Source organism: Lytechinus pictus, chromosome 10 (genome assembly GCF_037042905.1).
Source record: "Lytechinus pictus isolate F3 Inbred chromosome 10, Lp3.0, whole genome shotgun sequence".
NCBI lineage: Eukaryota > Metazoa > Echinodermata > Echinoidea > Temnopleuroida > Toxopneustidae > Lytechinus > Lytechinus pictus.
Genome location: NC_087254.1, coordinates 26,112,404 through 26,256,582, shown reverse-complemented (window position 1 = coordinate 26,256,582; position 144,179 = coordinate 26,112,404). Strand labels below are relative to the sequence as shown.

General features: G+C 36.4%; 3 protein-coding genes across 4 annotated transcripts; 1 reads left to right on the top strand and 2 right to left on the bottom strand.

The window, feature by feature from the left end:
• Positions 1 to 29,458: 29,458 nt before the first annotated feature.
• On the bottom strand, positions 29,459 to 35,459 carry LOC129270039 (serine/threonine-protein kinase SBK1-like). Its single transcript, XM_064105678.1, has one exon. It carries the CDS (start codon positions 33,935 to 33,937, stop codon positions 32,741 to 32,743), a length of 1,197 nt encoding a protein of 398 aa, XP_063961748.1. The 5' UTR covers positions 33,938 to 35,459; the 3' UTR covers positions 29,459 to 32,740.
• A 24,380-nt stretch (positions 35,460 to 59,839) lies between these two features.
• Positions 59,840 to 67,332, bottom strand: LOC129270402 (synaptotagmin-17-like). Its single transcript, XM_054907790.2, has 5 exons — positions 67,324 to 67,332; positions 64,836 to 65,753; positions 62,764 to 62,884; positions 62,020 to 62,244; positions 59,840 to 61,295 (listed from the first exon to the last, which is right to left on the bottom strand). The coding sequence occupies exons 1-5, from the start codon at positions 67,330 to 67,332 to the stop codon at positions 61,168 to 61,170; spliced, it is 1,401 nt and encodes a 466-aa protein (XP_054763765.1). The 3' UTR covers positions 59,840 to 61,167.
• Positions 67,333 to 120,450: 53,118 nt separating this feature from the next.
• Positions 120,451 to 136,728, top strand: LOC129270403 (cholesterol 24-hydroxylase-like). 2 transcript variants are annotated; one of them, XM_064105676.1, is made up of 14 exons: positions 120,451 to 120,501; positions 120,644 to 120,808; positions 122,151 to 122,225; positions 122,940 to 123,021; positions 123,712 to 123,872; positions 124,854 to 124,992; positions 127,995 to 128,108; positions 129,198 to 129,432; positions 129,985 to 130,057; positions 130,788 to 130,872; positions 132,096 to 132,206; positions 133,618 to 133,706; positions 134,871 to 134,937; positions 136,141 to 136,728. In XM_064105676.1, the coding sequence occupies exons 1-14, from the start codon at positions 120,452 to 120,454 to the stop codon at positions 136,282 to 136,284; spliced, it is 1,590 nt and encodes a 529-aa protein (XP_063961746.1). In that variant the 5' UTR covers position 120,451; the 3' UTR covers positions 136,285 to 136,728. The 2 variants fall into 2 exon arrangements, with proteins under 2 accessions (XP_063961746.1, XP_063961747.1); XM_064105677.1 differs by lacking the exons at positions 120,451 to 120,501; positions 127,995 to 128,108 and having other exon boundaries at positions 120,580 to 120,808.
• The last annotated feature ends 7,451 nt before the right edge of the window (positions 136,729 to 144,179 follow it).

Here is a 144,179-nt window from a genome sequence, read left to right as displayed (position 1 = left end):
GCACACTTTCTTGATTAAGGGGGGAAGTAACATAAAAATCAATCAACGGTTCAATAACAGAAAACTCCCTGATATAATGGATACTTTTTAACAATCTCGGAGTTAAAGTACCGTGCTCCCTTCTTAAATTGAGAATGTGTTGAGCAAGTGCTTCCCCGATTCCTGGGAGTGTCTGTAATTCTTTCACTCCACAATGCTGAATTCGGACCTTGTCCATGAATGGAGCCCCGAAATATTTACGAACACATAGTAATTCAGAACCTAAAAATGTTAAATTGGTTCAATAACAGAAAATTGGAAGGATCATAAAAGAATTATTGGGAAAATGCAAAGACTGGAAATTACTATGAATTATCTCTTCTGAGCTGAAGGACTCCTTTAAATTAAGAAATCGCAGCCGTGAATAGGAATCTTGTTGTACAGGAGACAACATTATGTCCCTAGCTAAGAAATCAATAATAGTCACCAATAAATCCAGTGACAAAGCAACCCAAAATTTATTTATTCTTAATCCTAACAAGACAACCAAAAGGAAAATTCAAAGTATGTTATTACTATTTCCCAAGAAATACCTGTGAAAAAAGAAGTTAATCACTGCTAAGGCCTCTCTTCAATATCCTCACAACAGCTCATAACCTTTTGATTTCTCCCTGTGTTTATTGTTTTCTTTATCCTTCAACCACTCTCTTTTTTTTTCTTTAGGGAAGAAACCACAACATGCAACAAGAAAAAAAAACTCATTGCACTCAACACATTAACAGCATAACAATGTATAAGAAGAAGAAAAGAGATAAGTAAGCAAGCTTTGCATTGAATTTCTGATGATCTCAATGAAATAATTCTGATATCAATGTTTTTCTTATCTTTTTCCAAATAATCCCTTCTCGGCTTTCACAGAACCGTCGTCAAAAATCAGGGTGGAGAAAAAAAGTCGATAATGAATTGCGGCATTAATCAGCAAAAAATAATTGACAGCTTATTCGATCTGTCAATTGGCAGAAACGCACAAAAAATGTAATAGAAACCAAATGAAAAATGCTGATACTCACCCAAATTCTAGCTGACAAATTGACCAAAATCAAATATAAGCAAATTGCAAGCAACTAACCCTTCAAGTCAAGAATATCTCGAAGTGTGAAATGCAATAACAAATACCTTTTCTTCCTTCTGCGGTGCCTTTTCTGTCTGTTTCCTTTCAACATATTTGCTGGTGTTAGATGGCAGTGGAACGGATGATGAGAATGAAGAGTGAGAAGGATGGTTTACAGGCACATGAATATTTACATGTGGGATGAGGGCTCCTGTCCTATCCTCTTGGTAGTAGCAGTTTGGTGGAAGTGGAGGTACAGGTCTGATATTTACAGATTTTGTGGAAGTTTGATAACCGTCTTCAGAGAAACTAGGCCCCAGCTTCCAATGTTGGCTGACTCGGATACTGTCGGTAAAATTCCTATTTCGAGTATCGATGCATGTGTTCCTCAAACTCACACCTGATTTATTTTTAGGAGAAGGTTTTGGAGTGTAGAGTTTTTTCAGTTCATGAGGAATCCAAATGGATTTGTTGAGAGCACATGTAGGTTTGTAATGTTCTTGAATGAAAAATTCGAAGCAACACAAAAGTTCGGAACTGCCAGCGAAATTCAGATGAAGTCCATCGGCTTTAAATAATGAATCGTCCTCCAGGAAAACAGAAGTAAATTCGCTAAAAGTACAATCAGGTAATTTTAGAGAAAGCTGCTCTAGATTATGATTGTATATTAAACTATGTTCATATAAAAAGTCATCATCCCATCTGGAAAAAATGATATGAGCAGAGCGGAATAGTTCTCAACTGTATAGTATAATTGTAGAAAGTCTTTCCTGTCCTTTTGCCAGACACTGTTCTTTAAATTGTTTGTTCCAACATGAATGAAAATATATTGCACTGATGAGTCAAAACCAGAATCAAAACAATTATGAAGTAAATGTGTCCGTAGACTAGCAATGGTAGCACCAGGAAAACTAAGGGTCTCAGAAGATAAATGGTTGATGTTCAGTGTACAGTTCTGAATGATCAAATCGCCTATGAGCAGGATATTGCACCCTATAGGCAGCTGACATACAGACCTGTGTGCAGGAGAGGAAAAAAAATAATAAATTCAATCTTGTTTAAATATATTAAGATATTTGGCCAGGTGCCTACTTCAAAATGTGGGGTTGCCAAAAGATTAAAATTTAAAGAATTGGAAGTTGTAAGATTATGGGAAATAAACAAAGGGTGAAAATCCCCTTTTTCAATGGCACTTGGCATCATCGGATATAGAGATAAGTTTCACAGCTGTCCCCAAAATACAGAAAAGTGAAAAAAAGAAAGAAAAGGGGTATGAAATTGAAGCTCAGCACCTCAAGAATAACTTACCGTCACATGCTCTCATGTTGACTGAAGTTACTGACTAGATCCCAAGCCATCCTTGATAATCTGATCTTTGAAGCTATAAAAGTTGGAATGGTGGACAGCATCACAAAAATCCATAAGCTTCTATGTTTTTTTTCATAGCATTCTTAGAAGATTTTCCCAAATCAAGTCACTATATTATGCACAATTCACAATTCTATGAAATCTATTTTGAGGTACAGAGCCAGTCCTAGCACTATCCCTCTTTTCTCATTATCCCTCTCCACCTGAAATTAAAACAATGACAGAATTTATTATATTATAGATCTTTTAAATAGTTCAATATCTATCTTTGAGGACTGTAGCCTTCCTCACCTTTACCATGCTTTATAGGTGATTTGCACCCTCAGGCCTGGTCACTTCACTCCCTTGCAATGTTATTATTTTCATCATTATTACACCTGTGCATGGGAGGTGAAAAGCCTGCATGTCTCTCCTCCCAATATAACTAATTTGGGGTTGGGGGTGCAGGTGGACCACTACACCAGGATTTCCTCCTACTCTCTTACGAAAAGTGCTCTTGGTTCTGAACGTGCAAAGGTGGTGACTCTCCTCTCCAATCTCTCGCAAAGGGTTGGCAGTCCTAATGTTAACACTATGTTTCTGTCAGTTCTTATGTAACCTCTCGGATATCTTATCATGATGTGTTTCACATCAATGTGAGATTTGGCACAGTGATTTTTTTTATCCACTCTGAATTAATTTACTGTACACTGTACATACAGGGTATTGATGTTTGCCAGGAATAACAGAATGTTGTCAGATGCAAACACTTCGTACTATTTCCTCTTTGCATTTAGTACATCCCTTCCTCCCATTCCACTGGTCATACATTCTACTTAATGGCGTTCTCGCTGTTGGTCCCTTAGAATTGGATGTCTGTGACGCCACTGGTAATACATGTAGTGAGAGCTGCAGCCTGCATAATTATTTCTGGAAAATGTTCTTGCTTATTTGAAACTAGACCTTCCTCCTTACCAAAATTAACAATTGATAATTTTCTACGACTCCCCTCCCCCTCCCCTTCCAACACCTTTTTCAGCTTGCATTAACAACACTCTTTTTAATAGGTGTGATATCTAACTCTTGTTTTTTTTTTTGGGGGGGGGGGGTTGTAGAAAGTAATACATTTGACCACATTTATTGATGTAACTATTAGGTTGATTGTTATTTCTAAAGTAATTATTTGTTTGTTCAATATTAAGTGTATTAAGTGAAGTAGTAACTTTGAATGTAAATTTCTATCATTCTTTGTTTTATTTTATACAAGATGAAAATGATGAACTCGGTCATTAATTTCTTAGATTTTAAATATCTCTTTTTTTTTTATAGAAAACATGTTTCTTATAATGCTTTCACAGTGATAAATGAAGTAAAACAGCATGTTTTATGTGTGAAATTTTCACACATGTTAAAATTTCACAACGTGTCATATCATTTCACGTAACAAACATGCATTTTTCCTCTTCATCCACAATGAAAATTGTTTACTGTTCATCAACTACATTATAAAATCAGTTATTCCTTTAACATTTGCTGAAATTACAAATGATCAGTGGACAAGTTAGTTTTATTTTACTCTTTTGTATCTCTTCCTTCATCTTTCTACTGCCCTGAATCTGATAACACGTATTTGTCTGTTATGATTATACTTGGTTTGTTAATGTCTGCTAAAGCTTCATATGGATGAAGAAGAATATGATTTACCAGAAAAGAACTGTAATTATTATGTACCCAGTGAATTTCATCCTAAGATAACCCATAAATCAAATCAAACCCAATATTTAAGTTTTTTTGCATTGTAACGCTCGCAGTATTTTAAAGAATCATGAAAATTTTGATATACTTTTATCCTCACTGAATTTTAAATGCTCAATAATTGGCATATCAGAAACCTGGTTAAATGCCAAATCACCTCCACTTTTTGCATTGAATGGTTACAATCAAGCTCGTAAAGACCGCTCAAATGGTAGGGGTGGTGGAGTGATGTTTTACGTTCAGGACTCTCTATCCTTCATAACTAGGAACGACCTCTCATTAACGAGAGGAGCTGGTGAAAGTTTATGCATAGAGGTTGATCTTCCTGATGGAAAGAAATGTGTAGTTTGTCTAATATATAGACCACCAACCACAGATGTGACTAACTTTCTTGCTGATCTTGAATGCCTCATGTCAACTGTTAACTCATCTGGTAAATCTGTCTGTGTGATGGGTGATTTCAATATTGATCTATTATCCAAATCCAATCACTCCCTTAGCTTCCAAAGTATCGTTGATTCAAATGCATTCAATATCATGATTGATAAGCCAACCAGGATTAGCAATCATTCATCCTCATTAATAGATAATATCCTTGTAAAGGCGTCTCAATGTCATTATGAGTCTGGATTGTTTTATTCTGAAATATCTGATCATCTTCCTGTGTTCTGTATAATGTATGGTATTAAAATTGGCAATTTACCGAAAATACGAGATGTACATACATGTAAAGGGAGGAGAAGGATCACTAATGAAGGGATCAATGATCTTAACACAGATTTACTGTCAATAGATTGGGAGGACGTTCTCACCACTAGTGATGCTAATAGAGCTTATGACAATTTCTGGACCAGGTTCCACTTCTTTTTCAATAAACACTTTCCATATGAAAAATCAATCAATAAGAAAAGAGGATATCACCCATGGATAACCAGGGGCATTATGCAGTCAATAAAGAGGAGAAATGTTCTTTATAAGCGTAGTATTAAGGATAAAACGGATGAAAATATAAATAAATACAAGAAATATAGGAACAAATTGACAACAGTCATACGTTGCTCTCGTAAGTCACATTATTCCTCACAGTTTGAACGAGCAAGGGGTAGTATTTCCTCTACTTGGAAAACTGTGAAAGACATATTAGGTAAGCGAAATAATACAAATACCCCAAACAAGTTTATTCATGATGGAAAGGAATTTACCTCAGCAGATGCAATTGCGAATACCTTTAACAACTATTTTGCAAATGTTGGTCCAAATCAAGCTAAGACAATAGATACACATGATACCAATTTTAGGAAATACCTGCATAACTCGTCACAATCTTCCATCTTCTTTAAGCCAACTGATTATCTTGAAATTCTGAATATAGTACGTACTTTTAAGAATAGTTACTCTTGTGGTTATGATGAATTAAGCACATCCTTGCTAAAGCAGATTATTGGTTCAATTATAACCCCAGTGGTACACATCTGTAACCTATCTTTGTCAACAGGAGTATTTCCCTCTAGTTTCAAACTTGCCAAAGTGGTTCCAATTCACAAAAAAGACAATACAGCGACTGTATCTAATTATAGACCAATCTCAATACTACCCAGTTTATCCAAAGTTTTAGAGAGAATTGTCTATAACAGGCTTTATAAATTTATGGATGATCATAAGTATTTCAATTCTGAACAATATGGATTTAGACGATCCAATTCCACTGACCTTGCACTATTGAAGTTTTATGATCGTGTTTCAACTGCAGCTCGCGAGCATGTTGTTGGTGTATTCATGGATCTCAGCAAAGCTTTTGATACACTTGATCATTCGATTCTACTTTGTAAATTGGACCACTATGGAATACGAGGTGTCGCACAACAATGGTTTTCAAGTTATTTATCTCTTAGAAGACAATATACTCATTACAAGGGTACTGACTCAGATGTTTCTTCTCTAACATGTGGTGTCCCACAGGGGTCTATTCTAGGCCCACTACTATTTCTCATATACATTAATGATATTTGTGATGTTTCAGCTGCTTTGCATTACACTTTATTTGCAGATGATACTAATGTTTTCATTTCACATCGTGATGTAAATGTTCTAGAGCGCAAACTGAATTCTGAACTTCCGAAGCTGACATTATGGTTCAGGAGTAACCTATCATCCCTGAATTTAGGGAAAACAAATTTTGTTCATTTTCAGGGGAGGAAATCTACTGGTAACAAACAAATAAGCATTAAAGTAGATGGAGTTGAAATAGAACAAAGGCAGTGTACACAGTTTCTAGGTGTGTATGTTAATCAGAATCTAGACTGGAGTGATCATGTCACTCATATTGTTACCAAAATTTCTAGAAATATTGGTGTATTATATAGGGTAAAAACATTTGTTAATGATAGGATATTATTTATGATATACAATACTCTTGTACTGCCACATATTTCATATTGCAATGTTCTTTGGGCTACATCAAAAGTGTCAACTACCAATATATTTCTCCTGCAAAAGAAAGCAGTTCGCATATGTACTGGGTCTGGTTACAGAGACCATACAAATCCCTTATTTGTAAAGCTGAAGTGTTTGAAGGTAGAAGATATAAATTTTTTGCAAACTGCCTTATTTATGTTCCGTTTTAATGCCAATATGCTGCCTGACTCATTTTCTTCAATGTTTCAGCCTAACAGCACTGTCCATTCATATAGCACAAGACAGTCATCGAACATACATTTGGTTAATCCCCGCACCGCATTAGCTCATAAATCAATCAGACACCGTGGTTCAGATGTTTGGAATTCTCTTCCACATAATATTCGAAATTTGAAAACCTCACATTCTTTTAAATTGGCTGTAAAGCACAATCTCCTTTCAAAATTACAGAATGTGTAAACTGCTAGTAACGTATACATGTAAGTAATTAAATCTTCTTTCTTTCTCTTATTCGTAACTGAAGATTAAGAATTTAACTTTGTTGAATTACTCTACCATATATTCATAACAATTTGAAACTTAATTGTTATATCTCGGCAGTCTATCACTTTTACATTCTTCTCTTTCTTTCCTCTCTTCCTTATTCTTACATTTTTATTTTGTTTTCTTGGATGCAAAACCAGTTTAAAGGTGCTTAAACCAATCAAGCTTTTAGCTTATGTTGCAACACCTTTGTATGTTCATTATTTACTTGTGTTTTCATATATTTATACATTATCTGTGTATTCTTTTACATTGTATATTGTGAACATGCATGAATAAATAAATAAATAAATAAATAAATAAACAATTTGAATTTTCTTGATTTCTGCTAGCCTTCTTCTTTTCTTTATTTGATGTTCATTTCACATTGGGCTTGGCTTTAACGCAGCGGCAAAGTAAAATGATAATTTGTTCACTGGCACATATGTTGATTTAGAAGATCCTTATGAATGCATGTGATGTAATGTATATTGCTATGTCAGGTAATTTATCACTAAAATGGTGTTGGCGAGCACTAGCAGTTCAAGTGCAGTAATGATAATATTAAATGAAATGGTCATATGATCTTTTTTTAATCTGACAATTGATGGTAAATGTATGAGTATTAACATTATCAAGTAAAATTGTTGGGGTGTCTTCTTAAAAGGGGGGAAGATTGCTTGAATTAATGGATTAATTAAGACCCACTTAGTAAATTAAACTCTAGAAAATCATATATGATAATCACTTGTGCATCATACTTACATGTACATGTACGACGAACCAGTGCTCCTTTTAGTGTACAAACTGACAGAGAGGGCAGCATTGTGCATTTCTAGTGTTAGAGGTAGAGTTATGACAATGCCGGTTTTTCATAGATTTGAGATTGACAAATTGGATCAATTGTAGTTTCTCAAGGCATGACCCAGAAGAATGCATGCCAATATCAATGATTTTGTTAATGTTGATACCATGTGCTATGATATATTAGCAACCTGTTAAAATGTCAATTTATGTTTTCATGAAAAAACATGTCTCATTCATGTATATTGAACTTTGTATGTAATAAACAGTTGTATTTAAAACGAATTGGATCATTTCTTCTAGTTTGTTTGTTTGAATATCCATTAATGTTTGTAGTAGTTGCATATTAACATACATAACACACCAGTATACTTTTGTGCGCATGTCACTGAAAGAAAATACTATATATATGTAGATGCAAGAGAGCAGGAAAGAAATAAATAAACTACATCTGAGTTCATGAAGTGTGATTGTCCTTGTTGATGTGTAAGAACATGTGAGTGTGCTTATAATTTCAAATATTTTAAGGTTTAGTAAGATGTATAAGAAGCTCAGGCTCGTATTCACGGAAGCATTGCCCCCCCCCCCTTTCAACCCTACCCTCACAGACCCTCACCCAACCAATGTCCCCTCCCCCTCTAAAATCCTGGATTTGGGTATTTTTTTTAGTTGGCCACAGCAGTATGGATTGTCTTCTCTTTGTCATGTAAAACACTCTGGGAGAACAGTGTACTCACTGATGATGCTACTCTGGATAAACAAGACTTTATTATAATATTAATAATTATTCTCCTCAATGTTATGTTGCTTAATTGTTTGTTGTTGGTGTGAGCTATGGTTTACATTTATGTGTGTTTGTGTCTTCACAAAAAAGTAACATTAATTGATACAAAGTTTTGCAACATTCACTCCAATGACTGATTGGTTTCATCCTTCAGTATCATAGATATGGGCAATTTACATTTCTGCACGTCTGCATGACCTCCATTTTCTAATGCACTGCTCAAGTCGTGATTATTTAAGGGCATTAAACTTAAGAGCATTCTATTGTACTAGAAAACGGATGCAAATCACTTCAAGGTCTCACATTCACTTTACAGGTACAGCAGTGAATCGAAAATGAAAAGTGCGCCCTCTACGTTCAACAATGCGTTAATTTGGCTTATGGTATCACAGGCCTAAATCATTCCCCATAGACTCGTGTGTTAAATTGGCACTTTAAAAAATTCATAAAAAATAAGGGTGAAATTCGGGGGTCAAATGTTTACTACCAGTGGATAGGATATATATCTGGCAATCCATATCTGACCAGAAAAGGGTCCCTCGACCGGCTCATTTTAAAAATAAATTGGCGTGTTTGAAGACACCGTCGGGGGGAGCAGATTCATCACCTCAAACAGCAAAATAGCCCTAATCCTTCCGCCAGTCAAAATATAGTCCAAAATTGGTGATATTTCTTCCCAATTTGGGAAAAGGAAGTTCAATAATTACCAAAAATAGAATCGGTGTTAGATGGATAATCATATGCATACACTTTGTTAATCAGCCATATCAAAATTAAAAAAATAGCAATGGGTTGGGTCGAATGAATATCTATGACCTGCCTCTAGTGATTAGGCCCGTGTAACCTTATAAATAGGACAAGTCCAATTAACATAATGCTGAAAATTTCATCAAAATCAGATGTAAAGTAAGAAAGTTATGACATTTTAAAGTTCCGCTTAATTTCACAAAACAGTTATTATGCATGTCCTGGTCGGTATGGAAATGAGGGGACTGATGACATCACTCACTATTTCTTTTGTAATTCATTATGAAATATGATTTTTTTTCTCTCCTCTTTCTCATGTAAAATAAAGTTTTATTCCTCCCTGAACATGTGGAACTACCATTGTTTAACATTTTTTTTGTTCAAACAAGTTGGTCATTATTGTCAAATCGGTAAAAATTGAAATATTGTATAATTCAAACAATAAAAAACAAAAGAAATAGTGAGTGAGGGACATCGTTGACCCTCTCCTTCGCATATAACTGAGTTGTGCATATAACTGTTTTGTGAAAAATAAGCGAAATTTTCTTTCTTATTTTTATCCGATTTCGATGAAATTTGCAGCGAGATGCTTGTTAAAATTTTCTCTATTGATTCAAATCAACATTTTTTCGGGGTGGACTTGACCTTTAATTGATACGTTGGGACTATCTGGCACCCATTAATTAAAAATTAATAGTAAGGCTGACGTACCCGATTTAAAAGACCATGAATATTATTGATACAAGCCTACTACTGGAAATAAGGGGGAATTGTGTAGACAAACTGGTTGTATACAGAACTAGGATTAAAACATGTGGATTGGAGCCAAACGGAGACTAGACCGCGTGGGTGAAAACCAAATGGGAATTTACCGATCATGCAAAACCAATACTTATGCATTTGTCCAGTCACCACGTTAGGTTTAGAAACGGCATGCAGCAATACTATGCAATGACTGTTAGGTTCGATTTCTTTCCAAATATCTTGGATGCCCATTTATTGTGCGTAACGTCCAGATTTATTATTGCCCCAATCTGTAATCTGACATCCAATACTCTATCGCTTCTGCGGTTCCAATGTCAGCAAAATATATATTAATCTTGAGAGCTCGATATGAATAACTCTTTTGTCTTATGCATGAATTTTAAAGTATTAGTTTGGTTGTCCGATCTTATTTAAGTGTGCTGACATTAAGAAGAGATGACACCCGGAGGATATAGTTTGACTTTCGGCTTTCAGTTGACTGACGTATTGGGATTATAATTTCTTGTAATATATTAAAGAATGCTCTGGCTAGTACTGCCCATGTTGGCTGAAGTTCTGAAAAAGATTACAAACTGAACTCTTTTTTTGGGGGGGGGGGGGGTACGAGGCTCGCAAGCAGAAAGTACAGTATAGTTTTTGTCATATAATAATTAATGAATCCGGTCAATAAAAATTGCTCGTAAAAGTCAAATCGGACAGATGTTTAAGGAAATTTATTAAAATACAATATTAATTCGATGATTAATCAAGTTAATTTCTTTTGGGTGCTGCCCAGGGCACTGGAAACGATTTGTACAGGGGGTGCTGATGTAACTTTGACAAGCAAGCAAGCCCCAAAAAAAAGTTTCACTACAAAAGGAAGGTCGTTTTAGTCCCGAGAAATTGGACAAGCACAAAGCTCCCCCGCCCAGGGCCATGGGGCTGCCCCTCTAAAAACAAATCCCACCAGTACTGATATAAAGGGGCAGTTGATTATTTTGTTCGGGGGGGGGGGGCGCCTAAATGCAATGAGCAAGAAAGCATTTATTGCATTCTTAACATAGGCCTACATCCTCACAATGTCAATTTCTGTTATTTTTGCTTGCTAGAAGCGCTCACCTTACTTCATGACTTATGTTGTTCTTTATCATTTCTCAAGCGAAGAGAATCAGCGAGCGAAATAATGGCTTGCTTTTTCTTCTTTTCGTTTTTGTATTTTTTCCACTAATTCGTTTTCATATCATTCCTTTCTCCTCCCCATGCTCCTTCATCTTCTGTCCAAATCTATTACTTCAATGCAGAAAATGGTAGATATTAAATTTTGAGAAAAAAAAAACCAAATGGGTGTCGTTTTACTCACCTCTCAAAACACTCTTGTGTCGGCGCGCTGAGCCATTAAATAAAGATGGGCCAAGAATACGTTTCAGACCAAAAACTGTCAGAATGAACGGGAATTGTTGTTGATTTCCACCACTACTAGTATTTGATTGTATACAGTCATTATCATCAACACATTAGTACTTTTTACCAATCACTTTAAAAGTGTAGAAATGGCAATATGAAGTGAAATTCATGTGTAATGTTGCATACATGCACTTCGCCTTATAACTGATATCATCTTGTATCGTCTTGATCTTGTGTAGATTATTTCCCCCCAATTCATACGCCATTGAGCAGTCCAAGAGTAATTAGACCCTGAGTAATAATTCATTTTAAAAATCGCTCCATATTTGATCCACCTATCAAAATACTGGGGCGCCGCCGAACCATGAAATAGGTGGACCAATTTTACCAATAATTATGTTGAACATTGGATACGTTTCAGACCAAAAATTATCAGTCAGAATGAATGGGAACTGTGGTTGATTGTCAACATTATTTGGTTGAACACAAGTCATGATCATCATATAGAAGTGCAGGCCTGCCTATTATAGGCCCTGCAGTATTGTCTATTATTGAAGAATGGTTGAATCGCAGAGTAGGAAGTGGAGGTCATGACTTGTTTGCTTGCATTTATTTCTGCGTTCAAAAACACAATACAAAAATATTTACAATTACAATATACAAAATAATTCACAATATAAACAATGTAATCATATTACATGATAAATACAAATAAGAGTGTGAGTATAAATTAATATTTTATAAATGTAAACATATATATATAATGTAATAAATGAACGCAGGAGACCACCATCGTGAGCGGTTAGGCTTGAATTGATGGCGGCCTCATAAAAAGATTCGTGACTTAGATTGATATTTACTGGTCAAGTGGGTGCATTGCAGGTGCAGGTGCTGTATAGCAGTTGAGTAAAATCAGAATGTTAAATAGCGAATGTGGATATTTGAGTGAATGTTTTAATTTGGAGCGAGGGGTTGATAAGATTGAATGATAGTTTTCTTTAGAGTGGCTTTTAATGAGTATATGGTTGAACAAGTTTTAATATTGTTTGGAAGATCATTCCAAATGTCTGGACCATGATGTCGAATTGATTTAGAGGCAATTAACAGTCTGGGGTTAGAAAGATGAAAGTTTCCGGATATGCGCGTTGGGTAAGTATGGACAGAACTATTAAATTTAAACATGTTATCAAAAGACGAAGGGAGCAGATTGTTAATATATTTAAACATAATTATAGCTATTTGGATAGTATATAAGTCGGCAATTTTTAATGTCTTTTGTTTAAAAAATAAAGGATCGGTGTGAGCCAAATAATGCGATCCTGTACAAATGCGAATTGCTCTTTTTTGTAATTTAGAAATAGAAGTAAGTTTTGTGGAACCACAATTAGCCCAAACAACGTTACAATATGTTATATACGGGAGTATTAACGAATTATACAATAGAAGTAAAGTTTTATGAGGTAAAATAAATTTCAACTTGGAAATTATTCCAATATTTCTCGAGATACATATAATGATATGGTGCAGATGTTCATTCCAAGACAAAGCTTGATCTATGATGACGCCTAAAAATCTAGAGTGAGTCTTCCGCTCTAATGGTGTACCGTCAATCTGTAAGTTAATTGGAGTATCGGTAATATGAGAATGTTTAAAATGGATGAAGTGTGTATTGCTTGCATGCATGGACTACGCCCTGTTCCTGGTATCATCTTGCATATATTCATTTTAGGGCATTCTGGCAATCACTGCGCAGACGCTTTCTATAACGCAGAGAATCCTATGTCAAAAGCCCTTCGTAACAAAGCAGCCTTTGTCGAACATCTCTGAATCAAAACATCAGTGTCGTACTGGAATCTGGGGGGGGGGGGGAACAATTATGTATTTTTTTTGTCCAGTCCGAATCTTAAGAGGATGTGCTCTCCCGGTCAAGCAACTTTCGACAATGACCTCTAATCTGTCCATTGTAATTTGACGGGCATTTTCAATAGATTCTGAAAGTTGCAAAAAGCGTCTGCGAAGTGGATGCTAAACTATGCTGTTATCTAATGCATAAGTCACTGAACCATGCCATATCAAGGAGTAGTATTACATCCCACTTAAACCTGTATTCTTATTTAAAGGACAAGTCCACCTCAACAAAAATTTGATTCGAATAAAAAGAAAAAAATCCAACAAGCATAACATTGAAAATTTCGTCAAAATCGGATGAAAAATAAGAAAGTTATGACATTTTAAAGTTTCGCTTGATTTCAGAATATATAGTTACATGCACATCCCAGTCAGTATGCAAATGAGGGAACTGATGACATCACTCACTCACTATTTCTTTTGTATTTTATAATATGAAATATAAAATATTCCATCTTTCCCCTCATTGTCCTGTGAAACAATGTTTTATTTCTCCCTGAACATGTTGAATTACCCTTGTTCAACATTTTATGCTTCAGTCAAGTTGGTCCTTCTTGTCAAATTTGTAAAAAATGAAATATTGTATAATTCAAACAATAAAAAACAAAAGAAATAGTGAGTGAGGGACGTCTTCAATTCTCTAATTTGCAAGTACCTAAATTGTGCATATAACTATTTTGTGAAAAATAAGCGAAACTTTAAAATGTCATAACTTTCTTATTTTAAATTTTGATGAAATTTTCAGCGTTATGCTTGTTGGATTTTTCTCTTTTTATTCAAATCAAGTTTTTGTTTGGGTGGACTTGTCCTTTAAGACGATGTGCTGTTCCAGTCCACCAACTGTCGACAATGACCTCTATTTTGTCCATTGGTTTGACGGGCATTTTCAATAGATTCTGAACGTTGCAAAAAGCGTCTGTGAAGTGGATGCTTAACTATGCTGTTATCTAATACCTAAGTCACTGAAGCATGCCATATAATCCAGGAGTAATATTACATCCCACTTAATCCTGTATTCTTATTTAAGACCTTCCCAGTCTCATTGACATTCGCCACATCTTGTTATGCAGATCTATATTTGTTTCATCCTTGGCCTTCTATTGCACGCCGTCTTGGTTTTCTAATTGAGCTAAATTTAGCCAACTATTTGAGGGTATACCGGAGACGCATTTGTATGCTTGAAATCATCTTCACACTTTGGACACTGAGCACATGCATTATACTAACTGTTGGCCTTACATCTTCTTTTTTTACATGTATATCAAACAAGTTAAACATTCAAAAGGCTTACTCGGAAAGAATTTGTCTTTATATGGAGTAACGCGAAGTGACCGCATTGTCATGATGAATAAATTCATGATACATGAATACACTTTTATCTTGATATGTAATGAGAGCTTTGCGGTCAATCCAATATAAATTCCCTTTTAATATTTTCATTAGCTACTATATATGAGTCTCTTATAATATAAATCCATTAGGCTAGATCTGATGTGAATTCATAGTGCATTACATTTATGACCACACTATATGCATTCACTTTAACCACACGAGCTATGTATACATTTCTATTTTTATGAATAGAATTCAATAGCCTAAAAGGCGAAGTCTTTCGGTTGAAGGGGTTATTCATATATCCAGGGGCGACCCCCCCCCCCATTATTTACAATAGTGAATAAAGGGAAAGGAGACCAGATTGATTGATTGATTGGATGGATGGATTGATGGATTGATTGATTGATTGATTGATTGATTGATGGATGGATGGATGGATGGATGGATGGATGGATGGATGGATGGATGGATGGATGGATGGATGGATGGATGGATGGATGGATGGATGGATGGATGGATGGATGGATGGATGGATGGATGGATGATTGATTGATTGATTGATTGATTGATTGATTGATTGATTGATTGATTGATTGATTGATTGATTGATTGATTGATTGATTGATTGATTGATTGATTGATTGATTGATTGATTGATTGATTGATTGATTGATTGATTGGATGGATTGAAGTAAACTTGGCTAGAATAGATCAGAATTGTCAGGCAAGCTATTCCCAGCTTTATGAAACACCAACATGGAGGGGGTTAATCTACTTGTTTAGCAGCTGCTGTTGGAAAATCAAATTGAATTCGTTAGCGATTGTCATCTTGCCTTAACATCATTTTCCACTAATTGAAATTGAAACAACTTCTTAACTTTTCACATCTTATTCTTAATCGTATTGGTATTTTATATTCTACCTCATCGTATATTCTACCTCATCATTATTATTATTTGTAGGACGTGAGTTCGATTCCAAGCCATAGCATGTTTTCCTTCAGCAAAAAATTTACCCGCATTGTGCTGTACTCAACCCAGGTGAGGTAAATGGGTACCCGCAGCAGGGGCGGATCCAGCTTTCGCCAATAGGGGGGGCCGAAAAATATTTTCATCAACATTTTTCTCGATTGGCCGCTATAATCTGATTTTTTTTTTTTTTTGGGGGGGGGGGGGGTTCAGGGGGTAGTCCTAACTAGAGACTGAAGTGTCAAGTATATGTTAGTTTTTATTGTTATAAACAAGATAAGGTATCTCATGTGGTCTTAATATATAATGCGAGCGCGAAGCGCGAGCTCAAATTCTTTGATATCTTATGTCCTTAGACCTGAAGATTCTGAGGAGATTTTATAATCATGAAAAAGATAAGTATCCAACTAAACAATGCGAGCGCGAAGCGCGAGCTGAAATTTTATCATAGTAACGTGAAAAGGGACTCAATTAGCATTAGGACTGTTTTTAGTGATTAATGAAGAGGATACAAGTATCACCAATTAAATAATGAGAGTGCGAAGCGCGAGCTCAACATTTTTGATATTCCGACCTGAAAACTGGACAGTCTAAGCGCGTTTTTATTTAAATACAGAAAAAGCTGTGTGTCTCAAACAATTAAATGTGAGCGCGAAGCACAAGCTCAATTTTGTTAAATACTGACATGATAAAGGAGCATTTTGACAAATTTTGGTAAGAATTTCCAAAGAGGATAGGTAACTCACAAATCAAACAATGCGAGCGCGCAGCGCGAGCTGAAAATATTGATATAAACAATTTGTGTAAAACAAAAAAAATAATTAAAGCTTGATGTGCGAGCTAAAATATTGTGTGCAAATTGATTTCAGATCTGGATATATAAGTGTCATTTAATCCTCTTGAATGGGAGTCATTGGCACAGGCAATGCGAGCGCGAAGCGCGAGCGAATTTTTTTATATAAAGTTCTTTTTACAATTCTTCCCCTCACCCTTTTCTTGTTTCCTTTCGGGGTCGGGCCGGCCGTTACGAGGTTGTAAATTACACATCCTGGGTATGATACCTCTTTCCTACTTTTCTTAAGTGTTTTTCCTATAGTTCACTTTTTCTGCAGGTTGTCAAAAAATAGGGGGGGCCGGGGCCGGCTCGGCCCCCTCCTGGATCCGCCCCTGCGCAGGAAGTAATTCCTGAAAAGTTGTGCGCACCGGAATCGGTAGCCGGGATCGGTAGACTAGCTTAGCCGGGGTAATATAGCTGCGCCTTGAGCACCTAGCCAGGTGGATACGTGTGCAATACAAATCCTATATTATTTATTACAATGTTTATATTATTATTGGTGTTATCGTTATCATTCTCTTTATTAACATTGTTGTTGTTGTTATTATATTCAACCGATGCATATGGCCTTAATGTTTGAAGAATTAGAACACCATCACTCTTCCATCCAACCCCTTTAATCTTGCGGAAGACCCCATCTTCTAGCCTTGGCATAGGTGAGACAGTGACGAAGCATTCGGGGCATATGGGTGTCATATTTACTTATTACCTCTGTAGGGGATGGAATTCCATCCCAAGCAAGACACTCCTTGCTCAGCGTTAGCCAGGATGTTCCTTGCCGCAAACAATATTCGGCACTATCGGAGTTTCTAAGAAGTCAACAAAATGTATTTTTATATAGCTGTTCATCATTACATTGACAGTTTATTGTTGTCATGTTTATTTGTCCCAATATTTTACCTTCTTGGAAAGATCTTTGAATGAAGGGCTGCAAAAAGTGTAAACTGATACAAACTTTAATCAATATTCCCTCTTCATATTCAATGAATTTCGCCAAAATGTGTATGATTTATGATTTAGTTTGGTCTATACCTACGATTATATCACTGGTGGATCCAGGGGGGTACATTGAAATTGTAATGTAAAAATACCGTTAAAATAGAAGTGTGCCCCCCCCCCTTTGAAAGAGAAGACATTTTTGCGTGTTAATTTTTTTTCGCGGACGTAATTTTTTTTAATTTTGGGTTAGTAAAAACCTTTTTCTTTTTTTTTTCTTTTTTTGCTTGTTAAATTTTTTCGGGGACGAAATATCCCTCTCCCCCCCCCCCCCCCCGATTTGGAAAGTCCTGGATCCGCCCCTGGCCTATATTATGTGGCTTTAACATGTTTAAGGGATTGCCTATCATGCTTTAGAATAGCTGTGACCGACCCGTAAAGGTGTATGAGAATTATATTCAAAGTATCATCATTGTGATTGTTATTGTTATTCTTCATCGCTATCACTTTCATACTTGAAAGAATTTGATATAGGAGCGTACTGGCTGTAAACATTCTCCAAATAAGAAGGCTAATGAGAACTAACGAGTGATATAATAAGAAAGTCGGGGAATAAAGAGAAAGGGGCAAATTGATGCTATCTTAGGCAACGAAACAGCTATAGAAAGGCTGGTATAAAGAACATTACTATCAACATAAGCAGAAATGAAGACAAAGGAAACAATACAGCAAAGGCATGAAGAAATGTACCCCCTCTCTCTCCCCTCTCTATCTACTTCAATCACTCCTCTCTCCCCCTCTCCCTCCCCTCTTTCTCTATCCGTTTTTTATCTGTCTTCATGTTACCTTTCTTTTTTTTCCATTGCATTCCCAAAGCTTTTAGAATCACCCATTAAAAGGTTTTTATTAGATTATATTCCTTTACGCGCTTTTGGGGCGGCTTTGGATATCAAGGTGTAAGTCACGGAATACATCTATTAATCACTATAAGCTCACCCTAAAAAACATCGACTACTCGATGAAGATGCATTCCCTCTCCAATATCATGAATATAGTGATAGAACTATGTAATGCATTGGGGGGGGGGGTTAAGAATGTATGTTTCACTTTATTTTCGTGGTAAGAACAAATAAATTGGATGCCTTCCCATCATCCCACACACATTCATGCGAGGACGTCCTTTCCCTCGTATCATGATCCCCCTCCCCAAATATTCGCGACACTATACTGAACATGGCTTATGCGGGGTTCCTCAAGTGTATACCGCGCCACTGTGACATTTCAACTTCCTTACACACTTATGACATTGTACAGGAAGTTATCAATCTATTTGTCTTTTTGAAGAGAAGTTAATTCACTCTTGCCATGATTTCAGAGCTAAAACTTTGCAAAATGCAATTTGTACCCGATGTCTAGGGGTGTCTGTATGGAAGGCAATTGTGTGTGTGGTTTTTTTTGTGTGTGTGCCAATTACTTTCACATTTCAATGGTGTTTTGACACAAAAATCTTTCTCGGATAAATTTGGACATAATATTTAGAAAAGTATATGACATTTCACTCTTTCCTTTCCTTTTCTCTTGCTTTCTCTTGATCAGGAAACTTTTTTAAATGGGGGGGGGGGGGGCATGGCCCCAAGCCATCTCCCCCCCTACCCTGTACGCCTATGCTACGATTGAAATTCTACTTGAAACTCAACTCATACTTATTTTGAATAATAGATTTTTATAGCATATTGTCGTCATGGTCGTGGTTATACTGTTTTATTTGTATTATGTTGATCTATCGATGATGTTCTTCGAAAAAAAAAATGTACTCTATCTTGATACAAATCCATCAAAACGGTTATTACCATCACGGCATGAGATACCGCAAACACATGCAAATACAAGAGAAAGTGAGTGATAAAGAAAGAATAAGGAGGGGATGAATTATGAAGAGAAAAGGGAAATGATCTATGCCGTCGGCGAACATGCATGGTTATGGAGGACTCTTTTTACTTATTGTGATTAATTATCATTTATTAATCTTGTACATAACAGGAAACGTGGGTGTGTAAAATAATTCTATTCCCATTGACACGTGCTGAGCATGCATTCCTCTTTTCATTAAATCGAGCAAAATCATTTATTTCAACTCTGACTTAAAAAAAATGTCACTTAATTATTTCCTGGTTTTGTTCATTTTTTTTCCATACTCGAGGGAGTCATGATTCATGCACGTATAGCGCTGGAAGTATATAGCAGCAGCAGCACAAGCAATATATAGTACTTGTTTAGGTAAGGGTTGGTGCATGAGGCGCACCCCTTTCTCCTCAACAGCTCAAAAAAGACAGAGGAATTACAGGAAAGCAATTATTTACCATAAAAAAGAAAACAATTGAAAACCCATCACGCACAAGTGAATGAGTTAAATCAAAAATTAACGAACGATAGTTTTATTAGCGTAATATTGTTTAAAAAAAAACAAATATGATATACTTAAACAAAGATTACGAATCAAGAAAACAGGTTCTATAATTTGCTTTGTTTTGTATTCATTTTTCATAAAGTCAGTGGAATTACAGATGGGATTATATACTCAATAACTTGCGTTGTACAGGCTTGATGTTAATTACGTTAAAAAAATATAAGATGAAAGAAGAGTTTGTTTCAACGCAAAATTCAGCACTGTGTTGAGAATACATTCCAAGGACATGGATAGCACGGACAAAGTGGAATGCGTACATGTCTCAAGATCTTGAAATGTACTGAGCGTGCGTCATATCCTCTGAGTTTTATTTCTACACCATACTAAAAGAGAAATTTTTATTTTCCTTTTTTATTTAATTATCTTCGGGTAGATGAATTCAAAGACTCCTTTTCTTGAAAGATGGAACCTTATTCCATTAAGATGAGAGATGCTACCAAGCAACAAAAACTGATGACGTACGTATAGCTATTATAATATGATTTTGTAACAAAGACGTACTCTATATTTGGATTTTTTACGAAATTGCAGGATCGATAAAATCAAAAAATGGGGAAAAAAGAGGAAACATATGAGCAAAAGTGGAACATACAGTACATGCAATTTATACATACAAACTATTTACTGAATATGTTTGTGCTGATATATACAGTGAATGAGACTGTATGGGAAAATTTGTACATTATTATTGCACGACGTAATTATTTCAATTCCGGCGTATTACTGCTCATCCAACTTATACAATTCTACTACGACTATTACATCTATACTACTTCTACTACTGGCAATTCCATAAAATATGTACGTCCGACCCCATGTATGTGAGACCTTCCTGAAATTTTCTGTCTCTGATTTCTGGTTGTTTTGACAGTCTGTAATGCTCTCAAATGATCATGACCATCATGACTTGGTCAGTTTATGAAGTGAAGCCGTAAAACTTGAGAAAACTGGCGGTCGGATGTACAGTTTTAAAGGGTTGATTATTTTACGAAATTGCCCGACTACTATACTACTACTACTACTACTACTACTACTACTACTACTACTACTACTACTACTACTACTACTACTACTACTACTACTACTACTACTACTACTACTACTACTACTACTACTACTACTTCTACTACTACTACTACTACTACGACTATTACTACTGTACTACTACTACTACTTCTACTACTACTATACTACTACTATACTGCTATTACTAATACTACTACTACTACTACTACTACTACTACAAAAACAAATACTACTACTGCTGCTGCTGCTGCTACTACTACTACTATTACTGCTAACTACTTATACTACTTTTAACTACTAGGCATACTTCTTTTACTATTACTAACAGTTGCAGCTTGCAGTAAGTGACCAGTAGGCCTAATACTTATTTTGTTATTCCCACGAGCACTTCTACTTAGAAAATTCTAAGTTGTATTCAAATTGCCCTTTTCAGTCGCATCGCTGTGACTAATGTACTTGTAGATATGGAAGAACTGGGGTCATAAAGACTTCATTACTACCCACTTGGGTCAACATAATCTCAAGATATACCCTCTTTATGGGATTGCAATAATGTCTTCGAAATGGCATTTTAGAAAGTCGGCAATGTCCTCTTACTGATCGGGCATGATTGCTTAGGGAATGAAAATGGTACAGCATAATTTCCTGGCTATATAGGATAGCCTAGTCAGCGAAACCGAGAGTTGAATTTAGCAGATAAAGAGGAATGAGAAAATTAAAATTTGAAGATTTAATTCAGCTCAAGCCCATCAGCTATTATCTCCCAATCTATCAATTTGATTTGTTTATTAAGTTTGTTATTGTTAGTTTTGATTTTTTTTTCATGTGTTTATGTTGAGTTGTTTATTCCAATTATGCGTGTTTTTTTTATAATTTTCTTTATTCATGCCTTCATTCAATCATCATGGAAACTTTGTTTTCCTTTTAAGTTCGGGGAATATCAGAAAGCATTGCGGGTTTAGAAAAATACGAGTGCTCTTTACCTGGCTTTACCTCCGTACCTATAGTGATGCAATTCTCTTCCAAATGACGATACGATGCATTGTGATATCTTTATACTCTCACACAGAATAATATCTGTTATTAATTCAATTTGTCTATATGCTCTATAATAATAATATACTCTGAGGTTAGATCGATGGGTGATGTGATAGCTACACCGCCCGGAAGGACCTTTAATCTACTCCTATTCATCATCTGCACTATTTTGACACATCCGTCACACAGCATTTTTCGCGCCTACGCAAATTTAGCTGAAAATATCTTCTTCTGTAGACAAGATGCAGCATCTGACACCGAATGGCCTCACATCATCAGACACAGATGAGTCATGGGACTCCATGGTTATCAAATGCAACTGTATTTTGATTTTGTCTCGGAAGAATGCCTCCAATTCGTGTTCAATTATGAATGCTTAAAATCAGTTGATGAATTAATAAACAAATTAACTAATAAATTAATTATTTCAAAAGTGACTCCAGTACACTCCTTTATGAAGTTTGTCGGCGCTGAATATTTATTAATCCCCTGCTTCTCAGCCACAATGACTGTAAGGAAATCATCAGAGCCAACAACAATACAGTCTGCACTGATTGCTTCCATTATCTCATTGGTTCATAAAAAGGGAACCAGAGAGTAGCCAAAATGTAATACCAGAAAAAAATTCAACGATGTAGCAGTGGCGTAATGTCCAAAAAATTTGGAGGGGGTTAGATATGGCTGACACGTAACATTAATGAAAAGCTGCGACCGAGCAAAAAATTCGACATTTCTATTTTAAAAATCCAAATTTTTGATAGATTTTGACGTAATATTCAGAAAATCTCTCCTTCTTTTTCTTTCCTTTTCTATTCTTCTTTTTTTTTGTCGTGAATTTTTTTAGGGGGAGAGCCCCCCCCCCCGCCCCCCCCCCCCCCCCCCCGTCTGTAATGTAGCAATCCAGGGAAAAGCGTTGGTGTAATGGGGAGAAAAAAAGATGGAGGGGGCGGGGGTTGCCCCACTTATGTGACCTGCAATTAGATACGTAATTAGATCTGTCCTATTAATCTTGACTATGTCGTGATGAGGTCATCCTTCTGGGATGCTGTCCCCTCAAAGACACATTCATGAAGTTGCTTTGGACATCATCAAATGAGGTTATAGGACTTGTGTCTTCTCGAGTCCGTTGCATAAAGAATCGTGTTCAAAAATTCAAACGCAACTGGATTTGCTCAACCAACCAAAAGCTTGCGTTGGGAGTTTGTGTTTGATTGTATTCTTTAGGTTGCGTTCAACACAACTCTCTCTCTCTCTGCGACATCCCCTGAAGTATTTGAGAACTTTATCTTTATGACCCTAAAACAGGCCCCCTTCCTCCTATCTCTCTCTCTCTCTCTCTCTCTTTCTCTCTATCATTGACAGTTATATACAGGAACTGTTACACGTGGCCATTTTATCCAGCGTTTGCCAACGAACTTATGTTAAGTAGTTTATATATTTTTATAAAAAAAATCTTTTTTATATCATTTTTTTTTTATTCTTGATATCAAGAAGGATGACTGATAAAATTGCTTGTCTGAATTATGTAACTCGGCATACGCTGACTTTATGCGACTGGAACATGTTTTTAGGTCTCAAGTCAGATCGGGATTATCATTTAGCACAAGCAATCACGACAATGATCACCAGTCGTGTTTAAAATCATGCGTAACAGCTTTATGAAACGTTCCTGGGATTGAAAAATGACGGTCGTTTAACTCCTTGCACGCTGAATTAATTTTGGAGGGATAATAATGACAATTGTTTCCATGTTATTTTCTTTAATTCAAGATATCCATATTGCACCATTGACACTTATTATTATTATATGGATGTTATCCAACAACTATTGCCTTTTATTAGCTTATGTAATTTCAAGGTAGGGGAGAAAACTAATTATTACGATTGTTAAATTTAATTGTATGAATGTGCAAAATTGCAACATCAGCATTCCATTTCACGAATAATAATTGGTGTAGTACTATTTTGGGGGCAATCATGCTTGCATATTATGAATAACAATTATGGCATATCCATGACAGTTCTTTTATTTGACGAATTACTAGAAGAGGAGAATGCAATATTGTGAAATTTTAATGAATCCATCGTTTGGATATAATGGTATTATAGGCTCATAAGTCCACTTCTCACTAATGGCATTCAGTTAATTGTCGCTTTTGCATTATTACCAACAATAACAGTCAAAATATTGTTATGAATATAAAATATTGCCCTACAGTCTGTAATGTATTGAATTAAATTCATTTAGTTTCAGTAATGTAAATACAAACGTACATTGAATATCAATCTATTTTGGTATGATAGTAAATAGCATTTCAAAGATTTTTTCTGTAATGAGTGGTCTGGATTTGCCCTAAGTAGGCCAATGGACTTTGGAAGTTCTACATGTTGCTATTTGTATTCTTTTTCTTCTATATTCTATTTTTTTTGGTCTGTTTTATTCAAATGTGAAATAAGTGGTTTCAGTTGCAAAAGTTTCAAAACACCAATGTATTTGGACGGAATGACACATGCTTCCTGTAGCTTTTCCTTTTAAGAAGAAATATAATGATATTAAATCACAGACATACGAGAAACATCCGCTATGACCAATCCAATTAGTCTGTTCTACAAAGTACACTAGTCGATCTGTACAGAATATTATTGCACCGATTATGCTTATAATGTGTGCGGCTTTCCCCGTTATTAGCCAAAATGCTTTTGAAATCATAAAATAAGTTTTAAGAATAGGAAGTTATATTGGTCGATGGTGCGAATGCTTTAGACTGTGGTAAAGAACATAATATCGAACATCCAATGAAAGTTAAGTGAATGTGGTTGGGTGGCTTTGATATTGTGATATTAACTTAATTGAATGCTTCAATGAAGTGAAGAAGCGATGGGTTATCTAATGTGACTCCGGCTCGTCTGCGGAAGGCATTAACGCTCGCGCCATAAGCATTACAGGTCGTACAATCCTCGTCGGTACTCTATGAAAAGGGAACATTTGAGATCATTAGCCCTGGGGACTTTTCTAGATGATCAAGATTGCTTAAGTCCCATCGCATGTGAGGTCGCATGATGTATACTTTAAAGGGGGAAACTGACTTCGAATGTAGATCAGTCACATAGTAGGGTTCTTTTTAACATATTTGTTAATATCTTTTCAAACATTGACATTAACACTGCATCAGCATAATACTGGTTTGGATTCAGCTGAAAAAAAATCATGTCGATATTGAGGGAAAGTATGCAATTGTGTCACCCCTTGTGTTTTAAAAAGACGAGCTTTCATTGTAGTTTGTGGAATTATGTTCATATTTCACCATGAATGGCATGTGCTGGGTTTGACAGTTATTATTTGGTGTTCAAGCTTGTCTTAGATTGTCGAAATCTCCCCCCCCCCCAAAAAAAAAAAAAAAAAAAAAAAAAAAAAAAAAAGTTTTTGTCACTTTTCTAGTTCTTTGCCACCATTATAATGCGTATGTCCTTAAAAAAATGTACATGGTGCATGTATACATGAGTATTTGGGAATTCAACCAAAACAAAAATAGTTGCGTCATTCTTCTGTGCAACACTAGTTCTTAATCATGGAATAGGCTGAAAATATCAAGAAGTAATCTTTGTATCTTTACGATATTTCGATAACCGGAGTCCGGAGTTGTAATATTATCGAATGGCCCTTTTAAAGAAAGGGCGTTCAGTATCCTCGAAGATAATATTTAGAAATCCATAAAGACGGATGATGGCACTTTTGTAAGAAATGCAATGTAATTCACAATTATTTAACTTTCAATCAAGCTTTAGACATGCATTAAATGCCCCCTAATGATAATATATATTTAAAAAAACGAAATCATTTAATACACATAAAGGTTTTTATTCGCGTACGATCTGAGGATGGTAGCTATGAATTGAGGTGCGAAAAGATTATTTAAGGGTAAGTGGCCGAGCAAAGTTCCGACCAAGGATTGTGTTATTTTTGTCTACTGGTGATTATAGGGGAATGTCAAAATACTTTTGGAGATTGCTGGGGATTGTCGATATGATTCAAACAATTAAAAAAAATCAAAAAGTATTTTTATCAAATGCAACACAGCTGGAATTTATAGACCCACTCTAATTTCATCCCCTTTAAAATAGGAACTTCCCTAAATCTGATATTTAAAAAAAATTGAAAGTGTCTTCGCCTCTCCATCTATTTTCGAACGCCATCTTCACCCAAGAGGCCCTGGCTCTGTTTAAATCCAATACCCCAACACAAATTGGCACTGCCGATGACGTCACTGTGCGGGTGAAACGAATTACAGACTAGTCATCTATTCAAGTGAGAGGGGACAAGAGAGGGAATATAAACAGAGTTTGTTGAGAATAGAGGCATCGCAGCCTTAAATTAGTGATTCGATTAACAGTGTAATGAATTGGGGTTTAAAGGAAGAGAGGGAGGCGTCATTATCAGGTGTACCCGGCCGGAAATCGGGGATAGAAAGGGGGTAAGATGGCAAGGTGTGGATGCTGAATTGGTAATAATATTTATGATTATGTAGGCCTATATAACTAGAACGCTATTGAAAATAAGAAACAACAGCATAATGCAAAACGATGATTTGGTGGTCATCTCTGTGGCAATTGTGTTTCGTATTTGCTATCGACTATCTCTGTTATGTTTTGTTGAAATGTATGAGAGCCATTTTGGTTCGAGAGTCGGCAAGAAAGTCATTTTTCGCAATAGACCCATCGTATAAAAAAATACACAGAGAAAAAAGCTGCTTAAAAATATTATACAACACTGCTTACTATCATGAACTCCACAGTAGTTAAAATTAGTGTTTAAAATCTTAAACAACAAATTAAGATTGAATTTTAATATTTGTTTCTCACTGTTAAACAGTTATGGTAAGGTTCATGAAGTAAACAGCGTTGTATGTATTTTTTTAAAGCGTTTTCTGTGTGTGTGATCATGCTTGGAATAATGTTATCCGTAGGGGAGCGAATATATTATACTCTGAATGCTGGGATTTGGCCTTATTTCGGCGACTAGAAGAATTTTCAGACCTTTCATTTTTATTCATGCTTTGAAAATTTGATGAAGCTTTGATATTGACGATTGCTTTGGATTTCAAATGTAATGATTGAAAATGATAGTGATAATGAGCAAGTATTAAGGGAAAGGGATTCCCCCCCCCCCCAATTTAGGAACTTACATTCCTCCACAAGAGATCACGATTGAAGAATTCGTTGTCAGTAGGATTGGATGTCAGAGCTCGTTAAGGACATTTGTTTGTTGTCTCAAACTCGGTAATGAAGGTCTTGGAGAATCTTATTAAGATAGAGAGTTAGTAGAAAGAGGGTCATTAAATCAAACGAATTCAGGTTGCGGGACAACTCGAGGGCTATTAGAAGTGCCCTAGTTCATTCCGATGCGAAGATTGCGGGTAACTGAGGGAAAAGGTCTCCCATTAGCAGGTTTGACTTACTAGAAACCACTTAGAAGAAATGCAGATGAATGGGACTACGACAGCAGTCCGTAAGAAATTTTCGCGCCTTGAAATCTAAATCAACAACAACATCATCATTGTGTGTATGTCCTAGATGAACTTCAGATTCAGATAAGGAGCAGGGGAAACATTTTGATGAAGAGAAATCTGCAAAAGGGAATGAGAATAACTAATGAATGAGTGTGAAGAAAACAAAGTTTCATGTGTGTTTCGAAACAATTAGAGTGAAGGAGTACAAGAAGAATATATTGAAAATAATATACTTGTTACAGGCGTGTTCTGGAAACACAATATCTTCGCTACGGGGAGTTCAAGAACACAGTAAATACATTTTAAAATGTCCGTCAAATGACAAAGAACAGCTTTTAGGTCTTTGGTGAACCGGAAAAACAGTTTCGTCCTACGTTTCGGATCTGACCAAAATAGCAAATATGTCGTTTGTCAAGAGTCAAGGACAAAACTGCTGTTTTGATTTACAGATATTCGACAAAGACTTCTTGGGGTTTTTTTGTCATGAAGGACATTACATTTTTACAGTACATTTTTCTCTGTCCTCGAGCCCTCCGTAATAATGATTCGATATACACAACGTAGATATCGAAACAAGGCATCTATATTAGTGTGTCCCTCACCCATAAGTCACAGTGATTAGTATTTGCTCCGTTGCCATATATCTTGTAAACCGGATTTTAAAAAAAAAAAGAAATTAAGAAAAAGAAAAATATTTAATGTATTTCCTTCCTTTTTTCAAGTTCTAAGTCCTATCATAAGATCAAGAGAAGAGGATTGATGAGTATTTGGATGTCTCACATTGATGTATAGGTCGCATCCATCATTTCTTCCTTACCAGATATGACGGTGCTATAGAGCAATGGATTCCATAATGTCAAATGTCGTGTCTTCCTAAAATCTAGAGTGGTGACCTTTGTGTTGAGATGGTCTAAGATTACTAGTATGAAATGAATTGCTCCTCAGTTGAGACAGATCAGTGGGTCCTCACTTGCGTGTGCACGACATCTTCCCCTTACCAATATTTGGTATGGCTCTCAATACGGGGGGGGGGGCGGATGTACCCCAACCAGGCTCGGCCACTGAGGCAGATGTCCCTTTATCTGGACCTCTCAGCACGATGATGAATGATTGATCACACGACTCTTTGCGTTGATAACTACGTCAAATCGATCATAAAAATCGATATGTGTTAATATAGGAAAATATATATTATGTCATATTAATGTATATGTATAATGTAATACGTATTATATTGTTAGTTGTGTTATAACGGATTTCTGTTTGGGGGGCTATTTTATATTATTTCATATGATTGTCATTACTGTGATTTTATGATTTTTGTATGCAACGTGATTATAATTTATTTAACAAGCGAAAAGAATAAAATATATATATAAAAAAATACCACAGTCAAATAGCTAACCCTACTGGAACGAACACAGTGTCACATAGTGTGTGCCACAGTGTGAAACACAATGTGAAATCATCTTTACACTGTTGAATTTGAGCATTTCAACAGTGTGAATCACAATTCACATATGAACACGCTGTGAACAGTCACACTGTCGAGGTGTCCACAGTACGAAAATATTTTCACACTGTTGAATTTGAGCATTTCAACAGTGTGAATGATATTTTCACTTAGTCCACTATGTGAGCACTCTGTCATCACACTTTTTGACACTGTTCTTTTCAGCAGGGAAGCTCTAGTAAATTTTGGAATTGATACAATTTTACTCGCGTAGATCTTCGAATGTTTTCCGCTATAAATGATCGTACTGCATTCATATCATAGAATTGAAATATGTAGTACAAGAATGGCAAAGTAGACGAGGGTTATGGTATTTTTGCATCAAATATATATACATCTATCTTTTCATTCAGAATTAATAACATCAACCAAAGCATTGAACATTGAAATATTATTTTCTCTTCAAACATTATTCAACATTTACAATTCAATACTATGCAAGAATATGAAACGCAATCATATCTACCATTTCAAGTTTTGTTTTTATTCCACTTCGGAAGACAATGACAATATTGCACAACTTGTAGGTTACTTTAATAGACTAAGATGTATGGATTCACATAAATATATTTGCTTGTTAAGTAGGTATATCAAGCTTTGTTTAAATATAGTGCAATGACGCTGGGTTTCATCATTTAATAATGGTATGTGTCATTACAGATGGGCAGAGAACAGTTTGATGTGAAGTAATAAATACAAGCTAGATTTCCTAAACAAAGGGAAATCAAATAAGATAAATGTCATACCCTGTACATGCACCTTACACTATAAAAAAGAATTACCCAATATTGGGTAAAATGGGAACATGTATAATTGTTGGGTAAAGAGATACCAAATATTTTGTAAATTTTACGCAATGATGCGTGGAAATTACATGCATTTTACTCGATATTGGGAGGAAAATACCCAGCAAACATGCATGTTCCCTTTCTACCCAATATCGGGTAAATATTTACTCGATGTTTTTGAAGTGTATACAGTGCTTTGTTGAATAACAGCTGTGCAGGATTACCAAGTCATGTTTTAGTCAATGCGTTACTTTGAGTCATAAATGTTTCTAATATATAGTCGCTCATGTCTTTATATTTTTATTATACCTCCACTTTCCTTTTTCTGTTTGATTGCTCATGTTGTTTACGGCAATTGTTTCCAATTCTATGTACATATTACGATTATTGTTGATTCAATATAACACACAATAAAAGATATGAATGTCACATCCAATCTAACGATAACGATGTCATTTTGAAATAACGAAATACTATTTTGATCGGTGTGTCATTTAACACAAGATACAATCAAAGAACATGTAAGTCTATGGCATGACATGTACAATAAGACTTACAGTCAGTTATAATGATCGACATTACATGAGAATTCACGAATCGTGTTAAGGTTATGTTGAAAAAAATAACCAAGAATCAAAGTTTCATTCATAGGACGCACTGCATGGACGCATTGTAAGCAGTCATGCTCTCACAATACTCACATACATATCACATTTCCCTGAAAGGCTTTCAAAAAAAATCACATTACATAACGTTCGTAATCGTGGTAGTCGTCCGAAACCGTAATCGTGGTAATTTCGAAATATGTATACCTATAGTGTATTCTTGAATATATCCATCCATCGCCGATAATGACTACTGTCATGATGTATAAACAATACCAACATGAGATGAGTCAACACTATCCTACCTCGGTAATCAATGCAATATTGTTCTACCTCGGTACTCAAAGACATTATAAGGTGATTGACAGCTATACAAACATAACTTTAAGTATTACTCTATGGAAATATCAAACAAGTATCGTTCATTGGTTGTACTGTATGAAGGTTTTGAAAAACATCTCTGTCTCTTTCTCTTTTTCTAACCGAAAAAATATTGCTAATCTAACCGAAAAAAAGTATTGCCAAATTTATTCTTCAAGTAAAAGCAAATGGCACCCTGAAGTATAATCCATACACAAATAGTACAATTCCTGTATAATGTAACCTCGGTCACACAGTCACACTAACTGCACTTCGTTCCTTTTTATAGGATCGGACAAACTTTCAGGAATTCCCGTTTGTGTCATTTTTTTTATTGGCTATCACTGATCAGGCATCGGACTGTAAGTGTGAAAGAGATCCTATAACTGCGCTCGAAAGTCACATTGTCATGACTAACATCAAACTAACAAAGCCTACATATATACTGCATTGCCTCCAAAGGAAAATGGCAAGTCGGATGGATTAGCGGAGAAGGAAGACATATCTTTTGAGTTGTTTATATAGCTGTAGGCCGACGAGCAGCTTGGACGTTAATCAAAAAACGAAAAGAGCACGGAAAAACATGAAATATGGTCGCTAATTTTCGACTACGTGTTCATCTCTAATTTCCGCAAGGATTTTGAGGGAGGAAAATATGATGGCGATCACTTGGCGCCCTGTTTATATGAATTTGAGATCAACTCATCTTTTTCATGGCTTTTCTTTTCGATTTCATTCATACATCGTAGCTCATCTGTACTTGCACCTTGCGATACAAAATTTAGTTGTGGCTTAATCTCAAGTTGAATGATGGTTTAATAGTTAACACTACAATATACGCAGCAATGAAATCACATTGATCGTAGGGGTGTATTTTTATATGTTATCTAATATAATATATTTATGGAATCTCTCACAGTTCTTGAATAGTTTGTAATCATGTAGATGTAAATGATAATGATAACGACAAAGACGACGATGATGACAGTGATGTTGGTGGTGATGATGATTCACATTGTATATTAAGAGGGCGCCAGGGACATAACTTCCCCCAATAATTAGCAATTAATTCTCTGCCAGTAAACCTTTTACCATATATTGCATCATTACGACCCTCCCCATTAATTCCTGCTCAATAAAACTGAGAGGATGTGAAATGACAATTCACCATGGTATATCATTCATGCCGATTACACTTGTGAGTTCATCAAAATACCACGTATGACTTACACCAATGGAACTAAAATTAATTTACAAATCAAATATAGTTGTTTACTACATGTCATTGGGGCCCTATGTAAAGGAATGAGAAAGTTGGAAGTGACCAACAACAGAGCTACCTAATTATTAACGAAAACAAAATCTCCGTAAAACGTTTGGTATATTTCCTGACAGGCGATATCATCTACATGCTATTCAGTCTAGGTGGCTAAGTTTTTGTTAGTCTTGAAACATACACGAAACAGTGGAATAGCTGTTGTATGGTCAAAAAATATTTAGCATAAAGACATATAGGACTACACACACATGATTTTGACTGATCTGAAACTGAAACTTATTTCAACTTTAATAACTTTAATTTGTTCACACGTGGATCACCTTTTCGTGAGGGATTAAAATGGCGGCGAAACCATTATTATTAGGCCTCAACGAATTTTTGAAATTCAATCTAGCCCAACTTTAACTGCCTAACACCGTTTGAAATGCTTCGTAACTATGCGAACCTAAACATAGTTAAATAAAGTTTTAAAATACCCGAACTGGATTGCACTGTAAGAGTTCTACGAAAGTGATTTTGTCTTATTTTGATCGCTTTGGTGTAAATGTTTCAATTATTTGGCTTCATGAAGGATCACGTATAGGATTCACACATGTATCCCGTACCCAGTCTGCTGTCCTCTGCCTTCTTAGATCTTTGTTTGTCCTGGTAACTACGCCATGGGCCTCAAGTTTGTCTCGTAGTTCATCCATACACGTCTTGTTGTTATTGCTGTCGTTGCTACCGTTGCCCTCTTTGTCTTCTTTTGCATTGGACGTGATGTTCTGACCTAGAGGTGTTCTCTTCGATGCTGCTGCACCCGTCTCTGCTCGATTAGGGGGCGATGAAGACGTAGGCTGTTTTAGCCAGGAATCACCGATATATTTATGAATTTGCGAAACTGAACCTCTTCTCTCAGCTTTAGGTTCCAATAGCTTTCGGCAGAGCTTTAGAAGCTTAGGTGTAAAATTACGCCACGCTGGAGGTGCCACGGTGACCTTACGTTTTTGCCATCGAGTGAACTCTTCAAAGCAGGAGCTACGAGACGGATCTGAAATCTCCCACGGAAACATACCCGTAAGGACACAGAACAACATTACGCCAAAGTGCCAAGAATCCTGGCTGGGTTCTAACGCGAAACTCTCGTTCTCCAGGGCCTGAGCGACTTCGGGTGGTGAATACGGGATCGAACGAGCATTTTTTCGAACCAACGATCCCCTCCGCCGGGTACGACTGAAATCTGAAAGCTTAGCTACTGTAAGGTCTTTGTCGAATAGGAGAACATTCTCAGGTTTGACATCGCCATGAACAAGACGTTTGGAATGCAAGAAAGATAGGGCAGCTGCTACTTGGGCAAGACAAGATTTTACACGTATTTCGTCCAATCCTCTTTGCGGAGGAATCGCTTCCAGGAGGTCCCCATATGGAGCATACTCTTGGAGCATCATATAGGCATCGTTAGACTCAAATGTATCAGGAAGTGTAGCGACAACAGCCGCGTGTACCGACAATTCACAGCTAAGTACTATTTCTCGATGAAATTCCTTAAATTTAACAGTGTCCTTCTTGATTTGCTTCAAAGCGTACCTCACTCCTGATCGTTTATCTACTATCAACTCAATTTTTCCGTAATTCCCTTCCTTCAAGACACCAATAGGTGTATACCTTTGTGATCCTGGAAAGGGTGACACTGGTGTCCCCGAGTCCGCTCCACCTGATCCTCCAGTGCTTTCGCTAAGTTTGCGTTGCGCCATAGCACCGCTCCTCTCAACTGAAGGCATTTGTGCGATTTATTCCCACACATTTACAGCGCTCCATTTACATAATTCTATCTATATTCATCAGAAAAGGTGAACGCTGAAACCTCGTCGAAAATAATTTCCTGGTGGACTCATCAATTTTTAACAATAACATGTATTGCTCACGCTAATGTGTTGTCCCTCGAGACATGCATTAGTCATGATATTCTTGTGACGACTGCTTCAATTGTCAAATTCCTCCCTTAACAACCTCCGCAAAAACATTCCAAAAGCTTCAGGGCATGTCTCTTCTAAGGGTCTATCTCGACGTGGATCCTTCCGTGCATCGCATATATATAGGGGTATTCTCCCACCACAAGCAATAATAAAAGACAGCTTGGCAGATATTGAAGTCTACACTCCCCTTGGTTGCATCATCTCTTGAAAGGCAGTCGAGTTATTTGCAAATATGGTTATTGGTTGCTAATTGTTTAATCGGTCTTCAAGTATCGGAAATATGATACTTCCCTTTGAAAATGGCATTGGTAGATAGTACGTCACCTTGAAACAACGTAGTGAAATTAGTTTAATCAAAGGATGAAGGCGATCAGATGCCAACAACTATAATTGCCCTGCAATAATCTTCTTCCCTTCCAACACACGGACACAGTCATGTAGTTCATTCGATTGTATTTGGTTTCGCTTGCTTAAGATGATTCGCAGTGATAAATCTCTTGTTGTGATGTCGGAAATGCACACAATAAATAATTTGAGTAGAAATATTTCCTATTGATAAGATACATTTCCAGACTCGGGGTATAAACCACACACACTAGTCCGAGAGACTCATACTTCATACTAGTCCGAGAGACGCATACAGTCAATGGGTTTACTTCATTGATTGTAGAGAGTGGAAAAAGAAAACTGTATTACTGTTCATAGAACATAATCATAGATTGATGTTTGAAATATTTATTCTCTCTTCTCTCACCCAACAAAGATTCGTTGCTTGATCATACAGTTTACCGTACTCTGGATCAGTTAAGATATATTCGCTATTCTCCATAATGCCATTTTTTTCTGGCGCTGCTTGTGTTTTCATGCCTTTCTCCTCTCATTGGAACGTTGAATAATGGAACTTGCACCATGTAATTTAAGTTTTCTGTTAAACCGTACCGTATTTCATGATAAAGCTACCGTCCTTCTGCCGCAAGATGATATTGGAAAGTACTTGGAAGCGATGAGTCGCCCGAGGCTGAGGTACAGGCAGAAGAAAGCAAGTTCTCTCGTATCGATTGTCTACCCGGATATTGTGGGAGAAAAAATAATAAATCAACCTCCTTTCTCCTTGGTTAAAAGCTTTCGTCAAGTTTAATAAGAAAGTATAAGAATAATGTTTCCATCGAGGGTTATGGTCCTCCACTGGTACTTTCCGCTTACATACGTCCTATTGACAGGCCATTTGCTGGATGTAAATAAAAACAGGCAAATCCTTTTCACGCTGTTTGTAAATAGTCGCATAGAGAATTACACACGCACGATGATATCGACATACGACCAGCATCGGAATGCAGGGCTCGGTGCCTGAGCACGTTAGTGACACTGCCCTCAATATGAGGGCAGATGTTTCAGAGCTCGAGGACATGCCCCTCCCACGTCTTACACCCCATTTAATCCGAGTGTTACTTCATTCCTTCACCCCCTCTTGTCGCGTGTCTTTTTACCTTCTCCCTATCTCTCTTTTTCTCTTTATATTGGTTTGCATACTTGTATTTTATCTGTCTATCTTCTGTCTGCTGTCCGTCTTTCGCTGGAATCCCCTCCCCCTTCTCTCTCCCTCTTTCTCCGCTCTCTCTCTCTCTCAGTATCAACGTTCATAACAACACAAAATATCCCTCATTCTGAGTCAGCTCCTTCTCTCTCCCCCTCACACCCCCCTCCCCCTCTCTCTCTCCCCCTCCCTCTCTCTCTCTTTCTCTCTCTCTCACTTTCTCGCTCTCTCTCTGTCTCACCCGCACACCCACACACACACATACTCGTTTCCCCCCTCTTATTCTATTATTTCTTTTTCTTCTTCCCTTATTATTTTCGTGTGTGTCCCCGTTGCCCAACCTCTTACTTTTCTCCTTGTTCACCTCCTAAATCTTAGAAATCTTCATATTTGAACGTCGTACCCACTTTATGCTTTGTGACGTAGTTCTTTTCCTTGTCTTTGTGTTCATGTATGTGCGTGTGTGCGTATGTTTTGTAATATGTGTTTTATTATAATAATATGTTTTTCTCTTCCCCTTTACATTGCGGTGGTGATGCAAGCAGAGATGCAGATGTGCATCGCATACTGATGAGGGCTACACTGGGGAATAAGACGATGTACGCCAAAATAGAACAGAGAGACATACTGAACGTGGTGAAGCAGGGGCGGGGCAAGCTCATGGAGGGGGGGGGGGGCAAAGGATTGATAAGAGAGAGAGAGGTGGGCGAAATTGGCAGGACCCTGGGAAAGATTTATTTTTACAGAGGGTGCTGATGTAAGTTTGAAAAGCAAACAAAAAGGGGGGGTCTTTACTACAAAATGGAGGTCAAGTTGGTCCCGATAAATTTAAAAAGCCCCCCAATGAATAATAAAATAAAGAAATAAATATTTTTTTATGGTTTCACTATAAAATGAAGGTCATTTTGGTTACATTTTTCCATTTTACACATCTTCCAGATGCCTGGGGGTGCTTCCTATGAATAATAATACACGCATCATCCCCAAGAAATTGTGGGGGTGGTGCTTTAGCACCCCTGCTTCCCAGGGTCATTTGGGATGGGAGGTGGAAAGCAACCTCATTCCACATCAGCTATTTGCACAAGATACCATTAGCGTTGAAACTGTGCGTCAGATTTAGGGTGAGGTTGATGAAAACCCACGGCCAAAGGAAACCAGCGCCCCCTCCCCTCCTATACTTAGTTTGAAAATTTGGAAATGAAAATAAAGGCAGAAAATTCAGAACAGTCAAAACGGGAAATCTAAGCTTAAACAGTTGTATATTGTAAAATGATAAATACGAAAGAGAAAAGACAGGTTACGAAGTATAATTATAAACAAATTTCAGAATAAGATTACGTTTCTGATGCTTTGTAAGATCACTTACAAAGATAGTAAAGACGGCCAAAAAGGGGGAGTAGGTTATTACCACAGTCTTATAGAACGACTGTTATCATTGAATTTTGAATAATACGAAGAAAAGTCAAATATGTCATTGCCTAATCTGATATAAAGAGTGGGGAAGAGAATGGAATGGAGGGAGGGGAGAGAAGGGGGTAATAAGGATGAACCTGTCCGTCATTTCATACTGAGTCAGTATACCTCTTTCTATCTCTCAATATGACGTCAATACAGAGATGTGATACTGTACTCCTGATGCATCGGAGGCCAAATCTTCTATAGTACATCATTGCATTGCGTTGAATCGCTGAGATGAAAGTGCAGTATGTGGGTTTATCAGGGTGGGGGGGGGGTAGCATGTAAAATATCAAAATATTGCACTCGTGGTTTTATTTTATTGTAAGAACTTTTGTCCGGCCTAAGAACAATAGATAATAGTGCTGCCAAGACTTCTGTTGAATGGACAAAATTTATTATAATCTACAAAGTATGAAAATAGGAAGTATTTCAAAAGCAAAATTAAAGAATGATGTTTAGATAAATAAGACACAAGGCATACTAAGTGATTTTTTTTCTAGTTTTCCGAGTTTTATATTTTAAAAAATGAAAATTTGATAGTGTCAACATTTAGTTTCTTGCGATGTGTGTCTTGTGAACTGAAATAATGCTAGGCAATTATAGAAATCCTATTGAAATAAATGTGAGATATGTTTGAACAGACGTGAACACTTTAAGATCATTATGTTATTAATTTTTTTATTCGTTACGTATAAATGATTGGTATACAAATTACACAGGCTTTCCGAAACCCCACAAAATAATGGTATAATTTTCAATATGGTATTTTAAGCATGTTTGAAAGTTAAATGACTGTAAATTCTGACTTTTATCTGCTGAATAAACGTCTGATCCGACCTCGAAATATAATGTGAAATATATGTAAATAAACCAATTTGTAGATTAAAGTTTAAATTTTCAATAAAATAAAGGAATGACAAATCAGCGTAAAAATGAAACCCAAGTTAGAATCCCAAGAAAGACACAACTTCCCCAAGCATTTCGATATTTAGTCGCTAGTGATAGATGGTCGGGTTTCGGTCCCTTCTTAAATTATCTCGCTTGGGCGACACACCGTGACGTATCCCACTAAACATGTCATGTTACCTCTGTCTAAATCATAAGAGACAGAATTGCAAGCTTCGTTGGGATTGACTCGGTGTTTTAATTATAACAATTAAAGTCCACGTCTGCTTGTAAAAGGTGATTGACGGAGATCTTAAATGGTCGAAATATGCATTACTTTTGATGTTTAAAGGGATTAATCATACCAGCACACTGATTCTGTATGTGGTAGATATATAGTACGAGGATTTATCAGGGATAATTGTACACATTGTGCCTTAAAGGTAGGCCCTATACTCTCATAAAAATGATTTGAATATGAAGGGGAAAATTAAACAAGCAAGTGCAGCACTAACGTTTTTTTTTGTATTATACGCACTCACTATTTGTTATTATCTTTATTTGAATGATATAGAAATTTGGTTTGATTTGCCAGGAAACGTGTACATTCAAGAATTACGCTGATTTCTAGTATTGAAACTATAAAGCTAAATATTAGATTGATACCTGATTTTCACACTTTTAGTGTGTAGAAATTCGTTTATCTCTTATTGATTACGATCAACGGATTTCATTTTACGCAATTTTTTATTTGGTGCAATACTTAATCGCATGCTCGGCAGCCTTTTTAAGTGTCTTAATAATTTATTTAACGGCTGTATATCGTTTGGATATTCTTCTATATTTACAAAAAAATGTTTGCTACTTTCATATCTCATGAAGATATCCAGGTCTTTCTCAGACCTCAACCTCCATTAATCTACATAAAGTCTGGTATGCTTGTCCTTTTAGTATTTTTTGTTCTTGTTCTGTTTGATGACCTCCATGGCCATACACACACATTTTCCAGGAGGAGGGGGGGGGGGCATGGCGCGTACAAATTTTTCGAAGAAACTCGAAAGCAGGGAAGCTTGTCCTGGGGCGATTTTGGATTTTCTGAATAAGAATTTAGTTTTAAAACTTGCCCCCCTGCCCCCCCCCCCCTGATGAGCACGGTATGATGGGCTTTTCTTTTTCAATACCAACTATAGAAGACCCCCCCCCCCCAAACAATAATAATAATAATCATAATGATAAAGTAATAATAATAATGATAAATAAATGAAATGAATAAATATATAAATAAAATAGATAACTAAATGAATAATTAAATAATAATACTAATTGATAAGATAAAAATGAAATAGAAATTAAATCCAGAGAAGGAGTTAGGTTGCTTAAAAAATAAAAATAAAAGAAACCAATGAATTGAAGTTGGAGAAAAAAATGATAAATTGGCAATGTGACCAACAGGACTGCGTCCAGAATGTCTTGTACAATTCCCAAATTACTTTTTTAAACAACATTACTTTTGTCAAGTCTCTTCATAACCCAGGTATTTCTTTTTCATGGAAGACACAAAATCTAGATTTCGTGAAATATATAATGGAAAATGAATTTGCTCTATCATTAGCATGAGCAAATATAGATGTTAGGAGGTATATCATCACAGTATAATGGGAGAGTTGTACCTGTGTGACATCATATAATCTGGTCGCATTGCCAGTGGGATGATCTCGATAGCATCAGTGATCTAGATCTTCAAATGCTTATAACTTTCTTATTCTTGGTCCAATTTTACTCCTATCTTCACTGATCTTATTCTTTGCTTTTTTTTCCTTCTTCACAGGAGCCGTGGAACGGTTTTGAAAGTGTGATGAGAGATTTAGCCAAAAGAAGGGAGGCTGAACATCATCAGATCAGATGGTAATTTTTACGTTTTTGTACACCGTTTTAGAAAAAATGGGAGGGGGCTGAAACCTACCCAGCCACCCCCCCCCCCCCCCCGTTTCTGCGGCCAACCTGTTCTATTAAGGATTTAATTCTCCTTTAAGAATGAATTTTGAACAAACACCACATATGTTACGAAAACACCAATGGGTTTCAGTTATAACGCCATGAATTAAAAAAAAACGGAGCTTTGCAAAGGCTTAGTTTGGCTCGGTGGAAACACCGATGAGTGGTTTTAACTCCAGTATTTTTGGAATCCACCATGCCATGATGTACACTTATTGGTGTGCTTAAATGTACGTTGGCTCATATATATGATCGACCGGTATGTCCCGAGGGGTTCGTGTGGGAGTATGCATGCACACAGCTGATAAAACACAAGAGAGGGAGAGAGAGAGGATAAAAGGGTATGTAGAGTCACCATCAATTTGTGAGCTTTTATGTGGTTTCTAACCTCCCACTTTCCTGGTTTAATGCCCCCCCCCCTTTATTACGACCTATACTCAGAGCCTTGTATTTTGCATGTTTATGTAAATGATTCTTTCATCGTTATCGCCATCTTCTTCTGCTCCTTCTCATGTATCATCTACTACATCTTAAGTCTTCGCGACCATCCTTTTTCTTCTCGTTGTTGTTGTTGCTATTCGTCTTCTACACTGTAAAAAAAATGAAGTGCTAATTTAGCACTTACAGTGCTTGTATAGTGACTGCCCTACAAGTGCTGATTTTCTAGTTTAAATTTGAACTAGAAAATCAGCACTCGTAGTGCAGTCACTATACAAGCACTGTAAGTGCTAAATTAGCACTTCATTTTTTACAGTGTACTACTACTTCTACTACTACTACTACTACTACTACTACTACTACTACTACTACTACTACTACTACTACTACTAATTCTACTTCTACTACTACTACTACTACTACTACTGAATATTTTATATAGTTGCATGAGAAAAAAATATTTAAATAAAGGGAGACTCATACTAATAGATGACCTAGTTTCATATCTATTCAGAGCAATTGAGGGGTTATTGGAAATAATTATTTCTTGCATACGTCCGTATTGATATGAATTCTGCTTTTAAACTTTACGTGTGAGAAACACGAAGCCTGAAGGAGACGCCACGGTGGAATGTTCGAACTTTTTTAATTTAATCTTCTATCGGTTAATGTTGGAGATCGTTGTAAAAAGACTTGTTACTGAACAATTTGGAAATTCTTGATTTATCCAAGAATTCCTTAACTTCAACTCCAAAATACTATTTGCCAAGGAACAACAAGGCTTGTGATCTGTATCTTCGTCGGAATCAAATCAGAAGAGTCTCCAAGGATTCATTCGACAAGGATCAGCAATTTCGGTTGCTGGATATGAATTATAAAGATTTTTTATTTTGAATTAGGTTCCTAACATCATCCAACATACTTGATCGAACATGATCTTGTGGGCAACCAACCCACAACAATTGATTAGGGGTATCTGTCCTGTCCTTTGAAGCCGATCAGAATGAATTTACAGAGAAAACCATGGTCATGCGATTGTGATCTCATCAAAATATTGGGTAAAAGTGCTCCAGGGTAATTAGGTGTCCAACCAACATTGGGCATTTCTTTTGGACAGTTTCCTTTATCTAGTGTGGTAAACCTAAAACATATTACAACTTTTTTGTTTGGGAATTGGCTGCCTCTGACAATCTTACCTGTCGACCCCAGTTGCGTTCTCCACCAGATCAAACATTTCTTTGACTCATTGGCGATAGAATGTAGGAGTTACCGTGTCCAACCATAAGGTCAAACATCATTTCCTGGTCAGTCATTCTAAATGACCCTCACTTCTCGAATAGAGATATCATAGCAGATTAGGTCTCTATTCTTCCTCATAATGCTCTTCTTATCCCTTATGTTTCTGAAAACACGACTGGCCTTTATAATTGTTGGAGTGAGAATGAAGCTCGCCAAGCGAGATGCACATTTAAGTTGCCTGTAGAGGAAATGGTTTCAAAAGAAGGAGAAAATGTTGAAGACCGGTCCAATCTTTTGGCGATGTTAGTCAAAGATTGGGGAGACACACTTTCATATGGCACATTTCCCTTTTTAGATATTAGGAGTAGTGATACCTTTTTTCAATAATGGTAGTAACAGAATCACTGCACTTTATCACAATATAAAGTCATGTATTTTGAGAATATATTGAAAGGTATCTAGCTATACAATGTGATGCGATATACATGTAATTATGGAGGCCTATAGTATATACTGTATGCAAAGATTGCTCAGCAGATATGCGGAATGTTAAAGGACATGACAAACATACAAACACTCCTTTGATAGGTTTGCTTGTTTTGTATTTATTTCCATATAAAAAGATAAAATATATACATGCTCAATTTAACATAACTTACAGATCATATGGAGGATGGCCCAATTCAGCGGTATTAATAAAATACCACTGTTCTTCCATGGGTGTTTATCTTGATATTTCAGTCTTGCCCCTCCCCTCTTTTCTCTATAGTTCTTTTTTTTTTCATTCTTCGTCTCCCTTTTCTAATTTTTCCCCGTACTCGTTCTATTTAATTATTTCTTTCCTATCTAGGTAGTTCCATCCCCTGTAAGATACTAACCGATTGTTTTGCTGTTTCAGAACATATGCTCGACTTTGTTTTATATCCTCGAGAAGCTCTATGGGCAAAATATCGATATTACATTTTTTTTAAGTATTTCTACTTTAACATTTTCATTTCTTTTGATATTATAGGTAGTATGGGCCTGGTTGAGTGTGTTTTGGGGGTGCGTATTATTGCGATCGTAATTTAGCGGTTATTTCTTCGGTTTGGTTGTGATTGTGTCAGTCAAAAAGTATTGTTGAACAATGAGGTACTAGTATTAGGTTATTCAGAGAAGTTGAGGGCGTCATACTATCTTACAATGTGAACATCATTGAGGCATCTACTGTCAACTTAGGAATCGGTAGAAATACAAATAATCTCAGGGTGATACCGATATGGAACCTTTCACCCGAGGCGAATTACACTTCACCTTTTAAAGTGTGTGTATATATATATGTATATATATATACATATATATATATATATATATAGTGTGAAAGAAATGGATGAAGAGAACAATGGTAGGCGTAGCTTAAATCAAGGTTCCCAAGAGCTATTTACCCTTTGGAAAAAATGGTGATGCCGAAAAAATGTCTCTGCCGGGAATCGAACCCGGGCCCCCAGCTTTGAACGCCGGTGCCTAACCACTAAACCATAGAGACGGATTGGTGGCTAGGGCGACCCCGATCCGATTGACCGTCAGATAGACAGATTTTCGAAACTACCAATTATAATTTCCTTTGTCGGGTGGAGGTGGGTTTTGAACAATGACAAGCCGCCATGCCTCAGCTGGATCAAAGGTATCGCTTTGATACAGTACACGTATGGGAGAAAGTATACAAATGTGTATACAAAAGCTGTTGTACATGTATAACTTCACACATTTATATATATATATATATATTTATATATATATATATATATATATATATATATATATATATATATATATATATATATATATATATATGTATATGTATGTATATATATATATATCCTCACTGCATTCGCGGCACCAGACACTACATATTATACGTCTTGCAGCCTCTCTCTTTTTTCAAAGTCACGCTTATATCATATTATGATGCTGTACCTCGATCATATACGAGACCAAGGCAAAATGTCGATATATATATATATATACAGTGTATATATATATATATATATATAAATACACTGTAGAATTGAAGGATAGCACATCGCTGCAAATAGCTCCCTATAGTTTTCTTGTAGCTCCGTATATTTTTCGATATACTTTCATGGGCAGAACTGCGCATGCTCATGCTCGATGTTTTCTCTCAACGTTGAACTGAGCATGCTCCAGATTATCCGCAATCGATCGTAAATAAAGTAAAATACAAGCTCTCGCTCAAATTACTTACCGACAATTTGAAGAAAAAAAACACTGTGGAATTGGGTCTAGATCACAATGCAGAAAACATATATACGGCCCTTCCTACAGGATACTTAAATTTGGAATAAACATACCTAACAAGGTGAATCAAGATTCGATATTAATTTTGAGCAGATATTTAGCCTGCGCGTGTTTATTTGCATTTTGAGTTCAACTGCAGCAACAGCCAACGCAGCGCAGCGGACCTCTCATTAAGTGCAGTCGGGTAGAAGCGGCGCGCAGCCTAACCAGGAACTGCAGTTCAGCATTAGCTCGACAGGCCTGGAGTAGGACTAGGTCCGGCAACGTTAGATTTGTCTAGATGGGTTAAACATCAGCAAGGACTAGGTCCACAAGTTAAAGAGGGATATAAAACAAATATATCAGGCGTTTCTTTCGAAAGCATAGTGGGAATTATTAATCCTCGATTGGACTTGTAATGTAACTATTTTTCCCTTCGGGGCTTTGCCCCTCGGGAAAAATAGTAATTGCCAGTCCAACCTCGGATAAATAATTCCCACCATACTTCCTCAAAGCCTGATATATTATAAACCCCTCAAAAAGTTCTGCAACTTACTTTTGAGGGATGATACATTTTTTATTACTGAAGTATAAAAAATGAAACTGGTATCATTGGAAAGCTTAATTATTCTTCTTTACAATGGTGTGCCATCTGCTGTGATAATGTCATCGTGAAACATGCAGTTATCCTGAACGTAGAGAAAAGTCAGAAGTGAAATGTTGCAAAATGCATTTTTTTTTTAACAAGAGTCTCCATTTGTTACCATGCAGGTGACAGTAAATGCACTTAGCCCATCCTCGAAACAATTGGAAATTCGCTATTGGAAACAACAAATTTTGCAACATTTCATTTTTTACATTGCTGCATACTTATCACGTCTGTTCATTTCATGATAACATTAGCATTACAAATGACACATGATTGTAAAGAGGAATAGTTATGCTTTCCAATGATACCACTTTTACACATGGTGATGGCACACTAAGAATTTATTAGCACTCAAACTTGAGTTGCATAACTTTTTTGAGGGGTTTATATATATATATACTTCACAGTCAACCTTGTGAACTTGTGTTTAGTATATATATATGTATATACACACATATATATATATATATATATATATATATATATATTTAAGCTACGCCTACCATTGTTCTCTTCATCCATTTCTTTCACACAATATTTAAATATAAAAAGAGTTGCCAAAGCTGTAGTACATGTATAACTTCACACATTTGTATACTTTCTCCCATACGTGTACTGTATCAAAGCAATAGCTTTGATCCAGCTGAGGCATGGCGGCTTGTCATTGTTCAAAACCCACCTTCACCCGACAAAAGGAAATTATAATTGGTATGGTGTCGAAAATATGTCTATCTGACGGTCAATTGGATCGGGGTCGCCATAGCCACTAACCCGTCTCTGTGGTCTAGTGGTTAAGGCACCGGCGCACAGTGGGCCAGAATGAGTTGAAAGTGCGCCAAAATTATATTCCGTGCTAGATTTTTACTTTAACATGTCGGTTATGGGCAATTTTGGGCGTAGAATCGACTGAACATAATTTAAAGCCGATATGACGTCACCTTGATACCAAATTTTGATTGGCTATTTAAAACCTCGCTGTGAAAAGACAAATTACGCTAAACAATGTGTAGTATATAAACCTTTGTGTTATGTGCTACTTTAAGATTGACCAGAGTGAATGTTGGTTTATGCTTCTCACATACCTAAAAAGTGTGTATGAGATGTCGAAAATAATTTTATGGCATCAAAATGATCATTAATTAGATTTATAAAAAAACCTTTTAAATCTAGAAATATCAACCGTGCTTTATCAAGCTGTGTTGACTTGTGTAAAACGCAGAGTATAGGCCTATAACACCACGAATGTATCACTATGAGGAGTGTTTTGGCTGAAATTATTCTACAAGTAAGTTTTATCTCTCGAAGAGTTGTGGGTATAGCCCTTATTTGCGTTAGCAACCTTTATTTTGTTTACATTATGCCCGGAATTCATGTCATTTTTATGGAATGGAAGGGGAATCGTCCTCGCCGTGCAAAAGCGAACGGCAATGTACACCCATACGGTGCGCTACGATGACTGCGCGGTATAAAAAATGACCGCTTTTGAACAGGTTTTTGGGGGTGTTGTGTCAAGTAAAATCGGCTCTAACATGAAAACGGGCAAAAACGGGCAGCTAAATTTGGTATCGACTTAAAGCTTAGACATCGGGAAAAATGATGAATATAGAATTTAGACGGAAATCCACGGAAATCTAAACTTTTCTAATGTAAATGCAAAAAACATGGATTTTCGGCCTATTTCGAGGAATAGTCATCCTATAAACCTCATGAAAGGTGTCTTTTATCTACTTTGAACCCTTTCGCACGAAAAAAGAATATATCAGGATTATGTGGGAGCCATTTCAGATTCCTACATGAAAAACCTCCTGTGAAATGGCCTGTTTTTCAACTAGGTTGTCATATACGCGACATTTCGCAAAATGTCACATTTTACGATTTGAGGTAGGAAATTAACAGCCTTTATGCAAATTCCGGAATTAAATATTTTGCTGAAGCATTCTTCAAAGTGTTGTCTTTCAGCTGGGCATGACAAAAATAAAAAATCTGAAATTGCCCAAAATGACTTTTGGCGCACTTTTGTTTCACCCCGGCCCACTGTGCGGCGTTCAAAGCTGGGGGCCCGGGTTCGATTCCCGGCAGAGACATTTTTTCGGCATCACCAATTTTTCCAAAAAGGGTAGATAGCTCTGGGGAACCTTGATTTAAGCTACGCCTACCATTGTTCTCTTCATCCATTTCTTTCACACACTATTTAAATATAAAAAGAGTTGCCAAAGCTGTAGTACATGTATAACTTCACACATTTATATATATATATATATATATATATATATATATATATATATAATATAATATAATATAATATAATATAAAACTTTGCGCACCGGAATCGGTTGACTATAGCCGGGGTAATATAGGAGCGCCTTGAGCACCTAGCAAGGTGGAATCGTGCACTATACAAATCTTATATTATAATTATTTATCATTATTATTGTTAGCATTATTATTATTATTATTATTATTATCATCATCATTATTGTTATTATTATTATTATTATTATGATGATGAATATCGTATCGTAGGCCCTCACATCGCGCAATACACCTTGCGCCTTGCTTTGTCCCATCGGATCGTTCAGGTGGAGACTGCAATACAAAAGAAATTCCAAGGAAAACGAAATTGCTTGATGTTGCCATGCCTACGTGTACGTCACTGCGGTAAACCCCTCTCCCATGAGGGGGTTTGTGATGGGGTGACATTGGAGTTAATACCATTTGATATCCATAGCCAACAATACTGCCCATTTAAAATGAGGAATTTTAAGAAAACGAAGTTTTGAGTCCTTTGTGAAGCAATTGAGGTCGAGTGAAAAATTAAGAAAATAAAATATTTTGAAATGTGAAAGTGTATAATATGAGAGTAGTGAGTAAATTCTATAGAATCAGATCTACTCCCAACTTGATTTGATTGTAAGAAAAATAGATATGGAATTGAAGGTGAAAATTGATTGTGGCTTGAGACACCGGAATAAACAAAACAAATTTATGTTATATCTAAATCTATTCTTAACTGCCACCATAATATTGGACATTGCCAAAACCAGATACCGACCCGAAATTATTTCATTCAAAGTGCTAATACTGATCAAGTGAAAAGTAGATGATATTAATACCATTATTAAATTCACCCCCTCCCATAATGTAAACTTTCATACTCTATATAATAGTTCTTGAAAGGTTGAAAGGGTGAAGTTTGGTTGCTCTCAAGTAAAGTTTAACCACTACCAAATATGCATATCTAAGTATGGTGTCTAAGTGGTAGAGCTCCTGTCTCATTTACAGGAAGTCTTTGGTTCGATACCCGCCCATGTCCTATACCAAATATTTTGAAATGGGATCTACCGTCACCTTGCCAGGCGCTTAATGTATGATGATAGAGAGGTGTAATGTTGTTATGTTATTTCAGCGAAGGCGAGACCATCTTGTCAAGAAATGACTGTAAATTGTATGTATCATGTCATATTAAGTTTATAACTGTGTATTAATTATTGTGTCTTTGTTACGTAACAATAAGATGAAATGACAGATTGCATGCTACATGAAATGTTATTTTCGGCAAAGTATGTAATTGCATTTAAAGATTATTTAATGTTTTAATGCTTATTATGCATATGTATTTGGTTATTTCTATATGTATCCTCCATGTATGTTCTATGCAATATAATGTAGAAGTAAAACAATGAAATCCAAAGTAAGGAAGGAAAAAAACTTCCGGTGAAAGTTTTCCAAGTAATTATGCCGATGGTCATAGGTCACACTACTGGTCTGTCAGATTTCGTAGGATTATCCCTAAAAAGGAAGCCCTGTATATGACATATTAATGCAAAGAATCGTCATGAATAGGGTAGAATTGTAAACATTGACCCAGCCAGAACTTCAGACGTTTCCCAAAAAGAATATAGTCGTCTTTCCCACTCTTTTCTGTAGAAGTGGTAGTAAAATCTCTTGACCAATCAAATTCAAGGGACAAAATGACTGACCAGGCATTAGCCAATAATATATAGAGGGGCGTATACTTCAGAATACTTTCCAGGAATATTAGAGTTCCAACACTTTTGACCATTGGATCTATGGGATACAATTATTACAAATTAAGCTAAAATTTGATTCTAAATCATAAGCTGCTGTTATTCTACAGAGATATTACTTGTTAGAGATACTGCACAAATGTATTACAAGTTTTTTCAATCAGAATATTTTATTAAGCTCTCGGTGAATACAAGGGGCCTGTTGCATAAAACTTTTTTACCTGAGAAAACTCTGGTAAAAACTGAAAACTAAGGTTAGTCTGATATCTGTCATTGACTTTAACACAGGGCAAAAACTCCGATAAAAACAACCTGAGTTTTCTCAGGTAAAAAGTTTTATGCAACGGGCCCAAGGTGTTGTTAAGGACAACCTGATGGTCCGGGTTTTGGGATTCCACATTGGCACAATTGGAATCTTTATAAATCAGTATAACACCAACGAGACGTTGTGAGTACACATTATTTTCATAATACATGTATTTAATATGAACTTTGTCTATTGTGATTATAAAGTATTAGGAATGTAATATCATTCTGACTTTTATACCTTGGTCACATTTGCTCTACGGCGACCGTACGGCGAGTCGAAAACAGCCATTTTATTAATTTTAATGCAAACCATCTATGTAGTTGTTTAAAAAAAATTAAAACGGCTGTTTTCGACTCGCCGTACGGCCGCCGTAGAGCAAATGTGACCAAGGTATTACTGCGCTGATTATTGGTGTGATTGCATTCATTTTAACTATGTTGTACATTCATGTATGATTATGATGTTATAAGAATAATATGTTAGTATCATATGCAAGGTTGATTGATAATACCACCATCCATTATAAAATAGTGATGGGCGTGAGGAAACGTACTTGTTGGAAAGAATAAAATTTGATATATTCTTAATAAGATGTTTAACCTGTCACGATAATAAGCCAGTTCACGGTTACCTCATGATCAACTTTTCTCCAATGACATTTGTGATTTTTCATAAGGAAAAGCACTATCATTTTCAAATGTAGATGTTGCGTAAGCTTTACCGGTAGAGTATTCAAATTCTAAGAACAAAAGGCATTGTATAGACCAGGTGACTTGAATAGTACATCAGGGATAAAGTTTGGAAATCTGTTTTATTGTCTGCCTCTGGCACATTTGACTATTGTTTAGGCTACTGTCAAATACCAGTGATTATGAAGGCTCTATTTATTACTCTTCAGCTTGGATGTGATAAATATTTTGAAAGGAATACATGAATAATCATCAAATCACAAATGCCTATGTCAGTGAATTTGAAAGCCACCTTCATGGTTGTCTCCAATGACCTTTTTCTGCTCGTGCGCAGTTTACAACCGTGAACAGGCTAATTTAACTTGATATATCTATGAATGTTTGGGGTTTGAGCAAGTCACTAGAAATGTGTTTACGATGTATGATCTGTAACTGGCGTTAAGGTGACGGGACGGATCGTTGGTCTAAGTCGTTCCAGAGACAGGAGCTGAGGTCAGACACATAGTCATCGTCAGAACAATCAAAAAAACCAAGAATCAGAGAAGAAGAAAAAATAGCAAAGTATCATTATTAATCCTTGAATGGAATGAATTTGTTAATATCTTCCAATGTTTATGCTTTTTTATGACTTGTAATCCTTGTGAGAATAATTTACTATAATTAAGGTTTGATAAAACCTAATTATATGTGTGATTGATTAGCTTACAAGCGTCTATGGATACGTGGACCACACACTGCCCAGCCACAAGGTAGCCACAAATCTACCCCGTGGCACAGTGGCGGACCGTGGGTCACGGCATTGGGGGGGCACCAGAAAAAAAATTTGAGTCGCTCAGTGAGCGCGCAAAGCGCGCTCAATTACCAGGTATATAGGCCTATTGACCTTATATAGAGACATTTTAAGGACTGTGCCATTAAACGGATATGTAATGTATCTCACTGATCAAATGATGCGAGCGCGAAGCGCGAGCTGAAAATTTTTGAAATTCATACCTAAAAAGGGTCAAAATAAGCTATTAAATAAAAATAAAAAATACGGATCTGTCTCGCTAAACAAACAATGCGAGCGCGAAGCGCGAGCTGAAATTTTTGTATTTATTGACCCCAAACAGAGACAGTTTAAGGATTATTTTTTAGAAATCAAATAAGAGAATACATATCTCACCATACTCATCTAATTTGAGTGCCAAGCGCTTGCTGATTTTGTTAGAAAACATGAAACACCTTTTGTAGTCATTGTAATCATGATTAAAATACGCATCTCACTAATCAAATATTGCGAGCGCGAAGCGCGAGCTAAAAATTTAGGAAATTCAGACCTGAAAAGAAGCATTCTAAGGCTTGTTTGTAGAAATTTAGGAAATTCAGACCTGAAAAGAAGCATTCTAAGGCTTGTTTGTAGGAATTTACGAAGACCATACGTACTTCACATACAAAATGATGCGAGCGCGAAGCGCGAGCTGAAAATTTTGTATATATTGACCCCAAACAGGGACATTTTAAGGACTATTTCTTTTTTTAATCCATTAAGAGTATACATATCTCACCATAGTAATCCAATGCGAGTGCCAAGCGATTGCTGATTTTGTTAGAATCACATTCAAACACATGAAGAGCTTTTTGTAGTCATAGTAATCATGATTATCATACGCATCTCAGTAGCGCAAAGTGCGAGCTGAAAATATAGGAAATTCAGATCTGAAGAGGGGCATTCTAAGGCTTGTTTGTAGGAATCTACTATGACCATACGTATTTCACTAAACAAATGATGCGAGCGCGAAGCGCGAGCTGAAATTTTTTTATATTTACATTAGAAAAAGAGACATTTTAAGGACCGATTTCAGGAATTCATGAAGAGCAGACAAATCTCATCAATCCACTAATTCGAACGTAAGCGCGAACACGAACAAGGATTTTTTATATATACAGACCGTAAAATGGGGCTATCACTTTAAGTAGTCATGAAAAGAAGCATATGTCACTACATAAAACAATAATAACTCGAAGTGCGATGATATATATTTGGTGCATATTGACTTGAAAACAGGACGTTTTGGTACAACATGATTGCACATGTATATCTCGTTAAACAGACAATGCTAGTACCATGAATAATGAACAAATAGGCCCTGAGCACATTATGTTTCATAAAGTTATGAAAAAAAAATTCTTATGTAATATAACACAACATATAATATAATATAACATTATAATGTACAATAAATTCTTCTTTCCCACTACGTTTCTTTCTTCTCCCTCTTTTTTTCCCTTTTCTCCCGTTTTTTTTTTTTTTTTGCCAGCCTATTGGGGGGGCACGTGCCCCCCATGCCCCCCCCCCCGTAGTTACGCCACTGCGGCGTGGCACATCCACTCTTGTGTGTATTTAACTTGGTCAAGACAAGTTCCTAGTGTGTCAATCTTTGACTTAGACTCAAATCATATTTGTTTGAAAAGTACTGTATGTGAATGACATATGGATTTTTCATGTTGAAAAATATTACGTTCAAATTACCCCCTTCCCCTTGAAAAACTAACTTATTTTTCTTTTTAGACAAGACCTTATCCTCCTCAATGGCCAGCTTCCTTTTCTCTCAGCCTTCTGATTAATATGTTTTTTCTTCTTTTTCCCCTTTTCTTTTTCTTCCTCTTCTTCTTCTTCTTTTTCATTTTCTTTTTCTTCACAATACATTATTCATGTTCTTATTATTTCTTTTCTCTCTTTCGCCATCTCTCTGTTCTACTAGATCTTTTCAATCCTCTGTTCCTACATCCATATCCAAGTTCTTAATCCGTTTCATAATTATGTACGTATTCTATATCTTTGTGTTTTGGTATACATATTTATTATTGCATTTTATTACACTTACGCAGTTTTCTCTCTATCAAATATATATGTATACACGAAGGGCGCCTTAAATCCACAAGCTCTGCTTTAACAGGGCTTTCGGTCTTTCATTTATAAAATATTTTTACTTCTACTGTGTATGCAGAATGTACCACTCTTTGTTGTTTATATATCATATTTGTTTATTCTACTATCCCTCTTTGTTCTCTGTAATGTTTGAAAGACAAATAAATAAATTTGAAAATAGTTTCTTATATTTTTTATGCAGATCCTGCTAGGGAACATTTCTTAAGACTTGAAGAGGCTACCCTGAGTAAATAAGAATTATTAGAAGTATCGATAAGTTTCTTTTACTATTACTATTTTAACGAATATTCCCAGCGATAACCTTGGATTACCATGATTACATGCTATTTTGGATTCATGGTTGAAGGATTGATCATGATAGAATTCTACTCTTGGTCAATGAACAATGTTCATTTTTTTCCTAATATAATTTGTATATTGCTCTTCAAGTCTCTTATCATAATGAAAGAAATGTTTGGCTATTCACATCAATCTTCAATGTGTTCGGTCGATAAAAAGGGAAACAACACACTTTTTTCACAATTTCATTAAATTTATCAATGGCGAAACCAAATCCATGCCACTTCTTCCCAAATAACTAAGAACACGGATCTAGTTATACATGAGGTACCCCTTCTTCTACTTCATTTTTTTTAGTCTATAATACGCCACATTGTAGTAGGAATCGTGTCTCCAATTACAATAAGGAGTAACTTTGGAGGTTGTTTCCATGGCAACGGATCCAAACAGAATGGTGGCCCATGACGTATACGACTGAAATCATTTTTAAGCTTCATTCGTTATGTGAGAGCCCATCTCATTTAGACATCATTACCATGATTACTTGTATAAAAATGGAACCCGTGTCGCATAAGTGGAAATTCTTCTGTTATGTTGTTTCCTATTGTTTCACGTAGCGTAATTTAATCGTTAATCTGATAACCATGATATTGCTTCCTGAAAGGGGTGTTTGACCACTGACTGAAAATTGAAGAAACGAAAGAAAAAAATAAGAAAACCTCAAACGCAATAGAAACCGATTCTTTTTATTTTTTATTGTTGTTCCTATTGATATTATCATTATTACTGTTATTATCATTATTATCGTTATTGTTATTATCATCATTATTATTGTTATTATCAACATCATCATTATCATCATTATTATTATCATTACCATGATCATTATGCCATAAGCATTTTGTTACCATTGACATTATCATTATTTGTATACTCTTTCATCATTTTTATCCGATTGTAATATCGCCATCATTATAATCATCATCTTGTGGATAACGGTAATAGCGATGATATCACTGATAATATCAACAAACAAATAAAAGTCACACATTTAAATAATATGATCGATACAAGAGTATTGGTATTGAAACATCGAGAGTTTATTGCAATCTGATAACTCATCAACAGTACTTTTCGATAAAGGTTTAATATGTCCCTTCTTCAATGAAACAATAAAATCATTTATTCATATATGTGTACGTGTGTAAAACAAACATTCTATACTCATTAAAGATTTATTGTACAGTATTGTACAACAATGACCTTTAGTAACTACTAAATCTTACTTTAAACATTTGCAACATGACGAAAGGTGCACCTTTTTTCGCAAAAGAACATAGGCAAGACAAGTGTGCTATTAATTACAGGACGACTTTTCTGGAGTGAGTGGGATAGTCCGAATCATTCAGAACATTAGACTACAACTGTCCCACGTATATCATGTACACTCCGAATTGGAAATTAAATTATATAAATTTGATTTCTAATGAAACCAACTCTAAGGCGCGTACTCTGAACTCGGGTTTAACTTAGACTACGGTCTATCTCTGTGCTACAATTATGGGAAGCCAAAGATATCACAATTTTGTTAATATATACTTTACATGCTTCTTATATTCATGGCTCTCTTTTCAAATTTTTTTAGTTGTTAAGACACCTACCTATCTTATATATCTTTCCCAGACAGTTAAGAATAATTTGAGAATCAAATAAGCTGATACATTGAACCTCTACTGTTAGGGATTTATGTAACCATTATATCCATAGTTGAACCACAAATTCAGACTGGGGTTTAGATGAAACCCGAGTTCAGAATACGGACCAGTACCTTATTTCTTATTCTTAGACTGCCCCTTTCTCTCTTGAGATTTATAAACATCCGATCTATGAAATTCCTAATCAGCCTTCTTTCCAGGAATTACCGATCACAATGAAAAATACTAAATACAATGGTTCTCCTTGAAATTAGGTTTCCCCCTTTGTGCATAGTTTATAAATGTGCATAAAAAATAAGCGATATAGATTAATACAACAAAATATTAAACGCCACAGATTCGCCAAGCTATTTTACATCTCAACACACAAAATGGAAATACACCTAAATTTAAATTCCCTATACGTTTACTATTTTCATTTCACCATGTAGACTATATTCTATTATTTCAAGAGGCGATTGGATTGGGCATTAATAAAAGGGGCCATTGTATTTGCAAAATTATGGGCACACATTCTTTGTTCAATTTGATCAATATTATGTAGATGTTAAAGCTGTGTAGAACAATGAGCATCTGAATAATTCACCTCATGAGAGAGGGAATAGGACCCCTCAGTCAATAAATTCTAAACCACACAAACCCATGCCATAAGGTGACGACGTCGAGTGTTTTCAGATACTGGCGTGACTATATACTGTGGCTTGTCATCATGAAAGCAATGGAAGTGTAAACTTTTGAATGCAAGACCACGCATCGACATCACCCTTCTGAAGACAACGCTAATCATGCATTGATCAAGAGCACACTTACAAACACCCCTATGTGACAATGGTAACGTGGAGAACAGTAACGCAAGCTTCCTCATGGCATCTCACACATCCACAGACATCACACATACAACTCATACACAGACAGCCTGCATGAAGAACCTGCTTTACTAATACACATCCACCTGACACAAATCACTGAAACGCATCCTTAAACAACACACACCACACTCTTCTACATGACACATATTTTACACTCATTCACGTATAACAAAACGTGGTAACACACACGCACATTAAAAAATCAGGTATTAAAACGCATCAACAGACAATTATTATCGTTGTGCATTAACATACAAACCATATCACCAATGCGCATCAACAGACGAACATTATTATCGAAATACATCCACAGACAAAACACTGAATCGAACAGATCCACAGAGAAAACATTTCCTGGACACTAATCCACAAACAGAACATGCCATAGATGACACACACCAACATAACTAAACATACCATCCGCAGACATCAACAATCAAATGAAACTATCGACGCACGTCCATGCATAAAAAAAAACACCAATACACACCCATAAACAAACAGTGAAAAGGTCAACAATGATCAACAGAAACAAATCAATAATAGACTTAACCTAAGCATGTATCTAAATATGAAACACGTTACCTTTATCGTATATCAAGTCACCACGCGGCTAGAGACGAACATTACAACAGCCCATGTCAACATACAAAAGATGTAGAGCATGGTCAGATCCATTGAAAAAAAAGCGGAATATTAACATGCATTTTTAGCACAAAACACATTACTAACAGCCGGAAAAGACATTGATGGCCCAATCATCATAATCATCCACATGTAAACGATCACAGCCAAGAGCGGAAACCTCTTGATAATGGTCTTACTAGTTTCGTAAACTGGTATTTCGAATTCAACTGGCATTTCCTACTGGACTGACTACACCAACTGAATACACGCATAGTTCAGTACGGGCATCATACATCTTCGTGCTTACCCTCACATTACCCTCCATGATACACATTCACGCCTGTCATCACACACAAAATACACAGTACCAACCACACCCTTACATATGCCATGCACACCCTCACATACAAAATACACAGTATCAACCACGCCTTTAGACCAATTATCTTCAAGCAACTGACGCCTATCCTCACTCACAAAATACACAGTATCAACCACACCCTTACACACGCCATGCACACCCTCACATACAAAATGCAACGTATCAACCACGCCTTTACACCAATTACCTTCAAGCAACTAACGCCTATCCTCACAAAATACACATTATCAACCACGCCCTTACACCTAATACCATCACCTGACGCCTACCATTACACACAGAATACACATTATTAACTACTCCCTTACACACACCATACACCTTTACGCCTACTACCACACACAAATAAGTAGTATCAAACACATCACATGATGCACATCCATACCTACCCTGACACATGAAATACAAGGTACCATCCCAGCCAAATGGACACACCATACTTTAGTTCCTACCCTCACACACAAATTGTACAGTACCAACCACATCCTTACACGATACACATTGATGACTGCGCTCACACATAAAATACACAGTATCAATCACGCCAATACACACACCAATCCACCCACACACATCACACACAAAATAAATAGTATCAACCACATTACGTATACACATCTATACCTACCTGACACACAAAATACAAGATTTCATCCCAGCCAATAGACATACCATACTTTCATGTCTTATTCCACACACAAATTACACAGTCCCAACCACATCCTTACACGATACACATTGATGCCTACCCTCTCAAATAAAATACACAGTATCAACCTCGCCCTTACACACACCATGCACATTAATACTTACCCTCACACACAAAATACATATAACATTAGTCACATCTCTACAAGATACACATCCATGCCTACCCTCACACACAAAATATACAGTTTCAACCAAAACTTGCCATATGCCTTTACACCATAACCCTTCACGAGGTTGATGCCTATCATTACGCACAAAAGACACATTATTAACCATGTCCTAACACACACACCATACACATTCATACATACCCTCACACACAAAGTGCACAGTATCAAGTGACCAATACACACGCCATACTACCCGACATACAGAATTCACCTATCAACCACGCCCTAACACCATACACAATAATATCTATCCCAACTTACAAAATACACAAGATCAACCAGTGCACGCCTTTACACACACACACACCCTCACTCACCCACCCTCACACACTCACTCACCATGCAATCTAATGTCTATTCTCCACACCACATTATGCAAGGTCTCAAGAGACTACCTACATACATCACGCACTATCGCTTCCACATGAAACTCCATAGGAATCACAGTATAAGCCCACGCCATGATACAGTTTTTAAGAATCACAATATACCAAAGCGTACGCCTTGATACAGTCTTTTAATCTATAAAAGCACCTAATATTGATAGCATCCACTCAACAGGGAAGCCTCCATAGCCTGCAAACTAACTTGACGTAAGGAAAATTTCGTGTCACGAGGCATCCGTGCAGCTCACTTGTTACATCCGAACATAAGAACTACAGCAAAACATAGCGTCATCATAGTGCCACTGTCACATAGGCCCCATGCCGACCAAATATACTACACATTCATATGTTATCGGTCTGGAGTCGGTCTCATCGAAGTGTCTGTGGGATAACTGAGCAAGCAGAGTTTCAACAACGTTATCAGTCGTAACATCAGTCCACCAGCAACGAACAGTGCAACCTACAAAACTCACTCATGTAACTTCCTTCGGCCATAATAACTTGTAACCAATTTGGAAAGTCATAACCATGGCTTAAACGCTATGATTCCGTCTGCATTAGTTCTTTTCTCTCAGATTTACCTTATCCATGCTATCAATAAAACCCGAGCGTGACGACTGACGTTTTACCTTCATGATAACAGTTCATAGATGGATTGCTTTTGAAGAATTCAGCACAATATGTAATTAACGAGATTTTCAGTGTTTTGTTTGTCTAATTTCACTTTATCTGTTCAAATCTAATCATTTTCAGCCTCGAGTAGTATACGATTATCACAAAAACTCTTTTGAATACGACTATGTTCTTTTGTCATTTCATAATATAATGAAATAATGAAATTTGTCCAGCCCAATGCGTTTAACTTTTCTATATAAAAAAAAGTCTGTGGATATGAACTAATAAATTCACAAATTTGAATCTGCTGAATACAGTAATAGTCTTGGTGTTATCACGATATGAGAATATCAGATTAAAGTATCAAATATTTAGATAAATTACTGTTGATAAAGATAATTCCAATGCAGTAGTTCGAATTTAGGTGTGTGAATGTTGTGTGTGAACGATTATGCGCAACCGCAGATGTTGTTTCAAAGTCCTTAACCATGCATTGTGTACATGTATGCAACACATGGTCCAATTTTTGCAGGATGGCGCCCGAATATTAATTTTGATTAGATTAAAAATAACTCAATACACAGAGGCAAGTATAAATATTCTTTATTAAGTTACCGCAATTATTAACTCAGGAGTGGACAAAAAGGATCACTGGATAAAACATCGCCAAATACTGTGTAAACTTTACATATTTTATGATGACTTAAAAAAAAAATGATGAATCCATTCGTCTACCTTCCAATTTCCCAACTGTTTTCCTCTGTTTTTCCCCCAGTCGAAAAAAATACACCACGGTTTCCCCTATTAGTATCATCCCACAGAGCTTACTCCAAACAATTGCGTCCGTGTCCAGAAATCGCATAACCCGATCTTTTGTGATAATTGGCACCCCTCCACTCTAATTACAGAAAGGACCGTTCCGCCAGTTTGGATGTAATCTTCGACTTTTTGGGTCCGAATTTAAATACCCAACGCGTTATCAAAATTCTAAGCACAAGTTGTTCTACTAGTTGTGTTCCTATACTCACGTTAAACGCGGCTGGTCGGGGGGGGGGGGGATTGGACAACCCTAGCTTTCGTTAAAAAAAAGTCCTCTCCCCTTCATAGTATTCGAAAGGGAGGTTCTGTTACTTTGGAAATATTATCCCTTTGATATAAAGTATCAGTTCGCTCTTCGTATTATACTACACAATAACTTACTTTAAGCATTTCTAACATTTCATTGTGAGCTTCCACAAACTATCACAGATTCAATTTCGGTAAAACAGCTAACCTCTTTTACCATTTTTACGAGCACTGTTGTCATTTTTTCATACCTAATTATCATAAAACCTTCATGGAGAGAGATAGAGTACAATAACATTATAATCAGATCGTTTTAATGAGTGCGAGCAAAAATAGCAAGACATGTACGGGCGACAAAACTATTCTGGCAATCGTCTTTCAGAAAAGTACAGATCATAATCTAGCCTGAGAACTCGCGATGGATTTTAACATGTAGACAGTTGCATCTTTTTTTACAATCCCCACAAACTACTGCCATAAGACATTTAAGAAGAAAAGTGGAGACAAAAGAATTGATAGTGAGAAAAAAATGTTTTTCTAAAAATAATTTGGCAAGATTGTTTTCGATTCTATTGCTTCCAATGAAAAGGCAGTTCTGTAAATTAATGTCAATGGCCAAACCGGCGAATCCACTCCAAACCAACATATTTCTTTTCTTTTTATAAAGTTATTACAAATTATAAGATCGGTCGGTTTGGTCTTGGCTTAGTTTGTGTGACTGTTGCCTGATGTTTGTCGAATATTTAGCAGGACCATGTTTTTTCCCCCGAAAATATAATAATGGTCACGAATATTTGTGAATCCAATTTAGAAAAAAAACACCATTTTATAAGAAACATAGGATAACCAGCTAATGTTGACTGTAGTAAATGTAAAGTACAAAAAGAATGTATAATTTTACCCTTTTCATAAAAAAATACCGTTTAAACATTAAACGTTTTTAAAAACAAAATTATTTTATAATGTACCTGAAGAAATTCTTTTGACATGAACATGTGTATTAAATACAATTCATCATGCATAGTGTCACATTGCACTATTCATATGACACTAGCGTTATAATTATGTGTACAGTCGTATCTTGTTGCTGTTTTTGATATACGTTTAATAAACAATCTTCGAATCGCCAGGTTGCAAAAAGATGACCCTTGGGGGGAAATGTCACATTGTACCGGACCAGTGGATTTATTATAAATTGTCGTTAATGCATCGTTCAGTAACAAAATTTATGGTTATACACCATTTTGCACACTTTCCCATTGCCTTAGAAGTTTCTTGTCGCCACGATTTTTTTTTAATCTCATCATGTGGTTATAAGTGTTTTATTATCTGCCATGAAACGTAATACCAGAGTACTAAATGACGTCCAATTTTCGATAAAGACATTTTTATCGTCAGTGCCATGTAATTTTGGCCTCTACTCTGTGTTCTCTTTACTCATTCCATTCAACATCGAACCTTCTTTCCATTTGTCTTCATCATTGACAAAATATTACCTCTGCGTGGTACCTGGGCTATCGATCCATTGCACTTTCCCAACTCTGGAGCAGTATCATCCAGGATCCCTGTTTCACATAGAATAAGATGCGACTCTAAATCACACTTAAATTTTCCAGTTGCGCGTGATATGTAACGCATCCCTGCATTGGTAAGATCATGTGCAGGAGACGCGCACTACAGCGAGTTCACCACTGACATTACACGTTTATTAACTGCGCGTTGTTACTACAGCATGACTTAAAATCACATTGTAAAAGAGTCCCCGGATTATCATGCTTCCTATCACGATACCATCATGGCGTGTGGTAAAACCTTTTCACAGTCTTCACGCGTCCTCAGAGTGTGCCACTGAGCCACCGGAGTTCGTTGTGAACTGTGCATGCGTTGCCAATGTGTGACCTCACTATGACCTGCATACAGAGAGTATAGAGAGGTGAACATTATGTATACATGTATTTAATTCGGGGTTCTAAACTGGACATTTCAGGCATGTTTACAGAGTAGTCGCTTAATGAAAAAAAAAATATGGGGTCAAATTTTCTACCACACAACTTTTAAGACGAGACCCCCTGTCTTATTTTCAATGGCTCATATTAATACATACCGGGTTGTGCCAAAAGTGAACTTTTGAATTCTCTCACCGTAGTGAGAACGGAAATTAATATTGCGTGAGTTTATTAATTGATTTCATTTGAATCGAGTTGAATTAATGTACCAGACTTTCTTCTATCAATAGAAGTCCATACAACATCCATCACCCAATTTTCCGTAGCCCGGTAAACACAATTTCAAAGTATTTTTCCTATTATACACGTTAATGCATATATCCATATTTTTTTTATTACTTCCGTACTTTATTTAGGTCAAGATTCCCATTACTATAAAAAAATAGACAGCGTGCCAAATGTACTATGCATGATTATTCTAAACATCCTCTAAAGGGTTTGAATGAGGTTTTTATCTCCGAAGTCGAGCCCATTCGTCACTCGCGGCATAATTAGATACTTGATTTGATTTTATCGTCCAAATAAATAAAATCATACACGAAGGGGTGTTTGACTACGAATTGTCTGAACTTTTCCCTATAGAGGTATTCTGAAGAATAAGAGTATGCAGTGCCCTCTCCCAAGTTACCTGAGGCAAACTTGCCCATGATGATCTGTCCAGTGAAGTAGTCCCTACTCTTTGTGTTGTAGTCCCATATAGATACCAGTAAGCTGACGTCATTCAGTGATGACGGAGTCACGTGAAAACTGAAGGTCTCATTGAAGACAGGATCTAAGGTGTTCTTTTTGGTGGAAGTCTTTTTGGTCTTTACCACTTTCTGACCGCTAATCATTTGAAGCTTTACGAACGGATCTAGAGGAGAAAACAGGGGGAATGGCGTTATAAAGGGAAATTCTCTTCCAGGGAACCCAAATACACGGTGAATCTCTTGTCATACGCTAATGCGCTTTAAGGGTATTCTTGATATATTTAACTTTTTCATAAAACAATTGAAAACATTATGTGAATTTTAGGTAGAAAATATTAGATGGTCATCGTGTCTCTATCAGAACAGCAACGGAAAAGCTTTTCGCGCCTTTAAAAGTGCAAGTAGGTATATTTGCACCATCATAGGAAGCAGAGTAGTACCGTTGAAAAGTGCAAAGATCACACCTTTTTATCGCGACAATTAATGCACCAAAATAGGTTAAAAGTTGAATATAAAAAACTATGCCTTTCAGGATACAAACTGGTATTTCTGTTTACAAATTGGAATTGAAGGTGTCTTTTCGTCAGTGTCGTCTGCTGGGTGCAAACTTGACCTTTTGGTGTGCACTTGGACAAAACAGTCATTTTAAGAGACCTTCTAAAAAAATTCTTCTCTCTCCTTACCTGAACCTCCAACTATATCGGTCTGTAGCAGCTGTTTTGCTTTGATGACGTCAACGTTGAGTCTACCTGCGCTGGGTAGATAGTTGAGAGATAAAAGTATCTCCCCACGACCGGGGTTATTCTGGAAAGATGAGGAGTGGTGAAAATTAATTCAATTTTCTTAAAATACATTTCACTTGTGATTACCAAAACTGGAGTATCAAGACAAATTAAATCCCGCATGACTCTATTGTTATTATCTATGAGCGTAGATGTTTTTTAAAGAGACGGTCAGGTAAAACGCTTCCTTTGTTGAAACGTAAAGTGTTTAAAGTCTGTTTAAGTTTAAGTAAAATTATATTTCTTATTAAATGAAAACTAGTGTTCCAAATGGGTAAATAACCTATACAATTTTACAAATGAAAGAATGTCATTTAAATAATGTCATTTAAATCATTCACTTTTCGAGCATAGAATGGACCGACTGTCACTTAATGTGTAAGAATATGTGTTTTGGCATTTATTTAGAAAACAATAATTACAATGCGAGATAGAGTTCTTTATTTTTCTTTATGGTAATTTTAGATTTTTTGCAACGATCTGATGATCATTACATTATCAAAAAATAAAAATGATCGAATGATTGTTCAAGATAATCCAGGTTACTGAACCTTTGTAAAATATTAACCTAATGAGCATGTTAGGTGTGGCCTTGGATTTAAAACAAGATCTTTTTTGTTTAGATGGCAAAGCAACAAGATGACAATAAACAGCCACTTGATTGGCGCTGACTTTCCCTTAGCTCTTGCTGTCGAAAAATCTACACAGTGACCTTCGTAGCAGTGCCAAGTATGCATATGGAATATCGCGCTTACTCACACATACTGTACGAAAAACATAGTACATGGTATAAGGTGGCGCGTGCAAAATGAGAGTTTAAAAAAAGAGGATTAAGATTGGCTTCACTTGTATTTTTTGGGGGGGTTATATTATTGTATCAACCCTTTAAAAATCATGCACTCGGGTGTATAGAAAATGGGTCAAATACTAGAATTATTTAAAAATTATATTGTTGATTTATTATTGATGGAAAAGAAAGAGATCGTGCATGCTAGTCTGCTCATTTTGATATTTATCAAGGGATATGTCATCAAGCTCTCCGGAATAACACACGGTCGTACTCACCGTTAAAGTTCGCTCTGTGGAGTTCTAATAACTTGTGGCAAAATTTCCTATTACCCTAATCAAAATGATAGATTTCAACATTTGCAATCAAAATGATTGAGATTTGAGAAAGTGATTTAGTACTAAATGAACATGATCAAAATATGCCTAAAAGCCTAATTTACGGCCTCAAATGAAGTCAAAGGAACAATTAAGTAATTCCAATGATTGCACGATCACCGGTATAAATCTCATATTATTACAAAACAAAACAAAATTGACAAATACTTACGGTGGTATGTAGAAAAATAGCAGTTGACAGAATATTAATTAGTGTTATTTTTGAAACATTTTTATGTGCTACAATCATTTATTTGCAAAGGAGATCATGTATATTAGCCTACTAAATTAAGTTGTGGTCATTTGTTATTGCTCCTAGATCTGATAATATGTAAGGGGTAATAAGATGAATTCTTTTACAAATGGCGAAATCGCACCGATGGGGTGTCGAAACCGGGTCACCCGATGGTGAGACCACCGTGCTATCGTTCATCGTTATAGCTTTTCTTTGATTGATGAAGGTTATATCATGAACTACAACACATTCTTACTGATTATTAACATTAGTACACTGTTAAGAAAAATTTATCCTTACAATAAAAGAAGTTCCTGCAGCAGAGTCTCGAGAACACCTGTAATCTTACCAGATTGCGTAATCTTACAGGAAATTGGTATTTAGTGTATGGAATCTTATAGATTTCCTTGAATGAAAATTCGTTTCCCCTTTTTAAACAGACCTGTTCTGTTAAATTGCAGAAAATTGAGGTTTTATGAATTTACAGAATGATTCTGTTATTGCTTTCTGCAAAATCTTCTTTATTTCTGTAAAATCACGGGTTTTTTAACAGTGTATTGCAAAAACCCCTTACCTGATTTGGTGGTTGAAGAGGTTTCCAGTAATGTCCACCTTTCACCAAGTTGAGACCCGCTAGAGGAACAGTGTGCTGTCCTATAACACAATGTCTGGAAAACTTATCAAAGTCTTGCACACTCAAAAGCAACATCCTCCGTTGTGCCTCTTGGTGAGGGATATTAAAGCAGAAACTCTCCTCAAAGTTTGGATTCTGTGTTTTCCGTTTAACTGAGGTCTGCCTGGCATCCTTCTGATCTGGCAAGAGGCATATTTTGACATAGGGGTTGGAATGTGATAAGTCTTGCTTAGAGGAATCGTAAAACATAGGTGGTGGAAGGTCCCTTGCCTTGATAATGCGGACGTTCAACCTTCCTTCGTTCACCTCGTACTTGAGGGCAAAATGGATCTTGCCAAGTTTGAATCTAGCAACCTTTTCTTCGTCCGTCAAGTCTTCTTCGTTTTCATTCACTTCGTATAGTTTTGGTTCTATCTTATCTGCTTCGCCGAATGATGATAAATCACTCGTATACCTTCTGGTCAGTGGCCTTGGTTGAACAGGTTCTTGGCTCGTATTAGGGGGCCAGAACTCAATGGGTTTCATGTCTATAACAGGCACTGGGGTACTACTACCCCGTCGGTAGCCTGAACTAGAATACTCCGACACTGGTGTCGAACCACGACGCGATTCTCCGCACGACGACCGTCTCGAGCTGGTAGAGGGCAATCGCGAGTGCGATGTCGATGATGGGATGTCGCTTGAATAACCCGGTGATATAGGCACGTCTGCGTTGTCGTCGTCGTCAAAATCGTCGGCGAGGTCTTGGAAGGATGAGTGATGTGGACGGCAACAATCACCACAGCAACTACGGCAGCAACGAGCACCGCAACACAGAGTTGCTGTCAACTGCCAAAGTATACTCCCGCCACCACGATGCTAGATGAAGCAAAAATAAAAGATAAAACATTTATCAATATTATCAATAAAATAAAGTCAGTATAGATCAACAAAATTCATTTACAAAATTAGATTATCTGTATAACGGAAATGCTTACCAATATTACAAGCAATAATGTTTGGCATGCTTGGGGTTGATCATGGAACTGTATTATACTGTGTGAAAGTTAACCCAACATTGCTTGGTAATAGTAGTTTTTTACTGACATTTTCCTCACATCCCTTTTACTAAATAATGGAGAAAGTTTGATGTACTCAACCCTGTTATGGTGTACACTAAAGCGGCAGAATCTTAATATGGGGAGTATAGATTATGTAGTAAAGCAATTGGTGACTCCTCTTCAATATTGCATTCTTTGCATTATCTTTGTAAAAGCAGTTTAGGTGCAGTTTTTGTTGTTTGTGGTTTAGTGACGCTTTGCAATTTCAAAATGTATTCCCAATCTGTACTTTTTTTTTGTCTTCAATATGGTTCATGAATGCCATACAGAGCTAAACAGTAAGCCTGCATTGCCATGGAGTCATTATATGAAGAAATCAAAGATGTTATCATATTGCTATCTCTCTCTTTATTCATCTCCCCTTCTTTCTCCTTCTCCCCCATTCTCTCCCCATCTGTCCGTGTCTCTGCTAATTCTCTTTCACGATCCCTACGTTTCCTTTCCTCATTCCCTGCTTTCACGCATACACCAGGATACGCCCCTGACCTAGTAGTTCTGAGTGACGCACTGGTCGGCACAATATGATTAATTCAAGGAACCCCAGTGTAGTAATTCAATCAGCGTTGTCTATCTGATTAATGCATGTTCGTATTCCTCCAGCCAGAAAAAATACAAAACTAAAATTTTACACCTCAGAACAGAAATGCACGGGAAGAGAAAGACGGGTAAAGGCAAAATGGTTGAAGTTTATGGGAGATGGACAACAGCAACATATATAATTTTATAGGGATGTCATACAGAGAGATAGGGAGAAAAAAAATAAAGAGAGAAGAAAGGAAGAGGGAAAAGGGATAGACAAGGGGAGAGGTTGGACGTTATTAATATGCAAGGCTATATAGTGACATGAAAAAAATGTTTATGCATGTATGTACTATTATATAAGCTTGCATTGATTTGATGTCACTTTACTGGGATCACAATAAAAGGAAAGAGATTGAAAAAGTGCATATGTATACGAAATATGATAATAATTGAGACAAGCCCAGGTCATGACTCATCACTATCAATGCAGGCCAGTGGTAATTAATCGTTACAAGAGGTTCATTTATTCATTCATTTAATGGAAGACAGAGCACAGTGATCGCGTTATTATGCACTCTTAAAGGTATTTGCATATTATGTATTGCCAACGAAATTATACATTCTTTATCAGGTTTATTGGCAAACTACAATTCTAAGTTATACATTAGGAAATCCTTGCGAAATGACAGTTATAGTATATTTATACTACGGATTACGCATTCTCCCAGTCTTCCCCCCCCCTAATTAATTGCGGAGTATACAAAAAAAGAATGTTGGTATTATTGTGCCTGCATGTCGATGCTCACACGAACCATGATATCGAGACCCCCACCCACACATCCAACGATAGGTTAATGAAAAGGGAATAGTTCCAATGTTCCATTTGCCGGAGATATTATAACTATTATATCTAAAACGGGAGAGAATAGAATGGGATAAAAGTAGTTCAAAATACGTGCCCAGGAGCATTTATATCATTCGGAAAGCCTCGGTAAAGGTCATTTAGGAATATAACAACTCCACCTTCTATATCCCATTCTAGAGATTAATGCAATCCGATATCACGGGCCTTTCTCGTCGGCGTAAACCAGATGATCATCATATAAACAGGAGCTCTGTTTTTCAGCCTTCGGACATTATGCGCTACTGAAATATCCACCCTTTAAATCTAATAAATGCCCGTGCTTTAGCCTGAAATTGCGCGAAGATCTTCTCGTCCCGAGCACTCTTATTATATCCTGAGCCTTCGCTAGCTAAGGGCAATATATATGGTCCAAGGAAAACCAATACGGTAGCCATCAGAGCGAAGGGGCGCGATGCTACGGCATGAGGGAAAACTTGGGTCCCAACCTTAATAAGAAAAAAAATAAACACAATAAAAGATAAATAAATCTGAGATAGCTGGTTAGACACATAGAAAGAAAGAGAGCAAGATAGAAAGATAGATAGACAGACAGACAAATAGATAGATAGATAGATAGATAGATAGATAGATAGATAGATAGAGATAGATAGATAGATAGATAGATAGATAGATAGATAGATAGATAGACAGACATACAAATAGATATATAGATAGATAGATAAATCGATCGATTAATAGATAGAGATGGATAGATGTTTCTTATACATAAAGACAAGAGAATGGAGAAAGTATGGAGAAAGGAAGAGACATTAATCATAAATAACAGAACATAATCAAGCATTTCTACATTTTTCCATCAATAATTCTTATGATTATTTTTGTATTACAAATCCACATGTATTACCTTTCCTAAATCCTTGTAATTTCATTTTTTTTTAAAGACAAATGAATGGAGATAAATCATAGATGAAAAGATAAAAAATAAGAGGGACTATTGGCTGATGGGTAATGATGATAACAAACAATAATGATAGATGTCGCAGAACCAATCACTAACGATCATTATAATAGAGTGTTTATAAGGATGATAAGCATGACAATAATGATAATATTAATAATAATAATGATAAATATGATAATAATAATGATAACTACTATAATTTTCATGATAAACTTAATAACATCCCAATTTTAACAATGAAATTCAATAAGTAATAATCATGAGATATATAAATTGTGAAATAAAAGTACAAAAATATGTTGCACAAAATGTTTAATAGGTGTACAGCTTAATCATAAATCATGATAAATATAGCCCTACAGATTATCACCTTAATCTACCTAGTTGTTTCACATCTACTCAAGATCGAGTACAGGGCCCCGTCTTACAAAGAATTGCGATTTATCCAATCAACCACAGCTATGGACAGCCAGCAACATCAACATTTATAATGCAAATTTGTTCAAAATATTTCCTAGATATGATGTATATTCATTCATGTGATTCTCATTGTGTACGCTGGAAATTGTGTAAATTTCCAGTAGAAAAAAATTATGGTATGGATGGATTTCCATACTCTTTGTAAAACGGGGCCATGAGTATTACCGTCCCCTCTTTTTATCACTTTCTACCCCCTTCTTTGTCCCTCTCTCTTCATTTCTGCCCCTCTTCCTCGTATATTACCCTCTCTTTTCGTCGTCACTCCCGTCTCCATATTTTCTCACTTTCTCTGTGGTGTGAACAGACGGTGTGAAATTCGTCAATGTTGCATCAAGTCGTCGGCCGCGTTGTGTCAATTGCTGGTCTGTAGTCTCTTCAAACGTTTACCTCATTTTCAGCTGTTTCAGAACTTTGAATACATATATATACATATTTTGTGTATACATCTGATTGACTCTTCTATTTTAGTATTTTGATAAACTTTCATTACCCATCTGGCAGTGAAGTCGTATCTTTAAGAAAATTTTAATATAATTATGTTCTATACACACACGTGTATACAGACACTATGCGGTTCGCGGGCATCAGCATTCCTCTCTCTCCCTCTGTGTATCTATCTCTTTCTCTTTCCCTCTCCCTTCCCCACCCTCTCCTCTCCTTTTCACCCACACCCATGCACACACATCCTTGTTCAATATATTCATCCTTTGCTCGATATCTTTTCTCCTCAAATCTTCATGTAACAACGCCTCATAAAAGATTTCGCTGTATGATAGTACACCCTCCCCATCCCTTCAAATTAAAGAACACCTGCACCTCCGTCTCTGGGTACCTGTCAGCGGTATGTCAAATTAATTTGCATGGATGAGGAGAAGACAGATGATAAAAGCAGAAGGGAATCGCCATCTCCCTTCGACCTCGTGACGTCAGAGTTTCCTGATCGTGGCTGTAGGGCTAGAAACTCAGACGATCTTACAACCCATCTCCGATATCGCTTATACCTTGCATATTGGTTCAGTATGTAGGCATTTTCTATATTCTAATTGTCTTCTTCCCTGCCACCCCCTCCCCCGTTTTTCTATTTTTTATCTGTCTCTGCTCTTCTATCTTTCTTTCTCTTCTATCTCCCTCTCCTTGAACCTGTTGAATGTTCATCAGTCACCTTTCTTCTCTTTCAAGTCTTCAGGCTAAAAATCACGGTCTTGATGGTAAATTTAAATAGGCCTACATGTAGGTTTACATACATTTATTTTTTTACTGACTCACTTTTTGTCTCGCCTGCATAGCAAAGCGAGACTATAGGCACCGCTGGCGGCGGCGGCGTCAATATCAAATCTTAACCTAAGGTTAAGTTTTTGAAATGACATAACTTAGAAATTCTATGAAACTTGGACATAAGGGTAATCAATTATTACTAAACATCCTGTCTTGGTTTCAGGTCACATGACCAAGGTCAAAGGTAATTTAGGGTCAATGAACTTAGACCATGTTGGGGGAATCAATATTGATGTCTTAACCTAAGGTTCATTTTTTGAAATGTCATCATAACTTAGGAAGTGAAGTATTACTGAACATCCTGACCAAGGTCAAAGGTCATTTAGGGTCAATGAACTTTGGGCATGCAGGGGTATTTGTTGAATTTCCATCGTAACTTTAAATTTTCATGAAGCTAGTACATAAAACTTATAAATAAAAGCAATCAAGTATCACTGAACATCCTGTGCGAGTTTCAGGTCACATGATCAAGGTCGAAGGTCATTTAGGGTCAATGAACTTTGGCCATGTTGGGGTATTGGTTGAATTTCCATCCTAACTTTGAAAGCTTATGGATCTAGTCAATAAAACGTAGACATATAAAGAGTAATCAAGTATCACTGAACCTCCTGTGCGAGTTTCAGGTCACATGACCAAGGTCAAAGGTCATTCAGGGTCAATGAACTTTGGTCGTGTTGGGGTATTTGTTGAATTGGCATCATAAATCATAAAGCTTATGGATCTAGTTGATGAAACATATGGGTAATCATGTATAAATGATTGTTTTGCACACATCTTAGATCACATGATCATGATCAAAGGTCATTTTGGGTCAATGGACATAGTATTTTATTATCATATGAATGTTTTCTTTTGTGAATAATTATTCAGTAGCTGTTTTCAAAGTAAGCACTGCTGCTATATCAAATCGCGTAATGCATGCAAGACTACCAGAGGCGTTCAACTTGTCTTTAATTTAATTGTCTACAAAGTGATATATATATTCATATATTAACTGAGCAGGAAGATAGAATTAGCAACAAATATAATGTGACCAAATATAATGTGACCAATATCAAACGAAACTTAATCCCCAAAGGGAAATACAAAAATATACATTACAGGACAAAACTCACGTAAACATCTTCATACCAATCCTCTGTCAATGACAATATATAGACAGCATACACAGTATAGTACGTGTTTGTACTTTAAATGCAACACTATATTAACAGGAGTATAGAAAGGATACACAATGGGCAAGCCAAGGATCCGATGACAGGTGAAATAACTTGGCACTAAGTTTTAAAAGGCCAATTATTGCACATTTTTCCTTATTTACACCTCCCAAAACGCCCCGTGCATCCTACAACGTACCTCTTTGGATGCTTGGTTCTTTTTTAGTTGAAAATGTGCAAATTTGCAGTTTTCTTGAATGGTCCAACCCTGTTCTCATTAGGATGCAACGATGCAACAAATAGTAGCTCCCAACTTCGTATTTGAAGGGTGCAAAATTTGCTTTATTTGAAGTGTTCAACATTGAACCTTTTTTCTTAGTGTATATTAGAAACGTGTACATGATCTTAAGGAAATATACATTAAAACAGACTATTTTCATTTTCAAGTTGTCATTCTTTTTTTTATTTAACAAAACGTATGCACAGCCCCATCCCCCAACCCCAATAGAAAAGGGAGAGAAATTTGCCGTACAAGAGGGAGCACCCCTCCCACCCAGGCGTGCATGCGATCAAATCTCTACAAGGCAATGGTTGACACGCGGTGTGCTCAACCGACCATAAGATGAGCTTCTCCTGGGATGCATTATGCCATCACGCTCTGCTCCCACGGTATAACAGGAATCCAAGGGCGGGTTCATACCCCATTACATCGATGGTTTGCCTTTGAGATGGGTGGCGAGTGTTCGCACGTTCATTGTATGATGCTATATCAGGTATGCAACTTGAGGGTTCACACCTTATTGCATTGGTGGGTTGCATCATGAGATGGATAACGAATATTAGCACGTTCATTGTATGATGCCATATCAGGCATGCGACGGGAACGTTCACACTATATCACATTAATGGGTTGCATGATGAGATAGGTAGCGAATGTTGTCACGTTCACTGCAGGCTGCCATGACAGGCATGCAAGCGGTGTGTTCACACTCCATTATATACTAGTATGTTGGCTACATACGATAACTGATTTTGAATATTGTGTCTATTGCAGGACATTATAACAAGTATCAAACGATGTTGCTCACATATTCTTCCTTCATGGATTGCATGTGTGTGAAAATTGACAGTACCAAATTTAGGATTATTAATTCATGAAAACCTTTGGAATGACTTGGGACAAGTCCTATAGAGTGAAATAAAATCAATGAAGCATTCAATGTGGCTGTTACCAACGTTAACTTCATTATGATTCTTTTCTTTAGAAAAAAAAATAATAGAGTTTTTCCATTCTTCATTTACTTTCAACTATCGTTCGATTATAGTTTTTTATTTCGGGATTTATTGCTTTCTGATTTTACTCCATCGATTTTTTTTTTAAATGTTGCTTAAATGTGTAGAACCTAAATAATAACTTATTTAAAAGAAAGAAAACAGCTCAAGGTCTCATGATGCTTCAACCATAGTCTCATGATGCTTCTTTTAATCCTGCAGAAATTTGAAGGCATAGAATGCAAGAGACGTCTGTTATTTGATTAGTTCAGTTTATCGGAAGCCCCCATTATTCAAGTTTCTTTGTCATGTTGTCACATGGTCTCTAATCCAACAGGTGTTAGCGTATTGTGTGCTCGTAGACATTCTGGGAACCATGTATGACTGGGCCAATGTGAATGTATGACTGGTATCATAAGAATTTTAAGAGCGTTTTATTATACCAATACTTCGGTTTTAGTTAAAAGGCGATCACATTGCCGGTTTAGATGGCAGTTCGTGTCGGTTTGGGAATGTAATCTGTCCTTTATTGCAGGTTTTAGCCGATCACTAAGTTACAACGTTTTGCATTATTTGTTTAAATTATGTTTACCTAACAAAACAACACGCACCTTGAAAACAATTTAGCCAATCAATGTAATAAAGGACACTGATTACATCCACAAACCCCACACGAACAGCCATTTAAACAGGCGATGTGGGACAGCCCCTTCAGACCAAAGTTTGAGATGGGCCAGCACCCAGCAAGCCTTCGGAAAATGCAGAAGCAGAATGCAGAAGGAATTTAATCTTGCCAGGGACACTTCTATATCCACCCCGGTCGAGTGAGGCATAATTTGGATAACTTTCCAGCTGAAGGAAAAGGCCATGTTGGGATTCGAACCCACGACCCTCTGATTGAAGAGCCAGACTTTCCTCTACTATTTACGTTTCTGAGTTGAGGAAAGTACCTTGGCCACAAATTTTGTCGTTGGAAGCAATAGGCCTAAAGGAAGCAGAAATTCCTATTTATTTTCTCCGAACGGTAATTTATCAGATGTGAGGCTGCCCAAGATTTACTGGACTGGTCGCATTCCGGCTCACTCTCACTGGCAACTGTAAGTTATAAATAATTTAGTGTACTGTTGAAGTAAATCATACAGGTGTAATTTATACATATTAATTACAAAATTTCGCAAAGTATGATACTGATGTAATGAGCCAGAAGTTTTGAGGGACCAGACATTGCGTATGGGGTGAAAAGTTTTCAAAATCTGCGAGTGAGCGGAGCGACCGAGCAACAATTCCGAGCTTTTTAATGCAAAAATCGAATTTCGACACAATAATCAGAAAATACTATCATATTTATCCCCTTTCATATTCCTTTCTTTCTCCCTTATTTTTCTTGGTCATGACATTTTTTAGGGTGTTCATGGCTCTCAACCCCCCCCCCCCTCCCATATGTACGCCAGTAATTGATAAGGATGATGAAAACCGAGTACTGATGTTTGTGTCATTTGAATTCGAATGCAGTCTTATTCACGTTATCGACATGATCAAAGAATGTGTTTGATTCCGTTTCCTTTACACTGTTACAAACGTCATCGATCGTATAGGGGAAATTATACTTGAGGAACTTGAGCAGAGAGAGACTTTAAAGGAAACATTATATGTAAAAATATGTTTATATGTAAGACGAACTTATCGTACTTATGCTTAAAATGTAGCATCAACAAGATCGAAGAGAAACAGAAAAAAAAATGTTGAAGCTATTTTCAGTATGTTCATGGTGGTCTGATAAGGATAAAGTTATGTAGTCATGATGTTAACATGGTAAATATGATGATTTTATAACTGGCATGTATGCCACAAATTAAAAAAAACCTTCCCCCTCCCCGCCCCTCCCTCTCTCTCTCCTTATTTCCATTTTTTCCACCATTCGCTTCTCCATCCATGTATCAGAGGAACCTGCATGGCGACATGAGATGCTGCTATACAGCATAGGATGGGTCGATAGGCCTAAAGAAAAATGGTTTTATGCATTTCTTAGGGCCAATTATCATGCAGTCAAGCATGATTACACCAGGTCAGTCCCATTTCAATCGATCGGCACAAGACACCATGATTAAGAGGATTAAAGGACAACTAAAATTTAACATATTTAATACAAAAAATTAAAATAAATACAAGCAAAACACAAATAATCAATGCATTTTCAATTTTTTTTAAATACTTTGTTAGTTTTGTATTAAAATTCGGTTACATTTATTCAAATTTCAAAATGTTAAAATTCTTTTTTTTCGTCAGAGCATTATAGCTTCAAGCAAGAGTACTACAAATGCGATTCGTATCCCAGGTCAATCTGTAATGGATTGACATGAAACGTCATTTCTGCGGAAAGAATTTCCATTTTAAGGAGCAATCACACTTTGACGAATAGATGACGGATTTGGTGAGCTATGTTAAATTGTAAATCCATGTGTATTGCAAATCTGGACAAGATGGCATTTTTAAGTGTTTCGTAAGCAGTAATTCAAAGATGAAAGATCGGATGATATGAATATGAAAGGAATTTCACAATAATCTGAGACATGCCCTGCATATGCCTACATCTTTTGTGGAATCGAAGGCAAGAGAAATTGGGAATCTGATATCTTTTCTACAACTACTTTTTGCCTTTATACCATTTGTTTAGGCTTAATGAACAAAGCTCAGTTCCGACAATCTAAATTTCATAAAATGTGACATTGCATTACAGTCCTCATTACTTTAAATTGATACCACCGCTACTAGGCGGAATATCAAAAGAATATGAATGGTCGTAAATCTACTTATCGGACTATCATGAATATTGATAGTAAGGATTGCGAACATATATATTTCTTGGTCGTTTAACGACTTCTTATATCTTTTCAGATTCATTCATTTCTTTGTAGTATTTGAAAAGTCGGAAGCCATGTTTTTTTTGTTTTTTTTTTACAGAGGAGACTAGCTTCCTATAAACTTAATGGAACTCCTAATATTAAGAAGATAAGAAATGCATGAAGGTGATTTCATGTTTTTCCTCTATATGTATTTTTCTTTGTCATTTCCAATTAAGCATAACTAGTTTTATGATGATGTAGATATCTTAGATTGCATTAATCGCGATCAGATTACTTTGTATATCTTTATCACTATTTTATTTTCCCTTATTTTATCAAGTTAGTTATTTTTCATGATTTCACTTGATTTTTCCTATTTATCTGTAAGTATTGCTGAGAGTACTTTCGTCCAAAACATTCAAGGAATACTTTTACCGTTGCATGCATAATAAACAGACATCGGGTAAATATTTCGCCCACATTGAGTCAAGTGCGCTAAAGTGGTCTCCGGACAACAAACTATATTTGCCCGAACTGGGTGGATATAATATGACCTGTCCAACTTGTATAGCACGAATAATTTACACAATACCCAAGCGGCACTTAAGAAGAGGAGCCGCAAATAGTTTACAAGGATATTAGATTTCAAATGCAAAGTGCTTAGAGTGTTTGAACTTCAATTTGTGAACATGTACAATTCACGCTTTTGGAGACAGTCTTTTGGCGATCTGATGACTTTCGAATGTAGTTTTTATTTTCTGTTACTTTGTTCCATCTTTCCAGATTTTTAAGACGACTCGGGATTGCGAAATATGTGCATTTGAATTAAACTGCACAATGTAATATATAGGTTTTCAAAATTGACCTTCATTCACACGGCAAAAAATCTCAATTTTTTTAGTCGAATATTTCTTTTTTCGTTTCTTTAACGTAAATGTACATTGACAGAAAATCTTAAGACCTGTCGCGATCTTGATCGCAATCCAATTCGCAGTTCCTCTTGCTTTATGTGTGTGTGTGTGTTCAGAATAATTGTGATGTGAATCTTCTCGGGAATTGAAAATCAAGTTTCTATCCCATGATGCACATGCGCATAAATGTAGCTCTTTTAACCTATACGGATCAATCTCCGATCAAGCGAGTTTCAAACATTTCTTTCCTTTCAATTTCTGCCATTTTTTTTTGCTGTGGGTGTCGAAAAAATTTGACCGTGATCCCAAAATTTCAATTTTCCTTGTGTATGAACGCAACTATATGATCTAAAGGAAAAATCAAACTTTGCAGAGCATTCTTCATTTCTCAAAGATCTACTTATATTCTGTATGCTGATTCATGACAGTGTCATACCTGGGTCCCGTTGCATAAAATGTTACTATTATGGTAACTTTGCTATCCAATGGTATCTTTCATTGAATGCTTGAATCTGATTGGCTGTTGGGCATCGTTACCATGGTAGTTACCATTATATGGCAAGGTTATCATAATAGTAACCTTTATGCAACGGGGCCCAGGACTTTTATTTCAATCAAACTAAACGACGTATTAAAAACATGAAATATCAAAAATTCCCACAGAATACGTTTCACGACAATTAACATTAAAGGACAAGTCCACCCCAACAAAAAGTTGATTTGAAAAAAGGAGAAAAATCCAACAAGCAAAACACTGAAAATTTCATCAAAATCGGATGTAAAATAAGAAAGTTATGACATTTTAAAGTTTCGCTTAATTTCACAAAACAGTTATATGCACATCCTGGTCGGTATGCAAATTGGCAGACTGATGACAATCACCCACTCACTATTTCTTTTGTATTTTATTATATGAAATATGAAATATTTTAATTTTCTCCTCTTTGTCAAGTGAGACAAAGTTTTATTTCTCCCTAACCATGTGGAATTACCATTATTTTAACAGTTTATGGTTAAGTTAAGTTGGTCCTTATTGTCAAATCTTTAAAAATTGAAATATTGTATTATTCAAACAATAAAAAACAAAAGAAATAGTGAGTGATGGACATCATCGACTCTCTCATTTGCATATCGCTGAGTTGTACATTTAACTGTTTTGTGAAAAAAAGAGAAACTTGAAAATGTCATAACTTTCTTATTTTACATCCGATTTCGATGAAATTTGCAGCGTTATGTTTGTTTGATTTTTCTCTATCGATTCAAATCAACAATTTTCTGGGGTGGACTTGACCTTTAAATATTCGATGAATCAACGTCATTATGAAGAATGACGATTTGGTTAGAAATTTAAAAATAGTTCAGCTACTAGTTTTTTTTTCCTTGAAATTTTCTCCGGCAGGTTGGGTTTATTCGCTCTACATAATTCACAGTGCAAGTCTCTGAAATTTGGTGAGCCCTACCCCCCCCCCCCCCCCAAATAAAAAAAAATCTAACTTTACTGATACTTTACTGAAATAGCGACGACGTAACACGTGAGTAAATGGAGTATGGAGAAACCAGCATTCACTATTCATGGTACCGTGGCCAATTTGGTACGGGATGCAAAGAGGGAATAAAGTACATGTATATCATTCACTTGGAGAAGTATCTGTCGAATGTGATTGATGGAAGCGATCTTTGCACATCAATTACGTGGGTGGGTGTAAAGGGTAACATTACGTTTTCAAATAGTTCCCAAACTGCATAACAACTGAATGTTTTCGGGCTTCGGAGAGAGCGAGGGCGAGAGCGAGAAATCGGAGGGGTCTATCTTGTATACCTACATGCTGCCTGTCTACTCTGTATTCTATTCATAGTACGGCCTCGAAAGCGGGCGGATATATAGGCCAATTTTATTCGTTACAAATCGGATAGACCCAAGTTAAAAAAAGAAAAGAGTTTTGCAAAGGAAATTATGATAGGGTGCTGTCACCATAGCCCCCAAGTCGCATAGGTGAATCGGAAGCCGTGAATAGGTCTATACGCATGAATTTTTAATCGGATGCATTACCAAATCTTACTGTCAAGTATACTTAAATGAAACCATTTTTCACATATGAACACTAAGATACGAAATTGGTAATTTGAACTATTTTGGTAATTTACAACGATATGGTAGGCCTACAAAACTTCAAATATCGGCTACAATAGTCCTCATTTTCTCTCACTATATGATCAGCAATATCTGCGCCAATATTGAGATAGCTTACACATATCGCTGCTTAAATCAATAGCTAATCATCACTATTTGCCTCCAGGTTGTGAAAGCATCGGAACCAGGAGATCACTACACGTCACGGTCTCATGATTCTGACTTTCACCTTTCAATCAGAGGGTCGTGAGTTTGAATCTCAGCCATGACGTTAATTTCCTTCAGCAAGAGAATTAATTATATTTTATGAGTTTGACATCAATAATCATTTCTGCCAAGATATTATCATGGACTCCAAACTGCTTGAATTGCGTCTGATCTAGGGATACATGATACTCTGATAACAGAAGGGGATATTTTGGAACTTTTCGGGTTTTTGTTTTGAAATAGCTATGAAGTGGGATAATATATGTTGTTAACGATTGTAATAACAATATTTCATAATTGGTTAAAGTTACTTCCTCCTGGATGGCTGTGTGAGATACACATGGCTCATTAAAAGATCAGTAACCACACGGTAATTGTCATTGGCGTGTGCGTTGTGTGTGCGTGTGTCTTCTGAAATGTTTGTGACTTGGCGTCAATCTCAAAATACCCCCACTTTGCATTTTCGCATTATAGGCCTATATAACCATGATCTGGCCATGTATTTCACTTTTCTTTTTTACTCCCCCTTTTTTACTTTCCCCCTGTCTTCCACTCCATCTCCGTCTCTCTCTCTCTATCTATCTTGAGATTGTGAGTGGTACCGAGGACATAAATGGTATAAGGGTGAGCGTTTGTGTGTGTGCATGGGTGTGTGTGTGTCTGTGGATGTGTATGCGCCCAAGCCATCACTTCCCACTCATTAATGAGAAGTCGTGCGTGCGTCTTTTATCGTCATGTCATTGCTAATCCACCCATCAGTCCCTACAATATTCCACCATTAAAATGATATGCTCTGATTGCAGTGATGAATTCAATCAAAGTCATATATCTGCCATGAATTGCAATTAGGACGATTTATAAACAACGTCGTTGACATTACATTAGCTCTTCACGTACAGGAAGACTCTATTCGTCAACCGATTTTCTCCATAAGGCAACCAAATAATGCAAGTAGTGAAAAGGGGGAGAAATTAAATAATAAAAATAAGCTATTTTTGTCGTACTTATACTGCATATTTGAGGCATATCAAAGAAACCATGAAATGACAAACCAAAGTCTGTACAGTTCCATGGCATTTGTTCCGGCTACAACTAATGCTCCCTATAAATTCCACACACTTATCAAACGACTAACTGCAACCCTAGATTCATCATTATACCCTAAGCCTACATCATAGACGAAATAAACCCCGGAGCAATTGTCGCAGGAGCAAATTTCGAGTCACCGTCCGTAGAGATATATATTCATGTCAAAGGTTATAAAGGTAGAGATACATACATGATTTGGGAATGAGGAGGCATCTTTTTTCATATTTTTTGATGAAACACCCCAAATAAATAATTTAAAAATGTAAACTACGGTCTTCGCTTAGAAAAAATGGGCTTATTTACCTTTGAATTTCCCAAAGAAAGGTTAAAGAGGGGGCATTATACTACAGAATACTGCTTGTGTACAACATTAGAAAAAAGGGCAGCACGTGCCCTCTCCACTCCCAATCACCCCCCCCCTTCCTCCTCCTCCTTCCTCCTCATCCCGTATCATAAGAGGGGAGAAACAAAGAAAAACATCAGTTTGTAATGTCAAGGAACAAATAACGACAAAGTTAGACATGAATTTAGGGCATGTTGAGGAATCATTTTCTCGTTTTTTTTCATTCTTTAAGCTCGTTCAATGATCATAAACTTTAATTGTCTGGTACGTAGTACCATCTTAATGATAATTATGCATGGCCTTTTCCGTTTTCAAACTGCTTCTCTTTAGATTATATCGATGAATATGATGGCACTGATACCAGACTACCATTCCTCACTCTGTTAACTGCATACCATAATTCTCTTTTTCACCTTTTAACAACATTCTTTTTCAGTTTAAGTAATGTCTTGTGGTGATCAAAAGATTTTTTCAGCCATTAAGGTATCGATTTTAAAGATGTCATCTTAAGTAGATGTGGAATAAGTGCAGTGTTCCCGCATTTGCAAACGCATGTATTGATAGGCTGCTTGAAATGTACTGGGCGCGCCTTATTAAGGTGTTTAAACGCAACTCGAGCCTTCAGAAACAACAATGGGTAGACGGTAAGCGAAAGTAGGGCTCTGATTTAGTTCTAGAAAAAAAAACTTGAATTTTAGTGATGGGTATAATTCTTGCAATTTTTTCATATTAATGTTATTTCTATATTGTGTCACTTTAAATATCTTCATTTTTTAAGAGACATACTTAATATCCCAGTATTTCTATACATTTATAAGGGGTATATGCATGCTTAAGGGTGCGTACGGGCCATGGTACTTTGATAGGGGGTTAAGATGGACTCAAGAAGGTAGCCGCCAGTTTTTTATTCAATAACACGGGTTATATAATGTAGAATTATATGACACAGACCACACTTTTTTATTACTTTACCTTTCCCCTGCTTTTTCCTTTTTTTCTACTTTTTGTATAAGTACTTGGGAAACCGCAGGGGCAGTCGCCACTGCCCCTAGAGCCACGCTGCTTAAAGGTAGTGATAAATAACATAATTACCGCATGATCGCTGCTTCACCTTTATTCGTGGGTAGATTCAGTTATTTAAAATGACATTGAAAGTCATTTTAAGATGACACAATATAAAAATAACATTAAAATGAATAAAAAGCTAAAATATCCATCACTAAAATTCAAGGTTTTTTTTAGATCTGAATGAGAGACCTTTATTAGTGGCCGAGTGGTCTAAGGCGCATGACTATACATGAAGAGTCCGGGGTTCGATCCCGGCCGCGGCACCTATGCCCGTGAGCAAGGCATTTAATATACAATGCTCTTTTATCCTACTTTCAAAAAAATTGAAATGCTATATGCATTATTGGTAACGAGGTGTGCACTTGTTTTTTCTTAAATCTGCAGATTGCTCCATCAGTTGTTCAAACCGCCCATTCGATCTTCAGTGGGGCTCAAAATCACATTACAATCTCCAACCTTTTCAACAATTTTATATCATTTTTGTGAACCTACGACTATGCTATAATCCTACTAGAATATCCCATATGAATTGAAATTTTAGTCAGTCATATGTATGGAAAATGAGGTTATTGATTTAAAATCATAGAAACAGGGCTTTCTCTAATATTGGACCGAATTTCCATCAATCAATTTTCTGATAACGAAATGAAAGCCAAACCCACGCACAGTGACCCGTTTATTACGCCAATAGCTAGCCAATACCATACGGACTAGAGAACTAGCCGCGCAAAGACCTCTCCCGTTCCCTTTCCAATCTTGAAGACCGTATAGTCTCAGTCGAGATCGTTTACTGATGATAACCCTCTGAGTTTTCGCAGGTCAGTCGGCAGCAAACGAGAGATTCTTATCTCTTAAACTGCTTATACCTCTAGGACATGATTTTGTGAGCTGATGGAGCTCACTTTTCTCCTGCAAACCCCTGATGAATGATGATGTAAAACGCGCTTCCTCTGACATTTTATTAGCTTCGCCAACCTGCATATCATGATGACAAGAACTATATGCCTCCTTTAATATTTTTTCTTCGTTATTTTTTTTTCTTCGTAACGTAAGGGCACATGCTAATAAATATTTACACCGGGACTCGGTAGCTTGCGGACTTAGACGTTACCATGGTAATGATGACGTCAGAGAGTGAGGAAGAGGTAAACTTCCAGTGATGAACTCGGAGTCGTGTTTCGTTTTCTGAGCGAGCTATCAATCTCATTTTATAAAAGTAATAATAGGGTGTCTCATAAAAAAAATGTCAGTTCATATCGTGATGATGGGGATTACGGTGACACGAAGGGAGGTGTCCAACCCAAAAGACTCAGCTCCACACCTCCCCGTTCTCGCCTATGCTGGAATTACACTTGTAGAATAGTCAATCAGGAAAACCCATGATTTATGCAATCAAAAGAGACGGATCATATTCCATGATCATTCCAAATAAATTTTAGTCAAAACTGACGAAGGTTTCAAAGGTTAACATCAGTCTTCATATATATATATTTGATATTCTCCAACATTTTTTCTATTCGCTTTAAATACACAATTTTTCCTGTCATCAGTCACTGGCCATTTCATTCAGTTATCCCAACAGACAGTGACTTACAATCTCCACTCCTTGTGGAGTATATAGTTTTTCTCCACAACGGTAGGTTCCATACTGAGCTTTTACCTAATAAGGTTTTCTACTGGTATTTTTTTACTCAAGAGATACTAAAGAGAGGGGCAGGGGTGGGAAATGATAGGAAGTTATATAATAACCCCTTAGCAAATTGAATCCATGCGCATAGTTTATTTGAATTATGAGGTTAATATATACTATACAGAAAAAACAACATCAACAGCGTAGTAACACAAGAATAAACATTTTTTTAATTGTGGGATTTGAACAGCATTTAGTTGATGCTTATAACGTGTCATTAGTTTACATGGATCGAATTAACTATAGTATAGTATAAATTAATAAGTCCCTCATTTTCATTTTCACATGCTAACTGTAATCTATAATTTGTCTAATCAAAATGTATCTTGAACAAAAAATGGTATACATTCCATCTATTTCCTACGAATCTGTTAATTGATTATTGAAGTATTCTTATGACACTTATTCTGTTTTGTACCTTCATACATATGTATATATATGTTTGTTATGTTTATTATCAGAAACTGGAAGTGAAATAAACTAAACTGAAACTGAACTGATTTAAAACGGATGGATGACCAATATTCAGTTTTGTCAGCATGACTATACAGTTCTTCCAAGGGGTCCATATTCATGCATTAAAAATTATTACTCACTTTGAAAGAGCAAAAACGATTTCAAATGTAAATATAAGTTAATATCAAACTAAATAGATGAAGCTTTCGGTAAGGCAAAAGAGTAAATTAGATAACAGAATCTTAAAATATCACAACTAAGTGATGAATGTGGTTTGGTTCATGATACACCTTACCGTATGCCTGTATAATGCTTCCAGGCGCTTTTGTTAGAATGATTAGGGAGAGATTTGTCTGACTTAGTAAAGATTTTGTCTGTGATCTGTATTAATAAGGAATGGTAAAGCAAATCTATTTAAGAAAAAGTTTTTATTTTAATAAAATCCTAATGCTAAGCATCAAACAAAACTCCACTCTGCGATTTTATTTTTTCATCCATTTCCATTAATTCTATTTTCGCAAAATTGACTGTGATACGTGTTACAAAAAACAATTTAATTATATATTATTACTATGTGAAACTTTATAAATGATATCTTAGAAAAAATAGAAACCTTTTTTTTCCATTCTATGAAACGCAAACGATGCATATCTAACTAACTCACTGGTTAGTAAAGAAGTTATGACGAAGGGGACCAAAAGTCGTTTTGCGGATGATAGCTGAACTTTAATGGCACATGTTTATTTTATGTTCTTTCTGCTCAATCAAATGTATGACACTGTACTTGGATTGTGCATTAAAAAAGTTAAAAGATTGTGCATTTAAATCGTGCATTTCCATAATTCTAATTGCGACAAACTATTTCCCTATTACTTTGATTATATATAATTAAGATGAAACAGTGTTAACACACGCATAATTATCGTCACTCTTAACAATTACGTGTTAAATCAACAATTGTAATGTTGGGGGAGTGTCAACCTTTTCTAAATGTTGCATTTTCCAGTTTCGATGGTTCGACCCAACACTCAAAATGTTGGATTCATCTTTATGCAAGGCTGGATATTTTTGATACAATACACTAATTATATGCATTCATACGATATCTTGCGATTTTTGACGGGGGGGGGGGGGCTAGGCAACGATCTCCCATTGGTTAGTGTTCAAGATTCAAACATTTTTGGTATAAGACATACCATCAGCTAAGACAGGGACATCACCCCTTATGAAGAATGCAAACCTTGTAATTATTGGAGAGAAAATAATCATTCAAGGATGGGTAACAGAAGGATGTTGCCTGGTTATGATAGGAGGTGTAAGATCAATGAAAGTCTACAGACTTTGTATGGTACCGATATTTGTACTGCACTTTCGATCTTATCTACCTTTTGAAGGACAGGGACCAGAAAATCCAGAACAACTTTGCTCAAACTAAGGATTTAATATACTCTTGAAATTTATTTTTTAATCTTAATGGAATTAGATTTAAGTGTAGAAGGGCGAAATTGATTTATTCTAGGTTTTAAACTAAGTCTATTTTTAGATTGGCGTCTAACACAGTCTATCTTGAGTTTTCTTAAATCCACAAAATTTAGATTTTAAGTCCTAAAGTGCCATTCAGGCGTTTCCTGTATGAGCCCTGAATATAGAAACACAGAATGAAATCGCACCCAATAAATTAGACTCGAATTACTGAAATGTCATGTTGCACGTAAGATTTTAACATACTCAAATACATTTGTTTCACATATTTCACAGTTTCATTCAATTTTATTCAAACGAAAATTATTTAATCACTGTCAGTGCTATATCGACCCTTTCATGAATTCATGCAACTTAAAAAAAAAACATGTATTAAAGTTATATCATATTTAGACAAGTGGAATGCCTCTGGCCGTCTCACCTGCATCACGCGATTCAATATAGCAGCAGTGCTGATTTTGAAAACTACTATAACTCGCACAAGATGTTCAGTGATACTTGGTTACTCTTATTTCCACGTTTTATGAACTAGACCAATACACTTATAGAGATATGATGGCAATTCAACAAATACCCCCAACGTGGCCAAAGTTCTTTGACCTTACATGACCTTTGACCTTGATCATGTGACCTGAAACTCGCACAGGATGTTCAGTGATACTTGATTACTATTATGTCCAAGTTTTATGAACTAGACCAACACACTTTCAAATTTATGGCTGTAATTCAACAAATACCCCAATTTGGCCAAAGTTCATTGACCCTAAATGACCTTTGACCTTGATCATGTGACCTGAAACTTGCACAGGATGTTCAGTAATTCTTGATTACTATTATGTCCAAGTTTCATGAATCAGATCCATAAACTTTCAAAGTTATGATGGTAATTCAACAGATACCCCCAATTCGGCCAAAGTTCATTGACCCTAAATGACCTTTGACCTTGGTCATGTGACGTGAAACTCATGCAGGATGTTCAGTGATACTTGATTAACCTTATGTATAAGTTTCATGAACTAGGTCCATATATTTTCTAAGTTATGATGACATTTCAAAAACTTAACCTTAGGTTAAGATTTTGATGTTGATTCCCCCAACATGGTCTAAGTTCATTGACCCTAAATGACCTTTGACCTTGGTCATGTGACATGAAACTCAGGCAGGATGTTCAGTAATACTTGATTAACCTTATGGCCAAGTTTCATGAACTAGGTCCATATACTTTCTAAGTTATGCTGTCATTTCAAAAACTTAACCTCAGGTTAAGATTTGGTGTTGACGCCGCCGCCGCCGTCGCCGTCGCCGCCGCCGTCGGAAAAGCGGCGCCTATAGTCTCACTCTGCTATGCAGGTGAGACAAAAACCATGGAAACGCAGGGAAATACTCAATGACATCGCCCAACATTAACAGTGAGGAATAAAATCTAGCAGGCGATAGTTCAAAATATTAAACCATTGTACTACATCATGTATTACAAATAAGAGGATAAGCAAATTTTGCATGAATTTGAAATGACCAAAAAGGCGCAAAATAAACTACTTTCTGGGTGAAAGTATATGGCGAAATCGCTATGAAGTGACGAATCCATGCTTCATTTGCTATCAGACGTGCTGCAAACGAGTATTGGATCTCACTCTGACGTATTTCGATTGACAAGAAGGGGAAAACAAATCACAAAAAGGAATATAAGGAAGTAAAACTTATATCGTGAATGTAGATCAATGATGATGTCAGGGTTTGTTTGAATGCCGAATTCGTGGACATGATTCCCTGAAGGAGAATTAAGGTCCTATATATAGCCTTTAACGAGGTTCAAATCCGTTTAAAACTTTTTTACGTGAGAAATACAATACTATTACACTTTAAGGTCAAGTCTACCCCAGAAAAAATGTTGATTTGAATATATAGAGAAAAATCAAACAAGCATAATGCTGAAAATTTCATTAAAATCGGATGTAAAATTGTTATGTTAATTAAGTTATGGCATTTTAAATTTCGCTTATAAGATATGCACAACTCAGTATGACATGCAAATGAGACAGTCGATGATGTCCCTCAGTCACTATATCTTTTGTGTTTTTATTGTTTTAATTATACAATATTTCATTTTTTACAGATTTGACAATAAGGAACAACTTGACTGAACCATATAGTACTAAACAATGCTAATTCCACATGTTCAGGAAGGAATTAATCGTTGTTTCACTTGACAACGAGGTAAAAATTGAATACTTCATATTTCATTTAATGAGATCCAAGAGGAAAAGTGAGTATTTGATGTCATCAGTGACCTCATTTGCATACCTACCAGCGTGTGTATATATACTTGTTTTGTGAAATTAAGCGATACTTCAAAATGCCATAACTTTCTTTTGGTTGGGGTGGGCTTGTCCTTTAAATACATCGAGCCTCAGTTATACAGATTAACATGGTTTCAGATTGGGTTGTATGAAGTTAATGTACGCAGATATAAATCATGCAAGTATATTTCAAAATTCTGGGGGGGGGGGGGAAATGATCTGTTTGGAAAAAAATGTCGCTGTTCTGTTGAAGGCCATGCACCTACAATAGTTAAGTGCTTCCCCAAAAAACAGCGATAATAATTTATGTTATTCTCCCCCCACACACACACACACACCCACCCTCACCCTTATCCACACACACTGTTTTCAGTGTACATGTTGAAAACGTGAACATTATCGTCAAATGTTGATTTTACGCATGTACAGCACCTCCCATCCATTTCCAAAATCTGCCCCGGCCCATGTTAACTATAAAAACAATTAAAACAAAATGTCATAACGACAGATATTTCTACAGCTATATTGATACTCCAACTTTTTATGCATTTTATATCAACTTCCTATTATACGCGTGACTGTGTAAAAAAACAAAAATAAAAACACTTTGCGGACGATAGCTGAAAATCTATGAAAAAATATTTATGGAAAGTTCATCTTATGTCATTTAATTATATGCATCAATCGGGATAAAAATAAGTAAAAGATTAGAATGGTTTTTATGATTAAGAATATTCCTGTATTTTCAAATATTCATGCGAGAAATTAATTTCAATGGGTGCCTACCATATAGCATTCTAACTTAAACACGAAAGATTCTATGGCACGATTGATCACTGAAAGTTGTATTTTTTTTATTTATTTATTTACATTGTATATCCCAAATGAAGTAAAATTACGTTCAATACATTCTCCTTTGATATTATTCGTGATGATAAAGGAGTCCCGGCCTCCTCCTGTTAAATATGTCCAGATGCACCACTTTAATGACCAAAACTGTTGGTGCTGTTGACAGCGTAATCATTATGTAATGAATACGTTCCTCTTGATCTCTCGCCTAAATCTAATGTGATTTTGTTACACCATACTTTCATGGACAAATTGACTTAAGAATTTCGTGTCACGGACTGAACTCGTCCTCGTTCATTTTTTTTCACGCAGTGATAAAAATTCTCCAACCTCTTATCATAACATTTAGACTCTTTAGAAGTGGTTTGCCCAATTTTTCGCACATATGGGAAACTATTATAATTATTATACAGTGTTGTTTGCAAATTACCAGATTAGAAGTTTTTCAAATGGTATTTTAGCCATTCTTGTCCAAGTTTCACTCTTTAACCAATATCAGGTAATTTTTTACTCAACCTTTTCAGTGTTCATGTGCGTTTAAAGGGTACGATATAATGAACTGTTTGTTCAATATCGGGTAAATATACATTACGCGAGAATGTTAGGTAAAGTGATATAAAATTATCTGATTTTTTTCCTAGTGCTAATTTAACATGTAAAAAAATATATGCTGAATTTGATACGAGTCAAACAATTTATATATATGAATACTATTATTGAGAATCGACGTGTAAACCCACATGTATAAAAGGTGCAATTATTCATGACGGTATGGAAAGATTATTCTAAATTACCGGTTTCAAAATTCATTTTACCATTATTATCGTACCTCTTGTAAATAGTGAATAAAAAAGTTTTGAAACCAGTAAGTTAAGGATGTTTTCAGTTAATGAATGCTGAGGGTGAACAATGTTTATTTTTCTTTCCCCGGTTTATTTCACACCTAAAACCTCCGCCTGATGTTATGCACATCGCATTATTGTTAAGATACTGCCACTACTATAGTTGGCATTATTTCCCAAACAAACAAAATACTTACTGTTGTCTGATATTACTATAGTAGAATCATAAAACTTTTATTTTATGGTGGGCCTGTATTATTTGTCTTTAACGTTCAACACTTTTCCTGTTTTCGTGCCTGCACGGAGTCACAGGACAGACGCGTGGGTGGGGTAAAATTGAGAGAAAACACTTTCCGAAAAAGGGAGTCCAGCGTGCTCCGGCAAAAAGACCATATAAACATTGACCCCCTCGTGAAGTGGGGATGAAATGTTTAGCATATGTTACGCAAAAATACAAACAAATACACCAAATTATTTAAAATTGGTTGGTTAGGTTTCACTCGATATTATTAAAACATTTGATTCCAAAAAATGCATATTTTGTGTGTTACTATAGTCAACGTTTTCCAATGGACAATTTTGTTGATAGCATACAACGCAAACTCGGCCTGAAGAATAACGTCACAAAAAACAACTACATGCCGTTTGAAATGGAAATCGTCAAGCCCGGCCCTTATTATACCCCTGAGATCCCCATTCCTTCAACACCCCTTTAGATCCCATCCATTTCACACTTTTACCCAACTGTCTCTCTTTTCATAAATCACATCTTTTCACGTGGTCTCTCTCTCTCTCCCTCCGTTTCTCTCTTACCATCTTATTCACTCTTTCCATCTCTTTATCTTTTTATTTATTGTCGCTGATCTTTTAGCGACGTTTCTTTTCATTTATCTTCTTATTCCCCCTTGGTTTCTGCTTCTTCTTCTTCTTCTCCTCCTCCATCTTCTCTTTCTCCTTCTCCTTTTTCTACTTTTTCTCCTTCATCCGTTTGCCTTTTACACTTGCTATGAACCAGAAATGTTAGCTGGAAGATTGTATTCTACTTCATTCAATGGAAATAGTATAATATAGTTAATTTATAAAAGTTTATGAGGAAAGTTTCCTTTCTTGATCATGACATTTTGTATTTTCATATTTCGAATTGTAAATATGGTGATATTTTCTTTTTGTTGTTGAGCCGATAGCCGTGTTGGGGAAGTGTCTTATAATGTCATTTCAAATGCAAAAAATGATCCTTCATGTATTTTCAGATGGATTCTATAAATTGCTCATGGATTCATCGAAGATCTTTAAAAAGCACTCCAATCCTTGTACAAATGGTAGAGAAATTCAAAAGTGACTTGACGCAGGTACAAAAACTGGGGGAAAAAATCAGCAGACAGTCAAAATATAAATGCTACCCATTTATGAGAGTCGAGCTGTTACCAGCAATAAGTCGCTAGACAGGTTTTGCTAGAATAAGTCAAGAAATGTCATTTGGCCTTCAAAAAATCGATATTCCCAGAATAAACATGTCTGAAAGAGTATTTCATTCCTTAGGCATGTACAATGCCAGAATATGGAATCGTGATTTATTCTGCAATTTCATTTTTTTTTCATTTTATTCTCTTTTGCGTCAACCATTTAGTAGAAGGCCTGCTGTTATGAATATGTTTTTCGTACTTTATATAACCTAAACGGGTGCACCGTAGATTTAAAGATGTTACTTCTGAATTGACATTGGTAATTAGGAATGGTATAAAACCTTGTCAAAAATTACAAAATGCAGGGTTATAATACTGTCTCCTCACCCGTCCTCTCAAGAGTCTCGCAAGCAAAATATTTGACAATTGATGCCATTGAAAGAATACACAGATCACCCCGGCCCTAATGTCAAGCATGTCAATAGGGGTCCTTCAGGTAATATGGCCATGTCGGGCTACCATTCTTGAAAAACAAAACTAATGATAAAATCGTGATTAAAAGAGCAGCCCATGCCCGCCGGCTGAGGTAACACGAGACGAAGTTCCAAGTACGTATTTCCCCGTGATCTCTCCCAGAGAGAGTCTCGGCCACTTCGATGGCGAAACCTGAAACGACCAAGGATGGGGGTGCCTTGAGTGTATCAGTTTTAGATCTCCTTTTCTCTTACACGAACACGTACGAGTGGGTCTGAGGCTGTGCAAAGGGGTATCTATTGTGACGACTCTACCTGTCTACCGTTATTTGCCATAACATATGTCGAATCATATTGTGTTTAACATTATACTCACTAAGTCTAGACAGCGACTGTTTTATTCATATGAAAATATTATCAAATTCACAGATTTCTGTTTCCGACATTAATTTCAAAAAGTGCATAAAGCGCCAAAAAAGAGAACACGTGTAACGAAAATTAAAAATAAGGTGATTTACAGTTAGTTGCTTATGATATTCTGTAAGTATTTTAGTGGGTTTGGAACAAGATTATTGATGAAATTGAAAACACATTAAGTACAGGAATCTATTTAAGTGGCAGCGTTTGATGATCTTTTGGGCAAAGAAATGTTCATATACACACTGTAAAAAATGAAGTGCTAATTAAGCAATTACAGTGCTTTATACAGTGACTGCACTACGAGTGCTAATTTTCTAGTTTGAATTTGAACTAGAAAATCAGCACTCATAGTGCAGTCACTATACAAGGACTGTAAGTGCTAAATTAGCACTTCATGTTTTACAGTGCATAGGATAGTTGTATTATGTACTTAGGAGGTAGGCCTATGAGTAATATCAATAGATGATAGAAGAAACATTTTTTTCATTGCAGACATGCATCAAAATGTATTACACTTGTCAGGAATCACATAGATTGATTAGAAACACGTAGTGCTATCTAAAGTAGATAGAAAGCAACTTTAGATGAAGGGCAACTATATGTATGTGGCAGCTGTGTTCTTAAAATGTGAAATTATATTGCTAACATTTCCCTTCTTAGTTTTGTTAACGGCATGTATACTAATGAAGTACGAATTGCAGTGATATATTTTCCTTGTTATAGTGTCAGTAGATCATGGTAGATAGTAAACTTTCCTTTTGTTCAATGAAGATGGCATTGAAGTAGCGTATATCCCTCCTTTATTGTTTGAAAAGTCGGCACTTGATGCAATACAAAAATCACGTCATTTGAGCAAGAAAAGGATATATACAGCAGTATAAGAGCTGAAGTGGCTACCCGGGGTAAATTAGAAGTTATCATCATTATCATCATAAATAGTGAGTTATAATTATTTGTTATTCATTTCATTATGTCCGAGTTGATCTAGTTTGCAGGATTTGTAAAGAATATAATGACGCCACAAAAGGTTCACTACTGAAATACTAACTGGCTAAAGAGTAAAATCGCATATACTCCTGATGAATTCTACCCAATGCCATGTGTGTTTTCGCTTGCAAGGCATAGGCAAAAAACCCTCTCCATGTGACTGATTAGACCGCTAAGCGAGTCTGACGGTCATTACACGCCGAGACGACCCGCACAATAAGCTGGAAATTAGTTCTTGTGACATCACATCTAAAAACAACAAATTAACTCTGATGAGTTTACAAGACGAGCGCGGCGATGACACCGACTCTCAGCTCTATGCAAGAGCTGAGATTTTCTTTCTCATTTTCGCTTCAATATCAACAGCCATATGGGAATGAAGGTATTTTTCTAAAATGTCCAAATGCATTGTATTAAATCGAATGTGTCAAGTCGATCTAATCTTATTTTTTCTATTTTTTCATCCAAATGCAAGTATCTCTAACCAAAAACATTGTTGCGTAGAATGTTATGTAAAATATTACACCAAAATAGGTCAAGATTAATCCAAATCGGTTTTGGTTGTAAAGACCCATCAAATTCCACTTTTATTTGATCCTAAAGATATCTGTTTATATCTCAGATGATTTAAATTCAAATGTATTGAATAGATTAGAACAAAAATTAACTTTTTCTTAATTTTTTTTACTCGATAACTATACGAGTGAGCAAAACTACCACGAAAATATATCTTTTCTAAGCTTGAAAGTAATAATCTTTGACGATAATGAGTAATTCCATTTTATGATGCGGGGATAGAAAATTGAAGATTTAGACTGGGATTCCAATATAAAGTGGAATTTAATCACTTGTTACCTTGGTGAGTTACTCTTCAAAGAAATTTATACCAAGTTTCTGCCTCTTATACCGCTAATCATATGAGTTCTTCTTTTAGAAATAAATGTTACACTTACTTACACCATCCTTGTATATTCAGTCTGTAGTTACCACATTGTTTAAGTGTATATTATCCAAATTCATATTACAATCTGTTACAGAGTTGCTATTCAAAAGGGGGAGCCGGGTATTTTGTTTGCGACAGGCTGACAAAAAGGTGACTCGAACTTTTTCACCAGTTTAAAAATCGGTGTATTATTCTCGGTGTATCAGAAATAAGAACCTGAAGTTGTTGGGTTGTTTTCATCTTTTTTAAGAAAAATGAATATATCGCTAACAATAAATAACACATTTTTTAAAGGTACATATTTAATTAGCATTCGAATAAAATCTAACCAAAACTGGTTGGAGTTGACAAAATAAATTCATCTACTGGTATATGTTCCTCAATTAATATTGGAAGTATCTGAAAGATTTATTGGTGTTGAATACATTTAGAAACTACATTATCTTACCTATTTTGGTATAATATCTTAACACATTACGTAACATTTTAACATAAGGGGAAAGACACATGTTCAGTATTGTTAAAAAATGAACATCCAAAACGAGCTTTACACAGCATAAGTTAGTAAGATATCCACGTGAATGAATATGGGTAAAAGAAGACACTTTACATAGCACTTTGGTAAATGGTAACTCGTCAGAAAATTTAAAAAAGGATACTTTGCATTGCACATGTGGGTAAAAATTAAACTATAAAAACTATAAAATAATTTTTTCTGTTCTGTGCTTTATCTAAAACCATGGATTGTAGTCAATTTTACACTTTTTTGACACAGGCAATTGGTTACCGGATTTCCAGCGAATTACATTTTGACTTTTATAGTTGTGTCAAAATCGCAACTATTTTTAAAATCGTACAGCATTAAAATGAAACCCTAATGATGATGATGATGATGATGATGGTGATGATGATGATGTTGGTGATGATGATTATGATGATGATGATGATGGTGATCATGATTATGATGATGATGGTGATGATTATGATGATGATGATGGTAGTAGCGCTCATCACTGAACAAAATGAATTATCAAATAGTATGCAAGGTTGCACATTATTAAAGCGCGCTGAACATGACTTGAATATAAACACATCAAACAACAAAACATGGCAGGAAGGTGACAAAATCTCACCACTGCTTTCTGTCTCGTGAGCTATGTTTTGTGTCTATCAAAGGAACCAGTGTTTTAGTCAAACTGAACAGGATTCGATAAAAGTCATAAAAATAACTGTCAATCCATGTCGATTCAAAGCAAAAAGCATAACAGCATTGTTCACACTCGGGCACATTATGCATAATTAGCCTAATTCAATTTGCAGTGGAACTTGACCACCTGCTATGGCTTCCACTTCAATTTTTTTTCAAATAATACTGTTTAGTGATAAATGGGCCAAGAACGCAACTTCAAGTATCTTTGAATGGCTGATCAATTAAACATTAATCATCCATTGGAAAAACAAAATTCTCACCGACAATCAACGTAATCTTGAAAGATTGGTTTATTTTTTGTCGCTACACGCCATGCAAATTCAGTTCGACGATCAAGTCCCTGTTTCCTAATACTTTTGTCTTTTTCCCGTTTTTCCACTTTGTTTTTTCTTTGATCTTATGGGCTGCCGCCTAGCCCCCCCCCCCCCCCCCCCATGGTTGCGTTAGCTTTGTATTTTTTCTCTTAGATTTTTTTCATTACTAATCGTTTACAAAACGTATATACTATTCTAATCATGTTTACATAAACATGTTTTTCACTTTATACCTGCCTCTATCTGTCTTTAACTCCCCCTTCTCTCCTTCTTGCTTCCCCTCCACTCCCTAATTCACTCTCTCCCCTTCTCTTCATCACTTCGCCTTATCACATCACCCTCTCTTTATATGCCTCTTTGCTCTTTCCTCATTTCCTTCTTCTTTCCCCCTCTATTTCTACTCGCTTACTTTAACTCTTACTTTATCATGTTCTTGGTAATTCCTTGCCTGTAGGCTGCTGTGGCCTAAGCAGCTGCAATGAAATAGGCGACCGTCTCGACCTATTATACAAACCTTTTCCGGGAGAACTTAATGAATTGCCATCAAAAGGAGAGGGAAATAAAGGATAGATTTGAGTGCATAAACCTAGCTCTCTGAAAAGGGTAGATAACTCAAAGACTGTGTTTAATTTGAATGGACAAAATTCCTGTTTAGAATCCTATATCATTTTGATTTAGTCATTGATTGAAGACAAAGGTATCAAAATATAGTTTTTTGCTACCCCCCACCCAAAAAAAAAATAAATAAATAACGAATCGGTTTTGCTCAGAATCGATATTTGCAAGCACTATCTCGCATTTAAATCTGATCAATTCAATATATATCCAAAATAATTTTCAAAGGATATGCCAAACCATTATTGGGACAGAAGTTTGACGTTAAGCAAATGTTTCAATGGTATTAGCCTTGGATTACGATCTCAATAACTGGCAACATATCCGAGTATAGGTCTACAGAAAACGACTCGTAAGATACAATGTTCAAACCCGTTCGGGCACTTAAGGCCTGGTACTATTGGCAGACAAAACGTATAACGGATACAATTGACAAGCACAATTTCGGGGTGGCTCCATCCGTTTTCATCCGCTCCAGGCAATGAACAAAATGGGCGAACAATGAAATCACTGTGGACGGATGCTCGATGGATATAGGGCGTATGAAACACGTCTGCAAAGAATGCACAACGAATACATATAACGTTTTACAACGGATGGCAAGATTCTTTTCCGTTTTACATCCTCTGTGCATCTGCAAGTGTAGTGGGACAACACTGCAAAAACTCCGGTGTTGATTTAACACCAGCTCGGAGTCTATATAGGTCCACACCAGAGAAGTGTTGAAAAAACACCAGTTTGGAATCAAACCGAAGCTGTTTTAATACTAATAGGTGTGATTGTTAGACTAATACCAAAACCGGTGTTGTTTAACACTTCTCTGGTGTGGACATATAGATTCCGGGCTGGTGTTAAATCAACACCGGAGTTTTTGCAGTGCAAGCCCTAAGGTCGGTTGACAAAGTGCTAACCTTTGTTTGACACTTTTGGATAATGAAACAATTTAGGACTATCTAGAAAAAAAATCTAAGCACATAATTATTTATGCAAACTCCTAGAAAACGGTTCCACAGATTTCAAAGAACTGTTTCAAAGAGCGAGAGAGGTGACTTCATAGCTACTCAATGCCTTGGAAAGGTGAACTTGCCTGTAAATATTTGGAGGAAACAGAATTATGTTGTAAGATATGCTTTAGCTGTGAAAAATACTTACACAAGATATATTCTATTCAAAATGACAGAAATAGTAACTCCACATCTTACCCTGATATTAATCAAAACATACAAATTACGAATGTGTTAACTCGCTGTGCAACCTTGCTCATATAGATTTGTTTTGGAATGATTAAATTTTGTACAGTATTTCGATTTTATGAAAACTACTGACAAATATTTTTGTTTGAAATTGTAGAGGTAGTAACTTCACATCTTACCCTGATATCATCACTGCAAATTCTAGTGTGTTAATCCGACATCCATCGTTTTGTGTGGGGCATATTAAAATTAGCCAAGATATATTTTCATATATATATACAGTATATAAATGCTGGTTTTGAGGAAATTGACCCAAAGTTATCACAGTGCATCGGTGTTAACAGCGGAGATAATAATGATAATCAACTCTATATTATTACAAGCACTGTCCGAAGAAATTCATGTGTGAGAATATTTACACATGTGCCGCCAGAACATTTTTGCATTACTTTTGTTTTTTTCTGTGTTATATTTGAATGTCAAAGCAACTGAGCAACAATCCTTTTCAAAAATCCACGACTGCTTTCAGGGGCGGTATTGCGGTATTTTACTACGTGGGGACACCATAAAAGATGACGTCATCAAAAAATGAATACCAGGAATGAGACAGTGTTACAAGACTATGTTTCATACTTTTCTCTTTCTTTTCTTTTGATTCATTTTTCTGCTCTTCAAAAGATGTTTTACCATGTGGAATCATAAGAGTCAGTAGCCCCTCCCCTGTCATCCTCCCATTTGGCGCGGCCTCTGACTGCTTTCCCCTTTCCCCGGTGACTCTTCAACAGTAGGAAAACTGTTATGATATAAGCCTTAGTAAAAAACCCATTCGGTACGATTAAATCGCCCTCACCTTGTCTTGAGGTCTGCAAATCAGCGCTTAGAAAATGAATGATGGGTATAATTTCAGAATTAGTTGCATTGATCATTATCCGCAATTAATAAATGCATATTATGGGGTGACAGGCGATGAAACATGTGGGGATGGGGGTAACAGTGGCTAATCAAATACAAAGAGGCGTTTTATAAAAAGTAATAAATCACCCTTCACGAATCTCAATAATTCGTTTGGATTCAATGTTTTAAAAAATATACATAAGTAGGATTCGTTCTCCCCTGTATTCTTTTTGTTTGGTTTATTGTGTTATTATATACAATTCTCTTGAATTTTTAACTTGCAAATCAGTAATACAGAAATACAAATCAATAAGCAAAACATTGGGCTCACAGTTGTAAATAGGTAATATCAATACAAACGAAACACGTAAATGTATTACTAAAAAATCAAGCGTTTTTAATTGTGATTAGTTTATGTTCAAAGGTATTTTCCTGGTTTAGATGTCACACGGATACTTGCATCAAATTATCAAATCGTCTGCGTAAAACTTTGATATCGAAAATAATTTCCAATGAATGAAGATCAGGGAAATTCCAAGTGGTCTGCCATAAAGTTCGTTTTGAAGACCTTTCCTTAGATTTGTACAATCAAAAGGTAAATATTATGATGCATATCAGTAAAGCTATATGCTATGCATATTTCATACTGATTGATAAACCAAATGGAAGCGTTCCATCGCTAATGTCGAAGGGTGAATGAAAATTAGGGTCAACCACAGAAAAGTTGTTGTAAAGAGCAAACCTCTCAATCATATTACATTTATTCACGAGCCAATAAATATTTCATCATTTTGAGGAAAGCACACTGACTAGGGGCATAAGCTTTATGGTATCAATTTGTACATTGGAATTAGCCAACCACGAAGAGTTACAGATAAAACTCGGGTTGAGAGTTGCTTGCATGACTGCACACATCAAGGGAGCGTATAATTTGGAAAATAGATCGGTCATCCAAAATGCAAAATTACAGAAGAGTTGTAGCGTTTGTCGTTGATGAATATGTATATTACCGTTATTTTTCTTCAAAAATGTCAAACTACCAAATCATACAATTTTTTGTCCTTTTTTCAAACTTTTTTTTCTCCATATTTTATACGCAATAGTGTGGCTCAGTTATTTCATCGATCATGAAAACTGACAATAATGTAATACATAATACCAATACCAATAATGATGATGGTGGTGATGTTGATGACAGTAATAATGACAACAGTAATAGTTATAATGATAATAATAATAATAATGAAAAATAATAATAATAATAATAACAATGTAGTTTGATTTCTAATGTAAAGTGATTTTTTTTAGATCAGAACACAAGGCAGAACACCTTGATAAAGTGGATGTGTAAAGAGTAAACAAAATATATATTTTGTACGTATTCTAAAGAATAATTTCGCAAAATAATATTATTCATACATAAAAACAAGTGGTTGTAGTTAATTGTCACAATTAATTTCATGATTATTACTACTACACTAGGATTTGATTTATCAAAATTGGTATTTGTGCACCAATCATCTGATTATTGAATGAAAATAGCAGCAGATACTCAGGGCCCTGGGAACGATTTTGTTGTTGGCTGGGGTGCTGAAGTAAATTTGACAAGCAAAAAATATTGTTTCACTACAAAACGAAGATTGTTTTGAAAAAAAGGGTTTCTAAACAAGATGGTGGTCATTTTCAATACATTTCTCCAATTTGACACACCCACCCCAGGCACCCCCGCTTCCCAGGGCCATGCAGATACCTGGCTATCTCACTGTACTGTAATCATTCTTACATCGCGATTGCATTTTGATGGAAATGTTTCTTGATATCTCATAAATAGACCTACATATACCTATATAGGAAATCATATTATATGGCTAATCATATTCCATGTTTACCGGATGTCCTCTGTATGAAAAATAGAAATCAAGTAATATTTCAAAAGAATAGAACAAGACATGGAATAACAGAGAAAGGGTTGGATGGGAATTTGATAGAAAGATCAAGAAGAGATATCTATTTTGACTCCAAACCTATATACAGAGAGATACTTCTTTTGACCTTTTTTTTTGTGATAACATAGGTCAAGGATAGAGGAAACGTAGAAAAAATACAGTAATGATAAGATTGAAAAGAGAATGTAAAGAAAGAGAAAAGGATGCAGACTACACGCGCTACGGGGGAAACGGGGACAAATTGCTTCTAAATTTGGACGAGCGATGAACACATGCTCGACGGCGATCAAGCGCGCGATTGTGATCAAAGAAAAGATTATGCATGCACTCAGGCAGAATGCATCGCACAAATTCGATTCCCATTTAGGATAAAACAAGAAAGCCTGTGCGAGCAGACGGGTCACGAGAGGCCCAGCCAAAGGGGTGATTTCGGGGTTTACCGTTGGCGAAGTGTTTGTCAAACTCTCTGACGTACTGGTCGATGGGGGGTCTAGAGGGGAAGGAAACCCCTCGAATTTAAAAGTTTTCCCATCATAAACAATATGCGACCAATAGTCGCTATTCCCGAATATGACAGGGGTTAACTATTGCTATCATGCATGAGTGAACTCTTATTGGTTTATCCATGATATAACCGTACAACTTAAAATACGAAAGAAGATGATAGTGATCGTGTTGACGATGCAATGATGACTTCATATTCGGAAGAATATAATAATCAGATATTGCTTAATACAGGTATTAAACTTAATCATTTATGTTGTTAGGAGCCATGGTTATTAATGTAAGCGTACCCACAATTATGCACTCGTATTTATTTCATATCGTTAATAATATTTGTCATTATCATAAGTATTGTCATCTTCATCGCCATCCCTATCCTTCGCCTTCTACTCTTTCGACACATTGTTTCAATGTGTATTCCTAGAATATCATCTTGCAAAGATCAGCCGAAACTATTATGTATGTAATAATTATCACTATTATCACCATCACCACCATAAATACCATTACCATAATCATCATCATCACTATCTTTATCAACAACATCGTATTCATCGCCTCCCATTATCTAGGCCTTCCGCCCATTCAACTCATTCAACTAATTTCCCCTGTAAGTCTATATCTTCGTAAGACTACATCGAATGACCTGAAACCGGAGTTCAACATCAGCTAGAAAGAATTATCAGGGCCTAAAATCATCAATATCATTACCATATTCCCCCCTCCTCTCATCATCATCATTAACGATGTCATCTTCATTGCCAACCCTTCCTTCGCCTTATCATCACTCATTGTTTCCCATGTGAATTCAGAGTCTGATCCTATTATCTTCGAGAGGGCTCATCATCGACTGACCTGAAATCGAAATTTCAATATCAGCCAGAGCCATAATCGCATATAATCATCGTCATTACCATCAGCATAAACAGCAACTTCATCATCATCATCATCATCAATAATAGCATCATCATAATCATCAACAACATCATCATCATCATAGTCATCACCATCAACATCACTATCACCTTCAAAAACGACATCATATTCATAGCCCTCCAAGGGCCCAATCCCTCCGCCTTCTCTTCATTATTTGGCATGTGAATTGGCCGTCTTTTCAACTGAATGCAATCTCAAGTTTGGTATCTACCAGAACAAGTGTTTATCTTGTGAGTGAGAAAGAGTCGATAAGTGGAGAGCTCGTTTTCAACGTACACTATGTCCTAACCCATATCATGGACCGTGATCGTTATGTACTCGTTGTATGAAATATAGGAAAATAGAAATACTGCCGTGATAGAGCCTCACGCAAAAACTGAACTGGGTTATGTTTTCCAAGGTCATGTACGCCACTTTAGTTTTAATTTTGGATCCTTATATATGTGGCAGCTTAGATCATTATTATAATTAATATTATTATTATGATATATATATTGAATATGCTGTTTTTCATATCTTATTTTTGTTTTGTAAACTAGAAAATATTGTGTTTTTGAATCTTTGTATATGCATTTCTTATGCGAATAAAGAAGACTTTTAATTGAATTGAATTATTGTTGTTGCTGTTATTATTATTATTATTGTTATTATTATAATTATTGTTATCACTATTGTTATCATTAACATGATTATTATTAATACTACTACTGCTGCTTCTACTACTACTACAACTACTACTATTATATCTATTACCATCACCACCATTATCGCCATTGTCATCATTGTTTAAACATTGGCATTATTATAACAACTGAAATATTACACAACACTGCGTCAAAAACGCCCCGTATTCCGCAAAATTTTACTCAAGACCTCATGTTCCTCTTCACCCAATAATTGGGTTATACAAAAATAGGGCTTGTTGACATTTTCTAAGTGTTTTGTTTTAACTCTGCTCTAATTGCAGAGAGGTACATATTAAGTGACGTTAGTTATGGAATGTAGGTGGACGAATAATCTCCACACATTTATGTGTATAAATAGCCTCTGGATTAATCACTGCACCATACAGAGCATTGTACATCGTATTTATGATATCACCATCACAGGGTTTGAGTAGTAGTGCGGCTATTTGTTTTGGTAGTCGATATATTGATAAATGAAGTTTGGCTCTGTTTTGGAAGGAAAGAAGCGTAACGCGCACGGCACCACCACTGTGTTTGGTCAATCGATGCACTCTTAAAAATGTTGGGCAACATACGGTCCACACAACAATTGGTTAAAACTTTATCCAATTCTGGGTAGTTTTACACCAATACTGTGTAGTTTTCACCCAAAGCACACATTATTGGTGTAAAACTACCCAGAATTGGATAAAGTTTTAACCAATTGTTGTGTGGACCGTATGTTGCCCAACATTTTTAAGAGTGTGTTTGGTATCAGAAGTCACGTGACTATATGCTTAAACATTCAGAGAGGATCACCACCAACCCTATAGCTTGCAGATATTTCGAAACGGTAAAGTGGTCTAAATTTTAAACCTACCGAGGACTAAGTTTAACCGTGTATTACTGCACTAGAAAATTGTAACTTGTACTAGACTTGAAGGGTTTAAATGTAACAATGATCTGTGCCTGAATGTAAACTACTTAATAACCTCTTGAATATCATGTGTCTTTTCTCAACATTTTAACTTGAACTGACAAATGCATGTGTACAAAAAAACAGCAAATACAAAACATGCAATTATTGGAGTGTATACTAAATTCTTGGCGACACATACAAACTTAATATAAAACCCCTGCTTTGTGATGTCAAGACATGAACATGAAAATGGATATGTAATAGTTGTTATATGTAATACCAAACTTGGATTCTATGTTGAAAATATGAATCTGTAATGTTCTTGGACTATTCTTATACTTTCAACCACTAATGGATTTTTCTATGCTTTTTCTATTTCTTTAATTTTATTTTCCATGGGGTATTGTACATGGACTCAATTAGCAATAATTACAATTTTATTAGTGTGCTATCGACGTGTGAGGGCAAACTGAGTGGTGGAAGGGAAAAATCGTGTCGTCACCAAAGCAACGTGAGTGACCCTTAATAAAACATCGAACGTCGTGAGACTTCATGGTTTCTCCTGCTAATCATATCCGCTTCCAAGACCTACCCCCTCCCCTTTCTCTCTGTCTTTTACCCCTTTCTCCCTTTGTGTATGTCTTTCCCCCTCTGTCTGTCAATCTCTCCCTCTAACACTCTCTCTTCACTACCCCTTATCTTTCTCTTTTCCATGTTTGTTGGTTTGTTATGTGTTTTTTTCATCAACTTTCCTGAAAATTTTCCTTGAAGTCAATTTGAATTTTCATTTTTATTGTAAATTAATTGCACAAAAAAAATGAGTAATCATCTGTTTCATCTTCCAGAAGTAAAACAGAGCAATTATGTCTTCTTATCTCCTAAAGATGAAACAAGAGTTAAATGTTGGGAGACGAAAACCGGTGTCTCGATTTCACATCCTCCACACAGACTGTGAGCAATCATAAAATATGGAGAAATGGTCGACTTCTTCGGGCTTTCGTGATCTTTATCGCCAAATAATTCGGAAGATAGTTCACCCCTAAGGGACTAGCAACGAACTTTCACCATCAACACGTCATACAAAACGGGGTGTGATCATGGCATGGGTAGTCACAATATATCTTCACACTTGATAAGTCAGGTGTCTCGTTTTAGAAATCTTCCTATGAAGAAAGAGAGAAAGAGTGAAAAGGGGGAAACGTTTCCATCCGTAATGTGTACCAGAATTATCCATTTTCTCATGCAAGGCCCAAACAATTATAGTTTGGGCCCCCAAAAGGACCAAAAGCAAAACCAACTTATATTTTGCTGGATAGTAATAGGGATTTTTCCTTCTTTTAAAAAAATCTCATGAGTGCAGTGGTGTTAGTGATTATTCGGTGTAACATATACTGTTCCCGTAAATATATAACCATGACTATTAGTTTTTCGTTGACTTAACCCATTTTTTCTCAAATTAGACAAGGATGGTGTGTATCCAAGATCTAAGAGGGTGCAACATAGCCCTGGGAACGATTTTTTTTACAGGGGGTGCTGATGTAAATTTGACAAGCAAATAAAAAGGGTTTCATTTCATTTTGGTCCATAGAAATTTGGGGAGACAAGGCCATGGGGTGCAAGGTTAGTAAGTTTTTCTCATGGAAATGCAGGCACCAAAATATAGGATAAATTTTGGCCCAAAACATGCAAGCGAGATGCCGAGGCTATTTGGAATCCTTTTCCCCTATACGACATGCAAGCTCAGGTATGGATGAATACAATTTTTGTTTTGGGGAGATGAGTTATGTGGGAAATTATTTTTAGTACGATCTTTTATGAGAAATATTTTGACATGTTTTTCTCCCCGAATCTTGAAGAATAATCCCTTTCAGCAGCTCTAAAGCTATCTCGAGATGGTAATTATTTATATTATGCCTGTTTATAATTTCGTAGCGTCTAACTCTTTTCATCAGGAGTCCCTAAGCGATCAATTAAGCAGTATAATTACTCCAGCTGTATAGCGCAGCGGTTATGTCGTACCTTAAATGTGCCACCATTATGGCCATAATATCTGAGTGATACAGTGCGCTTCCAGGTGCCAGGTGCATCAAGTAAATATCGTACATTCATACGGCGTAATAGTGGGAACAGTCACCGGAAAATAGAATCGAAGTATCAATGATTATCATTCAAAAGTTTTTAAAAAATCCTATATTCACACGTCCTATCTTTAGACGCCCTATAGACGTCATATCATATCATATGTTTAGGTGTCATATATACAGTACATTTACATCCCATATCCGTACATCTTATGTTTAGACATCCTACACCCATACGTCCTATGTTAAGACATCCTACATTCATGGTCCGATGTCTAGACGTCCTTTTGTTCAGACGTCCTACATCCATACATCACTCCTATATCAATACGTCCTATGTTGAGACGTATTATATCCATACGTCCTATGTTGAGACGTCCTTTATCCATAGGTGCTATGGTCAGACGTCCTACATCCGTACATCCTGTTTATACTCCTATATCCATACGTCCTATGTTGACACGTCCTATATCCATACGTTCTATGTTCGGACGTTCTAGATCCATACGTCATAATGTTCAGATGTCCTACTTCCATAATGGTCAGATGTCCTATTTCCATACGTCACAATATTCAGATGTCCTACATCGATTCGACAACCCCCTCGATAAATGCGGGATGAACAGTTTCATACCATTGTTGGATTTGTTTTCATTCATTTCTCATTTATAATTTCTAACCCTCTCGCTGCTGTGTTCACAAGTCCATAATTCAATAACCCCCACCCCTTCTCTCTCTTCCATTTTGTAATGCAAATGAAGGCCTTATTATTTTTAAAGACCGGATATTTGGCTGAAGTCAAATTGTATGGGGGTTAAACTTGCCCGGATTTTCAAATTTATAATGGAATAACAATTTGAAAACTTATTTGAATTGTATTACAAATTGTATTACAAAAAGAAGAGATCACTCTTCTGAACTAACAATCATCATACCTCACCAAATTTAAAATGCCTCTGAAAGAAAATTATGAACATTGGCTGCAGCGGTTTTTTTTTAAGATCAATGATGGCTTATTGTAGGAAAGATATAGAATATGAAAAATCATGGTTAGTTGTTATGACGACGTGACAAGAATGGGCAACTTAAACGTTGCAATGGGGTTCATGCATGTAAGATGATATCTCAAAATATAGCATACTGAGACGGGCAGTTGGTTCTGCTCGTTAAAGTTACCGCTGTAAAAACACGGTTGCTGGTACAAATTGATCCTGGATTGTTTAATTATTGACAATATGATTTGATTTAAACAGCAAGAGCTTGAACACTTGTTAAGTTAAACTTTTGAAAAAAGGGGTCTCTTCAAACCCTCATAGTACAACTGAAGGTTCGTATAGTAAATCAAGATGTATAGTCATTACACATAAAATTGTGTAAAGTACATCATATCTCACAAAATGTGCAATATCTGGCACTTATATGTTTTAATTCATCACTAAATAAATATCACTATATCATCAAAAGCATTATATTCCTCCTAATTATAGAGTATATCCTGTGCAAACGGATCTCGTAAAAGATTCAATGAGAGAATACAACAAATGTATATTTTTTTTTAAATGTACTGCATATAGTTATATTACATGAGTATTTTCATTTATAACAGAATTTACTTCATGGTTATTGTACGGTCAATGGGATTGGATTAATTCTAATCAACTCGAGAGTTATAAAAAAGAAATAAAAAAATAATTGATTTAATTTAATTTTCATTTACAAAAAGGGAGCCAAGGCAGATAATTTGCAGGACATGCTAGATTATTTCTTATATGTTTAGCTAGCATTTTTGTTAAGTATAGGAGAAAGTAGGGCAAATAGGCTATGTGGAATTTACCATGAATTATGTTACGATTGTGATTGATAAAACTATTTCAACCTTGAGTGGCATGATTTCTTGACAAACACCCAAGTGGTTTTGGAAGTCAGAATTGAAGATGACAAAAATAATAATTTGAAATTGGACCCTGGTCAGCTGAAAACGCTTAACACAAAATAATGCTAACAACTTTAATGGCTGCCCGGAAAGCAGTAGATGGCAGGTTCGAATCCCACTGGTTCCAAATTTTTCTGACTTATGATGTTCATTACAGATCGAGCATAGCGATCTTAAACAAATAGGAGTAATGCCAGTAATGCCGGAAATTAGTTAACAAATTATGATTTCCTCCTATTACAGCCTCTTTATTAATTTTACTAACTTTATAATGGCGCAATTTTGTGAGAATAGAATCCTGAGTTCTTGGTGCTAGTGACGTTGATAGAAAAATGTGGGGTTCCCCCTTTAAAAATACCTATTTTCTTATATCAAGGGTTCGTGTGTGGGTTGCTTCCTCTCCTTTGAATGACAAATGTGGGAATTGGAGAGACATATTCGGGTCACGTGGCCGATGAAGCTGATAAAGTGGTAATGATGACGTACGCAAAGATACCAATTCGCCACCTCTGTATTTTGAGCCATGTCGTTCCTTTAACATACCACTAAACCACTCGGCGGTCAGGGGCGATGGCACAAGAGGGGGGGGGGGGTGCAGGGAGCTACCTCCCTGTATGAATTTTCAATTAGTGGACAAATTTCGAAAACAAAATAAAATAATAAAAAATGAAAGAAAAGAAAAGAGAAGAAAGGAGTATTAAAATAACAACGCCGGGCCGTGTTACGGTATCTAATACCCCTTCTTTTTTATTAAAAAAAAAGACGTCACATTTACGTCGTCTTGCCCTCTCCATCCATCAGAATATCGTGGAGCCGCCCTTAAAGTGTTTGGTTACATAAATATGCTGCAGTGGCGTAACTACGGGGGTATGGGGGCACGTGCCCACCCCCTAAAAAAACGGGGGAAAGGAGAAAAAGGGGGAGAAAGGAAGAAAAACGTAGTGGGGAAAGAAGAAATTATTGTTCATTATAATGTTATATTATATTATGTTATATCACATTTAAAAAAAAATTCATAACTTTATGAAACATTATTTGCCCAGGGCCTATTTCTTCATTGTTCCTGGTGCTCGCATGGACTGTTTAACGAGATATATAAATCATGTTGTACTAAAACCTCCCGTTTTCAAATCAATATTGTATATACGCCAAATATTTTTCCTCGCAATTCGAGTTATTATTGTTTTATGTAGTGACATTTTCTTCTTTTTCATGACCACTTAAAGTGATTGCCCTATTTTAAGGTCTTAATATAAAACATTTCCTGCCCGTGCTAACGTTCACATTGATTGGTGAGATGTCTGCTCTTCATGAATTCCTAAAATCAGTCCTTAAAATGTCAATTTTTCTTATCTCAATATCAAAAATTTTCAGCTCGCGCTTCGCGCTCGCATCATTTGGTTAGTGAAATACGTACGGTCTTAGTGAATTCCTGCAAACAAGCCTTAGAATGCCCCTCTTCAGGTCTGAATTCCTAAATTTCAGCTCGCGCTTCGCGCTCGCAGTATTTGATTAGTGAGATGCGTATGACTATGACAACAAAATGTGCTTCATGTGTTTAGATGTAATTCTAACAAAATCAGAAAGCGCTTGGCACTCGCATTAGATGACTATGGTGAGATACTCTTAATGGATTCCTTCAAAAATGGTCCTTAAAATATTCATGTTTGGGGTCAATATATACAAAAAATTCCATTGGCGCTTCGCGCCCGCATCATTTGGTTAGTAAAATACGTACGGTCTTAGTGAATTCATACAAACAAGCCTTATAGAATTCCCCTCTTCAGGTCTGAATTTCCTAAATTTTCAGCTCGCGCTCGCAGTATTTGATTAGTGAGATGCGTATGATTATCATGATTACAATGACTACAAAAGTGCTTAATGTGTTTAGATGTAATTCCAACAAATTCAGCAAAGGATGGCACTAGCATTAGATGACTATGCTGAGATATGTATAATCTTAATGGATTCCTAAAATATAGCCCTTAAAATGTCCTTGTTTGGGGTCAATATATACAAAAATTTCAGCTCGCGCTTCGCGCTCGCATTGTTTGTTTAGCGAGACAGGTACGTATCATGATTACAAAAAATGCTTATAATGTCCCTTTTTAGGTCCGAATATCATAAATTTTCAGCTCGCGCTTCGCGCTCGCATTATTTAATCAGTGAGATACATATCCGTTTAATGGCACTGCATTTCCTTAAAATGTCTCTTTTAGGTCAGGATACCTGGCAACTGAGCGCGCTTCGCGCGCTCCCTAAGTGACTCTAAATTTTTGTTGGTGCCCCCCAATGCCGTGACACACGGTACGCCACTGTGCTTTAGTAATTTGTCTATTGAGTTTTATTTAAAAAGCAGGGTGTTTTCTTAGTTCACTAGGCCTACTTTACAAAAGAGTCATTACATACAAGGATTCAAAAATGAAAATAAACACAATTGTAGCAAGCAAATACATTAAATATCAACAGTTAGAGAAAATTGTATGAATTGATTAAAAACAAACTAAACTCAATATCAAGAATATTAGTATGGCTTAAAACATTGAAACAGAGAATGAAATAAATACAAAGTAAAATAACAATATATACAAGTAGACATGACATAAAGATAGACATAAAATGAAGTAGGGAAAGGGTGACGAAAAAAAACTATAAAAAAATAAATACGTAAGTATATCAAGAAAATAACATATAATACTGACATGAATCACAAGTACAAAAACTTTACCTGATGCCTTTTAAAAAGACATATAGTTTGATGGCCCATTGCAGTACATTTATTCAAATGGAGGGAGTGGCCTGATTTAGTAGAAATAAGTGTTGACGACACTCATTCGCAATACCCTCTATTGTATAAGCAAACATTAAAAACTAAATATGGTTTATGTGCATAATTGTATTGCTATATACTGTCTTCTTTTGGGGGTAATCTACACTGCAAAAACTCTGGTGTTGAATTAACACCAGCCCGGATTCTATTATGTCCACACCAGAGAAGTGTTAAACAACACCAGTTTCGTTTTGGTCTAACACCAGATAGGTGTTTGTACAAAACCAATTAGTATTAAAACAGCATCGGTTTGATTCCAAACTGGTGTTCTTTCAATACTTCTCTGGTGTGGACATATAGATTCCGGGCTGGTGTTAAATCAACACCGGAGTTTTGGCAGTGTAAAGAAAAAACTTATATCATCGTTCTTTAAAATATTTCTCTATTTTTGTCAATGCGAATGATAACACTTCTTTGAAAGATTTCCTCGTTCTTATTTCTTCGATCCCGGGTGACACTGAGACGAAAATTAGGCCTAGTCTTTCAGGGCCAGACTCAGTTCCGTTTGAAAACAAGACCAAGAATAACATCCGGGCCCAGTTGCATAAAAGCTACTATAATGGTAACTTTACCATCCAATGGTAACTACCATGGTAACGCTGATCAACAGTCAATCAAAAACAAGGATTCCATGAAAGTTACCATTGGATGGCAAAGCTATTCCATAATGGTAGGTTTTATGCAACGGGACCCAAATGTGACGAAGATAAGGCCAGACTAGACCAGACCCAGATATGGTCAAGTGAAATGATTGTCCATTTCTATGAATAGATTCGGGGAGGGGCTACTCGCATGTGACATCACAAAATTAAGTCTTAAAAATCCATACATTTAAATGGATTTTCGTCACACCTTCTATAAATGACATGTGTTCTATTTCTGTTTCAATATTTTGTAAACATAAATGCCTACCACTGCCGGAAATAAAGAAATTTGTTACCCAAAGAAACTACAGTACTATTTGCTGCTCGTTAATCACAAAAAAAGAGTTATGATTAATGTCATAAATTAATTCCCCACGTACCTTGTAATATGAATTCATCATGCTCCTCAAATGTTTTCTATCCGTTTAACACTCCTGGCCACAGCTGCAAATCTAGTCCTGAGCTCCCCCGTTCCTCTATCCTCACCAGTCCGTTGACATACCGAACAGTAAACTGGCTGCATGCGTCTTAATTAGATATGTGTAACGATTATATTTTCCTCTGGTTGTATCATTGATATGTCATTGCACTCAAACATTCAGGCCAAACATTCGGTCGGTTCATAATAGTTTCCAGAATAGATATTAAACAGCTTTCGAGGTTTCGAGTGATGACGTTTAGACAGTAAGTTGGTATGAATACAAAGTGCATCACCCCCATCAGCTTGCTTTAACTCTCTCTATGTCGTCTGCAACAGAATTTGTGATGTGCGCCAAAACATGCGAATCAACCACACGACGACACGATTGGGAATCGAGCTCTAACGAGTATTTTTGAAGAAAAATCCTACATAAATAAATGCACTATAGGGGGAACAGATAGGAGGTGAGAGAGGGGGAGACTGGTTGAGGGTGATTAAATACCAGTAAAGAAAGGGTGGGCGAGATATTGGAAGGCGAGAGGAAGCGCGCCCCTATAGTTAATAAATAGTTATTCTTTGTTATCAACAAATCGAAATGATGTTGGAATATAAAGGGGCTTACGCTAGACTGCAACAACAGCGGAGAGGAGGGGATGGGGGTAATGAATTCTCCCAGCGCGATGAATGACAGACGATGACGATAATTACCGACTTTGCTTGCTCTTGACAATCTCTCACCGACTCGCAATCTTGCGACTAATGTCGTTCTGACGTATCCGAGCCGGATGGTCCGTTTATTTCTATCTTAACATCGAATACCCGCGCTTTCGTTGGGTCATCTGCGTTTTCCCGCCCAATGTTTCCCGATTCCTCGCTTACACTACCCTCTCTCAGTGAAACGTTGCGTGCACACTGTTTCTCATCTTCTCCAGTGCTGTGCATTCGTTCAAGTTGCAGTTGCCTTAACGCGTATTTCTTACCCGATTTCTTCTGCTGTTCTCGCTCGTGTCTGCGCCTCATTAAAGCATTCAGGTGGCAGCAAAGCAAGGTTCCTGCCATTGTTAACACAAAGAAGTTCTACTCTCTTCCATACGTCATAGTCATCACGACACAATTTTCAATAGGCGATGAGTTCACGACCAGTCAGGAGGAAAGATTTAAGAAAAGATATGCATGCTGTTGTTCCGTTGGTCGTGTACTTCAGAAGTAGATATGAACGCATCGTATGTTAAGAAATCCTTTTCTATTATAGGTCCCTATACGTTATGCGATATACACTACTCCAAATAACTTATCGATTATTAGAGGTTTGTTGAATTACGTACCGTTGAATAGTGAACAGCTGGATGCAATTGCGCAAGTCATGTTTTATGCTGGCCACACAGCCTAGGCCTTTTAAAAAAGGAGAGCTGCAGACCTTTTGACATAATTAGGAACAATTTTCCGTGTTCATTTTCATAAATTACCGCCAGTATTTATTCAGTACAATTTAACGAGAAGCACAAGATGAAGGTGCTAGTTAAAACTTTACTCTACAGTCTGATCAATGATGCCGACTTTAAACTGAACAATGGTATGTTATAAATAAACGATGATAATAATATTATGTAGTCAGTCTCAGGGGCGGAAATCTCTCCCAAAAGGTAGGGGGACACAGGGGCGGATCCAGCCTTCGCCAATAGGGGGGCGGCGGCGGAAATTTGTTTCAGCCATAATTTCCCCGATCGGCAGCTCGAAGATGATTTTTTTTTCTTTGAAGGGGTAGTCCTCATTAGTCACTTCTTAGCTTTATTCTAATAAATTAATATATAATATCATAATCCTTATTTATATGATGCGAGCGCGAAGCGCAAGCAAATTTTTTGATTTTTTTTTTTTTTTTTTATTTTTCCTAAAATTTGAACATTCTGGGCAATGTTTGTTATCCTGAAAAAGATGTGTACGCAACTTAATAATTACTACGAATGCAAAGCGCGAGTACAAATGAACTGATGGAAAAAATACCTGTTAAAGTAGCATTTAACTATCAAATAATGCGAGCGCGAAGCGCGAGCAATTTTTTAAAAACTTATTCACCTAAAGAATGGACTCAATTCTAAGAACTTTTTGTAACTCAAGCAGAAAAGGTATATAAGTAAAAAATTGATGCGAGCGGGAAATTTCGAGATTTAGTCCTATAATATTTACTGAACGAGACACTCTATTCATGTTTTGTAAATCATGAAAAGGATGAGTATTAATAATGCTAGCGCAAAGCGCGAGCAGAAATTTTTTATATACGTTTTGAACTGGTACCTGTTCAAAAGGTAACTGTTAAGGACTGCTTGCACTTAGCCATGAAGGCGTTACATATTTCAACAATAGAAAAGTGCGAGTGCGAAGCGCGAGCTGAAATTTTTTTAACTTTCTAAAGAAAGAATGGAAAATTTTAATCAGTTTTTGTAATCGTGAACAGGATAGCTATATCATTTAATAATTGATGAGAGCGGGAAGCGCGAGCAGAAAAAAAATCGAGATTTAGACCTAAAAATTGGCCACTCTGTTCATGTTTTGTAAATCATGAAAAGGATGAGTAATATGGGGTCTTCCTACATTAATAATGCGAGCACAAAGCGCGAGCAGAACAATGTTGATATTGCGATCTGAAACTGGATAATGATTTAAATAGAGAACAAGTTGAGTATCTGAATAAACATGCGCGCGCGTGTTTCATATTTAGACCTAGAATCTAGGCATTCTAACTACATCTTTAATCATGAAAATCATGAAACTTTGATATTCCGATCTGAAAAAAGGAATCAATTTCAGCTTTATATTTCAAGCACTTTGTAGAAAAATTGTAAGGTGGATATGGATCGCACTTAAAAAAGAGCTGATATTTTCATTATTATTACTCTGAGCTTTGACATAGGACCGGGACATCCTTACGACATGTCATCATATGAAAATGATGACTATCTTCCTATTCCTCTTGCTAAGCGAGATGAAACAAAAGGGACAATTTGATTATTAAATTAATATCATATTTATTAATGCCTAATGAGGGCGCGAAATCTGATATTATGGCATAAAAACTGGACAGTTTACTTTTGTAATTATGAATAGGATGCATCAGTTAATATATTTTTAACCATTAATGCGAGCGCAAATCGCGAGCTAAAATCTTTGATAAACTGTCATGAAAAGGGGATTTTAAGTAGTTTGTTGTATAATCAATATTGAAACATATATAACTCGCCAATCAAAATGCGAGCGTGCAGCGCGCTAGCTGATACGTCTCAACAATCAGACCTGAAAAGGGATATTTTGAAAACTTCATGAAAAATAATAGGTACCTGATAAATCAAAATTTGCGAGCGCGCAGCGCAAGCAGCAAATGTTAATATTCAGACCATAAAACTGACATTTTTACAGAGCACTTTTTAAAAATCAATTTGTAAATCACATAAAATAATGAAAGTTCGATTTCCGAGGTGAAATATGTTTTGTATATTGACTTCTAAACTTGACATTCGAGCTCCATATTGAACAAGATATGTAAGTCATCTAACAGGCAATGCGAGCGCGAAGCGCGAGCGAAAATTTTATATAGTGGCACGAAAGATTATTTTTATTTTCCAAGTCTTCCTCTCATTTTATTTTATGCACTCGTCGTCCTTCTCTTCTTTTTCTCCTCTCTTTTCCCTCTATTCCTTCTTTCTTTCCCTTTTTTCTTTTTTTTTATCCGCCAAGAGGGGGGGGGGTGGTGGGCCCCTCGGCCCCCTGGTCCGCCAACGGGGACAAGGGGCGGGAAAATTTGACAAGCAAAAAAAGGTTATCATCCCAAAAGTAAGGCCATATCGTCCCAAAATACATGTTTTATTTCAATTTAGAATGATGTATTTCTTACCATCATAAAAGACCAAAAATAGTAGGGGGGACATTTGATATTGTGTCCCCCTACTATTTTGAGTAGGGGGGACACGTCCCCCCTGTCCCCCCTGGGATTTCCGCCCATGGTCAGTCTGGACACATTGTAAATCTGCCTTTGGCATTAAAGCTTATGTAGGATTGCTGGTATATTTTAATGTATCATCATTACGAGAGGAGCAAAGAAAACAGAAGTACCAACTTAAACACTTTCATAATTATAATGGCACCAACTTTAATACAGTATGCAGATGAATACATGCAGCACAATACCCACCCCCCCCCCCTTCCCCCAGTTTTCACAGTTTTCAAGGTGGAAAATAAAACTGTAATGATATTCCGTATTATACTAATCACTCTCAATGCTATTGTGATTTTAACCAGACAAGCTTTTCTTGCTCACTTCAGTCACTATTAATATCATTTTATAAGGAGAGCATGTGTACACACACTGATATTTGTACAAATAATTGCATTATACACACACACCCTCACACACGAGCGCACAAACTGACGTACAATGGGGGCTTGGAGGGCCCCCCCCCAAAAAAAAAAAAAAAAAGTTTCATTACCAAGAATAAAACAGGAAAGCCCAAACGATGAAATATGATATAATTTTTGGAACACCATTCCCAAATTTCTAAGAATATAAAGGTTTTCATTCAGAAAAGGTCAACATTTTTGCGAGACAGCTATAATTCAGATCACTTCACACATCCACATAAATATATAGGCCTATATCATAAATAGGCCAACACATACCTATTGCATGTCATTTGTGGAAATATTAGACAGTATTAAAAGCACTTTTTTATTATTATTGTCCCGACCGCTGATTCCCATATTGGGTAAAATGCAAAGAAAATAGCAATTGCTTTATTTCGTATACATAACGCTTTGCTTGTGCTAAAACATATGGCCTTTATCAATTTCAAGCTCTAAGCTTAAGATGGAGGTCTCCCACATTTCAAAATGTATTATGTCAATATATGTATATATTTTTTTTTTCTGCTATTTGTTTTAATAATTAAAAAAGAAGAAGAAATTTATCAGGTATAAATATATTTCAATTAGATTGTTAGAATGTATATATGCATATGTTGTTCATTATGTCATTTGCTTATTGTTATGTTATGCTAAGAAAAAAATGATTACTCTTGTATATACTTTTGTTATTGGAATGTGGAAGTAAATAAATCAAATCAAATCAAACCATTTTCTATACAATTGCTACGGTTTCAACAATAATTTTAGCACCGTCACGCGCTCTGGTGCGAACACGACTCACAGAACAAAGCGGGGTTCGGTATGCAAAGAGTTTCCTCACATGGCAGTGCAAAATACACCTCTTCTCTCATGTAACCCTTTTTTTAAGACGTGATGTCAAACTATTCCTTTTACTTGTTTCTAATTAATTAATAATTGGCATTCGGTTTGCACATACTAGGAAAAAACATTTACATATTAGCTACTGTACACATCGGGGTTCTCTCTCACGTGCATAAACATTACTAAACGCGAACATCTTCATCAAGCAAACACCCAAGCTGCTCTGATGGATTTTGAAAAAAATCCAAGCAAATGCTTAAACGCACAAAAGCAAATGCTTAAACGCACAAAAGCAAATGCTTAAACGCATAAGCAAAGGGTTCACTTTATGCATACGACCTTCGGCAACTGATTGAGCTTACTAGAAAAAGAATTTGCTCGTAAGTAATTGCTCATCTTTATACATACGGAATCAAGCAAAAGCAAAGTAAAAGCCAATAGCAAAGCTATTGCTGTATCTGACACAATGCCTCAAAGTCAAGCAAAAGCCTAAAGCAAAGCAATTGCTGTATCTGACACAATGCCTCAAAGCCAAGCAAAAGCCTATAGCAAAAGCAAATGCTACTTTCTTAACATCTGACCCAATGCCTCAAACCAAGGAGGGAGTGCGTGCTTAGGGTGTAAAACATAGCATGTATAAATATTTTACCGGAAAGTATCTTATTTCACCCCCCAAAAATTGTGTAGTGTCATATACGTTCTTCATTAAAATGTGCTTCCACACATCAATTATCATAATGGGCATTATTTATTGGCCTCATGATTTATGAGTATGAGCAAAATTACCATATAGATATTATAGAATCGATTGAAATCTGAACAGATGTCAATAACATATCTCTATCATTTGTTTTTATAAGCCATTGTATACCTGCATCACTGTTGTTTGATCCTTTTGGTATCATTCTGTCTTAAATGACTTTGGAGATGTTCTTAAAGTTCACCTCGGCAAAGATTTAATTTCAATCAAGAGATAAAATTCCAACAAGTAATGTACATAAGATTTCATCAAAATTGGATGTAAAATACGAAAGTTATGAAAATTTAAAGTTTTGCCTGATTTCCCCCAAAAAAGTTATATGCACATCCCGGTCTGTATACAAATGAGGAGACTGAATACGTCACTCATCACTATTTATTTTGTATTGTTTTTATAATGCACGAAATATGATATATTCTAGTTTTCTCCTCATTGTCCTGTGAAACAAATTTTATTCCTCCCTGAACCTTGTAAAATTACTATAGTTTTAAATTTTTAAGGGTTCAGTCAAGATGGTCCATATTGTAAATGCTCGAAATATGAAATATGTAATTAAAGCAATGGAAACCAAAAGAAAATGGACATTGTCGGCTCTCCCATTTTGCATGTCACAGAGTTGGGCGTATTACTGCGTTGTCAAAAATAAGCGAAACTTAAAAATGTCATAAATTTCTTATTTTATATCCGGTTTTGATGATATTTTCAGCGTTATACTAAATTGTTTTATTTGTTTCCTATTGATTCAAATCAACATTTTTCTAGGGTGGACTTGACCTTTAATAGGGCCTATATTAATCTCTATTGGTATACATATATAAATACCCGGATAGAAAAGACATGGTTTTGATAGACCACAGAAAGGAAAACAGAGAGCGAGTGAGAGAGAAACCGAGTACGAATAGAAGCACTAACGCTTCATTGACATGCAGATCTTTATAAAGAAACCGACCGTGTACTAACATTTATAGTATGGCAAGGCCATTATGGTGTGTAAAATAATACAGCCAATACAATAGCTTATAATTATTTGATCATATAATAATGCTTCTAAAGGTTTGATCGGGTAAAATTACTTATGCTTAATGGCTTATCAGTATGCTGCAAGGTTGATGTATGCGTCATACACTTTTTTTAACTTCCATTATTCATCATATTTGTTGTGACATAACTAAGCTCGGTGTAAAACCATTATGAAAAATGAATAAGACCCGTTTTTTGGGCGTTGCTCTTCGCTTCTTTAGAATATAATTGATATAACGAAGGATATGTCTGCCAACAAAAAGTTGTTTTTAACAAATAGGGACTAATTAAACAAAAAAGCACTATTTTATTTTCATCGAAAGAGTTAGTAAATCAAGAACGTAATGACTTTTCTATTGTTCAACATAAATTATTTTCACAAAACAATGATAATTATACACATCTTGTAAAATTATGACGTCACACACAAAGTTCGTAGGCCTATTTTATCATTATTGATAAAATATGAAAAATTTCATTGTTTACTAATAAACATGACAAGTTAAAGCTTGCCGCGATTTCTAATGGAACATGGAACGTAAACCTTAACCATGTGGATATATATCCCTTGTTGAGAATTATGCGAAACTTAAAAATTGTAAAATTTTCATATTTTAAGTTCACTACTTTTCATTTTTATTTTTGTTTCAGGGTTTTATTTTTGGTCCTACTAGTTTAAATTAACGCGTTGGTGGTGAGGGCTTGGCAGTCAAAAAGTCGTGATCATAACAAGGGTAAGATCTACAAGAAAGATGTTTGAAATATTAACTCGTTTATTTCAAAAATAATATTTCTTTTACAAGTATTTTCTCCCCTGAATGGTGGGGGGATATATTGCGCCTCGAACATAGAGACATATGTCTAATAGAATATATTAAATAGAATATAAAGCTATGACTCTATCATTAGTAGTAGTATTATTCAGTAGTGTAGTGGTAGTAGTAGTATTAGTAGTTGTAGTATCATTAGCATAGTGCAAGACTTATGCATTTTAATGGAAGATTAAAAGAAGATGCGCCAATAGTAAAAAGAAGTTTAATGAATGAGGTCAATAAAAAATGTTGTTTATTGTGTAATTTCCTTTTCCAACATTCTGCTCCCAACTCCCTGATTAGATTGAACAATAAATTAAATATTACTTATTTTAGGTTCAAAAGATTTCACGCAGATCAGGAAACAAAATCGTTGCCTGTGATTAGTAATAATATTACATCCACCCACCTTCATTCATCTATATTTTGCAGTACGCTTGAAGTGCGCATAATAATTATGGCAAGCAAGTAAGGACACTGATAACATTTCTCCGTGCTGAAGTCAGAGCAAATTTTCTTCATTCCCAATAACTGATATGTCTCAGTGAGGGCGCACTGCTGTTTGATAGAGATGTTAGATGAAGCAAATATAAAGCAGATTGCTTTGATTGGAAAGGGTTTTTTATTGCTGTTAACAAAAAGATGGTATGATGAATCATGTTTTTTACCATGTTACAGCAATTATTAATGCATAATACTGTTTAGGGTTTCGCTCGTGGTAAACTGACGACGAAGTGTGATTTTTCTATGATAGTAAAAATGATGAGATAGGAGGGCATGAAGAAAACGGGGGGGGGGGGAAGAAAGACCATCAGAAAAAAAGAGTTCATCGCCTTGTAAATTTACATTCGCTATGATCTTTTTTAGAAAAGAAAAAGTTGTATCGCTCTTGTCCTATCAAGATAATCTGGCCGGTGCCTCCCTTTTCTATTTCCAACATTCTATTCTCTGCTGTCCTTATGCCTAAATACGTCACTTCAGGGTGGCTGTTAATCAAAGACTTGTATCCTCCTAAGAGGTAAAAAAAAGCGTCAGAGATCCTTCATACTTAATACGAATTATCCCAGTCATGCGTAAATTCATGGCGCCTCTATTTCAACCAGGTAATATCATTGTCACATTCCTTTTGTTTGTTGCTTGTCAGTGTGAAGCTTGCACTTATATGGGTTTTTTCATCATTCAAATAAAGCTGAATTATGCCTACAGTCACACTTAAGGAAACCGATCCCAAATCGCCTGTGGTACGTCACTGGAAATTACGTAATATTTTTGATCGATTTGGAGTACGTTTCACCCATGAACTGATCATTGGATCGGGTTTCTAATGCAGGTCGTAAATCGGCTTTATGTAATAACATGAGAAAACGGAAAGTGGAGATGTGACATCATCAGCCCACCTAATGAATATTCATGATGACTGTTTTCACAAAATATTGCTAAACTTTAAACTTCAATAACTTTATTATTTGTTATCCGATTTTGATGAAATTTTCGGCATATTGCTCAGTGAATTCTATTCTATGTATTAAGATATAAATATTTTCAAACCCGGACCATCCCTTTAACTTGAGGAGATTCAAAATCCTTGTGGATTATTTTGAACTCAGTCATCATTAGCGGATCTAGCTTTTGGCCAAGAGGGGAGGGGGGCGTCCAGGAAATTTCTGAAGGGGTGTATTTTATCCCAAATTTTTCACAAACAAAGACACAAAAAGCATTATAAAAAATTTAAGGGCGTTTGGTCTCCAGAAAGAAAAAGATTAGCAAAAAAGAAAAACAAAATTCAAATCATCACTCACTAAATTCCTCCTTCCGTAGATCTGCTACTATTCTGCTTACGTGACCCTCGTCAGCAGGGAAAGGGGAGCTTGATTGTTGATCTCCCTTCCTTTTTGCGGTCTTCTAGAAATCCCATTGTGGGGGGGGGGGGGTAATTTGATTTCTCGAGGAACCGAGATTTGGACCCTTTCTACATCCATGGGTTATTGTTTTCGTTGACGAGTACCATTTTTTGACAGTTTTTAATATCATTTTATTTCATTTATTTCACACTTAAAAATATCACATAAGATAAACAGAAATACAAACATTGACAAATATATACTTGTTAATATAAAAATAACAGGAAAACCGAACGTACAAAATATTAAGTCACTTGGGTAAATAATGTGGCTGTTGGATTAGAAAAAAAATCAAGTCTAGCACCGGCAGAACAGGGAAGGGGAGTGCCATTCTGTGAGAGTGTACGGTCAAAGGCAGAAGAGGGAAAGGGAAGAAATTGACCCTAGGGAGTCAAAATCGGAGTAGAAATCGGAAAGGAAGAGGCGAAACAAAGTTCCCATTTGAACCCCCCCCCCAAAAAAAAAAAAAAGGAGAAAAAATAATTGTAATGGTTTGAATCCTCTCTTCAATCTCCCTTACCCTGAGTGAACTACTTGATAAGATTACTGCATTGTTATTCAGAAAAGACGATTTTCTTTGATCATAGACCGATTATAGGATCTCTGTCTCGACGTCATGAACAATCGGCACTTACATCAATCGCATTTGTGATGGGTTTTTTTTCTGAATATAAACCAGAGATTATCTTGTCTCCTACAAAGTACAGTAAGCTCATAGAGAGCTTTTGGTCTGATTTTTTTTAATTTCTTAATATAAGAGAACTGTTAACTTCCCATTTCAAAACTGACATTTGAACCTGGTAGTAACGTTTTGTATTTCCATTTTCGATTCGTCCATCACAGGAATACCACAAGATCGTCGATTGGTGAGAAAATGGCTGCAAATTTAATATTCGTTTCTTGCTCTGTTTTTGCCTTGGCATTTTGGATTGCTTTCCTTGGACTTTCCTTGTACATCGCCTATAACCGGAAGAGATACAGTCACATTCCTCACCCAGAACCTCTTCAGTAAGTAGTGACCTATGTATACGGTATGTGCTTGGGCCGCAAGGTGTTGCCCTCAGTCACACTCAAATGCCACGTAATGAAAATGTGGTCATGATCGGATCCCGGTTGTGGCACATCCACCCGTGCCCCCCCCCCCCGACCCCCTCCTCCTTTGGGATCCATATCACATTTGTTAGGGAAATTTATCGTGTATACGCAAGTGATGGCCCTTTTTTATCTTGTCAATTTTTCCCTGACACGAATCCCCCTCCTCCTTTGGGATCCATATCACATTTGTTAGGGAAATATGTCGTGCATACGCAAGTGATGGCTCTTTTTTGTCAATTGTTTCCTGACATGATTCACCATTAATTGGGAGTCAAGACCTTTTTGGGGAGGGGGCTTTTAATTTTTTTCTGTTAAAAAACACCCCCCCCCCCCTTGGAAAATCCTTGATCCGCTACTGGTATCATAACCCACAATCCGGCCCGTGCTTGGGTTGTGACATTCTCGGTTAATACTTCTTCTATATCAGTATATTGCACAACATGGATACAGACTAGCCTCGGACGAACGATCTAATTTTTGCATTCCAAATATTTGGGGCTGAACCATTCACATTTTTTTTGCAAATTTCAAGAACATTAAGGTTAAATAGTCACCAGGACCAGGGGAAACTTCCTCTTTTTATTTTCTTTACAAGCTCATAAACATTTTCTGGACTTCAAGCAATCTCTTGAAACATCTTTTTGTTAAAAATCGCGGGCATCACTATTCTTATGTGATTATGAACTGCAAAACAAGGACCCGGTTACGCGAATTTCGGAGCGATCATGCGTACACAAATCGCGTGTTGGTCGTTAACAATCAATTGCACCTTTGATTTTTCTTTTTTTTAATGTCGTTTACTTGATTGGTATGATTATGTGCAGATCCTGTTAGTCATTTTTTATTTTGCAATTGAATGCTAACATCATTCTCTGTCATGGGAATGATTTCACGGGAATAATTCAGCATGATCGTATATACTAGTTTTCAATCATTCTGTATTAATTGAAATGTCAGTTAGATGAGTTAAATGCAAAGGTTATGTTCCTGTTATTAAACTTTAAGTCAGTGGTTTTGAGCAACATAATTTACTATTTTAGATAATCATACGGTAGAAAATAATAATAATAATAAAATGCAATTTATATGTGCCATATTCATGAAGGGAGCAATTATAATTACAAAGGAACACAGAAATCGTTGTGAAATGGGGTTATGGAGATAAGTTTTTAGCCTAGTCTTAGATGTTTCGACGAACCTGCTAATGATCTTTCATTTTATATATATAATATTATTATTATTATCATTATTACAGTTTCTTCAGTGGTAATCTTCAGCTATTGAAGGATGTTGGTGATGATGAGACATGGTCTACAGTCTTATCTCACTGGTAAGCTTTCAAGTTTTCATTGCGGGATCTGTAGGATCACTTCGGTATTAATTAAGTGTGATTGTGGTATTGATCATCGTTCAAATTCTACTAAATCCAAACTTTCTCATGTCGTAAGAAAACGGAGTCTATACAGTGTACAATGAACGTTTCCAACGAATCATGAAAGAATTTGGTCTGATGATAAGCAGGATGACGGGCAAGTTGGCTACGCCCCCCCCCCACCCCCCCCCCCCCCCCGCTCTATGGTTGGTCAAGACCGAAAGGGGAAAGAAGACAAATATCAGAAATGATAGTATCAAAAAGAGAGATTCGGGTCGTGTACCCTACATTACCCCGAGGCTCTGCTATTCAATTGAGAAAGAAATAGTTTATAAGGTCACACCTAGGGCAGCCTCCCCTGTAAAAATCAAAATATCCAGACGCCGCCCCCCCCCCCCCCCATGCACAAACTTCATAGAAAGATAGCAAACGAACGTTTCTAGCATTGCTAAAGCAAAATAAACTTTTCTTTTTAAAAAATTCTGAGGCCTGATATAAGTCAGACAAAGTACTATGAAATTGTTTTCATTTATGCACAATCGACTGAATCGTAGCAAACGCGAGTGGGTTTACTCTTATCTACTCCTATTATAGTTTCTTGTGATATCATTATTTTGTAATTATTCATATTTTTGTCAACATTAATATCTGAACCATGATGACGATATGTAGGAGCAAGAAACTCGGTCCGGTGTACTGTTTTCATACCTATGCCAGGACTGTCATTATTTGTGAAGACTCAACAGTGTTCAAGGTAACTTAATATTATTTTGATATGTCATCAGTCCTGTCAGTGTTCCCTTTTTAAAAAATGCCCAGGGGCGTATAAACCTTGCCCAATTATTCTATAAAACTTTGTAAAAATACAAAATAATTTGTTCAAATATTTGGATATTTCTAACAACATTTTGGGTATTCGTGTTAGGCTGGATTAGTTTGTCGATTTTACGACGAAAGTGTAGTTAGGTATTTTTTTGGGGGTACACAATTTTCAACATAAAAATGGATGTTCATGACTTTTGGCTTCGATTTGGGTCGGATTGAGAGTGGGCTTCGTTTGCGAGTTTGACATCATCATTTTCTTAATGGGAAAGTGGGATTATTTTTACTAATAACCTATAAGTTTTAAAGTGCCCTTATTACACTTAAAGAGATTCTGAAATTTGTGAAAAAAATACAAGCCTAGTTTGTTTTATTAGATTTCCTCATATTTATTCAGTAGCATGTCTACAATATATAGTCTGCTCCCATAGCAATCATTATCTTTATCATCATCTTGTTTATAAACACATTCATTGTTAAACTTTAATACAAGTAGGCCTATTTGTTTTTATATCTATATGGGGATCCGCCACTGCTTAATCATCAGTGATAATACAAATAAACTACTAGTAACAAATACTATTTTATTTGTTCACTTATGGTGGTTTTTTCATTCTTTTAGGAACTTCTTACAAAGAGTAAGTATTTAAAGGCACCAGACACGTACCGTGCCTTTAGGTTTTTGTACGGAGCCAGGGCATTTGGAAATGGTCTTCTTTGTGAGACGAACCACGAGGCCTGGATGAAAAAACGTGCTATCTTTAACCATGCATTCCATCGGAGGTAAGATTTCTGTTAAAAATTGAGATCTTTCATAAGTTCAGCACTGATTAACGCAACATGTTTCTGGGTGTAAAATCAGATTTTCAATCATTTTGCTTTCCATCTGCTGAAGAATTTCCTTTCAAATTTTTGGCGATATCAAGTGTCTGAAAGCAAGATTATCGTTAAATTTGACAAGGCTAATGATAAACTAATTGCAATTTCTTGAATCATAAGGCAGGTTTTGGGGGGTATTTCATTAAGCACAGGTACTGATTACCAGTAGAGCTTAAAGTCGTTTGTGACTTACAAATAATGTATGTTTCTATTTGTCATTGGCGGGGGGACTACCCTTTCCATAGGCTGCTGTAGGAAATCCGATTATCAAGGCCGGGTGACCCCCAAAATCGCTGCCATTGCATTATGCAATGGCAGCGATGAACTTGGGAACGTCCCACTCCAAATTACACATAATGCGAATTTAGACAAACCACATGTTAGTCAAAAATACGAAAGTATTCATTACCATTGCGAATACCGAGCCTTGCTGTTCCGCTGCGTAATCTTTTAATATCTGTCATAAACAACCATCATATTTTAGAATTTCTATTTGAAAATGCGATTGAAAACAAAAAAAGTGGTTATTTTTGGCTTGCTCGCTTTGCTCGCTCGTATCTTAGAATTTCTGTTAGAAAATGCGATTAAAAATTAGAAAAATTGTTATTTTTGGCTCACTCGCTTCGCTCGCTCGCAAAATAGATATTAAAATGTGTGTAAGGGGTATGTGGGGGTCAGTGGGAGTGTGTGCTTATACCTAAGTGTGAGATCGACAGAAAAAAAAAAAATCGTCAAAAAAGTCAATCATCCCCCCCCCCACTCCTCAGAATGGATGTACGCACCAATCCTATTTGTGGTTCGTGCACATATCCCTCTTCTTCATTTCTTTATTTTGCACTGCTACATTTACTCAATAATAAAATCATGATTTTCCTTTTTATACAGATATCTAATGGGTTTGATGAACGAATTCAATATCTGTGGGGATAAACTGGTCAACCATTTGATCCCGTCAAGTGACGGTAGAACAGAAGTCGCCATGTCCGAGGAATTTGCAAGAGTCACAATGGAAATTATTGCAAGGGTAAAATTTCTCTTTGAATAGTTGATCGTTCAAACTTTGTACAAATTTGAGTTCCCAAAGTCATAGAGGAAGGGGATCTAGTAGCCCCTCTATCTTACAATCACCGTATATGTAGCCTTTGAATGCTGATAGGTGTTTCAGAATCACCAGTCGTTGTTAAAGTCATTTAGCGAACAGCTTTAAGAAACTGCCCCCATCAGGACCATTTACTTGTAGATATTCCACGAATTTTACATAATTTCTGTGCGATCTCCGTATCTAGACCGAATTTCCAGGTCACGTAAATATGAACGATATGAGCACACAATCTCAACACATTATAGCCAGGCCCAGGTCGTATTCTAAATATCTGTGAAGCCTCTGAACTGCTTCTCTAACCTAAAGTATTCAACTAAAGCCCCTTTCACAATTGACGTACGACCTGTTTACGACCACCTGCAACAGTTTTTTTCTTGTTGTTGCATGATCGATCTCTTGGTGTCTTGCGAGCACTCGCAGTGGTTGTAGACGAACGCACGAATTTGAGGTGGTCGTGACTGGTCGCATCTGAATTTGAACATGTTCAAAATCCAAACGCGATCAAATACGATTGATTTACTCGCATCAGGTCGTACCATCAGTCGGGCGATCATCGTGTGAGTGTTGTTCAACGTTGTACTACTTGGTGCGAGAGGTGACACAACTACGTATAGTCGCATTTAGTCGACTGGAGGTCGTACAACACTTGCACATGCGCTAGATACCTACAGAGACCAGTCTTGCGACTGGTTGCGATAATATAAGACTGTTGCAAGACCGATCGAAATTACGGCTTACAACATTCCACTACCGTTGCATTCGCATGTATGCGACCGTACAGCCCCTTTCACAATTGACATCCGACCAGTTTACGACCGCCTGCAACAGTTTTTTCCTGCTGTTGTACGATCGATCTCTTGGTGACTTGCGAGCACTCGCAGTCGTTGTAGACGGTCGCACGAACTCGAGGTGGTCGTGACTGGTCACATCTGAACTTTGAACATGTTCAAAATCTGAACGCGATCAAATACGACCGATTCACTCGCATCAGCTCGTATCCGGGGTCGTACCATCGGTCGGGCGATCATCGTGGGAGTGTTGTTCAACGTTGCACGACTTGGTGCGAGAGGTGGCACAACTAAGTAGTCGCATTTACTCGACTGGAGGTCGTACAACACTTGCACATGTGCTAGCGACCTACATGTACAGAGACCTGTCTTGCGACTGGGTGCGATAATATGATGGGCCATAAGACTATTGCAAGACCGATTGCAACGGCTTACAACATTGCACTTCCGTTGTGTGCGACCGTTCCCCTCGCAATCCCTCGTGCAACACTCGCATGTGATCACACGAGCACAATAGGATCATAAGCGACTTACTCGTGCAACGGGTTTTACTGGTTGTTTTTGTTGTACGACAGCTGTTGCAACTGTGAAAGCCTCTGTGCGATATTATGAGATGACTGGCGATTGATGCCTGTTGCAGCCTGTCGCACGACCAAAAGGTCGCAAGTTGTCGTACGTCAATTGTGAAAGGGGCTTAATCCGACCATGAGCCAAACACTTATTAGACGACTTCATTACCCATCAGCTTTATTCATTTAACGCATTTATCGTTTAGACTGCGTGCGATCATTTTTTTAATCGATTTGACCATATTTTATCAATATCATATCTATTGTTACGATAATCATGACCTCTAGATATTTATATCGGATGTTATTGAGAATTCATGTTTCTATCCGTTGTCCTGTATAGTGTTGCTTAAAGCCCCTTTCACAATTGACGTACGACCTGTTTACGACCACCTGCAACAATTTTTTCTTGTTGTTGCACGATCGATCCCTTGGTGTCTTGCGAGCACTCGCAGTCGTTGTAGACGATCGCACAAACTCGAGGTGGTCGGAGGTGATCGTAACTGGTCGCATCTGAACTTTGAACATGTTCAAAATCCAAACGCGATCAAATACGATTGATTCACTCGCAACAGGTCGTACCATCGGTCGGGCGACCATCGTGTTAGAGTTGTTCAACGTTGTACGACTTGGTGCGAGAGGTGGCACAACTAAGTATAGTAGCATTTAGTCGACTGGAGGTCGTACAACACTTGCACATGTGCTGGATACCTACAGAGACCAGTCTTGTGACTGGGTGCGATAATATAAGACTGTTGCAAGATCGATCGAAATTACGGCTTACAACATTCCACTACCGTTGCATTCGCTTGCATGCGACCGTTCAGCCCCTTTCACAATTGATGTCCGACCAGTTTACGACCGCCTGCAACAGTTTTTTCTTGTTGTTGCACGATCGATCTCTTGGTGTCTTGCGAGCACTGGCAGTCGTTGTAGACGGTCGCACGAACTCGAGGTGGTCGTGACTGGTCACATCTGAACTTTGAACATGTTCAAAATCCGAACGCGATCAAATACGATCGATTCACTCGCATCAGGCCGTACCCGGGGTCGTACCATCGGTCGGGCGATCATCGTGCGAGTGTTGTTCAACGTTGTACGACTTGGTGCGAGAGGTGGCACAACTAAGTAGTCGCATTTACTTGACTGGAGGTCGTACAACACTTACACATGTGAAAGCGACCTACATGTACAGAGACCTGTCCTGCGACTGGTTGCGATAATAATATGGGCCATAAGACTGTTGCAAGACCGATCGCAACGGCTTACAACATTGCACTACCGTTTCATTCGCATGTATGCGACCGTTCCACTCGCAATCCCTCGTGCAACACTCGCATGTGATCGCACGAGCACAATAAGAGCATATGCGACTTACTCGTGCAACGGGGTTTACTGGTTGTTTTTGTTGTACGACAGCTGTTGCAACTGTGAAAGCCTCTGTGCGATATTATGAGATGACTAGCGATTGATGCCTGTTGCAGCCTGACGCACGACCAAAAGGTCGCAAATGGTCGTACGTCAATTGTGAAAGGGGCTTAAGGTACCTCGTGCATTATGTTTATAGGTTGGATTTGGAATGGACGATGACATCATTGGGAACCCGGATTCTCCTCTTTGCCAGCTGTTTCCAAAGATTCTGCATGGCATGCAATCAGTTTACAATGCCCCACTCCTGAAGGTTTGTACATCTCGTTTTTTTTTCTTTTCGGGCGGGGGGATTACACTCTTAAAAAGGATAAGTCAAAGTAACAAATGTGGTCATAACCATACTCAATATCTACCAGAATTCTTGTAGATTCTAACAAGGAAAATTACTGATTTCGACCATTTTTGTCGGTCGGACAGATAATTCATCTACGCGTTGGTTATTCATACCGATAGCTTTTTAGGTTTTTTTTTTTATTCGATCATGTGCAATTTGTGGCCTGGTCGGTCTATAGCTTAGCAATATTCTGTCTTACTTGATTAGCGTCAGTCATTAATTGTTGCAATGCCGAGCCGAGGCGAGGCCAAAACCGAGACGATTCTGTCAGAGGTCAAGGATAATACCAAGGCCAAGGACGCTTCAAGATTTCAGACCTCCGAGCTCATGACCTTTACTGTCCAGACCAAATCAAGGTTGACATATAAAACTCACAAGGAATGAGACCTTAAAAGACCCGTGTCCTTTCAGGCAAAATTGAGTCCACTTGCTTCCGAAAATAGTCATGTCACTCTGATGATTGAAACAATTAGCTTGCCAAGCTGTATGTTAAGCCCTAATTTGGTTTATTGATTCGAGGCCTATCTGGTTGACAAACACTGACAAATCGGAACCAAGAACTTACTATTATAATGAATTCACAAAGTGGGATATAATTACCAACTTCAGGAGAAGGTTGGGTAGGGGTAATAGTGAATAAATGAAAGCTTTCGATTAAAAAAATAATTAACATGTTTTTTTTCAGGAGATCAAGAATTGAGAGGTTTAACTTTAAAATTGCCACCCCTTGACTAAGTTTCATTGGATGTTATTTCAATTTTACTTCGATAGCTACACACAACTCTCGTAAATTGAAATGTGCGTAGAGCGCCTTGTCATATGTTTTGTCGAATCATCAACGACCCGTCAGATGAATGTTAATTTGCTCGATTGTGGATTCTCTTCTGAAAAGGCTTACAACAATGCGAACAAACTTGGTGAAATGTGGAACAAAATATTGTTTTATGCTACTTAAATCAATTAGTACCGATACAAAGCAAATCAATATGATGTTATTGTATACAGTACAGTATTTTACCAAAAGACATCAAATACAGAAGAGAAGTCAGAGGAGCGATGAAAGACTTGCGAAAAATGGCTCGGAGATGCATTCAGGCCCGTATGGACGCTCTTAACCAAGGTGAAGAAGTTCCACAGAACATTCTAACCTACATTCTGCAGGAGTCGAACAATCTTGAGGGAATTGAAAACTTCGACATTGAAGATATGATTGATCAGTTCTTGACTTTCTTCGCAGCTGGTAAGAATTGCCCTGTTGAATGAATATCAGTAGATTTTTATGGAAAATGGCAGAAGATTTTATATCCTCCGTTGACATACATAAAACTTATTGTTACTTGTTTTTCAGAGGTCAGTACATCTTTGTCATTGATGATGTTCATTTTCTCTATTTCATTGAATCGGCTCTCGAGTCAGCGAACCACTACCTCATTCAGAAAAAAAACTCATTTGTTAAAACGATGGTGATGCTAATTAATAGCTGAAAATTCGATCAAGAAAGTTTATCTATGTTGGTTGAAAATAGCATAAAGTTGAAACGATACAAGCTTCCGAGTGTCTACGACCCGATTATCGATCTAATCGGGTCACTTCGGTAATTGCTGAGGAAGGCCGGAGGAAGGCTGCAATTAGCAGCCGAAAAATTCGAGGTATTTTTTTCGAATTTTTCTTTGGGTTGAGATCAAAAGTTTCAACTTTATGTAAACTGAAAATTCGTTGTGACAGAATCTTGTATCAGAATGTTTGCAAAGGCAACATATTTTCTCATCATTATCATTTCTATCTTTTGTAGGAGAAGAAACGACATCCAATCTGCTTTCTTTCACCTTTCTCCATCTTGGAAGAAACCCTGAAATTATGAAAAAGTTAGTAAAATGCACCCTTTCCCCCTTTGTTAATCAGCGATGATAACAACATTGCATGATTAATATTATCAGAATTTAAGTGTGATTTTTTTCTGATCCAGGGGAAATTTTAACCTGCTGTTGGCGAAATATAATCATAAAACTACCAAACTTAATAGATACATGTATGACCAAAAGCTATTTGCCTAGCTATCGGCTATATTTTCTTTCTATAGCTAATAACTGATATAGTTACGTTCCATCATAACAACAGCAATACTAGTAATGTTTCTGATAATGATGATAATAATGATAATAATAATAAGGATGATAATTACAAGAATTATACTTTCAATAAAATCTGCACACAACCCCTAGTATGCCTATAGTAAACCGTGTAAACTGTTCATCACTGCGTATTTTGTAGCTGGGCAGTTCCAGGTATAGGCAAACATTTACAGTTATATGAGACTAAAATTTAAATCTATTGCCTGAAATATCATGTAGCATAATTCCTTTATGTATTCACCTTCATTCTTCCACGTGTTAAGATATTGTGGGCAATCCGTATAATTGTTCTTACTTTAACTATAAAGCAATGGGATTAATTTTTTTTTCATACGGAATTATCGTGCTACCAAGAAGAGTCGAGATAGATTGATTAATTTCTATTCACAAAATAGAACAAAAGTAACACATTACATACTTTAATTTATTTACAAATTATTTTGATCTATGTTTCATAACCCAGACTCCGTGATGAAGTGGATACGATATTAAAAGGAAAGGACTACGTTGAGTACTCAGATATAACCCAGATGCAGTATCTAACACTGGTAAGAATTCTTTATATTTTTATGACTCTTAAATAAAGCTTAGGTTAAGTTTGGGAATGAAATGAAAAAAATATATATTTTGAAAGAAATAAGTTTCTTGTTTTTTAATTTTGGTAGCAAGACAGGAGGTTTTAGCTCATCTAAAATCATGAGGGATAATAACTAAATAAAAGATGAAGTAGATTATATAATTTTTATAGGCCAGAAAAATAGTAATAATAAACACATTATTTATTACGCGCCATCTATCTAGTAAACTTTTCCGAGGCGCAGAAAAAAAAATTAGAGTGCACATAACAGTATACACGTGCGAAATCACGGAGAGGATCGTTCATCTAAAGGCCACCGCACACCTTACGACTGTTCGCGATCCGATTTTGGAACAAATCGCATTTTGCTCATTTTCTGAAAAATGTGAATGGAACATATCATTTTATTTGAGGTTAAAATTGATTGAAAGATTACTCTTATAACCATTTTGAAAGGTTGCAAGCCTTTATTTTGGATTAAAGGCCAAATTAGTTTCAAATCGTAGCCAATCGTACGACTGCTATATGACGTCATTTCTAGATATTAAATTCGCTTTTATTTTAAAGAAGGATGATAGCATATTCACATATTTGAATATAGGTATTCGTATGATGATTGAGAACATTACACAGTAAGATATTCCATGTCTCAATGTTAGCATCAAATTCTACTACGTTTTATTCCAAAATCGGGTTGCGGACCAATCGTAAGGTGTGCGGTCGCCTTTAGATCACTGTGTGAGGCGCTGAAGAAAAGCACACGCGTGCATTATTCAGGGGAAGATAAAAAAAAAACGACCATTGGGACTTACACCTCTCATAGAACTATAAGTGTAATCATGTTAATCCACGGTAGATTATTTGATGTACTCTAATAGCAATGGTCTAATTAAACCAGGCTTAACTTACACCACATTTTTAATGAAGTGCCAGTTGTTAACCAGTTCACCAATTAAAAAATAATAATTCTTATCCTGTTGCAAAAAGTCGTCAAAAATTAATAGAGCCATGAATCGAGAAGAATAGGAAATACAAAAATGTAATAAAATTGTGTTTCGCTTGGTATTCAAAACAAACAAAAAAGGGGGGGAAATGAAATAGAAAAAAACTGAAATAAAAGTCTGAGTGATACTTACAAGGAAATGCATTTGGAATCTAGGTAATTTTCCATTTATTCAACCACCTTATTTACAGGTTTTGAAGGAGTCCCTACGAATAACTCCTCCTGGAAGTATGCTTAACAGAATCTTACCCAATGAAATGGATCTCTGTGGATATAAGGTTCCTAAAGACACAATAGTCCTGGTAAGTATATAAGTATATTAATATATCTGCCGATTACACATTATTGACAGATATGTGCACGATATAAATCTCAAATTATTATCATCATCACCATTGTTATTATACACAATCAAACAAACACAACATTAACAAATGTGTATAAATAAGCAATTGTGTCAAAAGTGAAGTGAACAGAATTATACAGTTTTTTTTTTTTTTGGGGGGGGGTCATTTCAATTGCTATTATAACAACATCCTTAAAAAATGTGTAAAAGTTGTTAACAAAGAAATTGAATATTTCCTACGTCACTCAATTGATTTCTTGCAGGTTTGGCATGTTTTCTCAAGTTCACGAAAATTATATCATATAACATCAATTTCAAAAATAAAAAAAGAGCAAAAATATAACAAATCACAAATTTTCTATTGAAAAAATTATACATGTAGGCCCACTTTGTTAGTATGCTTTTCACAAAATCTCTTCAAATTTCTGCACTTTATATTAGGGAAATAAATAATGTTATTACTCACATTAATAATAATTATGCTAAAAGTACTAATAATATTTAAAGTTTTGTTAAAAACGTTATAACTTTTGTAAAAAAGCATTGGTCTTTCAATGTTATTATTTTTTCATTCGCATTATACGTTTATGTTTTGTTTCATTGTTTCATTGAAATGATTTATATGTAATGCAGTTTGTACCTTTCCAAGAAAAGGCGCTATACTACTAGTAGTAGTAGTGGTGGTGGTGGTGGTGGTGGTGGTGGTGGTAGTAGTAGTAGTAGTAGTTAAACCCGATCAACTTTGCTTATATAATTATGTATTGTTTTTTATGCATTTTATTCACGATGTTTTGTGTTCAAACCTATACTGTATACTGTATGTTATTATAATCTAAATGTTTTTAATGTGGAAATAAAATGAAGAAAATATGCTTCACGATGAAAGCTGTTTAGCAACACAATTGATGCATATTCTAAAATATGGGCGTATGCTGCACTGGGTGCACGTTCGCCCTTCAGCTGAGGCAGAGGAGTTCCGACACTTGCAAGCAAAACCAAATTTATACCCCTTCTGCTTTCAAACAGCTGATTTTCCAAGCTTTAGTTCGGCCTTCCCATGCTCAAACCAGCATATTCCCTTGTAAAAGAGGCACTGAAGATTGTGATGCAATGTAATACAGGTGTATACTGTACTTTTGTAAACTCAGAACAGAAAGTGCTATTTATATATACATGTATCCGCCAATCAGATTCTCATGGCGCTTATAGACACAAGGCAGCAAGAAAATTTGCGACGCGTTTTTCTGTTATAGGTTTCCGTATGTTGATATTACTCAATGTGTTAGATAAAGCAAACTATAGCTGCAAGACAATATTTAGATCTTCATTTCATATAAAATATTATAAAATTATATCTTTTCATTCAGTTGCAAATTTATGGAATAGGTAGAAACGAAAAGTATTTCAAAAATCCAGCTACATTCGATCCAGAGAGATTCACAAGAGATGAAGACAGGTAAGATTATAAAGAAAACCAATAAATGAATAAATAAATATATAAATAAATAAATAAATAAATTATTGTCATCAGGACTTATAAATTACTACTTACATTCTTTTGGATCATAGTTATAAATATTTCATGACAGGTGTCTGAAGGTATTTGATCTATCTTATTTCACCTCAACAAAATGTTAACATTCTCACGTGATGTCCTTTCATTGCTACATTTTTCCCGTTTTATAGTTATGTCCAAATAATACCTTTAGAAGTTAGATATTTTCATATTTGCGTTCTGGTGGTCAACATTCTCTGGACAATCATAATGGATTTTTATTTTCCCTTGTGAATGATTTTAATTTATTGTATGTGTTTTGTACCATGTATATAAAAATTGAGAACTTTTAAGACATGTGTTTTTACGGCTTAATCTACCGGTGTAATGTTGGTGTTTGGTGTTGGCTATACATTTATAAGATTCGCACTGCCATCAAAAAAGGTACATGTCCATCTCGGGGACACCGCATGCTCTAGTAAGCCTAGTGTAGACAGTCAGTAGGTTTAGTGGATTGTAAAATCTTAGCCTTTAATAGGATTTTTGATGCCTTTTACAAGTACCACTTAATCCTTCTTTTTCATAATGATCTTGCAGTAATACTATTAAAGTCCGGTCAAAGTTTGGTTAAAATGCTTGGATTGGCGTCTGCCAGTCACTCACACGACAAGCCCTTAACTACAGGTTCCTATATACATGTACCCCCCCCCCACCGGCGTAAATCCAATCGGTGAACTTATCTATTGCTTCATCCCCCCACCCACCCACACACATAAAAAATGCTCCCCCCCCCAAAAAAAAAAAAAAAAAAAAAAAAAAAATTATAATAATAATATATGAATAAAGAAATAAAAATAAATAAATAACAAATAATAAAAAAATATTCCCTTCTTTTTCCTGTACTTGAAATGTGCTCTCATTTCTTTCCTGTAATGATAACAAATGATAAAGTTAGATATGTCATCTGACAAATTCTGTCTGTGATGATTCCACGTGGCAACTACGATTCGAACAAATGGGTCATATTGGGAGCTGAAATAGTTTGAATACTGTTTCTTCGATGAATACCCAATACGAATCCAATTTTTATACTTTTCAAATTTATTTTCTTTTTATATATTGCAGCCCATTATTTGCCTACGTACCATTTTCAATGGGCAGTCGGTCATGCATTGGTCAGACATTTGCTATGGTAAGTGAATCAATAATCTACTGATCCATATTCTGAACACATACATGTACATGTACCATGCTTGTCAGTAGAGGGGGCTAGACATTGCCGTTACCACCCCGGAGGATTTTTTTTTCAAAGGATGAAGAACAAGAAAAAAAGAAAGGAAAGAGAGAGCCTGGTAACGACTTCATCCAATTTCTTATGTGAAAAATAACTGCAAGTCAACGATGAGCTGCATTATTCCAAATCCACTGATCACTGCGAATATCACACTCTTTTTTTAAGGACAAGTCCACCCCAACAAAAAAATTATTTGAATAAAAGGAAAAAAATCCAACAGGCATAACACTGAAAATTTTATCAAAATCGGATGTAAAATAAGAAAACAATGACATTTGAAAGTTTCACTTTATTTGTACAAAACAGTTATACGCACATCCTGGTCGGTATGCAAATGAGCAGACCGATCATGTCATGCACTCACTATTTATTATATGAAATATGAAAACTTCTAATTTTCTCCTCATTGTCATGTGAAACAAAATTTAATTCTTCCCTGAACCTTTTAAATTACCATTATTTAACAGTTTATGTATAAATCAAGTTGTTCCTTATTGTCAAATTTGTAAAAAATTAAATATTGTATAATTAAAACAATAAAAAACAAAAGAAATAGTGAGTGAGGGACATCATCGACTCTCTCATTTGCATATCACCGAGTAGTGCACATAACTGTGTTTTGTGAAAATAAGCAAAACTTCAAATTGTCATAACTTTCTTATTGTGTACATCTGATTTTGATGAAATTTTCAGTGTTATGCTTGTTTGATTTTTCTCTATCGATTCAAATTAACAATTTTCTGGGGTAAACTTGACCTTTAAAGTATCATAGTTATCAATTTACCCTTTACGTAAGCTATCAGTATTCTAGTCGAAATCTAAAGAGTTCTTTATTAGCCAACTAAATAAAACCCCTTCATAAGAAGATGTCAGCTGGTAAATACATTCGAGGGTGGCAATAGATCGTTTTTCCTTATAAACTTACAACAAAGAAATGAAGAAACGAGAAGGGAAATGAGTCAATACAAATCATGTGATGTCTAAGCAGGCCTGCAATAATGAATTTTCTATTTCAGTTCGTAGGCATTATTTTAATCAAATTCAAGGTACACATTGCAGTTTTGTTTTATCTAATTTTCCCTTTTGAATTCGATTATTTAGATGGAAGCCAAGGTGATCATGTGTAAGTTGATCAAGCAGTTAGAATTCCAGCTTGTACCAAACCAAAACTTCAAGTTTACAGAAAACATCACTCTCAAACCAAAAGATGGCTGCAGAAATTACATCACAAAGAGAAAGCTGTGACGTCATAATGAGAAAGCGATGGCATCACAAAGAGATAGCTCTGACGTCAGATACCCCGTGGTTCTCGAGGAAACTTAAATTGTGCATTGATACAACTTAGTACCTCATGAAAAGACTGAAATGCGATGTTATGCAGACAAATTGCCTTGTTTTTTCCTATATACTTAATAATTGTTATTACGTTTTATTTTCATCGAATTGATTTTAATATACGATGGGAGAGATTTAAATTAAACCAAAAAAAATGTACTGCTTGCTTCTTGAAAGTATTCAAACATTATAGCCCCCTGCAGATATGTGAAGAAAATGTCTGTTTCTTGGATTTAGATTAACTACAACTTAAAAGTAGTCACGATAAAACATGTACCGGTAATTTTCTATTTTTGTATTTTCAGACGTAGTGCTAATTTGAATAAATATCGGTTGCATTTTGCTTGAAACAAATGTCGCTTTCAACTTCCTCTTTTTTGTGTGTGGTCTCTTATATGTGCTAACATTTTAAGTGCTTTGTTTGATGTCTTTGGAATGCATTTTGGGGAAAATAAACACATAATGATTATGAAGCCGATGTCGGTAGATCAACCAAGCCTTCGCAAAATTGGCAAAATCCAAAAATATAAACAAATATTGAACCCCCCCCCCTTTTTTTTTTTGCTTGTTAAATTTCTTCGGACCAAAATGACCTACATTTGCTTGTCAAATTTGTCGGGACCAAGGTGACCTACATTTTGTAGTGAAACCCCCTTTTTTATTTTATCATTGTCATTTTTTCCGCTTGTCATATTTACATCAGCACCCCCTGTAAAAGAAAATCGTCCCTAGGGTCCTGCCCGCTTGTTAGAGAATTAATTACCAATGATAGGTGTCATAAGATTTGTAGGATAATTGGTATTAAACAAATTATCAATAAAACAACAAATCGTATATATTTCAAAGAAGGATGTTGCATGTGAACATGCTACCTCGTAACCCAAAATGAGTAAATTTACATATTTACATTTAAATTTTAAAAATTGTACCTTTGTTATTCCTCGATTTATCGGTAGTAGCACTACACGAATAGTCATTTTTATCATTTTATCTTTCATAAAAAAGAATACAAATTGAATTAAATGGTATAGACATGAAATTACATTAGGACTACTGTAGTTCAATATCATATTGATGTATTACATTTATTTTATAAGAACATTTCACATAGTACACTGTGACATACACTGTAGTATATTATTCCAACTTTATTATACTCTTTTCTTTAGAATTCATTTCTTCTCTTCTCCTATACATGCAATCAATAAAACAACTAGATCGAGAATCAATTATTTTAACACAGACAAAAGGGCAGTTTATAATCACTCGCGTCGCGTTCTGGTTCGTAATCACTCGCGTTTTGAATTTTTGGCGATTTTTTTTTATTTCGGTGCGATTTTTTTTTAACGGTGTCTTCAATGGGACAGACATGCAGGGAAATTTGAGTTTCGTTTTAAGCCGGCAATTAAAGAATAGAAAACAAGCTTGATCCGCCCCAGACAGCTGGCAGCAGTCTGTTTCGAGGAGTTTTTTTCAAACATTTTTAATTTTTTTTTAAATTTATCTGTATTTGGTGAGTGGAGCCAACGGAGTTCAGCGGAACAACCAACCCCGGGGGGGGGGGGGGGCACTCAGTATATAATGCATAGTGGGTATGTGCCGCGGAGGGGACCCCCATTTTCACACTCAAATTTTCGTTCCGAGGCATAGCATTTTTGTCTTATCGAGACAAAAAACAAAGAAAGCCGCTCCAAGGCATAGCACTTTGTTCTTATCGAGAAAAAAAAAGAAAGAAATCCGCTCCAAAGCTTCGCATATTTTTCGTTACGCCGTTCCGGTCGCATTGATCTGCTGCAATTTTGGTGAAAAGCGGCCGCCGAGCGCTGTCCGACCATCGTCTCTGCGCTAGCGCACCCAGCGGAGGCCGCGTATAGCTGCATCATGCACGCATGCCCGTTCCATAGGGGTACATACGCACGTACTCGCACGCTGGCGATCCGTTCCAAGGACCCCCGTTTTCACAAAATTGTAGTTCCGAAGCCCGTTCCGAGGACCCTCCTTTTTACAATAAGCCCGCTCCAAGGCCCCCGATTTTTGTCTCGCCCGCGGCACACCCCTACCACTTTTTTGGTCGAGTGCCCCCCCCGGGCAACCAACATAATAATTAATAGACACAAAGACCGAAGCTTTTGGTCAAGATCCGCCCCTGTGGCTGTGCGCGCTCTCACGGTAAAAATTCGCGCGACGATCAAAGCCAAGGTACCGTACCGTCCCGGTGCCTTCCTGAAAACAGAAGTTGTCGGCTACGTCATTTATCCAGGCTCCTTAAACAACTCCAAGCACGAGGTAACTCAGATTGAGTCAGAAATAATGGATTGGAAAACAGAAGACATGGCTTCAGGGAGTCACAGTAGGCTGGATACATAAACATAAATAAAACATTGTGATCAACAACAAATATACACTTGTAAATACATTACAATACAGTGTAGATTTCTTGTCCTTGATAACCCCCAAATTTTTTCATATTTTTCACCCTGCAACGTCCTGCAAGATTAATGAAAATCCATTTTACCATTTTTAAATTTTGTTCAGTGCACTATCATTATATAAAAAAAACTTATATCACACACACACACAATTATTTGTATAAAGGAACAATTTTGTTGGTCCCTCGGACTTCTTTATAACCAGAGTGCACTTTACTCCCCCTCCTACTTCTCTTTCTTCTCAGTCTTCTTTTTATTCCCGTTATTATGTCATCTTATTCTTCTCCCTGTTCTTCTACTTCTCAATTTCTTCCCTTTCTCCTTATTGTTCATCTCCCTTCTCACTTCTTCCTTTTCTCTTCTCAGTCTTCCCCTTATTTTATCTTCTCTTTCTCTTCTTCTACATCCTCCCCTCAATTTTCTCTTTTTAGTTTCATTTTTACCCCCTTATGTCCTCCATCTTCTTTTTTCTTCTTCTACTTCTCCTCCTCCTTCCTTCTTGCTTTTCTTCTTCAGCACTTTTTTCCTCCCTGATTTTTACGTTAGTGTAGAATAATTCACAAAGAAAGGGAGAAGCAAATAAATAGTGATATTATGAAATTGTAGCACCTCGCTATGCTTTATAAAGAATACCACAGACTTCAGGAAAATCCTCCAAAGGCAAAGCTAAATCGAGAGTAGCCTTTCCTCCTTTTTCTTCTTTATTCCTTTTCTCCTTTCTTTCTCCTTTTTTCCTTGCTTCTTTCTTTCTGTCTGTCTTTTTTTTTCTTTCTCTTTTCTCCCTCTTTCCCTTCCTTTCTCCCCCCCCCTCTCTCTTTTTTAGGGGGAGCCCCCCCCCCCCGCTTCCGCCGCCTATGGCTCTAAGATTTAAGATGTGGAATGTGATTATGTTAAAACAGTAGTCAAAATTTGCTTGTTATCTTAAAACAGTGGTCGAGAACGTTTTATTTAAGGCACTTACCAGCTTAAAATAAAACGAAACTCGAATTTCAATTTCATTTTATTTTTCCAGTACGTTTGTCCCATTGAAGACACCGTTAGAAAAAAAATCGCGCCGAAAACAAAAAAATCGCCAAAAATAAAAAACGCGTGTGATTACCAACCCGACGCGAGTGATTACGAACGCGAGTGAATATAATAAGCCGACAAAAGGGCCATTATAGCAACAGCAACAACAAAAATTTAGCCCGTTGCAAAATCGTTCAGGGCCTCAAACAAATTTTAAGTTTTACTATATTGATAGAATGCTTTTTTTTTTCAAAAGGAAAGTATAATTACATGTAGTTTAAAAAATCATATAATTTGGAGTTTCGAAATGTATGTCTCCGCCATCGACAGATCTGTAAATATACATATTGCACTTACATTCTAAATTTTTCAACAATAGTAATAATCTAACAGATTGTTAACTCCTGTGAGTTCAATTCTGATTTTTGTATTGGATCTATAATTCGGGAGAAGAGTGAGGAACTATATTACAAAGAGGTTCTGACCAGATCATCATATTTATATCCGAGTCTAAGTTTAAAGTTCATTTATTAAAATTACTAGCCCTTTTTCATAGTCACTTTTGAAATTTACCCTCAACACAAAATAATCATAAGATCACCTATTATACATAAAATGTTAAAGCTGATTCATTAAAGTGTTTTTTTAATTTTTTTATTATTATCATCGCGAGCACGAAAACCGGACGAACGGTCGGACAACCCCAAAACAAAACCTCCGGCATACACAAAAGGTTGGCGTTGGCATAAACGACTATCAGTTCGCATGGTTCAGAAGGAGAATTAAGTAGGGGGTCACGTTGACAATAAAAGTGGGTGCCTTCTTCCTAATAATAATAATAATAATTAGAAAAAAACAAAGAAAGAAGGAGAGGAACGATTTCAAAGGACACGTCGAAGAAAAGAAAAAAAATAATAGTTGGCCTAACGAGTACCTAACGGTAATAGTCAAATATGACTGGTCGCCATTAATTTCCAACAAACAACAACAACAACCCCCCCCCCCCCCCGATCAGCAACTGGTTAATATAATATAACCTATGATACATAATGCCTTTTTTACTATGGTATTAAACTATTGATGCAAAATTTGCTAAATATCAATTCCTCCACATTGGAAATGAATAAATAAAAACTGTAATACTATTTACAATGCTGTGTTTAGATATCTGGTGAGTTATCAGCGCACGATTGGAAATCATCTTCGTTTGACAACAAATCCTCTACACTCACGAGTTTTAAGCTGTTGTTCTTTTCTTCCATAGCTCTTTCACAATCTTCACAGAGGTAGGTGTCACCTTGGTCATCCACACCACGTCCTTCACCAAGCTCTTCAGCATGTGATTCAGAAGTAGGCCTATGTTCAGCTCGCTTCAAACTGTCCAAGAGCTCTGACACGAGTCCAAGAGTGTGGTCGAGTTTCTCTCTTTCCTTGGAGTCGTTCCTGTTGTTCCGCACTTTAAGGAAACTCGAATCGCCACCCGGTGAAGACAGTTCTTTTGGGGTTGTATCTGACCGGAAAGGGCTAGCACCCAATGTCGCAAGGTACGTTGTTACTGTATCACCACCATGGACACCAGCAGATTGTCTTGAGTTTTGATTAGCGTTTAGTTGGTCAAGTGCTTGGTGCCCTCTTTCGAATCGAGCACCCGTGCTTTTGCGACGCTGCCTGTTTAGTTCTAGTTTTTCCCGAGAGATGCTGATTGGATTTAAGGGTGGCTGCGGGGGAAGAGCATCTGACTGACCTAGCGGTGACATTGGTCTCGGGTTGTTAGGCTGGACTAGTGGTGGTGGTGGTGGGGGTAGAGTGGTGTTCTGCAATGCTGGTGGTGGTGGAGGTGGAAGAGCGCTATTCTGCATGGATATCGATGGTGGTGGTGGAGGTAGAGTGGTGTTCTGCAAAGCTGGTGGGGGTGGAGGCATGTTTTGTGGAACAGCAAAGGACGGATTTACATCCTGTGCAGCCGGAGGGGGTACATTACCCAAGTCAGGAGGAGGTGGGGTATGCAATGGAGGTGGAGGTACATGTATAAGATGATCTCCTGCTAAAGACGGTGGCAAAGGTGGTCTTGAAAGCCCCGATGGAGGTGGTGGTGGAGCGAGCGCAGAATGGTATCTATCTTTCACTAAATGATGCATAGAATCAAACGAATCGGGGAAGTCAGGAAGAATGGACTCACGTGTTTCGAGCGGTTGATATTGATTTGATTCTAGAACTACTGAATTCATTCTACTCATCCTCGATTCATCCATGGGAGGTTGGGTCAGCGAAAACGTGGTAAAAGACTGATGGGGTGAAGAAACTGATTCTCTTTTGACTGGAGGTTGAGGTGGAGCATCTTGCACTTGCGATGTTGAAGACATCGCTTGTGTTTGTTGCTGTGTATAGGATGAATTGGCTTCTAAAGAAGAAGACAGACCCGTAGAAGCAGGAACCTTGGGTAATGTCTGATGTTCAGCATTTACGGCTGGTTCTGATGTCAGAAACCATGGTTCATCATCTGATCTCACAATCTTCTCTGTTGGAGGACCAGATACAGTTCCATCCTTTTGGTATTCGGAACGCTTTATTACTGTTTCCTCCTCATCGAATGTCTCTGCGATATTTCTTCTGACCCTTCCAATGTTATCAGTCCCCTTTCCAACTTGGTCGACATCATCGTTAAACGATCTCCCACGTAGCAATTCAATTGATTTTGCTTCTCTTTTTGAGGAATTCTGTTTAGCTGTTTCATTCAATTTTTTTTCGTTTGTTCTCTTTGTTGGCACTTCTTTTCGATCAGGTGATCCTTTGACACTTCTAACATTGTCGGTTTGGACCACTGAGTTTATTTGGTCGTCACGCCGGGATCTGCCACGACGACGCCTGTCTCCCTCACGTTCAGGTGAGGATTTTGAGCTCATTAGTGCAGATAATCCCTCGTCCTCGTCTTCCTCAAACGAATCATCAGAGTCCTCTCCCGTTTCTTGATCATCCTCAACACTCTCCTCATTCTCGCTCCTTGATCTCATCCAGTTTTCTTCGTATCCCCAGTCCCTCATCCTGGCGTCCAACTTCGCTTTCTCTCTCCGAGCCGAAAAGTCCGGACCGTATGAATCATCTACTTCGGCCAGATGAGCGTAAGTCAGTCCCGGGGGTAAGCCACCTCCTGGCTCGCACCCACAGCAGAAAGTCAGTGAGTCATGAAGACGATCTAAAAAGTATGACCTGAAAAAATGAAAAGGAAATATTTTGAAATTTGTAGACACTTAAACAAGAACTAGAAAACAAGCTACACCTTTACCTCACCACAGCTTTAGTAACAATCTGGTAAATTATTAATTTTTTATTATTTAAAACTACCTTTATAGCTGATGGACTCGGCAGGGAACTCGGAGATAAAATAATATTTTTTTGTTAAATTACATTACGACCCCCCCCCCCCCCCGCTTCCTCAAAAAATCCTGCAATATTTTTGGCATAATGAAATCTCACCAGCCGGAATATATAACAAAGAAAAATAAAGACAAACAAATATAGAGAGGCGGATAAACAGACACATAGAGGAGAAAAGGAAATTAAGAGAAGGTGGCAAAGATTTCTTACATTATTCTGTAGAATCTATAGAAACAAACAGAAAAGAAAGGCCCATACCATCTCCGACACGGTGCACAGAACGACATGAGCACGACCAGAAAAACGACCACCATAAAGGATCCAACACCGGCTACGATGATGATGTCTACAGCTTTATCGATTGCAGGTCCTCCATCTGCACATATATTCAAATATATGTGAAAAAAATAAATGAAAAATAAAAAAATCGATTATGGATGTTCTATTGTTGGTGTTGGGAGTGTAATTCGGACACCCTAGCTCTTACACTGAGTGTGAGGTGTGTGTGTTTTGATGATTAATGTTCACCAATCGTATACATATTTTTAGAATAATTTCTTATGTTTTCGTTTGTTTGTTCTTTTAACATGGACATGATAGAGGGAATATATAAAATTAGATATTCACATAACAATGTCAGATGCCCTCAATATGTTGTATATGCATTTCATTCATTTATCCAATCCTGACAAAGAGATAAAAAGTTTGAGAGGAAAGGGAGAGATTAATTTTTCTCATCCAACCTTATTTAGTCTTGGCTGCTTTTGCGAACTGGATTAAAACTTTTTCAGGGAAAGGTTTTAAAGTATTGTGGGATGCCGTTTCGACCTAAGCTCGTCATATAAGCCTACAGCAACAGCATACTGTACAATTTGAACATGCTTTCTATAAACAGTCTGTATACGGCGTATACATGCATGCCTATATCATGTAACACCTTTTCTCCCTAAAGATTTCTGTAGGTGTTAACCGACGATCCGAAAAATTATAGTC

Bases quoted from the DNA above. Each gene is read 5' to 3' on its own strand.
- LOC129270403 (XM_064105676.1), top strand. From the start codon at position 120,452: ATGGGTTTTTTTTCTGAATATAAACCAGAGATTATCTTGTCTCCTACA. The intron at 123,022-123,711 runs GTAACTTAATAT...TCATTCTTTTAG, and splicing joins AAGACTCAACAGTGTTCAAG to GAACTTCTTACAAAGAGTAA. The intron at 129,433-129,984 runs GTAAGAATTGCC...TATCTTTTGTAG, and splicing joins CTTGACTTTCTTCGCAGCTG to GAGAAGAAACGACATCCAAT.
- LOC129270039 (XM_064105678.1), bottom strand. From the start codon at position 33,937: ATGCCTTCAGTTGAGAGGAGCGGTGCTATGGCGCAACGCAAACTTAGC.
- LOC129270402 (XM_054907790.2), bottom strand. The intron at 62,885-64,835 runs GTAAGGGGTTTT...TCATCTTTCCAG, and splicing joins CTCTTCAACCACCAAATCAG to AATAACCCCGGTCGTGGGGA. The intron at 62,245-62,763 runs GTAAGGAGAGAG...TTTCTCCTCTAG, and splicing joins CGATATAGTTGGAGGTTCAG to ATCCGTTCGTAAAGCTTCAA.